At 42.2% G+C, this 122,766-nt stretch overlaps 2 protein-coding genes, 1 long non-coding RNA gene, 3 other non-coding genes and 1 pseudogene across 16 annotated transcripts; 1 reads left to right on the top strand and 6 right to left on the bottom strand.

Annotated features, from left to right (window-relative positions):
* Nucleotides 1-3,260: 3,260 nt before the first annotated feature.
* On the bottom strand, nt 3,261-66,883 carry LOC105007164 (epidermal growth factor receptor substrate 15). 9 transcript variants are annotated; one of them, XM_010865990.3, is made up of 10 exons: nt 66,463-66,882; nt 65,179-65,236; nt 48,484-48,645; nt 11,707-11,904; nt 8,637-8,828; nt 8,450-8,533; nt 8,038-8,164; nt 7,172-7,219; nt 3,912-5,759; nt 3,261-3,725 (listed from the first exon to the last, which is right to left on the bottom strand). In XM_010865990.3, the coding sequence occupies exons 1-9, from the start codon at nt 66,522-66,524 to the stop codon at nt 5,284-5,286; spliced, it is 1,407 nt and encodes a 468-aa protein (XP_010864292.2). In that variant the 5' UTR covers nt 66,525-66,882; the 3' UTR covers nt 3,261-3,725; nt 3,912-5,283. The 9 variants fall into 9 exon arrangements, with proteins under 9 accessions (XP_010864292.2, XP_034144858.1, XP_019900410.2 ...); XM_034288967.1 differs by lacking the exon at nt 66,463-66,882 and adding an exon at nt 65,373-65,483; XM_020044851.2 differs by lacking the exon at nt 48,484-48,645 and having other exon boundaries at nt 66,463-66,883.
* Nucleotides 66,884-89,223: 22,340 nt separating this feature from the next.
* LOC117592773 lies at nt 89,224-102,121 on the bottom strand (annotated as a pseudogene).
* A 1,150-nt stretch (nt 102,122-103,271) lies between these two features.
* Nucleotides 103,272-110,956, bottom strand: LOC105009317. Its single transcript, XR_004575503.1, has 10 exons — nt 110,707-110,956; nt 109,853-110,361; nt 109,439-109,480; nt 109,201-109,265; nt 105,887-109,017; nt 105,119-105,240; nt 104,348-104,409; nt 104,012-104,139; nt 103,638-103,759; nt 103,272-103,420 (listed from the first exon to the last, which is right to left on the bottom strand). It is a non-coding gene; the product is annotated as an uncharacterized LOC105009317 (long non-coding RNA).
* Nucleotides 109,329-109,401, bottom strand: LOC114838865. Its single transcript, XR_003781671.1, has one exon. It is a non-coding gene; the product is annotated as a small nucleolar RNA SNORD47 (small nucleolar RNA).
* LOC114838867 lies at nt 109,733-109,816 on the bottom strand. The gene has a single exon (XR_003781673.1). It is a non-coding gene; the product is annotated as a small nucleolar RNA snR60/Z15/Z230/Z193/J17 (small nucleolar RNA).
* LOC114838866 lies at nt 110,436-110,513 on the bottom strand. Its single transcript, XR_003781672.1, has one exon. It is a non-coding gene; the product is annotated as a small nucleolar RNA SNORD74 (small nucleolar RNA).
* Nucleotides 110,957-113,950: 2,994 nt separating the features above from the next.
* On the top strand, nt 113,951-120,869 carry LOC105009316 (piggyBac transposable element-derived protein 3-like). Of its 3 annotated transcripts, none has more exons than XM_010868731.4 (5): nt 113,951-114,023; nt 115,329-115,425; nt 115,578-115,715; nt 117,834-118,007; nt 118,446-120,869. In XM_010868731.4, the coding sequence occupies exons 2-5, from the start codon at nt 115,352-115,354 to the stop codon at nt 120,529-120,531; spliced, it is 2,472 nt and encodes an 823-aa protein (XP_010867033.3). In that variant the 5' UTR covers nt 113,951-114,023; nt 115,329-115,351; the 3' UTR covers nt 120,532-120,869. The 3 variants fall into 3 exon arrangements, with proteins under 3 accessions (XP_010867033.3, XP_010867034.3, XP_010867032.3); XM_010868732.4 differs by having other exon boundaries at nt 113,975-114,023; nt 115,340-115,425; XM_010868730.4 differs by having other exon boundaries at nt 113,975-114,023; nt 115,298-115,425.
* The last annotated feature ends 1,897 nt before the right edge of the window (nt 120,870-122,766 follow it).

Genomic DNA, 122,766 nt, shown 5'->3' with positions numbered 1-122,766 from the left:
ATTCACGAATGGCCAATTAGCTGTTAAAATGGCCAGTGGAAAAATAGGATTTGTTCAGGATAGACACAAGAGGCTGTACTGACACCCATTAAATGTACAGCTCTGTGGTATAGTGGTTAACCAAACAGCCTTTCACGTGAGTGACCCAGGTTTGAATTTCGAGAGGGCAACGCTTTCTATTTTAGATTCTTCAAACTAGCCACCCTTTGATTTGATGACAGCTTTGCTCACTCTTGGCATTCTCTAAATCAGCTTCATGAGGTAGTCACCTGGGATTCTTTTCCAACAGTTGGGTTGAGGTTGGTAGATTGTGGAGTCCTGGTCATCTGATGCAACACCAGCTCTCCTTCTGGGTCAAATAGCCCTTAAACAGCCAGGTGGTGTGTTTTGGTTCATTGTCCTGTTAAAAAACACGATAGTCACACTAAGCACAAACCAGATAAGATGTCGTTTTGCCGCAGAATGCTGTGGAAGCCATGCTGGTTGAGCGTGCCTTGAATTCTAAATGACTCAGACAGTGTCATCAGCAAAGCACCCTCACACCTCCTCCATGCTTCACGGTGGGAACCACACATGCAGAAATCAACTGTTCATCACTCCACATATCACATAGACATGGCAGTTGGAACCAAAATTCTCAAATTTGTACATATCAGAACAAAGGACAGATTTCAACTGGTCAAATGTCAATTTCTTGTGTTTCTTGGGCCAAGTAAGTCTCTTATTGGTGTCCTTCAGTAGTGTTTTTTTTGCAGTAATTTGACCATGAGGCCTGATTCAGAACAGTTGATGTTGAGATGTGTCTGTTAGTTGAACTCTGAAGCATTTGTTTGGGCTGAGGTGCAGTTCATTGCTTATTTCTGAGGCTGGTAACTGTAATGAACTTATCTTCTGCACCAGATGGAACTCTGGGTGTTACTTTCCTGTAGTGGTCCTCTTGAGAGCCAGTTTCATCACATTGATGGTTTTTGAGACTGCATGAAACAATCAAAGATCTTGACATTTCCCGGATTGACTGACCTTCATGTCTTATGGTAATGATAGACTTTTTATATATTTGATTATTCGAGCTGTTCTTGCCATAATTTGCACTACTACTGTATAGACATAACGATAGTCTTCTGTATACCAACCCTACCTTGTCACAACATAACTAATTGGCTCAAACATATTAAGGGAAATAAATTCCACAAATTAACTTCTACGAAGGCATACCTATTCGTAGAACTGCATTGACTACCTCATGAAGCTGGTTGAGAGAATGCCAAGAGTGTGCAAGCTGTCATCAAGGCAAAAGATGGCTACTATGAAGAATCAACAATATGAAATGATCTTTAACACTTTTTTGGTAGCTATATGATTCCACATGATTTATTTCATAGTTTTGATGTCACTATTCTACAATGTGGAAAATAGTATAAATGAAGAAACCCCTTCGATTGAGTAGGTGTATCCAAACTTTTGACTGGTACTGTACATAGTTGTTGAATGTATGACTTGCGCCATGTTACATTAATAGTTGAAGGAACCAAAACAATTTCAATTCTATGTCTATTTACACATTCAATGATTCTTCATTAGACATGTATACTTATGTACTTAATTTCTATTCTAGTAGGCTCATTGGAATGTTTATGGTTAACAGATATTCCTGTAAGGAGCGAATGCAGTGACAAAAGGGTTGCTTTTAATTGCCTAGAATGTGTGATCCTTGAGATAATACCCCTGTGTCATAGAGCCCCAGGGATTGATAAGGGGTCTATTCTACAGGACTGGTTTTGTTTTCCTTAGGTCAGTTAACCAACCCCCACTACTTGAGTTTTAGGATATAACCAGAGTGAGGGTTTGAGGAAGCTCCCTTGCATTTACCTTTCCTCCTGTCAGCATCTTCAATCTCAGAAGAACTTTCTATCTTTGATACTTATACTGTAATTGTAATACTCTCTTTATATATTAAATTAATTTGTTACATTAATTCATTGACTATTCATTGACTAAAACGGGTCCAAATCCAGTTCCACCATGGTTTATATAAAGTATATAGTCAACGAGGAGGGTCAAATCCAATCAAGCAAGGTCCAACAGGTTTTAAACATTTATGTAACCATTTAAATTGCCAAAACAGATTTGGCTCTACCTAAAATCTATTCAATTTACAGTTAACTTAAAAACTACAAAGGTCCAGCATTCTACCTGCCTGATTTTCTAATCTCCCTAAGGAGTTATTGGCTGCACTCGGAGAAAGTTAAATTTCAAAGTATACACTCTGCCATTCTCCCCTTACCTCGGAACCTAATTACTTATAAATGATAGGTATCCCATTACCTTATATTCTCACCACCCATTTTATATGAACTTAGATTATTTAATCTGACCCAAATTATGCTACCACTAACACCATCACAGCAAGTACAATTCTGTGTATGGGTAACTTCACTTAGCAAATAAAGATGATTCTGATAAAGAATAGATGGTTAAAGAGTTAAGATAAACAGGATAATAAGTCCTTTTGTTTACATGCAATTCAAATTTACAGTGGGGAGAACAAGTATTTATACACTGCCGTTTTTGCAGGTTTTCCTACTTACAAAGCATGTAGAGGTCTGTAATTTTTATCATAGGTATACTTCAACTGTGAGAGCTTTTTGGTGTAAATTCCACTCGCCGTGTTTCGAGGAAGAAGAAGCGAAGACTACAACCCCAAGAACACCATCCCAACCGTTAAGCATGGAGATGGAAACATCATTCTTTGGGGATGCTTTTCTGCAAAGGGGACAGGATGACTGCACCGTATTGAGGGGAGGATGGATGGGGCCATGTATCGCGAGATCTTGGCCAACAACCTCCTTCCTTCAGTAAGAGCATTGAAGATGGGTCTTGGCTGGGTCTTCCAGCATGACAACGACCTGAAACACATGGCCAGGGCAACTAAGGAGTGGCTCCGTAAGAAGCATCTCAAGGTCCTGGAGTGGCCTAGGCAGTCTTCAGACCTGAACCCAATAGACAATCCATGGAGGGAGCTGAAAGTCCGTATTGCCCAGTGACAGCCCCGAAACCTGAAGGATCTGGAGAAGGTCTGTATGGAGGAGTGGGCCAAAATCCCTAATGCGGTGTGTGGAAACCTGGTCAAGAACTACAGGAAAAGTATGATCTCTGTAATTGCAAACAAAGGTTTCTGTACCAAATATTAAGTATCAAATACTTAGGTCATGTAATAAAATGCAAATCAATTACTTAAAAATCATACAATGTGACTTCTACATGCTTTGTAAGTGGGAAAACCTACAAATTTGGCAGTGTATCAAATACTTGTTCTCCCCACTGTATATGTTCCTACCTTTACCTATAACTGGACCCAGATTCAGTACTGTATTGCCCCTATAACAGGGTGTAGAACAAACTAAGGCCTCACAACTGTAAAGCAACAATCAACAAGTAGAAAGTCATACATTAAAATCAACATATGATTTTCAATGAACACATCAATCACTATTAAATCAATGCAATTTTGCAACCCTTGACCACGGGTCAAGGTAAATCATGCCAAGCAAGGAGAAAAGAGACTGATTTTCTCCTTTGCAGTCTGTCTTTTCATCTACTTCCCAATTTTTGGGCTGTAATGCATTAGTCATGTCCACACTAGTGACATTGTCCCAGCAAATGGTTCATTGGTCAAAGCTCTGTGTGCAGGTGTTGACAGGGCTGGAAGACTCCTTGGAGTTGGACTGTGAGAAAAGAATACAAATTCTTGTTAAGTTACGGTCCCTGGATTGTAAACAGTAAAATATATGTTAAATATATGTACTCATGTACAGTACACCTACACCTAATAATGTCCACATCTATACAGTAAACAAAGACATACAACCAGCACACATATACCTAAAGCATTAAAAAACAAAGCCACTGACCTTAACAGTCATCCAGTCAGAAACGGTGTCAACAGACACAGAGTGGGCAGTGTCTCTTGCTCTGAATGCAAAGTTGTCTGAACCAGCAGGGTTTCCCGGTCTAGGTTCACAAGGGTCAAGGATCGGGGCAACTTCAGGGTTAACACTATAACTACTGCTTCCAAACACAGAATCCAGGTCTAATAGGTTGCTTGCGGTTGCCATGGTTTGTACTTTTCCGCATTGGTCAGACTCATTAGGATTTTTTATATCAGACTCAGCAACACTGTTTGTTCCTGTGAGTTCTAGACCTAACAGGTCCATCGTTACTGTGTTACCGGATTCTGAACAATAGGGGTCCATTGATGCTGCATTACTGAAATCAAAGCTAAAGGGGTCCCTTTTAGTTCTGTTATTGTTGTGTTCTAGGTTGGTATCATCGCCACTGTGTAGGCCAAAGATAGCTTGGTTGTCTGTCTCAAAACTTGCAAGTTTGAAACCATAGGGATCGAATGTGTCTTGGTTGCTAGCCTGAGAAGTATTTCTAAACTCATAAGGGTCAAACTTGTCTTGGTTCTCAGGTTGAATGGTAGGCTCAAATTCAAATGGATCAAACTTGTCTTGGTTCTCAGGTTGAGTTGTAGGCATTAATTCATAAGGGCCAAAGTTGTCTTGGTTGTCAGGTTGAATGGTAGGCTCAAATTCGAATGGGTCAAACTTTTCTTGGTTCTCAAGTTGAGATGTAGGATTACATTTATAATGGTCAAACTGGTCTTGGTTTTCAGCTTGAAATGTAGGATTAAACTCATAAGGGTCAAACTTGTCTAGGTTCTCAGATTGAGTGGTTGGTTCAAATAAATAAGGATCCAATGAGTCTTGGTTATCAGCATCTTCATCGCTGGGATCAGTGCCAAAGGGATTAAGTATGTCCTCACTGTGGTGTTCAGGGCTCAGTTTAAATCCATAGTTGTACGAAGTGTGACTACTGGGTTCATAGTTCAGCTCGAAACTGTTGTTGCTGAAACTTAATTTACTATTATTTTCAGCTGAGTTGCTGAGAGACTCCATGCCAATTGCACTGTCCTGCTCTGAATCAGCAGAGCGATTGGAAGAACCTGGATCACAGCGTTCAGCTTTCCGGGTGTTTGACGCTTTGAGACGTCTAGGTGGACGGACCGGGCGGGTTGGTTCAGGAAGGTTGCATCCTCCTGTTCTGACAGGTTCTGAGTCACAAGCCTGAACATCATCCGGGTAGCTGGGTTCCACAGAATCATACTCAGGAGGTACAACATCATAGTCAACTGGTATAGATCCTAGAGTTATATCAATCTCTGCTATGTCAGAAGGGGGGGATACTGCATTGATGTCAAACTCGTATCCGTTGGGGTCAGATTCAGTGGAGAAGTTGGGTCCAGCAGCCAGGTGTGGCTCTGGATGCTTGACTGAAGGATTCCCGTCCTGATGCTACATTGGATCCTGCTTCATCTTCTAATTCAATGTCCAAAGAACAGGTTTGAGCAGTGTAGATGGGCTTGAAACTCAGGCATTCTGTTATTAATAACGTTTTGGGCTCAACAAAAGAGAGTTGAACAGCTTCTGAGTGAACAGCATCCAGATCCTCCCTGCTGTAACTGATTTCTATGTCACTGGTTTCGTCCTCATCTGGAAACTCTGACTCAAAGCACTGGGTGCCGGTGGAGGCTTTGTTATCAGCGCAAGAGAGGCTCTTGTCTGTCTCGTCATTAGATCCAAGTTCCCGGCAGGCAGGGATGCCTGGGAAGGAATCATTTGAGCAATAAGGCTCCTCTGTCCCTTCTGAAAAAAGGACATCTGCACCAAAGGGGTTGGTGCCTTTGAATGGATCATCATCTGAGAGAAAGGATCAGTTGAAACCAAATTAAAGGTCTAGATAATACTATACACATACACTACCATCCAAAAGTTTGGGGTCACTAAGAAATGTCCTTGTTATTGAAAGAAAAGCACATTTTCTGTCCATTAAAATAACATAAAATTGATCAAAAAAACTACTTAGACTAGTTCAGTATCTTCAGCATCAGCGTTTGTGTGTTCGATTACAGGCTCAAAATGATCAGAAACAGTCTATTCTTGTTCTCAGAAATAAAAGCTACTCCATGCGAGACATTGCCAAGAAACTGAAGATCTCGTACAACATTGTGCACTACTTGCTTCACAGAACAGAGCAAACTGGCTCTAACCAGAATAGAACGAGGTGTGGGAGGCCCCTGGTGCACAACTGAGTAAGAGGAAAAATACATTTGTGTGTCTAGTTTAAGAATTAGAGGCTTCACGGATTCTCAGCTGGCAGCTTCATTAAATAGTACCCGCAAAACACCAGTCTCAGCGTCAACAGTGACGAGGCGACTCCAGGATACTGGCTTTTTAGGCAGAGTTGAAAAAACTATCCATATCTAAAATTGGCCGATAAAATGAAAAGATTATGATTGGTTAAAGAACACAGACACTGGACAGAGGAAGAACTGTGTCTACAAGGACGGTATCCCGGAGTCGCTGCTTCACTGTTGATGTCACGGTACGGTGAGTAGCAGCGCCACCGTGCCGTGCACCTTCAGTTCCCATCATTATACGAACGCATTCCAGACTTGTTTCGTGTCACATGTCTTTAATCATTCACACCAGGTCCCTATCATCTCATTAGTATGTGTTTAAATATTTCCCCTCTGCTACCCACGTTTGTCAATCATTGTTGTTGTTGTGTCATTGCTGTCATTTTGCATGCCCATGTGTAACTGGTGAGGGTTTGCAGTTTGCTGTGTCAATCCAGCCCCTTTACTTTTGTTTAAGTTTATTCTGTACTCTGTGTTGATTTGGTTTATTAAAAGTCAATATCTACTACGTTCTGCCTGCACCTGGTTCCTCTCCTCCACTCTCCGTTACAGTTGATGTTGAGACTGGTGTTGTGTGGGTTCCATATCTAATGAAGCTGCCAATTGAGGACCTGTAGGTGTTTCGTTTTAACTGAAAATAAATAGCTTTTCTATGGGATTTTCTTGTTAATGTTTTTTTTTTTGCTTTTCTTTAAAAAAGAAGAACATTTCTAAGTGATCCCAAACTTTAGAACAGTAATGTAGTATACCCACAGTTTCCTGTCCTGTCCTGGACAAAAAATTAAGCTCTATAGCAAATGGGAATTACATTTCCTTCCTGGACTATGCTTTATCTGTGTATGGGAAACCACCCCATTGTGTATCATCAAAATAAACTTTATTGGCCACATTTTGTATATGAACTATGCTCACCAGATTTATCTGTTTTGGTGAAGAGGTCATCATCTTTAAATAGGTCATCTGAAAGAAGGAATTCATCACAAATAAAAGCATCTACATTATCAGTATCACCACCACAAATAATATTAATGATAACAATATTATCAATGCCAAATTAATTCATACATACATCATTAGACAGTCAAGATTATTTACCAGGCCAAATCAAATTTCCAACAGCAGTATACAGTTTATATCAGTTTACTACAGAACACTATAGAATTATATTGTACATTCTATAAAATGATAGAATTGTAGAGTAAATTGTAGTACTGTTTTGTGTGGGTTGATCTTTCCTAGCTACGAAATGCAAGAGATCATCAAGGCTGGTTTCAGGCACAACCTATGTAGCTTCAATGGTTAATAACTGCAATGATGTAAATTCTAAGTACTAAAGGCAGCATGTGTTGTCGTTTCGTTTGACCTTTAGAAGTCCCATTCATTATTATTTTGTAGGTTGTCTGAAATCGTCATGCATATCAGATGGCATAAATTCAGCTTAAAAATTGCCCTTTTTTATTTGTCTTTACAAAATGTATTTTGTTTGTCTGTAAGGTATTTCAACAACTTGTATGTGGAGGACACTTGTGTATTCTGTTGCCTGTTCTATTCTATATAGTCTCTGTCAGATTTTTTGTGTCTTCACTGTTTTAGTAGGAACTGTTACTGAGCTCAATATAGTAATGAATTCAAATACAAAAATGCATGCTATTTTCAAGGGAGTGCATTTAGATCAACAACTGGTTGTGTTTTAAAATACACACTGATGAATTGATATGAATCTGAGAATAGGGCCGTGGTCATCATCAAGGCAGCTGGAAAAGAGAATGGATACTCACGTTCAGATTCACAGTGAATGAAGGGATCAGGGTGGTAGAAGTCCAGATCTTTGATAGCTATGCTACTGTTAGAATATTTTGTAATCTTTTCTTCCACCTTCACTTTCTCTTCTCCTTTATCTATCTGCTAAAGCATATAAGACAAACATTTATCACAAATGGTAGTTTAACTCATAAATCCAGCTAGAATATTCTTTCAGTAATTTGCCATTGTTTCTTGTAATTATAGGTCAACAATATTTGTCAGTTTTGGTCATTTAGATGCACTTACAGTGTGACTTTATAGTTACTTGATAAAGGGCAAAACAACCTATTGTGTAGGTATTTGAACCAGTGGCCTTTAATTTGCAGGACCTTTTAAAACTGGGCTTATCTGCCATCTCTCAGTTGGTAGATGTTGGTAGCCATTTACCTTTGGTGTGCTTAGCGTTTCTTCCTCCTCTTCTTGTGTATCAGTCAATCCATTCTTAGCACGAGCCGCGCACCCAAGGTTAGCCTAATGAAAGAGAGAAAAGCCATTCATTTGAATGCACTGAATACCTATAATTCAAGTCATCCCAAGTTGTCAGGACATATGGAACACATCTTACAATACTTACCAGGATCTCTGCGTAAACAGGCAGTGATTGACTCCGGCCCCATGACCAAGCAGGGACATCAGGGATGTCTACTGTTCCATCCTCTGTCCTGAGGCTGCATGGAGATGTGTCGTTTGGCTCCACCTGTTGGTGGTCTGGCAGTGTTGCATCTCTTGTTTGCTCCCCCCTCAGAATACTAAGCATGCACTCCTCCTAGTCCACAGAAGACATTAACAAAGGTAATTATTTTTTCAAATACTATACGAAGACTGTACTTCCACCTACCTGGTAAAATTACAAAAATATTAGCTACTTCCTGAACAGGACTAGAAGGACTACCCAGTAAGGCTAAGAGGAGTGTTGCTAAGAGATTGACACTTGATTGTCATATTTTATTAAGGAAGTTGTCCCAAATTGGCCTTAGCTCTGATGCATGTGTTTGGTTTTGTGACTATCTTAAAGACCGTATTCAGGCCATTGCATCTGATGTCTGATTTTCTTGAGGTGCATAAAGGGGTTCCACATGGATCAGTTTTCGGACTTGTTTTTTTAACTCTTTACATTTAATGAAATTGTGCTTTTTGCTCTTCACCTGCATGCAGATGATACTATTATCTACGCTAGTGCTCTGACTATTGATCTAGCAGTGTCAAGGTTGTAGTTTGATTTTACAAATCTACAACTTCTTCTAATATTGGGAAAACGAAATGCATTTTCTCAAAGTCCCATAAAACTATTTCTAAAACCATTTAATTGCATCTAAATTCATTAAATGGTGCCATGATTGAAATAGTACCTAGAAATAAATCTTGCTTCTCCCTGACTAGTAGGAAGTTCATTGTTCAGTCACTGTTTTTACCTGTTCTTGATTATGGAGATACTACATACCAAAGTGCAACAGACACAACCCTGAGATCCCTAAACTCTGTTTATCATTGTGCCCTTTGTTTTATTACATCTGACAGTTTTAATACTCATTACTGCATCCTTTACCAGAAAGTTGGCTGGACGTCATTTAAGACATGTAGACTATTGCACTACTCTCTGTGTGCTTACAAAACCCTTCTCCATAGACTTCCAACTTGTCATCCCTGTTGAAGCTCAGAGTTTTGGATTATAACATCAGGTCACATGATTGGTTAACATTACTGACCACTTTGGTAAACACTGAGATTGGTAGATCAGCTTTTTCATAATTAGAGCCCAATGTTTTGAATGGCATCCAGTCAGTACTTCATTTGGAGGCCTTAGCGCCCTTGAGTTCGTTTTAATAACTAAAGATTGTTATACTGACGAATGTGTATGTTTTAACTAACTGTGTATGTCTATGTACTTTTGAATATTTTATATGTATTTATATTTATGTGCAGTTTTTTTGGTTGTGTTTCCAGGGCACACTTGTGAATGAGACTCAGGTCTCACTGTGTCCCCCCTGGTAAAATAAAATAATTAGAAAATGAGGGACAAATAAGTGTTTAGCCTTGAGTGAAAGCTAATTTAAAAGACACTCCGCTGGTCTTTTTTCAATAACAGGGACCTGTGAACCAATGGCTCTATTTACTGATAATGTTTGGTACATCGTCGGTAAACTAATTCCAGATGTTATTACATATTGATTTATTACAGCTTGGAAGCTTTCCTCTAAAGATGCAACATTATTAAAAGGAGAGCCAAAATCAACATGGAAGATGAACAACACAATAAATCAAAGCTATGTGATAGAAATGTGAAATTGTCAAGTATTTTATGATGTTTTGATGTTATTATTTTATATTACATTGGCAATTATGATTTTACATTCATTTCTATGGTGGTTTCATTTAGTATGCTGTGATCTGGGTAAATGAGTAATTAACAGACCATGGGGACCTCTGTTTATCTGAGAGAGATTTTAGCTTGACCAGAGAATGGCCTAGCATCTGTTCTGTGTTCAATGTGTGAGTAATATGAGTAGGGGGCATGGCCAGTTAAAAAGTTACAAAGATGCCTGTCGTACTTAGATTCTTTGATTACTCAGAGTGCGGTCATACTAGGTGGCCGTATATCGATTATCCCATGTGCATGTAAAAATTGAAAAACCTTTATAGAACTTTGGACTCCAGTCCCACTGGTGGGTTTGAAGCCCATCTGCATGTTGCTGCTACTGTGACAATACAGATCAATGCACTTGATGCACTTAATACACATTTATAAGTTGTCAGCAGGTGACAGAAAAAATCACCACCACTGCTGGTCTGACTGAACAACTTTATATTGTCAGTCTTGTGTGAAAGAACTTTAAATGAGGGCTTTCACTCTGTGATATAGGCAAACATTTAAATTTAGTTCATTAAGTTTTTAACAGAACAACTTACAGTGGTGAGAGCATGCATTTTCATACTGGCCCTCATTGGAATCAAACCCACATTCCTGACCACATAAACACAATATTGAGCTACACAGGACATAGTTGGTCACACAGGGATATATCCTTCCATATTATCATATATGCTCTAAACCTTAGCATTCTAGGAGAATCATAGCCAGGCAAGCAAAGCTAATAGCTTCCATTCACAGGCTTTCATCTTTCAGATGATGAGCATAGCAAGAGACAAGAAAAATAAAAGGCAATAGCCCTATTCCCTTAATGGGTTTCAAAGCTAGAACGTTCTCCCTTGAGACCATAGCCCTGAGCTTGTATACTGTCTTTGGTGACCAGTGTACCCTTTGATGATTGCATGACTAGATCAATGACTGGCTACATGAAAGACTAAACACATCTTAATTCTGTGAACAATTGAGTCCTTAAATTGTTGTAATTCTTAGCCAGAAATCAAAGCGGACAAAAGCCAACTGCTATTGCATCACCATCTGCGAGAAACTCCCACATTTTAGCAGACCCAAACTGACAGTTTATTTTTATATATTTCTATTTTCAGTTGTCTTATCCTGAGCAACTTAAAGTAAGTGGATACATTTTTGTCCTGGACCCCCGTTGTAATCAAATCCACAACAAAAGTGCCATGCACTACCGACTGAGCGACAGAGTTATGTGGTTAACAGCCTAAACCAACTATCTTCATGAAATGTTAACTGCTAATGACAAACCCACCTGTAAAATCTCCTCATACGATTGACTGATGGAATCTTCTAACGGGATGATGCATTCCCCCGCTGCCTCCACTTTCCCCTGTGCCTGTCGGACCTCTATCTTTAGCTGCTTGAGTTTCCTCCTAGCACGGGCCAGCTCCCGTTCATACTCCTCCACTTTCATCTCCCTGGCCGCCTCCTCTGCTTGCAGGGACAGGATCTGAGCGAACAGAGAGGAGACAGGAGAGTCAGAAGACGCTAACATTGGTTTTGTGAAGGGTTGGATAACACAGGTTGATGAAATCACAATTTCTTCTGAAGATTTAAAAAGACAACAAACCAACCAGATACAGTTGTGCTCAAACGTTTGATAATATATGTACCATGTGTAAAGAAAACATTAGTGAGGATGTAAAACACACATAGTTCTTAATACTGTGTATTGCCCCCTTTAGCATCAATGACAGTGTGCAGTCTTTTGTAATAGTTATCTATGAGGCCCCATATTCTTGCAGGTGGTATAGCTGCCCATTTGTCTTGGCAAAATACCTCCAGGTCATGCAAAGTCTTTGGTCATCTTGCATAAACCGCATGTTTGAGATCTCCCCAGAGTGGCTCGACGATATTAAGGTTAGGAGCCTATGATGGCCACTCCAGAACCTTCAACTTTTTCTGCTGTAACCACTGGAGGGTCAACTTGACCTTGTGCTTAGGGTCACTGTCATGGTGGAAAGTCCAAGGCCGTCCCATGCACAGCTTTCGTGCAGAATAATGCAAATTGTCTGCCAGTATTTTCTGAGAACATGTTGCATTCCTCATTGCCTTTAGAGCTCACACGCCCCCAAAATATAATTGAGCCACCACCGTGCTTCACAGTGGGGATGGTATTCTTTTCACTATAGGCTTTGTTGACCCCTCTCCAAACACCAAACATAGAATCAAATCAATGTGCTTTACAAAGAAAAAGAAAAAATATTGAAATACAATAGCATAAAAAAATACTCAAATGAAAGCAACAAAAAAACATAATAAGAAAACATAGAATAAGAACAGGATGAAAACAAAGGAAGCTATAAAAGCTGTAAGGCTAAACATTGCGGTTAAGTTTAAGTGCTCAGTCATAGGCACGTGAATAGAGAAGTGTTTTTAACCTGGATTTAAAAATGTATACGTTTGGTGCACGTCTAATATCTTCTGACAGTTTATTCCAGTTGTGTGCAGCATAAGTGCTAAACGCAGCTTAACCATGTTTAGTTCGAACTCTGGACTCTATAAGCTGACCTGTGTTCATGGATCTAAGAGCCCTGCTCGGTTTATATTCTTCAAACATATCAGAAATGTATTCAGGGCCTAAACCATTCAGTGATTTAAAAAACTAAAAGCACCACTTTAAAATGTATTCTATAACTGACTGGAAGCCAGTACAACGATATAAGAACCCGAGTGATGTGCTCTGTTCTCTTGGTCCTGGTTAACATTCTAGCAGCAGCATTCTGAATTAGCTGCAGTTGTTTTACAGTCTTTTTGGGGAGTCCAGTTAAGAGGCCATTACAGTAGTCAAACCTACTAGCGATAAAAGAGCTTCTCTTCGTCTTTTTGGGACACCAAGCCCTTTATCTATTTTTAAGATGATAGAATGCTGTTTTGCTGACCACTCTGATATGACTGTTGAATGTGAGGGCTGAATCAGAACACCAATTAAAATAACATGTGAAGTCAAATGATGCAATTGTTAAAGTATTATTAATTACTAGAATTTTTTAGTAATTAACTATACTTTAACAATTACATCATTTGACTTCACAAATATGGTTTTATTATAATAATCTGCCGTTTGCTATCGCACGAGTGAAATGCTTGAACGTTGCAAGTTAATCCTTTTTGCTACTCATCACTGTAATTGCCTCCATTTATGATCATGGACTTATGAAGTAGGCTATTCAACTACTGGTGGAACTGTTGTGGAAATTTCTTTATACAATGTATTCTCACTGAGTAAAGGACTGAGTCCCACTGTTAAGATAGGTATAGGAATGTGTGGGATCTGGTATTTGCATAGGGGGCATCTATTGTCTGTCCAGATGCAGATCAATGGGTTTTAGGACAGGATAGGAGAAGATACAACAGGGGGCAGTAAGGTCAGTTGGCCCCTTTGGGTAAACACTACAGTAAACATTATGGCAGGAAGGATAAGGTGGGGGAAGATAGCATTTGACTTGTGTGACAGAACAAAGGGAAAGGTGTTTAGACAGATGGCAGCATCTTACCACACCCCTTTTTCCTATGTGATATATACGGTTGAATGAGCTACATTAGTTAGAGGCTCCTCAGACGATTATGTTTGTGTAAGCGGTTGACGCGTCTCTCATATAGTCTCTGTGCCTAATAATTAATAAAACGGTTATGATGTACAAAGAGAACTTTGTTTCTGTGTCCCTTACTCCGAGTGTCGATACATGGAATTACCATCATAGGAACCTTCTGCATTCATTTCAGCTATCTGCAGCTCTACCCTTTCCTCAGGTGTTTTTCTCTTTATATTGTACCCTGCCTCCATCCTATCACTTTTCTCAGGCTTTGTATTGGCATTTTTTAGGTTGACAATACAATCTTTTAAGTTGACTGTTCTATAATATAGTTTTAACTTAACAGAAAAATATATATAAATGTAGGAATATTAGTAATTAATTATATTTACTGAAAATTCCAATTACCTGTGCTCTATAGCGGTTTTGCAACACCTGTTACAGTTGCTGCAAAAGCATACTCCGTGTCTGTCTCCACTCCCTCAGCGTCACTTATTTTATATGTAAATAAGAAAATACATTAGAAATCACATATTTTTGACTATTGTATTTGACAAAATATTAATATTAGAAAATTGTATAAAATTACAAGTTTTCTTTCATCATAGCCAATATGCAAAAAGGCCTGTTGCATTTTGGCACCTAAAGCCTCGATCGGACATGCAGCGTCAATGCACTTTGATACATGTTGTGGAAATTTTGGAACTAAGGTACATTTGAGAGGACTTTGTAACAGTAACAAATTGAAGGATGTATTCAGTGATTGGCGTTTACACACCCACGTGTTGATGCAACTTGCCCCATACTGCCAGTATATATATGTGTCATTTGAGATTATTTCCTTTGACCAGTGATTTTAACATAAATGCTTTGCTGTACTATGTTATAGTTCTGTGTAATGAAAATGTGTGATCTTGGAGTTAATACGCAGGTAATGGTCTAAAAGCATGTAAATTTCAGATTTGTCCCGTTCTCTAATCATTAGGGTAATGATATCAACAGGGTCGTGTTGTTAAAGAGTACTGTTTTGTTGCAGTCTACATCCTAAGGAGTAAACTGTTTAAGGATTGATAGCAAGGGTTGATTTGGTATCAAGAATATGGATTGTTGTGGACATTTTTGAACTAAGGTAGATTTGAGAAATGTCTGTCTTTCTATTGCCTGGTATGTAACTATTTTCTTTGATTGTGACACACATAAATCTGTATAAATGTCATAGCATCACTAGGTACTCTGACCATCTGTTCCTCTGCCTAAACCAAGAAGGGTATCAGTCCTTTGTTCCTTAGGAATGTGGCCCTTGGGGGGAAGTAGGGTCAATTGGGCTTCTTTAGGTAAACACAACATTAAACATTAAGGCAGGAAGGATAAGGTGGGGGGACAGCCACCCTTTGGGTAAAACCTATGTGACATAAGACAGTTGTGCAACAACTTGCCACACCCCTTTTAACTGTAATAAATACGGACTATGTGCGGGGCATGCTCACATGTTGAGAATTGAGATAAATTTATAAAAATGGGTCTGTTTCACCACGCACGTTGTGGTAAATATTTGACAGCAAAATTAATGTTTCTGTTGTCTGGGAATGTGAACAAATGTTTCTTTGGGAGTTATTAGGTTTTCCGGTTAATGGCGTTTTCATTCGATGACGGATGCATGGCCTACAGGGCAGATTGGAGGAATATGGACGATGTAAAGGATGGGAGTTGCAGAAGGCATAATGGGAAGTTGTTTGGAACGCGTAGGCTACGGTATATAGAAAGTGGTGACTGATGGAAGCTTTAGGGAAGTTTGTGTGGGGTATATTAATCTCTGTGTTTTCGCTCAGGTTGGATGGATCGTCCCTCTGACTGCCCCCACCCTCCTGTGGTGTTCCGCCAGGCCGATCGCTGGGACTCCTTGGAGGTTTGCTTGGTCCCATCCCGTCCGGCGACACTGCATCGGTAAAGAACATTTCCTTACAATCGACCCCTGACTCGTTTTGCTCTATGGACCTTTTTGTTGTGAACGTGGTGATGCAGTAGGCCATCTGGAGGCCGTTTTGCTCCACTTTGGACATGTTGGGGGATTCTGCGCAGGTCAAGAAATGAATCGAAAGGGGGGAGAAGTACACACCAGTTATGTAACCTCTGTTGGCAGCGGCTAAGACCAAAGAAGAATACAGACCCGGGGTTGAGGAAGAGACTATGCTAACCACTACGTTTAAACTTATGATGGCTACCGCTATTCATTCGGCTGGACATTGGGTTTGGGAAGATACCCATGCAACTCAAGACAACGGCTTTTAGATGTGGTGTTACTGCAAGAGACAGTTCCGGCTACCTCACTGGTATCGCCACAAGCGACCCAGCGGGAGCACAAAGGAACGCTAACCCGCCTGAGGGAGGGGTGTTGACGGTCGGAGGAGACGGACCAGAGAGCATCAACCGGTGAGATATTTTCTTAACACAAACCCAGTTTTTCTCTAACATATTTTGAGGATACAGGAGTTACTGCTTTCATATGATTTAGTAAACTTTGTGATTGGGTTTAGTATGTCAGGTTTGATGGATTTGTGGAAGTTGATAGGTGGTTTTGAGAAAGTTCGGTTTGTAGGAGTGCTTTTTAAAATAATATTTCAGTTATAGTAACTGTAGTGAAGAAAAGGACGTTGTTGTTCTGTGTCCTGTTAGCACTGGTAACTGTTGTGGAAATTCTTGAACTGATGTATACTTGGTCCTATACATGTATAAATGGGTTACTAGTTAAAGGTACTGAGTCCCCATGTTTGGATGAGAAAAGGAATGTAGGAGAGGGGGATCTGGTATATGCCTAGGGGGCATTATTGACTGATATCAGCAGATTATAGGGTTACTCGTAAATCTGTATAACCCATCAGTGTCAATCTATTGTTTGTCCAGATGCTGTGAGTCCACTTCTAAAGTTGAGAATGTTACCCATGAGGGAAAGGACAGCCTGACTCCTTGGGTGAAACCTAGGAATGTGATAGAACAAAGTGGAATGTGTTCTGTCAAGTTATGTGAAGATATGTGGCATCTTACCACACCCCTTTTTCTGATTTAAATACTGTTGATTGTCCTGTATTAAGTTAGAGACTCCTCGGACGATTATTTTCTAAGCATTTGATGCGTCTCTCCATTTGCTCTCTAACTGTTAATTATGCCAAGAGATGTTTGTCTCTGTACTTCCTCCTTTAAGAGTTCTGATAGATAAAATTGCCATTCCACTTTGGGAGCTTGTCCTTGGTTACTTAACCTGGTGTCTCTGAATCATTTCCTAGCGGGTTAACCGTGCACGGCCGGAGACTGGGTCCCGGAGCCTAAATCCTCCCGCGCTCGTGGGCTAGCTACGTAAAGGGTGAGAGTCGGTGCGCAATGCAGAATTTTGAACTCAGGAGTTAAGGGCACAATGCAGTTAAATATGGTTCGGGTATATGTGATAGGGCAAATTTAGTGTTAGGGCAAATCTGCAGACAAGGTTAGGGCCTTGAACGCCTCACTTACGGGCCGACGGGTCTATTAACGATGTTAGGGCACATTAATAGAAATTAATGTGTTAGGGCACTTCTATGCGTTAGGGTGCGGGTATATGTGTTAAGGCACATTAAAGTGGTTCTGGCGTGCGGGGCATGCTCACGTGTAATGAGATGAATTAATAACAAAGGGTTTGTTTCGCCACGCATGTTTTTTGCTGATGTTGATAATGGGTATGCATTATGGTACATATTTGGTGGTGAAGTTAATGTTTCTGTTGTCTGTGCATGTGAACAAATGTGTCTTTGAGAGTTTTTAGGTTTTCCGGTAAATGGCGTTTTTCGTTGGGTGACTGATGCGTGGCTTACCGGGCAGATTGGAGGAATATTGCAGAGGAGTCGTATGGAAGTTGCAGAAGGTATAATATAAAGTTGTTTGGAAGGCTTAGGCTACGGTATGTAGACAGTGGTGACTGATGGAAGCTTTGGGAAAGTTTGTGTGGGGTTTCTTAATCTCTGTGTTGTAGTTCTTTTCGCTCAGGTTGGATTGTCCCTCTGACCGACCCCACCCTCCCGCGGTGTTCCGTCAGGCCGATCGCTGGGCTTCCTTGGAGGTTTCAGCTGTTTAGATGTTGTGTTCCCGCAAGAATAGAGACAGTTCCGGCTGCCTCATTGGCCTCGCCGTGAGCGTTCCAACGGGAACACGCAGGAACGCTGAACCGCCTGAGGGAGGGGTGCTGACGGTCAGGGGAGACTGACTAGGAAGCATCAACCGGTGAGATCATTCCTTAACATAACCCTGGTTTTTCTCTGACATATTTAGAGTATACCGGATTTATACCTTTTCATAGGGTTTAGTAAACTAGGTGGTTGGTTTTGCTATGTCAGGGTTGCTGGGTTTGAGAAAATATGGTTAATAGAAGTAATTGTTTAGGGTATTTCAGTTATAGCAACTGTATGTCCTGACAACAATTCCTATGCAGTCATCCTACTGCTGGGCGATTTGTGCAGGATTTTACAGAATTGGACTGCGGCAGTTAGACTGTGAAATAGAGTTGAGATTGCTCCTGTATATAATGATTTTCGGATATTGAATTGTGGATATCTGGTTGTGGTCGGCCTAGTATATGCATTTTCTGTTTTGGTATTCCCTGTGCACGAGGGTTCCGATTGGTTGTATTGTGTATTCCTTGGTGGAATATTTGTGTATTTGTTTGAGATTGTTGTTAGCCTGGAGGTGTTGCCTTTGCCAGGTTTTGCTTGTTTGGTATACACTTGGGTGAATGCATTCATTGCGTCGTTAATGTGATTCTTTGGCGAGGCCCACTCTTTTGGCCTTTGCCTTAGTGCCGAATCCACAAAATTAAAATTTGCCGGTGACTGGCACACGTGGAGGTATTCACCTGATAACTTAGGATTGTATGAGAATAATGTCCTAAATTTAATTTGAGGGATAGATTGGAAATTGGTACAATTATGCTTTCCCAGTTTGGTAAAATATGGTCTTGTGGTTTCATTGTAATGGGTAAAAAAATTGAGTTTCTCTTTCTTTGTATGGAGAACAACGACAAACCACACTGCGATGGTCTTTAACGTTAAGAACACACATTGTATGTCGACTGGATTTGCGTCCAGTATAAGTCGTGGCCTGCAACAGAGGGCAAGTTAGCCATACCATACCATACCATACCATCTTCTTCCGCTTATCCGGGGCCGGGTCGCGGGGGCAGCAGTCTAAGCAGGGATGCCCAGACTTCCCTCTCCCCAGACACTTCCTCCAGCTCTTCCGGGGGGACACCGAGGCGTTCCCAGGCCAGCCGGGAGACATAGTCCCTCCAGCGTGTCCTAGGTCTTCCCCGGGGTCTCCTCCCGGTGGGACGGGACCGGAACACCTTCCCAGGAAGGCGTTCCGGAGGCATCCGAAAAAGATGCCCAAGCCACCTCAGCTGACCCCTCTCGATGTGGAGGAGCAGCGGCTCTACTCTGAGCTCCTCCCGGGTGACCGAGCTTCTCACCCTATCTCTAAGGGATCGCCCGGCCACCCTGCGGAGAAAGCTCATTTCGGCCGCCTGTATCCGGGATCTTGTCCTTTCGGTCATGACCCAAAGCTCATGACCATAGGTGAGAGTAGGAACGTAGATTGACTGGTAAATCGAGAGCTTTGCCTTGCGGCTCAGCTCTTTCTTCACCACGACAGACCGATACATCGACTGCATTACTGCAGAAGCTGCACCGATCCGTCTGTCAATCTCCCGTTCCATCCTTCCCTCACTCGTGAACAAGACCCCTAGATACTTAAACTCCTCCACTTGAGGCAGGCACTCTCCACCAACCTGAAGTGGGCAAGCCACCCTTTTCCGACTGAGGACCATGGCCTCGGATTTGGAGGTACTGATTTTCATCCCCACCGCTTCACACTCGGCTGCAAACCGTCCCAGCGCATGCTGAAGGTCCTGGTTAGAAGGGGCCAACACGACAACATCATCTGCAAAGAGCAGAGACGAAATTGTGTGGTCCCCAAACCTGACACCCTCCGGCCCCTGGCTGCGCCTAGAAATTCTGTCCATAAAAATTACGAACAGAACCGGTGACAAAGGGCAGCCCTGCCGGAGTCCAACATGCACTGGGAACAAGTCTGACTTACTGCCGGCAATGCGGACCAAGCTCCTGCTTCGGTTGTACAGGGACCTGACAGCCCTTAGCAAAGGACCCAGGACCCCATATTCCCCAAGCACCCTCCACAAGATGCCGCGAGGGACACAGTCGAATGCCTTCTCCAAATCCACAAAACACATGTGGATTGGTTGGGCAAACTCCCATGAACCCTCCAACACCCTGTAGAGGGTATAGAGCTGGTCCAGTGTTCCACGGCCTGGACGAAAACCACACTGTTCCTCCTGAATCCGAGGTTCTACTATCGGCCGTATTCTCCTCTCCAGAACCCTGGCATAGACTTTCCCGGGGAGGCTGAGAAGTGTGATCCCCCTATAGTTGGAACACACCCTCCGGTCCCCCTTCTTAAAAAGAGGGACCACCACCCCGGTCTGCCATCCCAGAGGCACTGTCCCCGACCGCCACGCGATGTTGCACAGGCGTGTCAACCAAGACAGCCCCACAACATCCAGAGACTTGAAGTACTCAGGGCGGATCTCATCCACCCCCGGTGCCTTGCCACCGAGGAGTTTCTTGACCACCTCAGTGACTTCAGCCCGGGTGATGGACGAGTCCACCTTTGATACCTCATCCTCTGCTTCCTCAATGGAAGAAGTGACAGCGGGATTGAGGAGATCCTCGAAGTACTCCTTCCACCGCCCGACGACATCCTCAGTTGAGGTCAACAGCTGCCCACCTCTACTGTAAACAGCATTGGTAGGGCACTGTTTCCCTCTCCTGAGGCGCCGGATGGTTTGCCAGAATCTCTTCGAGGCCAGCCGATAGTCCTTCTCCATGGCCTCACCGAACTCCTCCCAGGCCCGAGTTTTTGCCTCCACAACCACCCGGGCTGCAGCCCGCTTGGCCTGTCGGTACCCGTCAGCTGCGTCAGGAGTCCCACAAGCCAACCAGGCTTGATAGGATTCCTTCTTCAGCTTGACGGCATCCCTTACTTCCGGTGTCCACCACCGGGTTCGGGGATTGCCCCCTCGACAGACACCGGAGACCTTACGGCCACAGCTCCGAGCGGCCGCTTCGACAATGGCGGTGGAGAACATGGTCCACTCGGACTCAATATCTCCAGCCTCCCTCGGGATCCAGTCGAAGCTCTGCCGGAGGTGGGAGTTAAAGATCTCTCTGACAGGAGACTCGGCCAGACGTTCCCAGCAGACCTTTACAGTACGCTTGGGCCTGCCGAGTCTGTCCAGCTTCTTCCCCCGCCATCGGATCCAACTCACCACCAGGTGGTGATCAGTTGACAGCTCCGCCCCTCTCTTCACCCGAGTGTCCAAGACATACGACCGCAGGTCAGATGAGACGACAACAAAGTCGATCATCGACCTGCGGCCTAGGGTGTCCTGGTGCCACGTGCACTGATGGACACCCTTATGCTTGAACATGGTGTTCGTTATGGACAAACTGTGACTAGCACAGAAGTCCAATAACTGAACACCACTCGGGTTCAGATCAGGGGGGCCGTTCCTCCCAATCACGCCCCTCCAGGTGTCACTGTCGTTGCCCACGTGGGTGTTGAAGTCCCCCAGTAGAACAATAGAGTCCCCAGTCGGAGCACTTTCCAGCACCCCTCCCAGAGACTCCAAGAAGGTCGGGTACTCTGCACTGCCGTTCGGCCCGTAGGCACAAACAACAGTGAGAGACCTATCCCCGACCCGTAGGCGCAGGGAAACGACCCTCTCGTTCACCGGGGTAAACTCCAACACATGGCGGCAGAGCTGGGGAGCTATAAGCAAACCCACACCAGCCCGCCGCCTCTCACCATGGGCAACTCCAGAGTGGTGAAGAGTCCATCCTCTCTCAAGGAGTGTGGTTCCAGAGCCCAAGCCGTGCGTAGAGGTGATCCCGACTACCTCTAATCGGAACCTCTCAACCTCACGCACTAACTCAGGCTCCTTCCCCGCCAGCGAGGTGACATTCCACGTCCCTAGAGCTAGTTTCCGTGTCCAGAGATCGGGTTGTCTAGGCCCCTGCCTTCGACTGCCGCCCGATCCTCTTCGCACCGGCCCCTTATGGTCCCTCCTGTGGGTGGTGAGCCCACGGGAGGGTGGCCCCACGTCGCCCGTTCGGGCTGAGCCCGGCCGGGCCCCATGGGGGAAGGCCCGGCCACCAGGCGCTCGCATACGAGCCCCAACCCCGGGCCTGGCTCCAGGGTGGGGCCCCGGCTGCACCATACCGGGCGACGTCACGGTACACATAATTTTAATCATCATTAAGGGGTTTTTGAACCGCTCTTAGTCTGACCCGTCGCCTAAGACCTGGCAAACAGGCAAGTTAGCCAAAGCATGTTTATTCCCCGACTAGCGGAAGCCGTAAATTTAGACATCCTATTTTAAATGTTGATTTGGGTTTGCTTAAATAATGTAGTTACATTTTGTTTGTATTTACAATGATATCTGGGATACTACTTGTGTTTTAAGACCAACACCTGATACTCGTAACTGGAGTTTAAATTCTAACCTGGGAAACTGACAAACGGGGTAGATTGATGTGATAGTGTTTAGAGCTCTAGATTGAGTGTCCTTGGGACCACTCACTGATTGTGCCTTGATTTTTGTGACATTGTGCATCTGTTTTCTATTAACTTTTCTTGAGTTTTTCTCCCTGCTGTTACTGTGTTTATAAGATAACCAATTATTTTTACAAACGGCAACTATATGAGATGAGTGGCGTAATAACTCTGAACTTTCAGTTAACGTGGGATATCGGCTAAGTTGAAAGCATGACGTCTTTTACTACTGACAGTCTGAAGACCATGTAACGTTTTTGTGTGGGATCTTTCATTGAACATTTCATTAACATTTTAAGCAATCCTTTGGGCCTTTATGGCCTACCAGAAGTGGGTACACTCCTGGGCTCCTTTCCCATTAAATCAAAGTAGTCTCTTACTACGGGTTACATTTGAGTGTTCTGACTGTTCTCACCTGTGGTAATTCTGTGGTAATTTCCCCAACATGAGTGTATTCAGTTTTGGGTTAATCAAACGTTAAGTGCAAACTATGTTTTCCTCTCAATAGCTTTCATGTCGAAATATCCGTTTTTGAAACATACTTGTAGTGAGGGTAGAGACCTGAAGTCATCCCCAATTGTTAATTGCTAGAACAATCTTGATGTCGTTGCATGACATATGACAAATTCCCTAGACTTTAGGAAGTTAATTGCGTCATGATGTTTGTGTTGTCACAACTTAGTTTGGCCATTGCCTGTGGAAATGCACATTTTGATATGCTAATTTGGGAGTTTCACTGGGTGAGACAACTTTGTCTATATGTTTTATGGGTTATAATTCCTTCACACGAGTGGCCGTGTGGCACAGTTGTTTTTTTGATTTTCTTTGTGGATGTTTCTGTCAATTTCAGTTTGCAACTCTTTACTGAATGAATGTTAGATTTGTCCCAACTATTGATTTTCTTTTCATGTCCATCCTGTAATGGTTCTGCTTTCACACATGGAGTCGTTTTCCATTGATTCTGTCGTGAAAGCGGGGGGGACGACAAATGGGTTTGGTATGTAATTATTGTCTATAATGAAAAAGAGTTGAACTAAATAGGTACTTAAAGAGTTACATGAAGAATTTTGGTTTTCTGTTTCCATAGTTAGAACAGAAAATTGGCATCTGTTAAAATCAGCATGCCTTAGTGTTTGTTCACAGTGTTTGTCTAATTTGTTTTTTTGGAAAAATCTGTTTGATACAAAATCTAACATGATTATGGTTGAGTAGAATACATCTTACCATTTTGATTTGGTTTAGCTAAGAAATAACTAATTTGATAGGTAACTAATTTGATAGTGGCTATGAGAATGTGACTTCAGGTTGTGTGATATTTTAATAGAAGTAATCATATTAATCTAATGCATTATGGAATTAAAGCTGCGAGCAGCGTTTCAGGGGGCCAAACAGGGCACAGGAAGCATCTCAATGCATGCTCTCACTAGAGAAATGTTTTGCTATTTAAAAATGCCCTTATGCCACTAGTAGTCAGGATGTCCAATTGAAAGAGAGGAAATCAAAACAAAACAAAAGACCTTGAAACCAGAAAAGGAACCAAGCAATCCTAGTCCAGCCGATTAGGAGGGATGAATATTATGGTCCCCTCCAAGAACTGCCACCTTAACGTGGTGGAGGGGTTTGAGTACCCGAGTGACCCTAGGAGCTATGTTGTCTGGGGCTATATGCCCCTGGTAGGGTCTCCCAAGGCAAACAGGTCTTAGGCGACGGGTCAGACTAAGAGCGGTTCAAGACCCCTTAATGAAGAATTCAATTTTGAGTACCGTGACGTCGCCCGGTATGGCGCAGCCGGGGCCCCACCCCGGAGCCAGGCCCGGGGTTGGGGCTCGAATGCGAGCGCCTGGTGGCCGGGCCTTCCCCCATGGGGCCCGGCCGGGCTCAGCCCGAACGGGTGACGTGGGGCCGCCCTCCCGTGGGCTCACCACCCACAGGAGGGACCATAAGGGGCCGGTGCAAAGAGGATCGGGCGGCAGTCGAAGGCAGGGGCCTAGACAACCCGATCTCTGGACACGGAAACTGGCTCTAGGGACGTGGAATGTCACCTCGCTGGCGGGGAAGGAGCCTGAGTTAGTGCGTGAGGTTGAGAGGTTCCGATTAGAGGTAGTCGGGATCACCTCTACGCACGGCTTGGGCTCTGGAACCACACTCCTTGAGAGAGGATGGACTCTTCACCACTCTGGAGTTGCCCATGGTGAGAGGCGGCGGGCTGGTGTGGGTTTGCTCATAGCTCCCCAGCTCTGCCGCCATGTGTTGGAGTTTACCCCGGTGAACGAGAGGGTCGTTTCCCTGCGCCTACGGGTCGGGGATAGGTCTCTCACTGTTGTTTGTGCCTACGGGCCTAACGGCAGTGCAGAGTACCCGACCTTCTTGGAGTCTCTGGGAGGGGTGCTGGAAAGTGCTCCGACTGGGGACTCTATTGTTCTACTGGGGGACTTCAACGCCCACGTGGGCAACGACAGTGACACCTGGAGGGGCGTGATTGGGAGGAACGGCCCCCCTGATCTGAACCCGAGTGGTGTTCAGTTATTGGACTTCTGTGCTAGTCACAGTTTGTCCATAACGAACACCATGTTCAAACATAAGGGTGTCCATCAGTGCACGTGGCACCAGGACACCCTAGGCCGCAGGTCGATGATCGACTTCGTTGTCGTCTCATCTGACCTGCGGCCGTATGTCTTGGACACTCGGGTGAAGAGAGGAGCGGAGCTGTCAACTGATCACCACCTGGTGGTGAGTTGGATCCGATGGCGGGGGAGGAAGCTGGACAGACTCGGCAGGCCCAAGCGTACTGTAAGGGTCTGCTGGGAACGTCTGGCCGAGTCTCCTGTCAGAGAGATCTTTAACTCCCACCTCCGGCAGAGCTTCGACTGGATCCCGAGGGAGGTTGGAGATATTGAGTCCGAGTGGACCATGTTCTCCACCGCCATTGTCGAAGCGGCCGCTCGGAGCTGTGGCCGTAAGGTCTCCGGTGCCTGTCGAGGCGGCAATCCCCGAACCCGGTGGTGGACACCGGTAGTAAGGGATGCCGTCAAGCTGAAGAAGGAGTCCTATCAGGCCTGGTTGGCTTGTGGGACTCCTGAGGCAGCTGACGGGTACCGACAGGCCAAGCGGGCTGCAGCCCGGGTGGTTGTGGAGGCAAAAACTCGGGCCTGGGAGGAGTTCGGTGAGGCCATGGACAAGGACTTTCGGCTGGCCTCGAAGAGATTCTGGCAAACCATCCGGCGCCTCAGGAGAGGGAAACAGTGCCCTACCAACGCTGTTTACAGTAGAGGTGGGCAGCTGTTGACCTCAACTGAGGATGTCGTCGGGCGGTGGAAGGAGTACTTCGAGGATCTCCTCAATCCCGCTGACATGTCTTCCATTGAGGAAGCAGAGGATGAGGGCTCAGAGGTGAACTCGTCCATCACCCGGGCTGAAGTCACAGAGGTGGTCAAGAAACTCCTCGGTGGCAAGGCACCGGGGGTGGATGAGATCCGCCCTGAGTACCTCAAGTCTCTGGATGTTGTGGGGCTGTCTTGGTTGACACGCCTGTGCAACATCGCGTGGCGGTCGGGGACAGTGCCTCTGGGATGGCAGACCGGGGTGGTGGTCCCTCTTTTTAAGAAGGGGGACCGGAGGGTGTGTTCCAACTACAGGGGGGATCACACTTCTCAGCCTGCCCGGGAAAGTCTATGCCAGGGTTCTGGAGAGGAGAATACGGCCGATAGTAGAACCTCGGATTCAGGAGGAACAGTGTGGTTTTCGTCACGGGCCGTGGAACACTGGACCAGCTCTATACCCTCTACGGGTGTTGGAGGGTTCATGGAGTTTGCCCAACCAATCCACATGTGTTTTGTGGATTTGGAGAAGGCATTCGACTGTGTCCCTCGCGGCATCTTGTGGAGGGTGCTTGGGGAATATGGGGTCCTGGGTCCTTTGCTAAGGGCTGTCAGGTCCCTATACAACCGAAGCAGGAGCTTGGTCCGCATTGCCGGCAGTAAGTCAGACTTGTTCCCAGTGCATGTTGGACTCCGGCAGGGCTGCCCTTTGTCACCGGTTCTGTTTGTAATTTTTATGGACAGAATTTCTAGGCGCAGCCAGGGGCCGGAGGGTGTCAGGTTTGGGGACCACACGATTTCATCTCTGCTCTTTGCAGATGATGTTGTCGTGTTGGCCCCTTCTAACCAGGACCTTCAGCATGCACTGGGACGGTTTGCAGCCGAGTGTGAAGCGGTGGGGATGAAAATCAGTACCTCCAAATCCGAGGCCATGGTCCTCAGTCGGAAAGGGTGGCTTGCCCACTTCAGGTTGGTGGAGAGTGCCTGCCTCAAGTGGAGGAGTTTAAGTATCTAGGGGTCTTGTTCACGAGTGAGGGAAGGATGGAACGGGAGATTGACAGACGGATCGGTGCAGCTTCTGCAGTAATGCAGTCGATGTATCGGTCTGTCGTGGTGAAGAAAGAGCTGAGCCGCAAGGCGAAGCTCTCGATTTACCAGTCAATCTACGTTCCTACTCTCACTATGGTCATGAGCTTTGGGTCATGACCGAAAGGACAAGATCCCGGATACAGGCGGCCGAAATGAGTTTTCTCCGCAGGGTGGCTGGGCGATCCCTTAGAGATAGGGTGAGAAGCTCGGTCACCCGGGAGGAGCTCAGAGTAGAGCCACTGCTCCTCCACATCGAGAGGGGTCAGCTGAGGTGGCTTGGGCATCTTTTTCGGATGCCTCCGGAACGCCTTCCTGGGAAGGTGTTCCGGTCCCGTCCCACCGGGAGGAGACCCCGGGGAAGACCTAGGACACGCTGGAGGGACTATGTCTCCCGGCTGGCCTGGGAACGCCTCGGTGTCCCCCCGGAAGAGCTAGAGGAAGTGTCTGGGGAGAGGGAAGTCTGGGCATCCCTGCTTAGACTGCTGCCCCCGCGACCCGGCCCCGGATAAGCGGGAGAAGATGGATGGATGGAATATTATGGTCGCTGGCAGGTTTCAATCCCTGGTTTTCTATGTGGCAGACTGTCTTTAATCATTACACTATTTAAACAGCAGAATGCAACTTTCACCTCAGCCATTAAATTTTTGCTGAAATAACGTAAACAAAATAACATTAACGGAACTAAAGAGTAGTCTTGCTCAAAGACTATATAGCAAATAGCTATACATCCTACTTATAACGAAAACAATGACTTCAATCACTCCATGGCTGATTTGTGTCTTTGAAAAACAATAACCGTATATAAGGGTCACGTAAAACAATTATTCTCCTAAACATATGAGAATCATGGAATTACAGAGGGGATATACACTCACCTAAAGGATTATTAGGAACACCATACTAATACTGTGTTTGACTCCCTTTCGCCTTCAGAACTGCCTTAATTCTACGTGGCATTGATTCAACAAGGTGCTGAAAGTATTCTTTTGAAATGTTGGCCCATATTGATAGGATAGCATCTTGCAGTTGATAGAGATTTGTGGGATGCACATCCAGGGCATGGTGCGTGAGGTTGAGGCCAACCCCGGGCCTGGCTCTAGGGTGGGGCCCCGGCTGCGCCATACCGGGCGACGTCACCGAACTCAAGAACATTTTCATCATTAAGGGGTGTTTTGAACCGCTCTTAGTCTGACCCGTCGCCTAGGACCTGTTTGCCCTGGGAGACCCTACCAGGGGTATATAGCCCCAGACAACATAGCTCCTAGGGTCACTCGGGTACTCAAACCCCTCCACCACGTTAAGGTGGCAGTTCAAGGAGGGGAAGACAATTATTCTCGCAAATAAATGAAAATCATGGTATTTCAGATATGTATTGTTGTGTGAAGGCTGAAAAGCATTTATGAGATACAGAATTTGGAATGTCTGAGAAGGGAATCAAACTGGGGTCATAATATTAAAGGACTGGGATGTTCCCACTACACCACAGGGCCGGCCAACAGACTGAATAGTCTCATCGGGTTGTGTTCTATAATACCCGAAATAGCACACACAGTTGCATATTTTGAAAATCCACCAGAAACATTTACAATAATATAAATTGTAAAGACAATGGTCCAGTCGTCCTTTACACCAATTGTCATCCAAATCCATTCGTTTAAGTGTGTTTTTATCAACGGCAAAATCGTGAGAAACATCGGTTATGTTGATAGCGCCCCCAAGCGGTATTTCTGTATTGGAGTTTTCCTGTCCATTCCTAGCAGACACATTTATGAGTATGTTTCGGTTCGTAGCTGTTTGATGTTCCATTTGGGTTTAATGGACGTCTAAAGTAATAGACCCGCCCAGCTCAATTTCATTTGCTGATTTCGGCCATATTGTTTGAGATATCAACTTCCCTTATATCACATTTAAAGATAATGGTTCAAAGGTCCTTCACACCAAATGGCATGCTTCTTTCTTAACTTTTAAACACAATGATCCAGTGGTCCTTTACACCAATTGTCAACCAAATCTGTTCAGTAGTTTCGGAGGAGATGTCGTTTAAGTGTGTTTTTATTAACCGCAAAATTGAAAGAAACATCAGTGATGTTTATAGCGCCCCGAAGAGGTATTTCTGTATGGGACTTTTTCTGTCCATTCTTGAGAGACACATGTACTAGTATGTTTCGTTTCAAAGCTGTTTGATGTTCCATTTGGGATTAATGGATGTCTAAAAGCCCCGCCCAGCTCAATTTCATTCGCTGATTTGGGCCGTACTATTTGAGATATCAACTTTCCTTATATAACTTTTAAAGATAATTGTTCAAAGGTCCTTCACACCAAACGGCATGCAAAATGAAGGAAAATCCAAGGGGCGAATTTGAAAGACCCCTTTTTGGTCAGCATGAGAAGGGGTATATCTGGAACTTGGTTGTATGTCTCTACAACATTCGGTTCATGAGATCTTTTCCTTTTCTTTTCCTTTTTCCATTTTCGAATGAGTGCTACAGTGCCACCATGAGGAGTATGGGTACCTTGGCTTCGGACCTTGGCTGTCTACAATCAGGCAAAGTTTGGAGCGTTTTGAACCAGAGGGGACCGAGCTATGGACCTCTGAAAATGGCCCTGGAGAATAATAATAATAAAATGTACAAACATAAAAGGGTTGCAGCAACTTCGTTGCTTGGCCCCCTAATAATAATAAAACGTACAAACAAGGGGTGGAGCTGAACCCGAAGGCACAAATAACGTGGTTTTTACAAATACTTATTTGAAACAAATACTTTTAAAAATATTTGTATTCGGGAACAAGAAAACCGTTATATCTCATGAGACCGCAGTACATGCCCGGATGAGTGAGTGAGTGACGTTCAATCGGGGGAGGGGAAAAGAATAAAAGCGGTAACTGACACAGGCTGCTCCACACATCTCCATTCTCCACACAGCAACAGAGAGCGCTCTGTATTTTATTAGTTGTTTTATTAGTTATGAACCAATATTTCCATATCCATAATTATTATAATAGATTTAATTAAAGAATACTTACACTATAACGTAAATTAGAAGTGTAACGCCAAAAAAATGTTTTTACGCAAATACAAATATAAATACTTTTTCCCCCTTAACAAATACAAATACAGATACAAATACTGGCTGCTTTGCACACCCCTAGTACAAACATAAAAGGGTTCCAGCAACTTCGTTGCTTGGCCCCCTAATAAGTGGGTAAGAAGGTGCAGGGAGCACATTTTTGTTATTCTTTACATGTTTACTAAGGTTTGATATGTTTAATTGAAACTGAGAAAGTAATTCTGCATCAAGTTCTATTCCAGAAAACTAAGTTGGGAAGTTTTACATAGTCTAAATTGTAGAGAGGTACAGACCCCCTGGAGTGCTCAACTTACTCACACAAACACCAGTCTGTGGGGTGGGGGGCTGTTTGAAATTGGTTTTTGAGTTGTTTGGACTGTTCTAATCTATTTAGATAAAGGAAGCAGAAAGACCAACTGCATGACATCATACCACGCTGGTGGGGTCCCTACCAAGTACATCTCATCTGCTGGCCAGGTAGCGGAGAGAGGAACATGGGGACGACGACACATGCTAGAGGAGGACTTCGGTGTTTAAAGATAAGGCACAGTGAATTTAAGTCACTGAGGGAAAAGTGAGTTTTTTTGGTACTTTTTTTGGTACCCGGCCTGCAGCTATAGAGTTCTTAAATAAAACTGGTCATTTTGGCATTAACAAAGGAGAGCACAGATTCTCCTGACCTGGCTGATAAAGCAGCTAGAATGGAGACAACTGGAGCTGTGTCATGTTAACCTGCATTTGAACTATTGAAGGACAACACCTTGGAATATACAGTGGATATAGAAAGTCTACACACCCCTGTTAAAATGCCAGGTTCTTGTGATGTAAAAGAACGAGACACAATTTTCACACAACACCTTCAGGCGTCCCTTAGAAAGATGAAGAGGAAGTTCACCTTTCAAATCCACAAAAGCATGGCTTCACCAGAAGTAGACTAACATTTTGGAATGGCCCAGCCAGAGCCCAGACATGAATCCTATTGAACATCTGTGGGGTGATCTGAAGAGGGCTGTGCACAGGAGATGTCCTCACAATCTGACAGATTTGCAGCGCTTTTGCAAATAAGAGTGGGCAAATATTGCCACATCTAGATGTGCCCCATTCTAATAGAGTGCTATAATAAAATCAAAATGTGTTTCAACAAAGTTGAAACACATTTTTATGCAACCAGGTTATTGTAAGGTTTTTATTATTCATTTTCCCCCTTGGAAGATTTCAGTTTGTTTTACAATTGAATAGGTCACATTAAAAGTGGAAAAGGTTCTGACATGATTTATCTTTGTCTCATTCTTTTACATCACAAAAACCTGGCATTTTACCAGGGGTGTGTAGAATTTTTATATCCACAGTACATCTGACTTTTACGTTCTGCCAAGAAATGGTTCATAACTGACTGTCTGACGTTTGGAGGAGCAGAACATTTGTGATGACTTTGGAAGTACATCTTATTGGAACCAGGACTAGACTTTTCAGTGAATCGAGCAATTGGCATGAGAGGACTTTGTAACAGTAACAAATTGAAGGATGTATTCAGTGATTGGCGTTTACACACCCACGTGTTGATGCAACTTGCCCCATACTGCCAGTATATATGTGTCATTTGAGATTATTTCCTTTGACCAGTGATTTTAACATAAATGCTTTGCTGTACTATGTTATAGTTCTGTGTAATGAAAATGTGTGATCTTGGAGTTAATACGCAGGTAATGGTATCAAGGGGATGGATTGTTGTGGTAATTTTTTAACTAAGGTAGATTTGAGATATGTCTGTCTTTCTATTGACTGGTATGTAACTCTTTTCTTTGATTGTGACACAAGTGTCTGTAAAAATATTCACAGCAACACTAGGTACTCTGACCATCTGTTCTTCTGCCTAAACCAAGAAGGGTATCAGTCCTTTGTTCCTTCGGAATGTGGCCCTTGGGGGGGAAGTAGGGTCAATTGAGCTTCTTTAGGTAAACATAACATTAAACATAACATTATGGCAGGAAGGATAAGGTGGGGGGACAGCCACCCTTTGGGTAAAACCTATGTGACATAAGACAGATGTGCAGCAACTTACCTCACCCCTTTTAACTGTAATAAATATGGACTGTTCATGTATCTACTTCAGAGACTTCTCAGATGATTATCCTGTAAGCTTTTGATGTGTCTCTCTATTTGTAAACTATCAATTGTGCCAAGAGAATTTTGTCTCTGTACTTCCTCTTTAAGAGTTCCGATCGATGGAATTACCATCACATACACCAGAAGTTAATTGATTAAAATTGGTACGTTGCGCTTGGCTTGCAGCATTGCAATACAGAAGCAGTTGCAGAACGTTTGGTCTAGTGTATGCGTTGGATTTATCCACTTGTATGCCTCAAATTGTATACGTGAAAGCAGTGTGTAAGTAGTAGCGAACGGTGAATGTCAAAGCCTTTTCTTATAATTTTTTTTTTACATATACATGTTTTTTATACATTAACTACAGCATTAATAGTACATATTTCAGAAAATGTATTGTGCAAGCATATCACATTTGACAGCCTATATAATGTGATCTCACTTAAAAATTTGAGGTTATTACAACTCTAAATAGTCAAGAAAGTACTGATAGGCTCATTCAGCAATGAGACCAATGGCTGAGATCGCGAAAACAGGTTGGGGACTTTCACTGACTGATTGAAGAGCATTGGCATTTAGGAGAGGAATTTTGTACGTCAGAAAAATAGCCAATTATTAGTAGTTTATAAAGCATTTTTCAAATATAAAATGCTCAATAGCTCGGACCCAGTGAAACCTACAGTGGGGCAAAAAAGTATTTAGTCAGCCACCAATTGTGCAAGTGTCACGTCCTGGCTATGCCCCTAGCCATCTCTGCGTTGGGGGCATAGTCAGGACAGGAGGTGGCACCTCTAGCCACCTCTGACCCTTTTGGTCTCCCCAATTGGAGGCAGGTGTTGATCGCTGCCTCCAATTGGGGACCCTATTTATGTTCCTTGTTTAGCCACACCCGTGTGGTTCATTTTGATTTTGCCTTTGTATGGAATACCCCACGTCACTGGTGGCTGCTTTTGTTTTGTTTGAGTCTTTCTTTTCATTAAAACATGGATTATACTCTTTACTTCGAATCTGCGCCTGTGTCCTACTCCTACCACAACCATGACTCCAACTTAAAAAGATGAGAGAGGCCTGTAATTTTCATCATAGGTACACTTTAACTATGAGAGACAAAATGAGAAAATAAATCCTGAAAATCACATTGTAGGATTTTTAATGAATGTATTGGTAAATTATGGTGGAAAATAATTATTTGGTCAATAACAAAAGTTAATCTCAATACTTTGTTATATACCCTTTGTTGGGTATATAATGACAGAGGTCAAACGCTTTCTGTAAGTCTTCACAAGGTTTTCACACACTGTTGCTGGTATTTTGGCCCATTCCTCCATGCAGATTTCTAGAGCAGTGATGTTTTGGGGCTGTCGCTGGGGAACACAGACTTTCAAAGATTTTCTATGGGGTTGAGATCTGGTGACTGGCTAGGCCACTCCAGGACCTTGAAATGCTTCTTACGAAGCCACTCCTTCGTTGCCCAGGCAGTGTGTTTGGGATCATTATAATGCTGAAAGACCCAGCCACATTTCATCTTCAATGCCCTTGCTGATGGAAGGAGGTTTTCACACAAAATCTCACGATACATAGCCCCATTCATTCTTTCCTTTACATGGATCAGTCGTCCTGGTCCCTTTGCAGAAAAAAAGCCCTAAAGCATGATGTTTCCACCCCCATGCTTCACAGTAGGTATGGTGTTCTTTGGATGCAACTCAGCATTCTTTCTCCTCCAAACACGACGAGTTGAGTTTTTACCAAAAAGTTATATTTTGGTTCCATCTGACACTCTCCCAATCCTCTTCTGGACCATCCAAATGCTCTCTAGCAAACCTCAGAAAGGCCTGGACATGTACTGGCTTAAGCAGGGGGACACGTCTGGCACTGCAGGATTTCAGTCCCTGGCAGCGTTACTGATGGTAGCCTTTGTTACTTTGGTCCCAGCTCTCTGCAGGTCATTCACTAGGCCCCATGTGTGGTTCTGGGATTTTTGCTCACCGTTCTTGTGATCATTGTGACCCCACGGGGTGAGATCTTGCGTGGAGCCCCGGATCGTGGGAGATTATCAGTATGTCTTCCATTTTTTTATAATTGCTCCCACAGTTGATTTCTTCACACCAAGCTGCTTACCTATTGCAGATTCAGTCTTCCCAGCCTGGTGCAGGTCTACAATTTTGTTTCTGGTGTCCTTTGACAGCTCTTTGGTCTTGGCCATAGTGGAGTTTGGAGTGTGACTGTTTGAGGTTGTGGACAGGTGGCTTTTATACTGATAACAAGTTCAAACAGGTGCCATTAATAAAGGTAACAAGTAGAAGACAGGGGAGCGTCTTAAAGAAGAAGTTACAGGTCTGTGAGAGCATTCACAATGTGAATTTATGGATTTTTTTTCTCATTATGTCTCTCATAATTGAAGTGTACCTATGATGTAAATTATAGGCTTCTTTCATCTTTTTAAGTGGGAGAACTTGCACAATTGGTGGCTGACTAAATACTTGTTTGCCCTACTGTATATGAAAATAACCAAACAATATAGCTTCAGGGAAAGCTGTTCTACCATCAATGTCCTTTAGTTTGGCTATTTTTCTATTTTGGACGTTATTACGAGTTTATAAAGCATTTTCAATCAAAAATGATCAATAGCTCAGACCCAATAAGACTTACATTGAAATGATCAACTGAAATAGCTTCAGGGACAGCTGTTCTACCATCAATATCTTTCAGTTTTACAATTTTTATTTATTTTGGGAATTGTTACTAGTTTTTTTTTTTTAAAATCTATCTAAAATGCTCAATAGCTCAGACCCAATAAAACTATAAACAGGTCATAATGTTCAAAATTGAAAAATAGCCAAAATAAAGGATGTTGATGGTAGAGCAACTCTCCCTGAAGCTATATCAGTTGGTTAAATAAGTTTCACTGGATCCGAGCTATTGAGCATTTTTGATGGTCTTTTAAAAATTAGTAAAAATTTCAAATATTTTTAAATATGACGTTGATGGTAGAGCAGCCCTACCTGAAGCTATATCAGTTGATTATTTCCATGTACGTTTATAATTCATAAAAATAACCAATAATTATTTCCAAAATTGAAAAATAGCCAAAATAAAGGATTTTAATGGTAAAGCAGCTCTCCCTGAAGCTGTATCAGTTGGTTAATTCCATGTAGGATGTTGATAGTAAAGCAGCTCTCCCTGAAGCTGTATCAGTTGTTAAATTCCATGTACGTTTTATTGGGTCCGAGCTATTGAAAGTTTTTATTGAAAAATGCTTTATAACCCAAGAATTGTAAAAGATGTGGATGGTAGAACATTTGTCCCTGAACCTATATCAGTCATTAATTTCCATATAAGATATAGAAAGATGCTATAAACAGTATGAACAACTTACAAAAGTGAAACATTTTAAAACTAAGGGGTATTGAGGATAGAGCACCTTTCCCTGAATCTATATCAGTTGGTTATTTCACCAGACGTTTTATTGGGTCCGAGCTATTGATATTTCTCGGAATATTTTTTTTTTTATATAATATTAATAATTTCCTAAATTGTAATACTGAATGATGTTCATGGTACGGCAGTTCCCTGACTGTCTATTACAAAACTTACCATGTGTCATGGTTCTCTGGTATCCTTCTTTCTCCCACCCCTGCGCTTACATCTCTCACCGTCTCTCGCCCGCTGAACGTAACTACGATGTGGGGAATCGTGAACTGCTCGCCATTCGTTTGGCTTTAGGGGAATGGCGACAGTGGTTAGAGGGGGCGGCCGTTCCGTTCATTGTCTGGACTGATCATAGGAACTTAGAGTACATCCGTTCCGCCAAGAGACTTAACGCACGCCAAGCCCGTTGGGCTTTGTTTTTTGCTTGTTTCAATTTCTCCATCTCTTACCATCCCGGCTCTAAGAACGTTAAACCCGATGTTCTTTCTCGTCTTTTCGATTGCTCGGATGTCACCTCGACCCAGGAGAGTATTATTCCTCAGGGTTGTTTTTGGCGCTGCTATCTGGGGAATCGAAAGACTGGTTAAGCGCGCTCTTTCTCATTCCATCACCCCACGCAACTGTCCTAAGGACCTCCTCTTTGTTCCCGTTTCTGCACGTTCAGCGGTCCTTCAGTGGGGTCACTCGTCCAAGTTGACTTCCCCTCCGGCCGGTCTCCTCAGGCCCCTTCCTATCCCGTCGCGCCCTTGGTCACACATCGCCCTTGATTTAATTACCGGGCTTCCTCCGTCGGCAGGCAATACCGTGATTCTTACAGTCGTAGATCGATTTTCTAAGGCTGCTCATTTTATCCCACTCACTAAACTCCCCTCTGCCAAAGAGACGGCCCACATTATGGTCAGCCACGTTTTCAAGCTTCACGGTCTTCCTTCGGACGTCGTTTCTGATAGGGGACCTCAATTCGTGTCCCAATTCTGGAGGGAGTTCTGCCGTTTAATCGGGGCTTCCGTCAGCCTCTCGTCGGGCTTTCATCCTCAGACCAATGGGCAGGCTGAAAGAGCCAATCAGATAGTCGGTCGTATCTTTCGTAGCCTGGCTTTTCGCAACCCTGCGTCCTGGGCAGAGCAACTCCCCTGGGCCGAATATGCCCATAATTCTCTGCCTACGTCCGCCACCGGTCTGTCGCCATTTCATTGTTGCCTGGGGTACCAACCTCCCCTGTTCTCGTCTCAGGAGTCGGAATCTAATGTCCCGTCTGTACGGGCTTTTATCCAGCGTTGCAAGCGCACTTGGAGAAGGGTGAGATCAGCTCTTTGTCGTTCGAAGGTTTCTACCCAAAGAGCCGCAAACAAACATCGTGTCAAGAGTCCGAGATATCTTTGTGGTCAGAGAGTGTGGCTTTCCACCCTCAACTTGCCACTCCAGTCTGTGTCCCGTAAATTGGCTCCCCGGTTTATTGGTCCGTTTCGGATTTCTAAGATCATCAGCCTGTCAGTTACTGTCAGGCTCAAGCTTTCTTCTAACCTCCGTCGCATCCACCCCGTCTTTCACGTTTCATGCATCAAACCTGTCGTGCGCGCTCCTCCTCGCCCCTTTCCCGTTCGTTTTGTGGGGGCTCCGGTTGACAGAGTTCGTAGGCTCCTTGATATGCGCTGTCAGGGTCGTGGACGCCAGTTCTTGGTGGACTGAGAGGGGTATGGTCCTGAGGAGAGAAGCTAGTTGTTTTGACTGGTTTATGTTTTTTTTGGTTGCAATGCAATTGGCGGTGGTCAGTAAAAACTACATTCATTATACACTTTTAACACGCTCCCTTAACTGAGAATACACGGAGAATCCGCCATAGACATGAGTGTAATATCGTCTTTTGAAAATTGAACGCAATGGCGAAAACAGGGAGTGTTGCTTGTTTTCTGTCGCCAGCAGATTCAGAATATGTAATTGCTGTCTTTCTGGCAGGTTTTGTTGATGAGGTATTGACGATCAAAGTACGAATCCTGAATATAAAGCTAACTTCACCACAGTCTGTTCCAGATTATAGGCCCGCGATTTTATTAGTCAAGTTTAACGCCTGGTCATTTGTCTCCAGTAAGAAAATTTTAATTTATTTGTAGTGTGGGACTGTAGGGTGCACAATAGCGTGCCCATAGCAATTAAATTGCAGCGAACCTTCGTTGAGCCTCTTCTCAAAATGGCACCAAAACAGGTCTCCTCTTTTGTTTTACTACTATAACCTCATTTCACGACGAAACTGAAAAATAACAACTGGTATAGGCAGGGGCGTTGGACTGGGGGGAAAAGGGGTACTAAGTATATAGGGCCCTAATGTGTAGAGGGGCCCTCAAAAATGTTTGAATCTTGAATAAAGTGGGGAGGGGCCCTCAGAGACCGCCTATGTACAGGGCCCAGAATTTTGTGCTACATCCATGGGTATAGGACGTAAACATCTGGTCCTATATGGTATTAATTGCGCTTGAACCTACGTTACGTGGAAGGATATATTAAATCGCCTTTTCTGACTATTTATAGTCTAGCGTTTGAAGTCAGTGAATGGCGCGGCCAAGCCATATTTTATTAAAAAGAGGAGGTTCACCTGATTAAAATGATGTCCCACTTGACGAAATTGAAAATTATACATTTTGAGATAAATGCCTCAGTACACCAGCATGTCCCTCCATTGCAAACCAATTGGCGCAGCCCAGTCATATCTTATTTTAAAGGGGAGGTCCTGCTGGTTAAAATGGTGTCCGACATATGAAAATCTATAAAAAATATACATTTTGAGATATTTGGCTCTGAAGACCGGCATCTCTATCCCAGCCATTGGAAACCAATGGGTGGAGCTTAGAGTTCCATAGGGGAATCGTTTTCGTGACTAGTGTGTTATGGCAGCAAAGTTGGCTGACCTGTTTTACCTTATTTAAAAGGGGAGGTCCTCCTGATTAAAATGGTGCCCAACTTTAAAAAATCTAAAAATATACTTTTGAGAGATCTGAATGCTATACAGCGTTGTCCGCATGTATAGCATTTTCCGTAGGGAAACGTAGGTGGGTTTAGAGTAATGTGTATTTCTGAAATGGTGATGGCTAATGTTTGATCAATTTGAAGTTATAGGACATTTCTTATTTATTAGCAGTGGGGATGTATGTACATTTTGTGGCATTGTAAAAACGTTTTACAAATTTGGGTACTAGATATTTCCAAGAGATGTCAGCACAAGGAACATGCATGAAAATTTACAGTTATTTTCCTACCCGATTAGAAAAAAATTAAGCAGGTGAGGGTCAGTTTGAGGAAATTTTCATAACGTGTCATAATGTAATTGCATGGCATGGCATGGCATCTTCTTCCGCTTATCCGGGGCCGGGTCGCGGGGGCAGCAGTCTAAGCAGGGATGCCCAGACTTCCCTCTCCCCAGACACTTCCTCTAGCTCTTCCGGGGGGACACCGAGGCGTTCCCAGGCCAGCCGGGAGACATAGTCCCTCCAGCGTGTCCTAGGTCTTCCCCGGGGTCTCCTCCCGGTGGGACGGGACCGGAACACCTTCCCAGGAAGGCGTTCCGGAGGCATCCGAAAAAGATGCCCAAGCCACCTCAGCTGACCCCTCTCGATGTGGAGGAGCAGCGGCTCTACTCTGAGCTCCTCCCGGGTGACCGAGCTTCTCACCCTATCTCTAAGGGATCGCCCGGCCACCCTGCGGAGAAAGCTCATTTCGGCCGCCTGTATCCGGGATCTTGTCCTTTCGGTCATGACCCAAAGCTCATGACCATAGGTGAGAGTAGGAACGTAGATTGACTGGTAAATCGAGAGCTTCGCCTTGCGGCTCAGCTCTTTCTTCACCACGACAGACCGATACATCGACTGCATTACTGCAGAAGCTGCACCGATCCGTCTGTCAATCTCCCGTTCCATCCTTCCCTCACTCGTGAACAAGACCCCTAGATACTTAAACTCCTCCACTTGAGGCAGGCACTCTCCACGAACCTGAAGCGGGCAAGCCATCCTTTTCCGACTGAGGACCATGGCCTCGGATTTGGAGGTACTGATTTTCATCCCCACCGCTTCACACTCGGCTGCAAACCGTCCCATCGCATGCTGAAGGTCCTGGTTAGAAGGGTCCAACACGACAACATCATCTGCAAAAAGCAGAGACGAAATTGTGTGGTCCCCAAACCTGACACCCTCCGGCCCCTGGCTGCGCCTAGAAATTCTGTCCATAAAAATTACGAACAGAACCGGTGACAAAGGGCAGCACTGCCGGAGTCCAACATGCACTGGGAACAAGTCTGACTTACTGCCGGCAATGCGGACCAAGCTCCTGCTTCGGTTGTACAGGGACCTGACAGCCCTTAGCAAAGGACCCAGGACCCCATATTCCCCAAGCACCCTCCACAAGATCCCGCGAGGGACACAGTCGAATGCCTTCTCCAAATCCACAAAACACATGTGGATAGGTTGGGCAAACTCCCATGAACCCTCCAACACCCCGTAGAGGGTATAGAGCTGGGCCAGTGTTCCACGACCCGGACGAAAACCACACTGTTCCTCCTGAATCCGAGGTTCTACTATCGGCCGTATTCTCCTCTCCAGTACCCTGGCATAGACTTTCCCGGGGAGGCTGAGAAGTGTGATCCCCCTATAGTTGGAACACACCCTCCGGTCCCCCTTCTTAAAAAGAGGGACCACCACCCCGGTCTGCCATCCCAGAGGCACTGTCCCCGACCGCCACGCGATGTTGCACAGGCGTGTCAACCAAGACAGCCCCACAACATCCAGAGACTTGAGGTACTCAGGGCGGATCTCATCCACCCCCGGTGCCTTGCCACCGAGGAGTTTCTTGACCACCTCAGTGACTTCAGCCCGGGTGATGGACGAGTCCACCTCTGAGCCCTCATCCTCTGCTTCCTCAATGGAAGAAGTGACAGCGGGATTGAGGAGATCCTCGAAGTATTCCTTCCACCGCCCGACGACATCCTGAGTTTAGGTCAACAGCTGCCCACCTCTACTGTAAACAGCGTTGGTAGGGCACTGTTTCCCTCTCCTGAGGCGCCGGATGGTTTGCCAGAATCTCTTCGAGGCCAGCCGATAGTCCTTCTCCATGGCCTCACCGAACTCCTCCCAGGCCCGAGTTTTTGCCTCCACAACCACCCGGGCTGCAGCCCGCTTGGCCTGTCGGTACCCGTCAGCTGCGTCAGGAGTCCCACAAGCCAACCAGGCCTGATAGGACTCCTTCTTCAGCTTGACGGCATCCCTTACTTCCGGTGTCCACCACCGGGTTCGGGGATTGCCGCCTCGACAGGCACCGGAGACCTTACGGCCACAGCTCCGAGCGGCCGCTTCGACAATGGCGGTGGAGAACATGGTCCACTCTGACTCAATATCTCCAACCTCCCTCGGGATCCAGTCGAAGCTCTGCCGGAGGTGGGAGTTAAAGATCTCTCTGACAGGAGACTCGGCCAGACGTTCCCAGCAGACCCTAACAGTACGCTTGGGCCTGCCGAGTCTGTCCAGCTTTCTCCCCCGCCATCGGATCCAACTCACCACCAGGTGGTGATCAGTTGACAGCTCCGCCCCTCTCTTCACCCGAGTGTCCAAGACATACGGCCGCAGGTCAGATGAGACGACAACAAAGTCGATCATCGACCTGCGGCCTAGGGTGTCCTGGTGCCACGTGCACTGATGGACACCCTTATGCTTGAACATGGTGTTCGTTATGGACAAACTGTGACTAGCACAGAAGTCCAATAACTGAACACCACTCGGGTTCAGATCAGGGGGGCCGTTCCTCCCAATCACGCCCCTCCAGGTGTCACTGTCGTTGCCCACGTGGGCGTTGAAGTCCCCCAGTAGAACAATAGAGTCCCCAGTCGGAGCACTTTCCAGCACCCCTCCCAGAGACTCCAAGAAGGTCGGGTACTCTGCACTGCCGTTCGGCCCGTAGGCACAAACAACAGTGAGAGACCTATCCCCGACCCGTAGGCGCAGGGAAACGAACCTCTCGTTCACCGGGGTAAACTCCAACACATGGCGGCAGAGCTGGGGAGCTATAAGCAAACCCACACCAGCCCGCCGCCTCTCACCATGGGCAACTCCAGAGTGGTGAAGAGTCCATCCTCTCTCAAGGAGTGTGGTTCCAGAGCCCAAGCCGTGCGTAGAGGTGATCCCGACTACCTCTAATCGGAACCTCTCAACCTCACGCACTAGCTCAGGCTCCTTCCCCGCCAGCGAGGTGACATTCCACGTCCCTAGAGCTAGTTTCCGTGTCCAGAGATCGGGTTGTCTAGGCCCCTGCCTTCGACTGCCGCCCGATCCTCTTCGCACCGGCCCCTTATGGTCCCTCCTGTGGGTGGTGAGCCCACGGGAGGGCGGCCCCACGTCACCTGTTCGGGCTGAGCCCGGCCGGGCCCCATGGGGGAAGGCCCGGCCACCAGGCGCTCGCATACGAGCCCCAACCCCGGGCCTGGCTCCAGGGTGGGGCCCCGGCTGCGCCATACCGGGCGACGTCACGGTACTCATAATGTTGTTCTTCATTAAGGGGGGTTTGAACCGCTCTTAGTCTGACCCGTCACCTAAGACCTGTTTGCCTTGGGAGACCCTACCAGGGGCATATAGCCCCAGACAACATAGCTCCTAGGGTCACTCGGGTACTCAAACCCCTCCACCACGTTAATGTAATGTAATTGGTGTCTTACAAATAGAAACCATTGTGATGCTGGGATATTGACGCAAGCTTTGGTAGTGTAATTGCTACATATATCCAGGAGATGGCAGTCTGCATTTCAGAGGCTTCCTCCACCCACCCCTATTCCCGCGTGCTCTTTTCGGTACCTTTCGATATTACGTAGGTCGTTTTTTTCCAACTCCCCCGCCCACTTTCTGAAACGCATCTATAATATTCCAAGAAAGCATTGTTTGGTCTTTTTCCACACTGCCTGCGCATGAAAGCTCGGGAAAATGACTGCTGCTAAATCTCTTCCATACACTTGCACAGCCAAAGGTGAGGTGTAGCAACAATTTCAGTTCTGCAAAAAATTGGGTTTAAATGTGGAAGTTAATAGTAGCAGATTGCCAAAATTACCATTATGTATGTTAACAAAAGGCGTTTTGATTGAAATATTAACATTTGCTCTAAGTTTTTTGTCGACTGTTATTATACTATATGATATTTTATTTAATAACTTTGATTTTAGTGACCACCTCACAACAAAATATAATGTACGTGACTCATTTCATTTTCAAGTGGGGCATCATTTTAATCAGGAGAATGTCCTCTTTTTAATAAAATATGGCTTGCACCATTCAATGACTTCAAACACTAGACTAGAAATAGTCAGAAAAGTTGATTTTCTATATACTTCCACGTAACGCAGGTTTAAGCGTAATTCATTTCATATAGGGCCAGATGTTTACTTCCTATGCCAGTTGTTATTTTTCAGTTTCATTGTGAAATGAGGTTACAGTAGTAAAATAAAAGAGGAGACCTGTTTTGGTGCTTTTTTGAGGCTATGGGATTTTAAGCTTCATTCAGGTTAGAAGAGGCTGAACGAAGATTTGTTTCAATTCACTTGCTATGGGGACATGCTAGCGTTCCAGCTCATCCAGCTTTCTTTTGCTGTTTTTGAGGCTAGGGTGAATTTTTATGCGTTCTATTGTCTTGCCTAATACTACACTAAAAAGGAACACATCGCTAACTAGCTTACACCACAGTAAACTACTTACCCTCGTAGTTGTGCAGATAACTCGATACGTAGAGTTTGAATCCATTGTTCTGCTTGCTTGTTGGAGCAGGGGACCAGGCATCAACAATTCGATGGACATCACTAATGCTTATTTTAGGCAGGTCTTGGAGACATCTACTAAAAACTGAAATTTTGGGCAACGTGGGTGATCGCCTTAAGTAAACCGGAAACTGATATGCCGACATCTGGCTAAAGCGGAACTTTGTCCATACGCTTGTGCACAGAGCCTATTGGGCTTATAAAGAGTTAACAGTTTACCACCAAACAATTGAGAGTCAAAAACAATTAGATGCAGAAATTACTAGACTTCAGATTTAACTTTCTAAACTTAAGAATCTACGTGACGAAAAGGAGCATGCGTTACAAAAGTCTAAGACAGAAATTGACTCGCTTAGCAATAAATATCAACGCACGTGACTCTATTCGTAATGCAAACAGACGCTGTAAGTGAAAAGATGATAAAATAGATTTACTTCAATCTAGAATAACAGTGCAAGAAAGGGAGAACCAAAGATTAGAGAATCCCTAATTTACAGTTGGAAAGAAATATAGAAGAGCTGCAAGTAAAAATAGGAAACCTTAAACGTGGACAACAAAGCAATTTAAATAAACTTAAGTACAGGATGAGAAAGGAAAAATAATTGCCAGATAAAATGGATGATTTAAACAATGAAATAGTTTACTGGCAATCCAAACATACCACAAAAGGGTTATGACTTCTTTATAGTTTTATTGTGTCCGAGCTATTGAGCATTTTAGATTGAAAAATGTTTTAAAAACTAGTAACAATACCCAACATTTTTAAATTGTAAAACTGAAAGATATTGATGGTAGAACAGCTGTCCCTGAAGCTATTTCAATTGATCATTTCAATGTAAGTGTTATTGTGTCCGAGCTATTGAGCATTTTTGATAGAAAATGCTTTATAAACTCGTAATAATGTCCAAAATAGAAAAAAGCAAAACTAAAGGATGTTGATGGTAGAACAGCCTTCCCTGAAGCTATATCGTTAGATTTTTTTCTTATAGGTTGCACTGAGTCCGAGCTATTGAGCATTTTTAATTGAAAAATGCTTCATAAATTAATAATAATTTCCAAAATTGGCTATTATTCTGACATAAAAAATTCCTCTCCTAAAAGCCAAAGCTCTTCAATCAGTCAGTGAAAGTCCCCAACCTGTTTTCGCAATCTCAGCCATTGGTCTCATTGCTGAATGAGACTATCAATAATATCTTGACTATTTAGAATTTTAATAAACTCAAATTTTAGAGTGAGATTATATTATATAGGCTGTCAAATGTGATATGCTTGCACAGTATATTTTCTGAAATATGTACTATTAATGGTGTAGTTAATGTATAAAAAACATGTTAAGATTTTTTATTAAGAAAAGGTTTTGACATTCACTGTTTGCTACTACTTCCGCCCTGCTTCCACGCATACAATTTGAGGCATACAAATGGATAAATCCAACGCATACACTAGACCAAACGTTCTGCAACTGCTTCTGCACTGCAATGCTGCAAGCCAATCGTAACGTTCCATTTGAAATTAATTAACTTCTGGTGGATCACAACTCTTAAAGGAGGAAGTACAGAGATAAAATTCTCTTGGCACAATTGATAGTTTGCAAATAGAGAGATGTGTCAAAAGCTTACAGGATGGTCAGTATTCAGCCTTATATTATTTCAAACTTTATCAGGGCTGTTTCAGTAGGGGAGAGTGGGGTAAATTATCAAACAGGTAAGTTATCCAACTGTTCATACGTCCAACACTAGTGGTGCTATCTCAAAAATCAAATAGCTATACTTTGTATGACTACAAGTTCTATGGTCAACTTCCTGTTCAAATGTGATCAAAATCACTCTAATCTGAGGTGAGCACAAGTTTCTTATTTTTCCCCTTCAAAAGTACAAATGTGCCACTTTATGCAAGAAAACTTTGTTGGGTATGAACGTTGAAAACTATAATTTTGCACTGAGTAGAGGATACTTTTGCTGCAGTCCAATGTTGAGCTAACCTTGAGATTTAGCTAACATTAACACACATGTCAGTTTGGGGCAAGTTGTCTCAATGGCCTTGGGGCAAGTTTTCACATGTATACATAGACAAATAGAACATGCTCAAAAACATTGTAATACTTTTGAATCAGTTCAAATAATATTATTTAATGTTAAAGTAAATTGATTATTATATATATGAATAGTTTTAAAGCAGCTGACATATCCCTGGATTAGCCTACACAAGACAGGTTCTGGCATGTCTGTGTGTTTGTGTGTGTCTCTACTAACACATTACTTGCCTACTGTATGAGACAGTATATCCACACATACACTACTTCATACAGTGTCATGAATTTAGTGTGGTGTTCTGAATTGCATTGTGGAAACAAGGATAGTAGACAGGGAAGAGGGCATAATAAGCCTGTAATGAATATGCAATTGCAATGAGGAAATGTGTTTTGGAAGGAAGAAAAGGAAGGATGGAATGAAAGGAAGAGGGGTAGGAAAGAAAGATTGTAAGAAATTAGAAAAAGACAGAGAATGATGACAATGTTAAAGGCTGTGAGGCAGGTGAGGTTGCAGTTGTTATACCAGCATGATTGTTTTAATTGAAAGGCATGATTGTTTTTATTTTGAGTTCATTAATTTAATTTGGTTTTTAATTTGAAATCAATATTCACAATGAATTAGTTGTGTTCTTATTTGTTGATAATCCAATGTGACAACTTATCCTAATATTGTGGCAATTTACCCGCTGATGGGGTAAATTGTCACAAGTGCACACACTCTATTTAAAAACTCCGGACTGGAATAAGATATGAGGATGTAATGAAAACCAAAAATGTGCCCATGTCGTCCCTCTTACATTTGGTATGACATTTATACCATTGTAATGTATTGTGCCCTGTAAATGTTACACAGTGTGAAAAGTGCAACCTCTCCCCTACTGTGGTGAGGTTGGAAGCCTGACTGAAATGTGTCTAAGAGACCGCTTGAGTTCACAAAATTGCTGATTTGATTGAAGACAACCTTCTCAATGATCTTGGCTATAAAAGGGATATTTGATACAGCTCTGTAGTTGTTCAATATAGATGCATCCAGTGTTCTCTTTTTTTAATAGGGGCTTAATGGCAGCTGTCTTTAGAGACGTCAGGGGTGTGTGTGAGCTCTGCTCTCTTTTGGTAGAACTAGCTTCATGATTGGTAGGTGTGATGGAGGTGGAAAGAGTGAGTGTGGTGGAGGGGGGGATGGGAGTTGTTGTGCCCCCCTTTAGGACAAGGACAACTTCTGGAAGCATTGGGTGATTTTAATTAGAGAAGGGGGTGGGGTGGATACTCTGCCTTTGAGTACTGTCCTTCATGCTTATCTTGTTTGGAATTGGCATTCCAAAAGCATGACAGATGTTGTCACCAAGCAGCCGGCATACCATGATGTTTGAATGAACCCCATCAGGTCTAAAGCGGTCTTTACAGTTCCAATAGATATTGAAATTGTCAATAAACCTAATTCCTTGGTTAAAGCATGCTGATGTCAGCCACATATTCAGCCACATATTCAGCCCAAAGATAAAATTCCTTTCCTCATGGTTGGAATGGGCCCTGAGATGAAAACGTTCTAGAAAAATGTTTATTTTCTCCAGTAGCATAGAAAAATAATTGTTCAGGAACTCAGAGACAGTTTTCCTTTTTAGAATGTCAAATGACCCAGTGTGGATAATAATGTGCATGTTGCTTGGATGTGTACAGAATAAATGGCAACATTTCTGTTAGCTCTCTGTCTGATGTCAGCCATAGTTAGGTTTTCAGTCTGTGCCTTTTGATATGCTTGTTATATCGTCCCCAATCAAGGTTGTATCTGGTTTATCAAATGTGGAGTTAGCAAATGTTCTTCTTTCCCTCGTCCTATCAGTGGTTTTAGGGCTATTTCTTGGATTTTGGTTAGCCCTAATGCTAATGTTGTGGTTAGCTTCCCTAGGTCCATTTACACACATTTAATTCTGCTTGAGTTGATGCCTTCGGTCTAGCCCTGGTGCTGTGCAAGTAAGATGTGTCATTGGGGAAGGCTGGTTTGAAAGCCTCTGAGGTCAATCCAGTGGCATTAGCACACGTCCAGGGGAGCGTGTCTCCCAGGTCCGTGATAGAGTGGTCTAGATTTGATGTAATCCCTTGTATACCAATCTGTCTGTTCGTTAGCATTTGGTAGCTCGACCCCTAGAGTAGGTGCTACAGAGTCAATATATGCTTCACTCTCACGTATTTCAAGCTGCATTATCATCTCATTCAGTCACTCACTTTGAAATTGCTTTGATCTGTTCACCAGTTTTGACTGCGTTTTGTCAAGCATAGGGACATATTTTGAGCTCTCCAGCCTTAGGTTAGCCTGTTGTGCTATTTTAGCATTAGCATTTGTTGATTCACCTACCGGACAGAACCCATAGGCTGCCAGTACTGACTGGCATTGGCATGGCTTTGGATGTCTTTTTATATCCTTTTCCATCTTTATAAAGTTATATTACCTTGTTACATATGTCTTTTGACAAGTATTTTCTGCTCCCCATGGCTCAGTATCTAGCCTGCTTAGTGCATCCATGTGTGAGCTAACAACCACATTGACTATACACAAACAGTAATTGCAATTTAAAAAGCCATAGGTGTGGGAAATTAACCTTTAATTGCCATTTAACCTGTGTGTGTCTGTAACAAGGCCAAACATTCAAGGGTATCTAAACTTTTGATCAGTGCCATCATGGCTGATTTCTGTAATCATTATGAAGAAGAAGCCCAACAACTATGTGATAATAAATGGCTTCACATGATCACTATCCTTTAATAAAATACTTTTTTTTTGCATGATCAGTCATATATAAGTCGATGCCAAAATGTCACAATTCCTGCCAGGGTATGCAAACCTATCAGCACAACTGTATACCTAACCGATATCTACGGTTGCTAAATATCTTTGTTGTTTAGTCTCTCTCCAGCAACGTAAAGATGACTGCATGTAAAATATGATAAACTTTCACTAATACAAACAATCCTCCCTCTTAAAAGCTTTTATTTCTCATTATGTATTCTGTGACAGCTGTGCTGTTCTGACCTGCTGGCTCTCCTTAACACACTCCAGCCTGGTCAGTTTAAGCTGCTCTTCCAGCTCCATTCTGTGCTGTTCAAGCTTCTCCAGTGTCTCCTCCAGCTCCCGTTGGTCGGCCCTCTGATCCTGCAGCTCAATGCCCTCCTGCTGAACTGCATTCTGCAGGTCCTTGTGGGTTGGAACACACAAGTAGGTGGAGGGAATGCACAGAATCATGGATGAGTGGGGGAATGAAGAGAAGGAGGGAGAGATGGAAAGAAAGCAGGCGCCATTGGAGTAGAGAGAAAATGGAGGGATTGATAGAACGGGAAGGACAGGTAGACAGATACAGAAATGAGAGAGAGAGACAGAGAGAGGAAGGAATGATAGAAAAATAAGGGGCAGATGGAGGGAAATGGTAAAGATCGAAAAATAGTATGAGCAGATACCAGGGTTTGAGAGGGAAGAGAGGAAGAAAAGATTGATCAGTGGTTAAAAGAATGGTGAGGAAACTGAGACTGGAGACAGACAACATAGTTATGCTACTTCATGAAGTATCTTATATTTGGGGTGGCATGTAGCCTAGTAGTTACAGCATTTTACCAGTAACCAAAAGATGGCAAGGTGAAAAATCTGTGCCTGAGTGTGGCTGTTGACCCAAATTGCTTGCTAGGTTGTTTCAACTTACCTTGTAAAGGATACACTCCTATAGACTGCCTTATAGTTTTATTCAGAAAGTACTATTGGAGCTGTTTTGTATTTGGGGGGAAATAATTTTGCAATAGTTACTCCGGTTTGGTAAGAAATATTTGTGTACTTTTTTGGGGATTCAAATAGCTGAGAAGTAGACAAAGATATGAAACACCAACTTTTTGTCTATCTTGTTGGAAAAGTGGGTTCAACGGCAGCTGTTTGGGAAATATTGCAAAAAAACAGGTTGTCAAGTTTGGTAAGAGATATTTTATATATATTTTTTTCTAATTCAAATAGCCGAGAAGTAGACAGAGGTATGAAACGCTCTAACTCTTTCAATTGCAACAGCATTTCGTTGTTCTGTACTTGTACTATTCAACGACAATGAAGTTGAATCTAATCTAATCCAAAGTGGTCCAAATCGCATATATTGTTTTATCACTATAAGTTTTGTTCTGAACTATATATTTTTGGTAATTTGGATGGCCGGACACCAGGGAGGTAAGTGCCCAGGAAAAAAGTCAGTCCCTTGCCTCCAGAGGCACGTAGGTACGGTCGGACAGCCGCTGGGGGTGGTTACGTTCCTATTGCTCGTCGATAACCTCGTCCACACCCCATCCCAAAGGGGCTACCACACAGGAGGAAGGAAGAATTGGGTTTGTGACTCCCTCCCGCTCTTCCAGATCAAAAATGTGTGAAAAAGCATCTGCTTTAACGTTCTTCTAACCTTGTCTGTAAGACAAGGTAAACTTGTAAGGATGTTGTGCCCCCTCAAGCCACTGTCTCCACTCAGCCAATGCCCTCTTCACAGCCAACAGCTCCCGATCTACTACATCGAAAGAACATTCAACAGAGGTGAGCTTGTATGAGGAAAAAGGCACATGGAATCAACTTAGGGGGCTTACCTTGCCTTTGAGACAGCAATGCCCCGATACCAACCTCTGAGGCGTCCACCTCAACGATAAACGGGGCATCAGTGTTGGGATGTTTCAACAAAGGAGCCAACGTGAATCTACAGCTCTGGAAAAACTAAGAGACCACTACACCTTTTTCTTTCCTTTATAAAAATGTAGAAAATGAAGGTTTTGAGTGAGCAACAGAAGGGTAAAAATTAAGAGACCACTGCAAATTGAAACCTCCTGTTCCTCACTAAAAACCTTCCTTTTCAACTTTTTTGGAAAGTGTAACAAGATGGTCAAGAGTTGCACTCAAGGACTCCAACATCTACTAGAATTCTGTGTTTGTGTTAGCTTTAATTTCATAGCTGAGCCCGTGGCCTATCAGCTTTGCAATTTGTTCTCTACAGATACACTTATACATATATCATTGACTCTTTTTTTTGCTTCACCCTAGACAGTACAATACTTGTCAAACTTTCAAACTCACACCCTTTTTACCAACACCACCCATCTGCTCAGCAAAAAAACCCTCTCCTCTTTAAAGATGGCCTACTTCCTCTCCCGGTTCAGAGGTCGGACACCACAAACAGCGTGTTCTCCCACTGAACCGGAAAAGGTGCAGTGCCACCTCCAGCAGTGGTCACCCACTGTAATTGCAACATAAAACAGAAACCAACACATTTCCACCCCCACAGTTATGTACACGTTGCAATACTCAGCGGCCCAACTTTGCAACTACTTCATATGTCACAAAAGAAAATAAAAAAGTGCAGTGGTCACTTAATTTTTCCTGGAGCTGTAGTCTTCAATAGTTGAAATGCATTGTCGGCCTTCTGATTCCACTTCAATTTCACTGCACCTCTCTTGAGCAGAGACATCAGTGGGGAGGCGATGTGGCTGAAATTACAAATGAATCTCCGATAATAGTTTGAGAAGCCCAAAAATGATATAGCCTGCTGATGGAACACTCATTTCTCATCTTTATTGTACAGCTCAGCTCCCCTAAGCTGGGGGAGTACACCAGACTATCATCAATGTAAACAATAACGAATATCCCTAGCACTAGGACCACCAAATGCCTAGGGCAACTGGTATTTGAGTTTGTAATTAACATAAGACTGCCATTTTGTAAGCTACACTCTCCTTCCATGACTTTTCCTAAATAGGCTTATATTACATTCCGTGAACATTTTATGTTCCGTTGTCAGAATTCTAAACTCACAAAACTATTTAGAGACTGTTTTTTTAACCTGTTTTCCGACTTAATCACCAATAGCCCATGACACTTAGCATTGGTTCCCAAATGGTACCCAGGCGCTAATCCCCCCTCACTGAATGCATGACATCAATGGATGAATGTGCAATACTCCCAGATGAATGACAGAGTCTTGGTTGAATTTGAATGAACTTATAAATGGAATACAATATTTCTATGACCACTCAACAATTTAATTAGGCTATTATTGAGACATAATACAAATGATATAGGCTACTTGACAATTCAACGTATATATCACACTTCACCGTTTTTCAATAGGAGATTTAGCATTCTTGTGTAGGCTAATTCATCATATGGAAATCTAAAATGTAAATCTACATAATTATTGATGAAACGAAATACCAGACATTCTTTAACAATCAGCATTTCAACAAACTTATTACACCATTGCTGTTTTTATTAGGAGAGAAAAACAATATCGCATACAAATTCTATCATCTCTCTTTGAATTTAATTTTATCAAATTTATCGTGTTTATCAACACATCAGCCGTGCTTTAGGCCTATGTTCATGCGGATATCCTTTGATCATAGCAAACTGGTCGATAATGTCTGTTATTTTTCCTTGTACATCATCAAAATGAGGTCAACATGAAAACAAAATGGATTTATTTTTGAATAATTTAAGTGTTGTGTAATTTTCATGTGGTACATTTGTAGGAGCCAATGAATGTTCTTAGAAATAAATGTTCAATGTTATGTGTTTTTTTTTCGTAAGATAAGACCTTCAATACAAACACTTAATTAACTATTTAAAACAAATCTGAAAGGCTTGGTGGTTCTAGTGCTAGCATGTCTCGCAACTCCTGGTTGACAAAGGCCTGAAATACAGACAGTGTGTTCAATCGATCAATCGCGCAATCACCTTCCTGTTGGGTAGGAAGTTGAGTAGCCTGGACCTTAGAGAAAAACTCACCTAAATCCAGATACAGCTCAGGGATAATAGCAACTGCCTCACTAGACGGGCTCTCAATAGTAGTAGTGCCAGCCGTCATTGCCTGGCATGGTTCTTTGCAACTCGGCGACCAGCCTTAAATCTTTCCTCGACCCCACGAGATGTGCAGGTCATGAAGTCGAAGCCAGGGTATACTTAAAACCAATGGATGATGGGCGGAACTAAGTATCTTAAATTTAATGCGCTTGTGATGCCTGGGTTGAACTCTAATGTGAACAGGTGTAGTGCGTAACTCTGCCGGTACCTAAGTATTCAAATAGGAAATATCAGTGTATATCATTACTTGACAAACTTTTTGCTTTATCAGAACATAAGGTTACACTCATGTGTATAAACAAAAGGAGGTATATGGGGTTTGATGGCATTCCCCCTGAACTTTTCTTGACTTTCTTGCAGCTTATCGGGCCCCTGCTATTTGCAATGGAGCAGTACGCAATCCAAAATGGAGCGTTCACGAGAGAAATAAACATGGGAGTGTGCTAACCATTTTACCTTATTGCTTGCATATGCAAGTAGTAAATGTAGGGTATAATGTGTCAGAATGTTGATTTATGGCCCTGGAGGGTGGGACTTCCAGATTGATGTGACAGGTGGGCGGGACATCCGGTTTGTATGGTGGGACTTCCATTGTGACGTGTTCAGGCGGGACTTCAGGAGTGATGTATGCATGTCCGGTGACTTTGTAATTTATGATTACATTGATGTGTCCGTGTTGATGAGCAAACCAGACGAGTGTTATAAAAAATGGGCCTTAGGATGTTAAATTCCCAGGCAATAAATAAGTGTTGTGTCAGCAGTAAGATGTTTGGTGTTCAACAAAAGGGTGCCAGGGGTCCAGCAACTCTATTCTGACAAGTACTACAACAGATGTAAACTTCCATGTTTTACAATGTAACGATTCGATTCGTATCACGATTCGTGGTTGTCGATACGATTCAAGGCAATTATTGGTTCATTTAGAACGATACGATCCGAAACGATTCAGTGACTTGAAATCGATTCAGTAACTTTTTAGCCAAAAATTCAACCAGTGTGACTGAAATAAATCCAAAATCCAATGGGTTATTTCCTAGTATCAATACAATCGATTGATTACATTTTAAAACGATGTTAGATCGATATATGTCGTCCAGAAGGCCAACTTGCTGAGCACAGATCGATGTAGCTGGATCATACAAATATAAATCGATACATCGATGTAGTAGATGGATCGTTACACCCATATCGTACACAATTTTAATCTAACGTGAAGAACAATGACATGCAACCAATGACAAAGTTAAGAGGCGTGACTTGCTGGAGGCGCACCGGCTGCGATGTAAAGACAGTATTTAACCCTGCAGCATCCACAGAAGTCAGCTGTTGTTTTAAGCGCGGAGTATATCGTTTCTGTTGTAAGTACAAGTTATTTTATTTGAAGTAATTGATTTGAATTGTGTTGCAATTACAAACGCTAACAAACGAGACATTTGAACTTTTTAAGAATGTGTAAATCTATTTTACGATTGCGCAATCCATGCATTTTAGCTGTCTTTCATATTGCCTGTTTAAATCTCCGGTTTAGGTTGAGTTGAATTAAACACCATGCGTGTTTGGTAAACACATTTTGGGCCTTCAAATCTTGGTAAGTAGACTTTTGACATTATTGTTAGTCAGCTTTAATTACCTGTATACGCTTTTTAATCCTCGTTGTATTTAGACCAAGTGACCAGCATCTGTGTCAGTTGGACTGGGCGGTTGTGATCTTACACAACCTGAGCAGATATTTTTTGTGTAAGTTCAATTATTTACAGACATTTTTAGTCTTGTACTAAAGTGTTATTAACAATTATGACAATATGCATACAGCTAAACCTTGGTACTCCATTTTTTATTCCAACAGATTGAGGACAGCCCATAATGGATTCAGCTACGGACACCCTACCTTATGGCTGCCCAGTGTGAGGGGATTTTTGTTTCATTGTTTTCTTTCATGCTTGAAAGCTGAAGGTAATACCGTCAACTCATCAAAACTGCGCTGTATGTAAATGTATGTTGGGTACGACAATCTTCATGAAGACAGACACTACAGCTATGTTTACAACCTTGATCACCACGGGTGTTGAAACCGGTATAGCACCAGTCACAGACATAAGACACACCCAGAAAACCCTTCCGATTCATGATGCCATAGAAATGGTTATCATGTAAGTACATAAAGACGGTTCTAGGGTGGGTGTCCTCGCTGTTTTGAAACTTGGTAAAGTGACCATCCCGTGTTCGGTGAAAGACAACAATTTTACACCCTGTAATTGCTTCAAACCGAACAATATCTGTGAATGTCACACAATCATCTAATGCTAAACCAGCGCCCGTATGTAACTCACAACCACAAACCAGGGCCTCAGGATATGTGTACTGCGGGTTCAACATACCCATCAAACAAAAAAAAACATGTAGAATCATTATTCGCATATAAATGTCTTCTTTTTTTTATTGATAGTCTGCTCTAACAACAGTGTTTGAGCTTTACGTCGCAGGTCACCACCCTCACGGTTTTTGACAATTTGTACCACCAGCTCATCAATCATAATCTCAGCATTACTCTGCATAACACTTTCAAGTGAATTACCAAACGTGCGTTCATTGTATTAATCCGCTCTCATGGTCACATGTACGGTCTATCAGAGATTCACCAATCAACTCAATCTGCAGACGATCACCAGGCCTGTGTACAAAGTCTGAAGCTCTAAAAATCAAAAAATCCAAGCCTGCCATAATAATAAATGTATCAACTGTCGTAATTCAACATTGTCAAATGCATTATGTTGTATAACTCTAACATCACCCTCACTGCACTGAGTTTGCATCAGAGAGCTCGAAGGAGAGTCAACTAGATTGTGTGAAAAATGAGGGCTATTAAGCTCGGTTAACAAGCCTTGTATCTGAGGATTGTGTGCATTGCTGTGTAAAAAAGTAACCATTGGTTCATTTGTACTTTGGGGTGTGGTCGATTATGTATAGCTGTTCCTTGTCTGGTCGGTTGTTAGCATTATCTTTCGCCATTTCTCTAGCTTAACGTGTAAATAACGCTCCACTTTTCAGGTTAAAATATTCTAATTCAAACATACATTTACATACAGTGCAGTTTTGATGAGTTGACGGTATTACCTTCAGCTTTCAAGCATGAACGAAAACAATGAAACAAAATTCCCCTCACACTGTGCAGCCATAAGGTAGGGTGTCCTTAACTGAATCCATTATGGTAATGTGCTCTGTATCATCACCAGGCTGTCCTCAATCAGTTGGAATAAAATATTGTGTACCAAGGTTCAGCTGTATGCATATTGTCATAATTGTTAATAACACTTTAGTACAAGACAAAAATGTCTGTAAATAATTAAACTTACACAAAAAGTATCTGGTCAGGTTGTGTAAGATCATAACCGCCCAGTCCAACTGACACAGATGCTGGTCACTTGGTCTAAATACAAAGAGGATTAACAAGCATATACAGGTAATTAAAGCTGATTAACAATGATGTCAAAAGTCTACTTACCAAGATTTGAAGGCCCAAAAATGTGTTTACCATACACGCATGGTGTTTAATTCCACTCAACCTAAACAGGCAATGTGAAAGACAGCTAAAAATGCATAGATTGCGCAATCGTGAAATAGATTTACACATTCTTAAAAAGTTCAAATGTCTCGTTTGTTAGCGTTTGTAATTGCAACACAATTCAAATCAATTACTTCAAATAAAATAACTTGTACTTACAACAGAAACGATATATTCTGTACTTAAAACAACAGCTGACTTCTGTGGATGCTGCAGGGTTAAATACTGCCTTTACATCGCAGCCGGTGCGCCTCCAGCAAGTCACGCCTCTTAACGTTGTTATTGGTTACATTGTGTACGACCTATACAGGCTGCAATGATTCAAATTCTGGATAAAACTTAACTATTTAGTTCTGATGATTGTTGACGTTTGACAACCAAATAGATTAATACTTCCTGTCTGGAAGAACCGCCGTTCTCGTTAGTTATCGCGGCTCAGCCGTGACATCAAGTCATATCATTTTATATATTAACAATAAACTCATCCACTTACATATAAACGCTGGCTATTGTCACCATATCGCCATTAATTTGTTCAACATTTAACAAACACAAGACCAAAATACAGCAATGATGTTTCCTATTATAAAACATTTCTACCAATGTGTGGAAAACAATCTCGCGTTGATCCCAGTTGTACAATTTCAAAAGACGCCTTTCCGAATGTTTTAATTACCTGAAATAACATATCCTGATCTGTCAACGATTCGCCATTGTTCATGCAAATTTATACGCTCCCTTTCTGGTAACTTTGTAACGTTTTGCCATATAATGCAACTTAAAAGTTAATGCTGACTTAAAACAACCATTTTTATTACAAAACTTACCATTGCTCATACATACACATGTACCAAAATCCTTGTTTTTATTTATAACAATATTTTAAAACCCAAACCGCGACACAGTCCACCTATGCGTAATGTGTGGTTGGCCCAGGCCATGACTGTTCCTTTAAAATAATAGCATTGCTCATGCAATGTTTGTTTACTATAGTGCTGTGTTGGACTACAAACTGTGAAATTAGATGATTTTCAACCTGCATATACTACAGTTTGTATTAGTGGTTATTAACGGATCATTACTACAGGGCAGACCTGGTCTGTAATTTTTTTTATTTTAACAGACCATCTCTTGTTAAAATTAAAAATGGGCTGAAACTCTAGAAATCGTAAGTCCCTAACCCCTTCTTTATATCTTACACAAAAAGCATGTCTCCCATGTGTATCTATGTGCTTGTGGAAAAACACCATGTTACACGCACATTGTAAAACATCTGAAGTTTACATCTGTCGTACTACTTGTCAGAATAGAGTTGCTGGACCCCTGGCACCCTTTTGTTGAACATCTTACTGCTGACACCACTTATTTATTGCCTGGGAATTTAACATTCCGGAATCCTAAGGCCCATTTATTATAACACTACTCTGGTTTGCTCATCAACACGGACACATCAATGTAATCATAAATTACAAAGTCACCGGACATGCATACATAATTCCTGAAGTCCCGCCCGAACACACATCACAACGGAAGTCCCACCATACAAACCGGATGTCCCGCCCACCTGTCACATCAATCTGGGAGTCCCACCCTCCAAGGCCATAAATCCCCATTCAGACACATTATACCCTACATATGCAGACGTCAAATAAAGAGCTCATTGAACTTGTTGATCCATTTGCTCTACCAAGACCAGAGTGGATACATCAAATCCAGCTAGGATTCTGATAACATCCATTGCTTAGAGGGAACAGAAATGTAACTGTACACGTTTGTCTTTCTAGATGCAGAGAAAAACATTGATTGCTTTTAATGGGAGTATGTATGATCAGTACTAAAGCAGTTTGTTTCTGGAGATTTTTATATATATATATTTTTTTTTATGTTGTATTTATTGCCTATAAGGCAATGGTCTCCTCTTGGCAAATATATGCTCCCCCAATTAAGCGTTCAAGACGATCATGACAAGGCAGCCTGCTTTTGCTGTTTGCTCCAGCTTTGGAACACTGGTACAGGCCATTCATCTAGTCACCTTTTTAACTATGGTTAAAAACACAGAATATCAAATTCTGTGTTTTTAACCATTTTTATGCAGACCATGCGCTATCATATGTAGGCAATGTCACCAACAATTTACCTACTGCTCCAAACATCTTTAAAATGTTTGACTCAATATCTGGTTACACTGTAAATCTGCACTTATGCTATTAAAAAAAACAGATTTAACCCTGGTTTAAAACTTTAGACATATTGGATTGGATATTTACCCATCCCTTCAACCAAATGTTGTTTTAACCTACAATAATATTTTTCAGTGGACCGATTTGGAACACTGGATTTTTATTCAAAACTAATTGAATGCCTTCATCTCAACTATAAAAATAAATATTGTCCCTTCTGTCAAAGCGCTATTCTTTCTCTGCCACCACCAGAAGGTTACTGCGAAAGACTGCAAAAGTGTCTACATTCATGTGGAATGAAAAAAGGTTCCAAGTAAAAATCTCGAAATTTCTTTGAGCAAATATTGGGGGTGGGGATTACCTCCCAAACTTTAAATATTATTTAAGTTTTTATACTTTGTGATATACTTAGTATATCCACTAAGACCTTTTCTTCTCTAACACCATATCAAAATATGCAAACTGAAAATTTTGCAATTAAGCATCATTCATCAGTATTTCACAATCATAAACAGGAAGTAATGCAGTCAGCACTGAAGGCGTATAAAATGCTGCTTGAAAGTATGTGAACCCCTTTTGCAATTATAGGTTTTAGTGTTCACCATGAGATCTTTGTTTAATCAGAACCATTCATTTTTATATGACATAACAGATTTATAGTAAATGTGAGCACATTAGGCTGAGGACGTCTATACAACCGTCTCAAAAAGATTTGCACTCCATCAGTCTATTGTGTGGCCAATAATTTACAAATGGAAAGTTTTTAACACAAGCAAATGCGAAGTGTACACCCTTCCAAGATACCACAAATTCTGGTTAAAACTCTACCATGCAAAGAAGCAACCATATATAAAAAAGATCCAGAAACTCTGCCGCCTTCTCTGGGCCTGTGCTCATTTAAGATGGACTGAGGCTAAATGAAAAACTGTCCTGTGGTTTGGCAAATTAAAATTTGTAATTATATTGAGGAATCATGGATGCCACGTCCTCCGGAGGAGAAGAGGGACTATCTGGATTATTATCAGTGACCAGTTCAAAAGCCAGCATCCATGATGTTATGGCAGTGCTTTAGTGCACATGGCAAGGGTGACTTACACATCTGTGAAAGCACAATTAATGATGAACAATATACAGCTCTGGAAAAAGAGACCACTGCAAAATTATCAGTTTCTCTGGTTGTACTATTCATAGCTATGTGTTTGAGTAAAATGAACAGTTATGTTTTATTCTATAAACTGCTGACAATAATACTCCCAAATTCCAAATAAAAATATTGTAATTTAGAGTATTCGTTTTTAGACTCCTAAATGTTATATCCCTTGCTCCAAAGGAAGTTGCAGTAAATGAATTAATCTCTGATCATAAACTAGATGTTATTGGCTTGTGTGAAACATGGCTAAAGCCTGATGAATTTACTGCCCTCTACGCCTGGCTATACTAGTGATCATATCCCCCATGCATCCCAAAAAAATATTTATGACAGTAAATATAAATGTACTCTTAATTAAACACATCACTGGTTTTCATTATTTTGAAGTTTTACTCATAAAAGTTAACCAGGCTGATAAATCGTTTTACATAGTACTATTTACAGGCCCCCCGGGCCATACACAATGCTCCTTAATGAGTTTCCAGAATTCTTGTCTAACCTTGTAGTCATGGCAGATAGTATTCACATTTTTGGTGATTTCATTAATCATATGGAAAAGTCCAATGACCCTCTTCAAAAAGCCTTTGAAGCCAAAATTGACTCAATGGGTTTTATCCAACATGTCTCAGTTACGCACTGCCACAATCATACCTTAGATTTAGTCCTGTCACAAGAAATAGATATTGTAGATCTAATAATTTCCCCCCAAAATCCTGGAATATTGGATCACTGTCTTATTACATTTAACAGTTAAAACAAGAAATACATTAGCTCCGCAAACAATACGTTTCAAAATCCATACTATAAATTCTAGGACTAGAAATAGATTTCTTGATGTTTCTTGATAATCTCGCACATCAATGACAATACCGAAAAGTACTCACATCTGCTTGATCAGCTTATTTCTCCAACCTGATTGAGGTGAATAAAAACAATTTCTCTTCGATACAGCTGCACAGTTAACAAAAAAACAACGCTTAGCAAGTGAAGTTGGTCTTCACTTTAGCTGTAATGAATACATGAACTACTTTGATGAAAAGATCATCACCATTAGAAAACAAATAACTGACTCCTCCTTAAATAGTTGTAGTCCCCAAAATCTCAGTTGTCCTGAGAAAGTCCTGAACCTTCCTGACCAGCTGTCAATGGGGACACTTGCATTTTTTTTATCCCATATCGCTGTTCGTAATTTTTATGGACAGAATTTCTAGGCACAGCCAGGGGCCGGAGGGTGTCAGGTTTGGGGACCACACGATTTCGTCTCTGCTTTTTGCGGATGATGTTGTCGTGTTGGACCCTTCAAGCCAGGACCTTCAGCATGCACTGGGACGGTTTGCAGCCGAGTGTGAAGCGGTGGGGATGAAAATAGTACCTCCAAATCCGAGGCCATGGTCCTCAGTCAGAAAAGGGTGGCTTGCCCACTTCAGGTTGGTGGAGAGTGCCTGCCTCAAGTGGAGGAGTTTAAGTATCTAGGGTTCTTGTTCACGAGTGATGGATGGAACGGGAGATTGACAGACAGAGCGGTGCAGCTTCTGCAGTAATGCGGTCGATGTATCGGTCTGTTGTGGTGAAGAAAGAGCTGAGCCGCAAGGCGAAGCTCTCGATTTACCGGTCAATCTACGTTCCTACTCTCACCTATGGTCATGAGCTTTGGGTCATGACCGAAAGGACAAGATCCCGGATACAGGCGGCCGAAATGAGCTTTCTCCGCAGGGTGGCTGGGCGATCCCTGGAGCTCAGAGTAGAGCCGCTGCTCCTCCACATCGAGAGGGGTCAGCTGAGGTGGCTTGGGCATCTGTTTTGGATGCCTCCAGAACGCCTTCCTGGGAAGGTGTTCCGGTCCCGTCCCACCGGGAGGAGACCCCGGGGAAGACCTAGGACACGCTGGAGGGACAATGTCTCCTGGCTGGCCTGGGAACGCCTCGGTGTCCCCCCAGAAGAGCTGGAGGAAGTGTCTGGGGAGAGGGATGTCTGGGCATCCCTGCTTAGACTGCTGCCCCCGCGACCCGGCCCCGGATAAGCGGAAGATGATGGATGGATCGCTCGACACATTTATTACATTTGTAATGAGTTCTAAACCCACAAATTGTCAAATAGACCCGATTCCAACAAAATTAATTAATGAGCCATTTCCGGTGCTAGGTCAGCCAATGTTGAACATAATAAATTGCTCCCTTTCCTCCAGATGTGTACCAAACTTACAAAAAATTGCAGAAATTATGAAATGCTCCAGTCCTTCTGGACCTTCTAATGGCCTCTAATGGCCGCATCCATCCTGTTGCTTCTTGATCTTAGTGCTGCTTTTGACACTATTGATCACTCCCATCTCTTAGAGAGACTGGAAACCCGTATTGGGCTACGTGAACATGTTCTAGTCTGTTTTAAATCTTATTTATCTGAAAGATATCAGTATGTATGGATGGAATATCCTCAATTCAAAGGTATGTTTTGGTGTTCCTCAAGGCTCGGTTCTGGGCTCATTATTATTCTCACTAAATATGGTGCCTCTGGGTGTACATCACAATGTACATTTTCACTGTTAAACTGATGACACACAGTTATATATTTCGATGAAGCATGGAGAAGCCCCAAAATTAGCTACTTTGGAAGCATGCATTTCAGATATTAGGAAGTGGATGACAGAAAACTTCTTGCTCTTAAACTCAAGAAAAACAGAAATGCTCATTTTAGGAACCAAGAAACAAACATTTATTATTATTTATTTTTTATTATATGTATTAATATGTTCACCCGGCACAACCAGAAGAGGAAGGGTCACCCCTCTGAGCCCGGTTCCTCTCTAGGTTTCTTCCTAAATTTCGGCCTTTAAATTTTTTTTTTCCTAGCCACTGAAATTCAACACTACTGTTGTTTGCTCCTTGGGATTTAAGGCCAGGTGTTTTGTAAAAGCACTTTGTGACAACTGATGTAAAAAGGGCTTTATAAATACATTTCATTGATTGATTGAATAACCCTGATTTTTTTATCACAGCTTTCTTGGCATGCTCTCCACCAGTCTGTCACATTGCTGTTGGGTGACTTTATGCCACTCCTGGCACAAAAATTCAAGTAGCTCAGCTTTGTTTGATCGCTTGTGACCATCCATCTTCCTCTTAATCAAATTCCAGAAGTTTTCAATTGGGTTCAGGTCTGGAGTTTGGGCTGGTTATGACAGGGTCTTGATCTGGTGGTCCTCCATCCACACCTTGATTGACATGGCTGTGTTGCATGGAGCATTGTCCTGCTGGAAAAAACTATTATTAGACTTGGGGAAGATTGTCAGAGCAGAAGGAAGCAGGTGTTCTTCCAGTATAACCTTGTACTTGGCTTGATTAATGTGTCCTTCACAAAGACATATCTGCCCAATTCCAGCTTTGCTGAAGCATCCCCAGATCATCACCGATCCTCCAAATTTCACAGAGGGTGCGAGACACTGTGGCTTGTAGGCCTCTCCAGTTCTTCATCTAACCATTACACGACCAGGTGTTAGGTAAAGCTGAAAATGTGGCTCGTCAGAGAAGATGACCTTACTCCATTGCTCTACAGTCCATTCCTTATGGTCTTTTGCAAACTTCAGCCTGGCTCTTCTTTGCTTCTCAATGACAAAGGGATTTTTTCTCACTATGCACAACTTCAGCCCTGCCCCTAGGAGCCTGTTTCGAACCGTCTTCGCCGTGCACTTCTCCCCAGCTGCGGTTTGCCATTCTTTTTGTAGGTCACTTGATGTCATCCTACAGCTGTTAAATGACATTCTAATGAGTTGACGGTCATCTCGGTCAGTCAACAGTCATTTTCGCCCTCTGCCAGTCTGTAGCTTTGTTGTCCCCAATGTCTGTTGCTTGACTTTGTTCTTATGAACCGTCATCTTTGAACTTTTCAGGATGGAAGCAACCTGACGCTCACTGTATCCCTCTGCCAATAAAGCCAGAATTTAACCCTTCTTTTCCACAACTATTTTGTCATGCTGAAGTTATTTCTTTATTCAAATTACCTTTGAGGTACTACTTGTACTGTTTTTGCCATCTAGGTGGTCCTATTGCAAGAGGATAGTGATGACCACAGCAGTGGTTTTTATACTTTTCCTTGTTAAATTAGATTTGGTTCAGGTAATCACCTAATCGGTACCTCATTAAGTAAAATGTGGTGTGCCTGTGTTGGAATTTAACAGACACTGCAATGGAATGGCTGCCATACATGTAGAGATGCTGACTTAAGAAAAATTCTTAATTAAAAACTCTTGATTTTTTCCAGACCTGTATAGGTTTTGGAGCAAAATACGGTGCCATCCAGACAACGTATTTTTCAGGGAAGGCCTTGCTTATTGCAGCAAGACAATGCCAAACCATAGTGCACATATTACAACAGCATGGCTTTGCAGTAAGAGTCCAGGTGCTAAACTGGCAAGAATCTCTTGCGATTTTGTAAATGGACACTTTCTTTCAAAATACAATGAAAATATGGTGCTTTATGGGTGGATATGTAGGGGGAGTGCATTTTGTATAAATGTTATAAATCTATAAACCTATTTGTGTTATCTAATAAGAGAGAAAACTAACTGTTAAATTACTTTATATACACACACTTTCAACTCTTCAACTGCTGGCGCATTGCACTTTGAGGGTTCTATTTTCAGCTGTAAAGACTTTAGAGATATATTATTTTCATTACTACTCAAAACGTAAAAAGTAAAAAAAGGTAAAATATTGCTATAGTAACTCCGATCTGCACGTAAACCTGGAGAAAATTCCGAAAATTCACTCAACACAGCATATAGTAATCAAGTCTGGAAAAGATTAAATCCCTTCAAGCTCATTCTAAGATGTCAACTGGATACCAAGTAGGGTCATTACTATAGCCTGTTCACAAAGATACAATGCTAAGCTAACTTGAAATCTCTCATACCAAATCTGACAATGGATGAGATACAGGTTCTTCTCTTGAGTCACTTTCACAATACTATGATAAATCCATCATACATGTAATACCGTTGTGCATTAGAAGTAGTTCATTGTGCACTGTAACATTGCAGCTATTTGACAGTAGAAAAAACGAATAGATCAGAGCCTGTATTTACAAATGACTTAATCCTAGATTAGCATTTACTTCACTGGGCCTGAATTTTGAATGCAGTACAAATCTGCAATCTCTAACTGTGACCTAGAGTGGTCCAGTGGTTTAATCTGCTGCCTATGTTGCAAATGTACCATTGCAGCATGGGTTCAGAAAACACTCCTCTCTCAATGTCTCTATCAAATAACACACAATATGTCTAAAAATGTATCTTAATCTCACTGAGAGATTATTTCCTGTCACAAGGCCACTGGTATTTTATTTGATTATGTCCAGGAAGCCTTTCTGAAGAATATTGCTGTCAGGGGGATACAGAGCTACATCCCAGGTTATTGCCTGGTTACTAAAATAGAATGTAATACATCAACATCGCAGCGACATCCCAGCAGGAATCCAGACAGGCAGTGTGTGTTCACCAGGTACTGTCATTTAAATAATGATGCACTTTCTTATTATTCTGGCATAGGTATTCCTATGATGATGAAGGATTGCCGTAGACAAAATCTGATCTCACAGAACTCTGCATACATTTGTCTCTGTGAGTACAGAGCACTGGAATTTTGAGATATGGAAAGGAAAATCAAATATGGTCACTTAAGACTGATGCCCTGAAGGACGATATTCTTGTACTTAAATATATACACACCTTTCTAATCCTTGTACATAGAATAACACACCACCCTCTCAGCTAAATCATCTGTTTCAAACAGACTTAATGTGAGGTGCCATCACTAAAGCCATGTCTTCAGTCTTCCCGGACTGATCAAGAGGCATCTAAAAAGGATTGCGCATTACACATACATACATACCTTAAGACGTGAGACATGATATCCCACGCACAAACAAACATACATGCACAAACACACAGTGTGAAGGATATATAAAATGTGCCGACTTACTCTGATTTCTCCAGTCTTCTGAATGACACAATCATCATGTTCCACAAAGTCCTGGTTCCTGAGGGGTAAGCAGAGAAGACAGGAATGTTTGAGGAGAGACGAAACTAACGATGCGCCTCTCCATCCTCCTTTTCCTCCATCTACATCTCCTCCCCTTTCTCTCTTGCCTTCTTCCCCAGCCTCTAATGCCATACCATCCATTGTCATCAGTATGTCAGTGGAGCAGATGTGGAAAAACTGTATAGCTGACGTCTTGTCTATGCATGGGCACTAAGCAGTAAAAGCGTGAGGACAGAAAGGGAGGGAGAGTACCGAGTGTACTGAGCATGTGCAGAGGGTTTGAGAGTAGATGGGGTATGAGTCAGAGAGGGAGGGATCAGAAGGAAAAAGCAGTCATATTTTTTTTCCACGGTAGCCTATAAAAAATGTGTCTGTTCATGACAAGGGTATTACCTCCTCCCCCATCTACACTTGCTCATACTCCTTCTCACACTATCATACTACCTCTCCCTTCATCTCTCCTCTCCAATCACGATCCAGCTATCCCCCATACCTGATTCAGCATTGTGAAGGGTTAAAAATCGCAGTAAATAATAGGAACTTGTAATTTCTCAAGGACAAACTGATGGCCACAATGTGGGAGAAATTACTAGTTTATTAACCATTTGGCTGACAGTTCATAGTATTACAGTATTATCTTACCCTGTATTAATCCCATGTTGTCTCTGCCAATGACTGTTCAGCTGCAGAGGTATAGGCTATTATATGTGCTGTGACTTTCCAATTTGAAACCTAACAGGCCAGTGAAAATCTCCAGGCTCAGAGGGCTGTGTAGTTAAATAGCCTCATTTGGGAATTACTATAACATTAATCTGACTGCCCTGTCAATGATACTGGTCACTGAAAGCATCTGAAGACCCATCTTGCAGTTAAATATAATATAGTTTGATGAAAATATGGTATGATTTGCCCTAGTCTGCACTGCACCTGTTTCTGTAAAAAAATAAAATAAATCAATATCCAAGGAAGTTGAATGTGTATATTCTAGTGGTGATTTTAAAACACTATTTATTAAATAATTACATCTACTAAATTGTAGCATGACGGGCATCCATTCATTGCAGTTACAATGAAAAGTAAAAGGACCAGTTCTTGTATGATACTACGATCATTGAGAAACTGCTGTACATTGAAATGTTAACCTCTTTCTATTATAGACGATGGGTCAATACGTGTACAAGGCGGTTATCGTCAGTTAAGCATTTCCTGTGTCTCATTACCAACCTCACACTGCAGGGTGCCCGTTGCCTTGGTGTCCGCAAGCAATCCAGTAGAAAACGCATCATCTCTGCGGTACTTGTTCTCCCATCGCATCCCCAGGGACCCAAGTAGCTCTTATCTGCGGTACCGTGCACAAGGTGGGATCCCAAAGCGATTTCCAAGGAGGTTTTGTCAGTTCGGTTGTTTTTTTTAAAACTGGGTTTTCAAGTAGCCTACATTCGCGTATCTCCTAGATTTCACATTTTTGTCTTGACTCTTTCGACTCGATCCTTGAGAGGTAGCAGATTTTATATCACGTGGGGGAGTCACCTCTGAGACTGTCGGATTAAAGAGTTGTCCAAACATAATTTAGCTTCGTTTAAATGCGTACGGTGCTAGACGACAGAACCTACACAGCCCTTGGTATAGTACAATCGGACTAATTGCTGACATAGAGGCGATTGTGTTGACACAAATGTGCAGGACGGCAGATAAGGCTCAAATCTATTGAATAGTTATTGGACGCTGACTGATACAAAAATCCACTTTGAATAAACAGTAACTTCAGCACTGAAAAATACATTCTACTCTTAGCGCTGTCATAGTGTTTGTGATCAAAGGGGGAAAGGGGAGATAACCGGTTTATTTTTGGAAGAAACATTTAAAAATAATCTGCCTGGAAATAGATATATGGAGTGATTGAAGTAAAAAAAAAAGAAACAAATTACAAATGTAAACGGGGTGTATAGCCCCTAGCTACCAACAACAGGTTAAAAGGGAAAGAATGTGGTGATGCCCATTAGGTGTAACCAGGTAGTACAGGGACAGACCCCACCCGTGACTATCAACAACAGGTTGAAAGGGAAAGAATGTGGTTATGATGCCCATTAGGGGTATGGGCGATAACGAAAAATTTGGGTTTGATCTGATACCAAGTAATATAGGACCAGAATCGCTGATATCAATACCAATACTTTTTATTAAGTAGGCTAAATCTTAATAAATTTTCATTAAATTATTTTTAATCATTGTGAGTGGTATAATTTCTGCCACTGGTGGAGTTTTGTAAAAAAGTGCTACATAAAGATATGAAGCAAGGTTTATTTGAATGTCATAATAAAGTCTATATTTAATCAGTCTGCTTAAGTAAACAGCTAATGATGACCAAATACAGTTAGTAATTTATGTATGTACCATTAATGTAACATTAACCAATGCTGAACATCTGATTTAAGTAAAATATACATTTCACTACTATATATACCTGGATATTCCTTGCCTGTCTGAAATGAACTCTGTCTCGGTGTCATGGATCTGTCTGAGGCATTGCCCTCCTCCTAAATTGGTAGTGTTGCCACCGTAGCGAACAACCTTCCTACATACATTGTAGTTTGAGATATTTTCATGTACAGCTGTGAAATATCCCCACACAATGTTCCTCTTTCGTTCAGCCATGGCATAGATGCATACAATGTGTGTAGACCTGATCTTGGATTGGCGGTTGGCACAGGTATTCAGGGTCCGCACCATGGCGTGCTGTGCGTGTGCGACTCCTATGTTCGTTGCATGAGTGCACAGTCACAAGCAACAGCAGTAGAGCTGGAGAAGCACTTTTAACGACAACGGAACGTTGTTTGCACACAGTGACAGTTCTACTCTTTGATTAAATGGGTACAACCTAGAACCAAAAAACTGAAACTGGTATCGATCCTATTGATGCTAGAATCGATCTACAAAAACGAGACATAGTATCTGTAGTATCGATATTTTGGGATTGATCCGCCCATTCCTAATGCATATTCTGTTGGATGTTGTGTAGTTAGCCAGGGTCCACTTGTGGAGCAGCTAGCAACACATTACAAGACGCTGCTGTAGTAGGCGTCTGTGACTGCATGTTATAACGGCGTGAAGCAGCTGGGGGCAAACAGAGTCTATTAGGCTAAATTTTTATGGGATAGGGGGCTATGTCACAGTTTTACTGTGTTTGGTTGAAACAGAGTAAACAGGGTCAGACTGAGAAGGCGTGGATCTGATCTGTAACAATCAAGACCGTTTATAGTATTTGTACTTAATCTTGTTGTGTAGGCTTTAATACCATAATTCCCTGTTTATAAACCACACCGTGTATAAACCGCACCATTAATTTTATAGCTGTGTCCATACAAACCTGAGTATTAACCGCACCCACATATAAAACGCATTTTCCCGGATAATTGACCTTTCACAAAACCCCTCCCTGAAACGGTCCTAGTCTAATCCTACCTCAGCAACCGTTCACTACTCGAAGAAGGTCTGTCAAGCTTTCGTCGTTAAGGCTCAAAATGGTGAAACGGTGTGCCTTTGCTATGGCACCTGCTGCATATCCGACAGCAGATACCCCGAAAAGTTTAGAGGGAGGAGTAATTTAAAGTGATCTCTCTTGGGGTGTGAAATGCTTTAGTCTACATTTATACATAATTATTCATAGGACAACAATGTTACCTAAAGCTGACGTAATAGTTATTTGTGCTAATGTCACTATTAATACGATTAACTGGCTACTACTACGTTGGCTAGATAGCTAGCTACCTCTAATATTATCTTGTTACATCGGGGCACTCGTAGGCTTAACGTTAACAGGTGAATTTCTGCTAAAGTTGATAGGATGATGTTGACTGATAGGAGTTCAATAATAGTTATATAAACAGAACTTACCCGGCACTGCAAGAGCATGATGGGTCCGCAAGTCTGTGCTGGTTTCATTAGAGTTTATGGGGTTTCTCAGTCTTTGACCGGTAATATTGGTACACTGACCGGTTGTACTCGGAAGTCGGAAGTTTCAACTGGAACACCCTCTCAAGTCGGAATTCTGACTGTTATGGAATTTCTTGAACTGATGTATACTTAGTCCTATACATTTATAAATTAGTTAAAAGTACTGAGTCCCTATGTTTAGATAAGAAAAGGAATGTAGGAGAGGGGGATCTGGTATTTGTTAAGGGTCATCATTGAATGGTATCAGTAGATCATTGGGTTCTCCATCAATCTGTGATCTACTACTATCAATCTGTATAAACCATCAGTGTATCTGTTCATTAGAGGTGTTGCTAGTATCACAATACATTCCTAAAAGAGTTCCTATCGATGGAATTACCATCACACGACTTGGAAAGACCGAAGAACCGTACTACCTGATTTCAAAGATGGCACCTAATATCAACAGTAAGTGAAAGCTGTAGTTTATTTACTGTTTATTTAAGCAATTCTGTATATTTTTGTCTCATTAAAAATGTCTTACACACAGTACTGTCCAACTGTTGTCTGTGGACAGCAGTTGGTGTTATGGTGTTAGTATGAATGAAATACCACTTAATGCGTTTTTGTCAAATGGTGTTGCTAACAACGGCTAACCTGGCTGGTTGTATAGCTGACTGAGCAAACCTCCACCCTGTGAAATAGGAAAACGTTTAAGACGTTTAAGAAATATATGTAAATTAATTACTGAAATATAAGAGCACTATCATGGTGTGATGTTAACGATGTGTTTTCTTTTTAGTAGACGCTAGGCCATTGCAATAGTGTGGCTACTCTGCATCCAGCCCATCTTCCACACCAGTGCGTTCACCGATGCAGTCTCGGAAACACAAAAGGGTGGATGATGAGGTAATGCAGTTCCTACAAGAGGCAGAAGATGCTAGTCGGCAGAGCCATGAAGAGACACTAACACAACTCAGGTCTGCACAGCAGGGCTTTGAGACATTGATGTCCAGGTTGTTGGACAAGTTGTGGGCCAAATTAAGTCTTAATGGGGTTTTTTGTATATTGTTTAGATTTTTATGGTTATATTTTTGTATTAGTAATAATGTGTTATTGTTATAATATAATGTGTGTAATTTGTATATAACCTTTTCCGGTTCTGTTTATTAATAAATGATTGTTTTGGATTTTACCTGAGCCTTTTTTTTTTTTTATCCCTACCACTTCACTGTGAGCGATGAGTAAAAGGTGGGACAGTTAATTGAGGAAAATACTTCTTTACTGGTACACATAATGTACAAAACAATCATTGGTAGCAATCATTTCATTTATAAAATTATCAGCCGATTTATCCACTTCATTAGTTGAAAAACAAGTTATAGTTCACTCATTTTCATCTTCCTGTCTTGGGCAGTCATGTGGGTGTTCCTGATATATCTTTGAAGCACTAATGCACATGTTGTGTAGAAAACAGGCTGCCATCACAATCATCACCACAGCATCAATCTACGTGTTCTGTAGATGGCGAAGACGCCTCCACATGCACTTCTACAATCACACTCCCATGGCTGATCTGTTCTGCAGCAGGTCTACTTCAGTATCAGTCCCCTTGTCACGTTTAGGAGTTATGACAAATGGGAGGGCTTGTCAAATGTAGGCACTGTCTCCCAGAAATCTGTACTTGTCCATCTTCTCCTGCCATGTTGTGAAGAAGATGGAGGCTCCCAACATCCTGGCATCATGAACCCTGCCCGGTGGTCCAGCAAAAATGTCAATGAATCGTCCTCTCTCATCTACAATCCCCTGAAGGAGGACGTAGTTCATGTAGTCCTCTCTTATGGTTGGCCTCTGCATCCTGATTTGGCACCCATCAATTGCGCCAATGACATCACTGAGGCCACAGAGACATTTATAATTAACTTTACAATATTATGATCAGAGCACTTGCCAGTCCAGGTTACAGGTTAGGCTACCGGACATGGAAGGGCTAATAAAAAAGCGGTCACATTTTTCTACACAATGAAAAACAAACATAACTTTGGTGTCTTCTATCTTCTTCCATTATGTTTTAGAGGTGGCCCTCATAGGTGTTCTCTTCACAGATTAATCCCGGTTTTCACTGTACAGGGCAGATGGCAGACAGCGTGTATTGGGTTGTGTGGGTGAGCGGTTTGCTGTGGATCGAGTGGCCCATGGTGGCGGTGGGGTTATGGTATGGGCAGGCGTGTGTAATGGACAACAAACACAGGTGTATTTTATTGATGACATTTTGAATGCACAGAGATACTGTAATGAGATCCTGAGGCCCATTGTTGTGCCATTCATCCACGACCATCACCTCATGTTGCAGCATGATAATGCATGGCCCCATGTTGCATGGATCTGTACACAATTCGTGGAAGCTGAAAACATCCCAGTTCTTGCATGGCCAGCATACTCACCGGACAAGTCACCCATTGAGCATGTTTGGAATGCTCTGGATCGGCGTATACGATATCCAGCATCTTCGCACACCCATTGAAGAGGAGTGGACCAACATTCCACAGGCCACAATCAACAACCTGATCAACTCTATGCAAAGGAGAGTGTTGCACCTTCGTGTGTTCTGTTGTCCTTGATTTGTCTTGTCCTTGTATGGTCCTTCCTGTTCTTGTTTCAATTAATCTGTATATTCCTTTCACCTGTTTCTGTTCTCCTCGTTAGTCTGTGTATTTTCTCCCTGTCCCTGTTCAGTCATTGGCCTTGTCTGCGTGTCATGTTTTCTGTACACCTGGAACTCCTGAACGTCTTGTAGTGCCCGGCACTCCGCTTTGCTTTCTTTGTTTTTGTTTATTAAAAAGGAAACACACCGACATTCTGCGCCTGCTTCCGTCTCCCTTTCTAAAACGTGACAGCGTGAGGCAAATGGTGGTCACGCCAGATACTGACTGGTTTTTGGACTCCCTGCATGTGCAGTGAAACTGTACATTTTCAAGAGGCCTTTTATTGTGGCCAGCCTAAGGCACACCTGTGCAATAATCATGCTGTCTAATCAGCATCTTGATATGCCACACCTGTGAGGTGGATGGATTATCTCAGGAAAGGAGAAGTGCTCACTAACACAGATTTAGACAGATTTGTGAACAATATTTGAGAGAAATAGGCCTCATTCAGGGTGGTTGCGTTTGGTGGGTGTCCCTTTGGTTGATGCTTGGCAATGTGGGTGGATTGATTTCCTGCCTGTTGGGCCCTGTCCAGGTCTTATGCTGCTATAGTATTGTGCTGGGGGATTGGGTCAGTTCTCCTTCCCCACTAAGTTCTCCTTCTCCACTATAAATCGTCGTTGATATGAGGAATGCATTTTCTGAATTTACACAGTCTCCTCCCGTTTTAAACTTTAGGAGGACATGAGGTCCTGGTCTACACCTGCGGAGTACCTGGTTTGGGGGACCCGTTGCTGTCCCTGTCCTTGTCCATCTGGTCATACTTCTGACCTAGTGTAAATTTAAATAGACTTTGGATTTAGCCCTGATGAATTTATTTATTATTCCAATTGGACTCTTAATATCTCACTCGGCACAGCCAGAAGGGGACTCATTGAGGAACAATGTGTATGGCCCGGGGGGCCTATAAATAGTAGCTATGTAAAATGATTTATCGGCCTGGTTAACTTTCATGAGTAAAACTTCGAAATAATTAAACTCTGTGATATGTTTGAGAGTAAGTTTATATTTACTGTCATAAATATTAGCAACACCCCCTCCTTTTCGGGACGCACAAGGGATATGATCACTAGTATAACCAGGAGGAGAGGCCTCATTTAAGGCAGTGAATTCATTAGGCTTTAGCCACGTTTCACATAAACCAATAGCATCTAGTTTATGATCAGAGATTAATTCATTTACTGCAACTGCCTTTGGAGCAAGGGATCTAATATTTAGGAGTCCCATTTTGAGATGCGAAGTGATACAATCATTTTTATTTTTGACCGAGGTGGAGGAAGGCTTTATCTTAATAAGGTTGTTTTTGTTAGCACTACCTTGTTTAACTTTTCTCAGCCTAGAACGAGTCACAGTGGCAATAGGTAAAGCTGTACTAACTACTCTGGCTATGCTATTGACAGACTCCACTATGCTAGCAGGCTGGCTAACAGCCTGCAGCCTGACCTGCACCCTATCTCATGTTAAAGCTATAGGAGTGAGACTCCTGTCAATGTTCCTAGATAAAAGAAGAGCACCACTCCAGCTAGGATGGAGTCCGTCGCTCCTCAGCAGATCAGGCCTGGCCCTATTTCTGGGAGAGTCCCAAAAAGAAGGCCAGTTATCTACAAACTCTACCTCCTGCGATGGGCAGAACTCCGTTTTCAGCCAGCGATTGAGTTGCACGATGTGACGCTACTGTAATCTAATTAAATCGCTTGTTTAGAAAGCTAACTAGTAGACTAATAATTCCATCCTCACCCCTGTCACATACAGTTCACATACACATGCACAAATGTACTGATTATCGATGCATCACACCAAAGAATTCATGTGAGTGCAGTGCACAAACCCAACATTAATTTTCGTCCTTTCATACAGGGATTTACACAGCTAGCAAAATGAGCAATTACAAATCCCTGGAGGCTCACAAGTGGGTGGGTAGATGTTGTGCAGCATTACAAACCCTCAACAAATATCACAGTGTTCAAGACCCAAGTGCAGCCATCCTGGCAGGTCACAGACAGACCCCACAACACCTGGGTTGCTGCCAGGAGCACAGGAGCCATTGTAAATGCTCATTGTGATTGCATGGCAGGGTAAGCTGACTGTATTATATTTACAGTTATACATGAAATATTTTAAGAAAATTGAAAATGCCATTTTAGATGGAATTACTGTACTTAAAAGTGTTTATATTCCATTTTAGACTGGAAGAGACATGCTGTCATGTGAGGGCACTGCTTTTTAAGCTAGAGGCATCTCTCTGTCTAGGGTATACCAGTGTGGCACACACCAGCAAAGCTTGTGCGTGGAACAAAGCCACCACCAAAAAGGGGGAGGCAGACAGACTGCTTCTACTCAAAAAATGCAAAAAGGAAGAAGGAAGGCAGGAAACAGAATAGGCCAATTCCAGCCGCCAATCCGCAGCAGCAGGAGCAGTTCCTTCAAATGTTGTCTGCAACTGGAGAACTCCCTGTTGTTCTCCGCATCTTTAAAGACTTCTCAGAAGCATTCAGGCCAACACCATGGTTCACAAATCTATCCATCACTGAGGAACAAGTAGGGGAATTGGTGGGTTAGCGCTGTTGACGCTGATGCCACTTCAATGTGGTTGTGGAGGCCGATGCGGAGGCATCCACAACCACACCGGCCTCCACAACCACATGAGGTGGCATCAGCGTCAACAGCGCTAACGCCCCAATTCCCCTTCCTGAAGCAAACGTCATCGTCGCATACGATGGACAGCTAAGAGAAGCTAAGATATATGTGAATATGTAAAGTGGTGTCTGTCATATCTCTTTTTTCTATGAGTTCTAAATCTAACCATTCATAATAGCTCCTTAATCCCCTTCTCCCCTCCTCCCCTCCCATTCTCATTCATACAAGCTCCATAATCCCTCTCTCCTTTCCTCGATCTCTTTTCCTACTTTCTCTCCCTCCCTCGCTAACACAGCCCTCCTTGTGAGCCAATTAACCTAAGAGTGGTTCGGAGCCTCCATCTCTAGTCAATAGTGGCAATCAGGCCATAGAAGAGGTACCAAGGACCAGTCGCAATGTGCTGCATGGCACCAAGAGACAGTCAGAAGGGTGATGGGAACATCAGCACATAGAGTACAGCACCATCTGAAACGCTGTTGAGAGACATTCTTACAGGGTCAGTCCAAAAGCAACTCAAGGCTCCTGGAATTGACTGGGGGAGAGAGTGTGAATAAGAGGCTCTGGGCCTGGAAGCCTGAACATTTTCAGAGCTGGCGTCCGTGTCTCCATAGATTATGTTGGTGTCAGTTGTGACGCATATGTGTCCTGTGAGTGTGTGGGAGAGGAGTAGTGGAGGCAAGGTGTTCCTTGAAGTGGGTTGATGTTTCTCTAGAACATTGGCCCACAGACAAGATCGGCCATCTGGACACTTTGTTGACACTGAGGAAGAACCAGAGCTACTACACACAGGTAGTACAATATATAATGTTACACAGAGAAATTAGTGTCATGTTCTCCTTTTGTGGTATGTTTGTGAAGGTGGTTAGATTGGGTACATTGTCTTTTTTAATCACAGGTTCAGCTGCAGATGTATGTTTGCAGAACACAGTATGCAGACTTCATTACCTGGACCCCAAGACACACTTATTTTCAGAGTCTGTCACAACGAAAACTTAATCAGTGAGGCTGTGGATACCATAAGCCGTTTCTGGGCCAGGCACATCCACCCTCAGCTGATGGGTGCCTCAGTTCAGGTTCCAGAATCAGAGCTACAGGTAAAATAAACAAAAAATCTATTTAGAGAAATTTGTAGAAAACAGAATCACACATTCTTTATTTGAGATCTCAGAATATTAATTTTTATTTGTCACCGAGCATGTGTCATTTGTATCAATTATGAAATTCATGACAACAATGAATTTCAAATTATTAATTTGAATTCACAGGAGAATGAAGTGGAGCCATGAGACAGTGCTAGGTGGAAAACAGTGCAGTAAGGTACACAATGGTAAAGAAGGAAGAATCAATTACAAGATGTACAAGAATAATTTCAATTAAAAATTAAAGCTGCAAGCAGCATTGAGCGGGTTTCAGCAAACAGCACTTGACATCCTTATTGCACCATTTGCGCTGAGAAACACATTACGCACAGTACACAGTAGTACCAAAGGTGGCATGGATAATTTTTTTAAACTGTCCGTCCTGGTGAACTTCCAATGGCAAACATTTTATTAGTGAGATTACCTTACATACCTCTTTTCAGGCTTTTACACACACACTGAGCAATGTGAGCTTGCAAATGTGGCCAACTGAATAGCACCACCTTGTGGTTCATTGGAGATAGCTTGGTCCCATTTGGTTGTTTCATGATTGTAAATAAACCTACCAAGTTTAATTATAATCCTATTTTTGGGGTACGAGTTGTGTGCTAATATGTGCAAAACTAGGCCCTGCACATGTTTGTTGGTCAACTGTGGTGAGGTTCTTCATAGGTACAGGCAAAATATGAAGTAACATTAAGATCATTTGTGGCTAAATTTCTATATATTCACAATGATTGAGTTAATGGGTTCCAATGGCAAATAAGTTCTATGTGAGAAGATGGCGTTCACAAACTCTTTTCAGGGCTCAAACACAAGCAGGGTAAGCATCGTAAGGTTGCATATGTCAAAAAACTCAATAGTGCCACTGTGTGATTAACTGAAAAGTGTTTGCACACAATGTCGTCTAAAGATTGTGAAGTAAAAATGAAATCTGATTAAGCACGTAGGAATTTTGTGCCTATATGCGTAAAACCACATATCTATACAAGTTCATAGGTCAATAGCAGCCATGTTTTTTGTGTTATGGAAATTTTGAACTAAGGTACATTTGAGAAATATGTCTTTCCATTGGCTGGTATGTAAATCTTTACTTTGATTGTGACACACGTCTGTATAATATCAAAGGATTATAAGTTAATTTGATCATGTTCTCCTGCCTAAACCAAGAAGGGTGCCAGTCCTTTGTTTCTTAGGAATGTGGTCCTTGGGGGGAAATGAGGTCAGTTGGCCCCTTTAGGTAAACACAACAGTAAACATTATGACAGGAAGGATAGGGTGGGGGGACAGCCCTCCCTTTAGGTAAAACCTATGTGACACAAGACAGATGGCCAGCAACTTATCATACCCCTTTTTCCTCTATGAATACGAACTGTTGATGTATTAAGTGAGAGACTCCTCGGATGATTGTTTGTAAGCGTTTGACGCGTCTCTCTATTTGCAAATAAACGTAATTGTGCAAGAGACTTTTATCTCTGTACTTTAAAAGTCCTGATCGATGAAATTGCCATCACACTTGTCTTACTGACCTGGTATATATACATTTTGAAAACTTTTGACCATAGATGCCACATATTAATTCAAGTGAATATCGGTCATCACGCCCATGCACAAGTTAATTAGTTAATAGCGGCCATGTTTTTTTGACAAACTATTCTGCTTACTATAGATTGTAAAGACCTTCGTCCATAGATTCCAAATACGAAATTACATGAATATCGGTCATTTAGTGCCATAGGAGTAGCATTTTAAGTATTTTTCAAATTCTAAATGGTCGAAAAAACATAACGGGAAAGTTAATTGATCCCAATTGCAAATATGTCCCATAAGAGGAGTTTGGTGAGCTAGCATATGTGGAAAACCTCAATAGTGCCACCAATTGGTTGATTAAAATGTTTAGCATTTTTGTCCTATCATCTTTGTCAATATACGGACCAAGTAGAATTATAATATAATATACCTTGTAGTAGTTGTGTTTATAAATGTGCAAAACCCTGCCGCTGCACATGTTTATTGGTCAATAGCAGCCATGTTTTTTTTACCTACCTGCCTGGCTTTTAACATACTGGCCTGATTGATTTAACTTTTGAAAAGCATCGTCCATAAGATGACAAATATCAAAGTGTGTGAAGATCGGACATTTGGTGCCAGAGGAGTCAATTTTTTTGTGTTTTTCACAAATTCAAAATGGCTGCCAAACCATTAAAACAAAGAAAATATGTTCCTTGTGAGAAGGTGGACTTATCTACCTCTTTTCATGGGAAAAACCTCAATAGAGTGTGGTTGATAAAAACAATCCTTGCTATTTCCGTATGGTCCTTGTCAACATACTGTTAGAAATCAGTGGTTACATATAGTGGTCAAATAATGTAGAACCCGTATCAAATTGAGGGAGAAGTTCGCTCAAGTTTATTGGAAAATTGCAACACAGATGTCATTGGGTGAACGTTCCATTATCTTCTCACTGTAATGTTGGTTACAAGCTAGGTTATCAGAGGTTATCACAGCGCAACCTACAGAGAGACAATCTAAACAGAGAGGTTTCTGTTGTTCTCATTATCTAGGCACATTCACTTCCAATGAAACGTACATTCATATTGTAATTGTTAATGCTCAGATTCCACACTCCCCCCTATCAAACATTTAAACATTACATGCTTGATAAAACATTACAATTCAATCCCTAATGAAAAGAAAAGGCCCATACACTTATGTTACAAATTACTAAGACAAAACAACAAAAGGAGTATCTGACCAATCAGGTCTTATTGTTCCTCAAATGAAAATGAATGTAAACAAGACAATTGACACACAACACTCCGACACATAACTCAATGTATGACAGCCATCAATCCCCACCCCACCTCAGATTATAATGGTCAAATTTTTTTTACATCAACAGGCTCCTAGGGTTAACAGTGTCCAGCAGAAAATCTGAAGAAAACATGACATCATGATGAAACATTCCCCCAAGTCCATTGAACAATCAAAACCCTCCTTGTCCGTATCATGATCCATGCGACAATACCATACAAAAGACTTATGCATATCCTGTTGTACCTGTGAAAGATTACATACATACATCTTCTTCCGCTTCATCCGGGGCCGGGTCGGGGGGGCAGCAGTCTAAGCAGAGATGCCCAGACTTCCCTCTCCCCAGACACTTCCTCCAGCTCTTCCGGGGGGACACCGAGGCATTCCCAGGCCAGCCGGGAGACATAGTCCCTCCAGCGTGTCCTAGGTCTTCCCCGGGGTCTCCTCCCGGTGGGACGGGACCGGAACACCTTCCCAGGAAGGCGTTCCCGAGGCATCCGAAACAGATGCCCAAGCCACCACAGCTGACCCCTCTCGATGTGGAGGAGCAGCGGCTCTACTCTGAGCTCCTCCCGGGTGACCGAGCTTCTCACCCTATCTCTAAGGGAACGCCCAGCCACCCTGCGGAGAAAGCTCATTTTGGCCCCCTGTATCCGGGATCTTGTCCTTTCGGTCATGACCCAAAGCTCATGACCATAGGTGAGAGTAGGAACGTAGATTGACCGGTAAATCGAGAGCTTCGCCTTGCGGCTCAGCTCTTTCTTCACCACGACAGACCGATACATAGACCGCATTACTGCAGAAGCTGCACCGATCCGTCTGTCAATCTCCCGTTCCATCCTTCCCTCACTCGTGAACAAGACCCCTAGATACTTAAACTCCTCCACTTGAGGCAGGCACTCTCCACCAACCTGAAGTGGGCAAGCCACCCTTTTCCGACTGAGGACCATGGCCTCGGATTTGGAGGTACTGATTCTCATCCCCACCGCTTCACACTCGGCTGCAAACCGTCCCAGTGCATGCTGAAGGTCCTGGTTTGAAGGGGCCAACACGACAACATCATCCGCAAAGAGCAGAGACGAAATCGTGTGGTCCCCAAACCTGACACCCTCCGGCCCCTGGCTGCGCCTAGAAATTCTGTCCATAAAAATTACGAACAGAACCGGCGACAAAGGGCAGCCCTGCCGGAGTCCAACATGCACTGGGAACAAGTCTGACTTACTGCCGGCAATGCGGACCAAGCTCCTGCTTCGGTCGTACAGGGACCTGACAGCCCTTAGCAAAAGACCCAGAACCCCATATTCCCGAAGCACTCTCCACCGGATGCCACGAGGGACACAGTCGAATGCCTTCTCCAAATCCACAAAACACATGTGGATTGGTTGGGCAAACTCCCATGAACCCTCCAACACCCCAGAGGGTATAGAGCTGGTCCAGTGTTCCACGGCCCGGACGAAAACCACACTGTTCCTCCTGAATCCGAGGTTCTACTATCGGCCGTATTCTCCTCTCCAGAACCCTGGCATAGACTTTCCCGGGGAGGCTGAGAAGTGTGATCCCCCTGTAGTTGGAACACACCCTCCGGTCCCCCTTCTTAAAAATAGGGACCACCACCCCGGTCTGCCATCCAAAAGGCACTGTCCCCCACCGCCACGCGATGTCGCACAGGCGTGTCAACCAAGACAGCCCCACAACATCCAGAGACTTGAGGTACTCAGGGCGGATCTCATCCACCCCCGGTGCCTTGCCACCGAGGAGTTTCTTGACCACCTCAGTGACTTCAGCCCGGGTGATGGACGAGTCTGAGCCCTCATCCTCTGCTTCCTCAATGGAAGACGTGACTGCGGGATTGAGGAGATCCCCAGTTGAGGTCAACAGCTGCCCATCTCTACTGTAAACAGCGTTGGTAGGGCACTGTTTCCCTCTCCTGAGGCGCCGGACGGTTTGCCAGAATCTCTTCGAGGCCAGCCGATAGTCCTTCTCCATGGCCTCACCGAACTCCTCCCAGGCCCGAGTTTTTGCCTCCACAACCACCCGGGCTGCAGTTCGCTTGGCCTGTCGGTACCCGTCAGCTGCCTCAGGAGTCCCACAAGCCAACCAGGCCTGATAGGACTCCTTCTTCAGCTTGACGGCATCCCTTACTTCCGATGTCCACCACCGGGTTCGGGGATTGCCGCCTCGACATGCACCGGAGACCTTACGGCCACAGCTCAGAACGGCCACTTCGACAATGGCGGTGGAGAACATGGTCCACTCGGACTCAATATCTTCAGCCTCCCTCGGGATCCAGTCGAAGCTCTGCCGGAGGTGGGAGTTAAAGATCTTTCTGACAGGAGACTCGGCCAGACGTTCCCAGCAGACCCTTACAGTACGCTTGGGCCTGCCGAGTCTGTCCAGCTTCCTCCCCCGCCATCGGATCCAACTCACCACCAGGTGGTGATCAGTTGACAACTCCGCCCCTCTCTTTACCCGAGTGTCCAAGACATACGACCGCAGGTCAGATGAAACGACAACAAAGTCGATCATCGACCTGCGGCCTAGGGTGTCCTGGTGCCATGTGCACTGATGGACACCCTTATGCTTGAACATGGTGTTCGTTATGGACAAACTGTGACTAGCACAGAAGTCCAATAACTGAACACCGCTCGGGTTCAGATCAGGGGGGCCGTTCCTCCCAATCACACCCCTCCAGGTGTCACTGTCGTTGCCCACGTGGGCGTTGAAGTCCCCCAGTAGAACGATAGAGTCCCCAGTCGGAGCACTTTCCAGCACCCCTCCCAGAGACTCCAAGAAGGTCGGGTACTCTGCACTGCCGTTCGGCCCGTAGGCACAAACAACAGTGAGAGACCTATCCCCGACCCGAAGGCGCAGAGAAACGACTCTCTCGTTCACCGGGGTAAACTCCAACACATGGCGGCAGAGCTGGGGAGCTATAAGCAAACCCACACCAGCCCGCCGCCTCTCACCATGGGCAACTCCAGAGTGGTGAAGAGTCCATCCTCTCTCAAGGAGTGTGGTTCCAGAGCCCAAGCCGTGCGTAGAGGTGATCCCGACTACCTCTAGTCGGAACCTCTCAACCTCACGCACTATCTCAGGCTCCTTCCCCGCCAGCGAGGTGACGTTCCACGTCCCTAGAGCTAGTTTCCGTGTCCAGGGATCGGGTTGCCTAGGCCCCTGCCTTCGACTGCCGCCCGATCCTCTACGCACCGACCCCTTATGGTCCCTCCTGTGGGTGGTGAGACCACGGGAAGGCGGCCCCACGTCGCTCCTTCGGGCTATGCCCGGCCGGGCCCCATGGGGAAAGGCCCGGCCACTAGGCGCTCGCATATGAGCCCCAACCCCGGGGCTGGCTCCAGGGTGGGGCCCTGGCTGCGCCATACCGGGCAACGTCACGGTCCTCAAAATGGTTTCCATCATTAAAGGGTTTTTGAACCGCTCTTAGTCTGACCCGTCGCCCAGGACCTGTTTGCCTTGGGAGACCCTACCAGGGGCATATAGCCCCAGACAACATAGCTCCTAGGGTCACTCGCGTACTCAAACCCCTCCACCACGTTAAGGTGGCAGTTCATGGAGGAGAAAATTACATAGTGAACATGACAAATCACAACAAAACAGGTTATTTCTTGAATACCTATTAAAGCATGACAGAAAACTGGCTATTTTGAATGCCTATTAAAACATGCTATATACAATCAAAGTGCTTTTCAAACTACATGTAATATTCAATTAAATAAGCTTGGCTATTACCGAGGAAGGTGATCAGGTTTCCTTGATAAGTTCCATCTTCATTTATTGGTTAGGTACGATATATTTTAGGAAATAAACATTCAAGAACTCTGAATCAATGATTATGAAAGCTCACATCAGTTCCTAGTATCGTCCGTGATCTCCATCTTGTGACTACTGTTGGTCGGCCTGGTAGTCATACAGAATGAATCTTCGTCCATTATGATTGTCTCCTTTGTCTCCTTTCCCGCCTTTCGACTGTAATCCTTTCTCTGCCATCTTAACTTTCCTTTTTCTTCTCTTCGTATGTACCACACTCTCCATCTGTCCATATACAACTTCCTCAGAATCCATCTTGTTTAGCCAGAAAAAACTTTATTTTACTTGTACAAGTCACTGTATAATCGCCTAAAGCAATTAGCATTGTCAACGAAATACAGTTCAGCGCTTCTCCAATTTATCCACCCCTGGAGATTTTTGCACAATTTTATTTGTGGCCTAGTCAGGGACTAACCAGGTCTTCTCTCCAATGTATCCGCCCTTAAAGATATTTAACACGTTGTAATTCGTGGCCTAATCATGGGAGTAACTAGGTCTTCTGTCCAATTTATCCACCCCTAGAGATATTGTACACGATTGCAATTCGGGCCTAGTTAGGGAGTAACTAGGTCTCCTATCACTACCTGTGTTCTTGTATTACTCGATTTGTTTGTTAAATTACGTGGATTTCAGACTCACCAACTTTTCAACTGTTCACAAGAAACAGGAACAAAGACTGACTCCCTTGCGGGTGCGCGCAGCCAGCTTCGTCTCAGGATCTCCAACAAAAAAACTGTAATTTCTGGTAGAATCTAAATCTCCAACCAACCGCGTCACGGCACGGCAAGTGTTAGAAATCAGCGGTTACGTATAGTGGTCAAATAATATAGAACCCGTATCAAATCGAGGGAGAAGTTTGCTCAAGTTTTTGGAAAATTGCAGATGTCATTGGGTGAACGTTCCATTATCTTCTCACTGTAATGTTGGTTACAATCTAGCCTATATATTAAGGGCGTTAAAAAGGGGCAGGAGCATGTACCCGAAAGCAAAGTACCCAGATGGGTTGCTCTCATCTAATGTGATCTTTCCTGAAGTCCTGGTGAAAACAGCAAGTATACAGAAAACTGATAAGCTGCTTATAAAAACATTATTAGAAAAAACGGCTTGATATATATTGTAACCAACTAGCTATTTGTACGCTTTAGTCAGATAATTGTCTGTTTTGTGTCTGACTAAAATCTAGCGTTGTCTCGCGACGCTACTAGCAAATAAACGGGGTATAGGCTTCAGCCGGGTTTATTCATCCTTGTCAAAGTAGTTTGTTAACTAGCCAGCACTAGTAGCTCTCGCATAGTCATTTCATTGTTTCTTTCTTTGCCTAGATGATGACAATTGCTCCTGGTTCAGCCCTACATAACAGAACTACTTCAACAGAAGTTCAGACAATAGAGTGCTGTCCTGACGCCTCTATATGGTCTATGGTCTGATAAACCACAGCTCTGTCTTTTTTCTGTACCACCTGTTGATACTGTGATATTTTTTATATGACACATCTGTTATTTACTATTGTATATATTTTCTATAACCTCTTAATATGCTGTTTGTGCTCAGAATGTTGACAAAACATTCAGTACATACCACATGTATGTTTTCATAAATGGCCCTGCCTTCGCTAACCTACAGTACAGGCCAAAAGTTTGGACACCTTCTCATTCAATGCGTTTCCTATATTTTCATGACTATTTACATTATAGATTCTCACTGAAGGCATCAAAACTATGAATGAATACATGTGGAATTATGTACTTAACAAAAAAGTGTGAAATAACTGAAAACATGTTTTATATTCAAGTTTCTTCAGAGTATCCACCCTTTGCTCTGATTACTGCTTTGCACACTCTTGGCATTCTCTTGATGAGCTTCAAGAGGTAATCACCTGAAATGGTTTTCCAACAGTCTTGAAGGAGTTCCCAGAGATGCTTAGCACTTGTTGGCCCTTTTGCTTTCACTCTGCGGTCCAGCTCACCCCAAACCATCTCGATTGGGTTCAGGTCCGGTGACTGTGGAGGCCAGGTCATCTGGCGCAGCACTCCATCACTCTCCTTCTTGGTCAAATAGCCCTTACACAGCCTGGAGGTGTGTTTGGGATCATTGTCCTGCTGAAAAATAAATGATGGTCCAACTAAATGCAAACCGGATGGGATGGCATGTCGCTGCAGGATGCTGGTTCAGTATGCCTTCAATTTTGAATAATTTCTCAACAGTGTCACCAGCAAAGCACCATCACACCTCCTCCTCCATGCTTCACGGTGGGAACCAGGCATGTAGAATCCATCCATTCACCTTTTCTGCGTCGCACAAAGACACAGCGATTGGAACCAAAGATCTCAAATTTGGACTCATCAGACCAATACACAGATTTCCACTGGTCTAATGTCCATTCCTTGTGTTTCTTGGCCCAAACATATCTCTTCTGCTTGTTGCCTCTCCTTAGCAGTGGATTCCTAGCAGCTACTTGACCATGAAGGCCTGATTCGCGCAGTCTCCTCTTAACAGTTGTTCTAGAGATGTGTCTGCTGCTAGGACTCTGTGTGGCATTCAGCAATTTTCCAGACTGACTGACCTTTATTTGTAATTGATGACCACTCGTTTCTCTTTACTTAGCTGATTGGTTCTTGCCATATCTTGCCAGTTGTCCAATAGGGCTGTCGGCTGTGTATCAACCTGACTTCTGCACAACACAACTGATGGTCCCAACCCCTTTAATAAGGGAATTAACCCTGACAATTAACCCTGACAAGGCACACCTGTGAAGTGAAAACCATTTCAGGTGACTACCTCATGAAGCTCATTGAGAGAACACCAAGGGTTTGCAGTGCTATCAAAAAAGCAAAGGGTGGCTACTTTAAGGAATCTAAAATATAAGACATTTTCAGTTATTTCACACTTTTTTGTTAAGTACATAATTCCATATGTGTTCATTCATAGTTTTGATGCCTTCAGTGAGAATCTGCAATGTAAATAATCATGAAAATAAAGAAAACGCATTGAATGAGAAGCTGTGTTTCCAAACTTTTGGCCTGTACTGTACAAATTCAGAGACAAAGTTTCATCTGTAGCACATCCATTTGCCATGCTACTTTTTTATTGCTACTTGTTTCAACCAGGAAGTATTAACAGCCCTGCCAAAACTTTGGTGTCACTTAGAAATTGCCTCATTTTCTATTAGAAAATACATGAAATTAGTCTGATTAGGAAATATAGCATAATGAATGATAAATAAAGTCATTGACAAGGTTAGAAATAATTTTTAATTGAAATAATAATTGGGTCCTTCAAACTTTGCTTGTCAAAGAATCGTCCATTTATAGATTTTTGACATTCTAGTTGTCAATTTGTTTAGGTAATCTGAAGTTGGATTGACTTGATGGGCACTTACGTATCATACGGACAAGCTGCTCCCACAACAGTTCAATAGGGTTGATCCGGTGAGTGTGCTGGTCTCTCCAAAAGAGACAGAATAGCAGCAGACTGCTTCTTCCCTAAATAGTTTTTTGCATAGTTTGGAGCTGTGCTTTGGGTCATTGTCCTGTTGTAGGAGGGAATTGGCTCCATGGAGTGAAAATGAAGTGATAACCTTCCTCTTACAAATCTCATATTAGACTATCACGAAAGCACCCCCAGACCTTCACATTGCCTCCACCATGCTTGACAGATGGCATCACGCACTCCTCAAGCATTGTTTAATTTGGTCTGTGTCTCACAAATGTTCTTCTTTCTGATCCGAACACCTCATACTTATGGACATTCTGGTCTGTCCATAACATTTTTTTTCCAATATTCGTCTGTCCAGTGTCTGTGTTCTTTTGCTCATCTTAATCTTTTCATTTTATTGACCCAGTCTGAGGTATGGGTTTTTCTTTGCAACTCTGCCTAGAAGGCCAGCATCCCAGAGTCGCCTCTTCACTGTTGACATTGAGAATGGTGTTTTGCAGGTACTATTAAATAAAGATGCCAGTTGAGGACATTGAACTAGACACTAATATATTTGCCCTCTTGCTCAGTTGTTCTCTGTGGCCTCCCACTCTTTCTATTCTGATTATAGACTTTCGCGCAGTTTTGTGAAGGGAGTAGAAATCAGCGTTGTACAAGATCTTCAGTTTCTTGGCAATTTCTCGCAAGGAATAGCCTTCATTTCTCAGAACAACAAATGGAAAAAGGGTTTTCTAATGATCAATTAGCCTTTTAAAATGATTAACTTGGATTAGCAAACAATGTGCCGTTGGAACATAAACAGTGTTTTACAACATAAACAATGTTTACACTGTATTTCTGATCAATTCAATATTTCACTTCTTTGCCTGAGTTGCTTTCGCAGTATCTTTTGGGCCATAAGTGAAGCGCCATCCAATCATCTTTGCTGAATTTGGCTGAATCTGAGCAGACAATATATCCCTATACACTTCAGAATTCATCCAGCTGCTTCAGTCACATCATTAATAAACACTAGTGACCCAGTGCCAACAGAAGCCATGCATGCTCATGCCATCACACTGCCTCCATTGTGTTTTATAGATGGTGTGGTATGCTTCAGATCATGAGCCGTTCCAAGCCTTCTCCATAATTTTTTCTTCCCTTCATTATGGAAAAAGTGGATCTTAGTTTAATCTGTCCGAAAAATTCTGTTCCAGATCTGAGCTGGCGTTTTTCGATTTTTTGGCTTATCTGGCCTTTATCTCTTATCTGGCCTTTCTATTCTTGAGGCTTATGAATGCTTTGCACCTTGTGGCGAACCCTCTGTATTGGCTCTCATGACGTCTTCTCTTGATGGTAGACTTGGAAAATGTTATGCCATCAAGAGAAGACTTGGCTGGATGTTGTGAAGGGGTTTTTCTTTACCATAGAAAGGATCCTACAATCATCCACCACTGTTGTCTTCTGTGGCTATCCAGTCCTTTTAGTGTTACAGAGCTCACCAGTGTGTTCTTTTTTCTCAGAATGTACCAAACTGTTTATTTGGCCACTCCTAATGTTCCTGCGATCTCTCTGATGGAATTTCCTTTTTGAAGACTGTCTGTTAAGTATGGCCTGTTTCACTTGCATTGAGTGCTCCTTTGACAACATGTTGTGCGTTCACAGTTTCCAAATGCAAATTCCACACCTGGAATCTACTCCAGACGTTTACCTGCTTAATTTATGAAGAAATAACAAAGGAATAGCCCACACCTGTCCATGAAACAGCTTTTGAGTGAATAGTCAAATTACTTTGGTCCCTCTTCATATTAAAGAGCTGTAATTCCTTAACCCTTCCTCCAATTTGGATGTGAATACCCTCAATATAAATCTGAGGGTCTGCACTATACTGAATTTGGGATTCAGTATAGCCCACATTCATTATTTAATTATTTATATTGCAACTAGAAAATATTTTGTTAAACAGCCAAAATAACCAGCCGTAAATGTCATTATCTAGGCAAAGAAAGAAACTATTAAATGACTATGTGAGAGCTACAACTATCACAACATACAGATGCTGGTCATAAAATTTGAATATCATCAAAAAGTTTATTTATTTCAGTAATTCCATTCAAAAAGTGAAACTTATATGTATATTATATTCATTCATTACACACAGACTGATATTTTAAATGTTTATTTATTTTAATTGTGATGATTATAACTGACAACTAATGAAAATCCCAAATTCAATATCTCAGAAAATGTGAATATTACTTAAGACCAATACAAAAAAAGTATTTTTAGAAATGTTGGCCAACTGAAAAGTATGAGCATGTACAGCACTTAATACTTAGTTGGGGCTCCTTTTGTCTGAATTACTGCAGCAATGCGGCGTGGCATGGAGTCGATCAGTCTGTGGCACTGCTCAGGTGTTATGAGAGCCCAGGTTGCTCTGATAGTGGCCTTCAGCTCTTCTGTATTGTTGGGTCTGGCGTATCGCATCTTCCTCTTCACAATACCCCATAGATGTTCTATAGAGTTGAGGTCAGGCGAGTTTGCTGGCCAATTAAGAACAGGGATACCATGGTCCTTTAACCAGGTACTGGTAGCTTTGGCACTGTGTGCAGGTGCCAAGTCCTGTTGGAAAATAAAATCTTTATCTTCATAAAGTTGGTCAGCAGCAGGAAGCATGAAGTGCTCTAGAACTTCTTGGTAGATGGCTGCGTTGACCTTGGACCTCAGAAAACACATTGGACCAACACCAGCAGATGACATGGCACCCCAAACCATCACTGACTGTGGAAACTTTACACTGGACTTCAAGCAACGTGGATTCTGTGCCTCCTCTCTTCCTCCTGACTCTGGGACCTTGATTTCCAAAGGAAATGCAAAATGTACTTTCATCAGAGAACATAACTTTGGACCACTCAGCAGAAGTCCAGTCCTTTTTGCCTTTAGCCCAGGTGAGACGTTTCTGACGCTGTGTCTTGTTCAAGAGTGGCTTGACACAAGGAATGCGAGAACTGGTGTCTTCAATATTGAACCTTTTCACAATATTCAAATTTTCATTAGTTGTCAGTTATAATCATCAAAATTAAAAGAAATAAACATTTGAAATATATCAGTCTGTGTGGAATTAATGTATACATTATACAAGTTTCACTTTTTGAATGGAATTACTGAAATAAATCAACTTTTTGATGATATTCTAATTTTATGACCAGCACCTGTAGGATGGCTGGCTGGATAGCTGGCTAGCTAACAAACTACTTTGACAAGGATGAATAAATCTGTCGGAGAGCATGCGGATCCCGTATCTAATAATGAAGCATATACCCAGTTAACTAGCCAGTAGTGTCGCAAGACAACGCTAGATTTTAGTCAGACACAAAACAGACAATTATCTGACTCAAGCATACAAATAGCTAGTTGCTTACAGTAGTTTTTATAAACAGCTTACCAGTTTTCTGTATACTTGCTGTTTTTACCAAGACTTCAGACAAGATCACACTTCGTAGCTCTCCAACCAAGACCTGACGTAAGACTAAAGACAAGTGCCTGATTGGCTGAAACACAGGCCAAGATGGTGTAAAGAATGCTAGCGAAGAGAGCCTCATTGGATTGCAAGTACAAATCATTTGTCTTCATCTGATGAAAATAGTTTGCATATTGTGAATTGTTATTGCGGATCGTGTTTCATGTTTACAGATCAACTATAGGCTAGAAATGAATGATGTGTATTGCTACAATAGTTTACATCTGTTGCTTAATTACATCTAGCTTAATTGAATTTTTGAAGATCTTTTTCTTATCATGGTATTAATGGAGCATTTAGACACTTTGAATTGGAATTATGTATTGGAATCTGCACATTTGCAATAATTTAGAAGCAATTCTATCTCCATAAGAACTGGTCTAAAGAGTGATTGTCTGTGAATGCTGTTCGAGGCAACAACAGTGCATGCATGGCCCTTCAGTCGGTGCCCTTTTTCGCCTCCTTTTGGCTGACAGGACCCTATTATCAACACCAGCCTCTCTTTTCCTGGCATTTTAGTAGCACCATAACCTTACTTGGCCTTCTGTCAATTGCCGCCGATGTGGAAAAATAGATGGGACATAACCCGGATGCTGGCAATCATTCACATGGAATAATAAACATCTGTCATAGGGCGCTACCAAAATGAATTTGTTGAAGACCCTGTAGTGCCAGTTGTATAGTATTTGCTACATGAGTTTCTGAGACCTTTGGTAAAGCAACTTGTGTATTAGCCGCTGTTTATAAATCTGTGTATAAATGGGAAATTACGTTAAACTATTTATGTTTAAAATAAATATTTGTCTGTGCCTTTATAAATGAGGAAGAACCTCTGAGTGCATTCTCTACATGTTACACAAATGTAAAGTAATTTAGCTGACACTTGTCAAGAGCCACTAAAAGTAGTAAATATACATTTTCATACAGTCCTCCCTTCTCCCCATGGTAATCAAAACTACCAAGTGAGCTGTACATGCAAATAAACATATAATTAGTGTCCCTCTATTGCCTCTTGGTTTGGATGCGGGTCCCTGGACAAGAGTGTTGAAGATCCGTTCTACACAGTTCCCCATTAATTCTGCTCTATAGAAAAATGACTGGAGCCATCGATTGTGTCTATTTCATATGCCTGTCTTATGTTATTGTACATATAGTATGATGCCTGTTTGTAACAAAGGCATATTATACATGTGAAATCCAAACAACCCTCGTTTTTTATTAAATCATTTTTGCACAACAACCGTAAATATTTCTCAAATAATGTAACAAATATAAAATAAATACTGAAAATGGAACAAATGCAATAGGCAACATTAGGAAGTATGAGGTTACTGATTTAGAAATAAAACACAATAGTGCAAACTCACAATAGAGTAACGATTTGATAACGTGACTTCAGAAGGTGTTGGCGAGTGCCATTGGAATAATAAGTGGGTGCCTGGGTGTGGGTGAGGTGAGGATTATGCTACTTCTAAATTCAACCTAATGTTATGCATGTCAGTGTTTGACTGAATACAACGAGCAAATAGAAACATTTAATGAATGGGAAACATTAATTTGAACCTGTATAAAAAGACACTAATACATATGCCAATTGATGACCAAATGTGAATTGGTTGATACAATAAAACAAAGTGAAAAACTAGTAAAAATCCAGTAAGTTAAATATAGTTTTTAAAATGGCACAGATTCTGCAGTAAAATGAATTGACTCCTTACACCTTCTTTCAACATTACCTTGTGACCTGACTGGTTGGAAGAAAAAGCCCTCTCCAGCCTGAAAGACATTGCTGACCCAATGAGACAGTCTGAGAATCTTCAAGTTCATCCTTTATGGAGTCGAATTCCTCTTCCCCCTCTACTCCAGTGTCTTCATCCTCTTCTAATTCATCCTCTAGTTTCATCCTCTCCTGCTCCTCCTTCATATTTTTCTCTGGATCCTGCAGGACATGACAGACATTTTAACAATCACAGGATTTAACATTGTTACTGTTGTAGGGTGCTGGTAGACATCAATGTCAATATGCCATATAATCCAAAAGAAAAATATAGAATTTATTCAGGCAGTGTTCTGAAATAAGTTGGGATTGGAAGTTCACCACTGACCTTAGTCTGTCCCCAGGTCTCATTGCCAACCCCTTCTGCCAGCGTTGCATCATCTGTGATCAAGAAGTTATCAAAGATGGTCCCTGATTTCACCTGTGACAGTAATGAACATGTCTGAAATTACTCCCATTTTGCTAATCTTTCAGGCTTTCACCGATGCATTTTATTTTAAACAAAATGTAAGATATGACCCTTTTAAAACAGCTAAGTGTTCTATAACATTCCATTCTCTTATTACTTTCAGTAATTAAAAACAACAGAACAAGTGCATTCACTGTACCTGCCACAGGTCCAGCCCAATGACACCAATACTGTTGAATCTGCAGATCTCTGAGTCTGCGCTGTAGTCTGGATTGGCAATCTTAGGATGCACCCACTTCCCTTTGTAGTTGGGGTTATTGAGGGGCTTCCAATCACCCTGAGAAGGCAAACAAATCCATCAAACGCTGTTCGAATGACTGAAGTCCTATGACAAACTAAATGGGATCCAGCCATGTGTGGGGCAGGAAAACATAGTGCCCCAGTTCAGAGAGCATGACTGCTTGCCTTATAGTCAGGGTTGGAAATCATTGGTGGCTCTCATTCACCATCCATCTCAATGTCTCAATCTTCTGGCCTTTTGGCATCAGGGTCTGCGATGTTCTCTGGCTTATCCCAATACTTACACATGACAACATTCAATAATTAATTACAGTTAAAAATCGTTACAAGACGTATTGTTCTTCATTAGGGTAACTGGCTAGAAGCCTTTTTGTGTCTCGGACCTATCAACACAATAAAGTGGCAAGCTAGCTTAGCATTATTGAATGCAAAAACAACCATTTGTACAAAACAAGATTTCATCAACATATACTCACCTCTGGTTTCTTGTCATCAGGGTCCTCCACTCTCTCTCTCTCTCTCTCTCTCATCCCAGTCACCTGGCTTCATTGCTTCACTATCCTTGATCTTCTTAGGAGGCAAAATGTCCCAGTCCTCCTCCAAACTTTTAGACTCTACATAAGTGTTGTCAGAGTACAGGATTAGGGTGTACATGTGACTGTACTCATCATCCTGAAAAACAAAAGATATTTTTTGTGAAACAATTTGTGACATATACCATGCAAAATTGAAGCCACGCTGAGCCTGGAAGGGCATATTGAAAACTGGCCCACCCAATCTGGCTACTCCCATGTCTGTTTTTCTGCATTATTCACATTGATTTTGGTCAGATCTTTTTGTGGGTTGTAATAAAAGATAGTTCAGACAGAAAACACCATGTATAACTTTAACCATTTATTGGAGACATACACAACAAGACATGGGTGTGCGGCATCATCAGAAACCCTTCACACCCATGACACAAACTGTTTGCCCTCCTACCATTAGGTAGCCGGTACAAGGTTCCACACTGGTAGGCTCAGAAACAGCTTCTTCTCATCTACTGTAAACCTACTGAACTCCCATCCCATCACTAACCATACCCACCCACTCACCGCTTAGTACTGCCTCAGGGGCCTTGTTGCACTACTCCCATGTTCAACTTGTCTACCTCAGGAACCTTATTGCTGCTATCCCTGCATTTCAGTTGCACATGCCACCTTGCACCTTCAATTTGCCAGCACTGCACATTTAGAATTGCCATTGTACTTGCTTTTCTTTTTTTGGATGTTATATGCTCATGCCCTACCATATTTGCTTTCATTGCTCATTTAGAAATGCCATTTTGCACTGTATTTGCCTTCATTGCACATCTATACATTCCACTTGTAACATACGCTTTACTTAGTACTTGTAAATTTCCTAATCCTCTTGTTCTAGGACTTGGATATAACTGTCAGCATTGATGGTGCCTTTCCAGATGTGTAGGCTGCCCATGCCACACGCACTCATGCAACCCCATACCATCAGAGATGCAGGCTTCTGAACTGAGCGCTGATAATAACTTGGGTTGTCCTTGTCCTCTTTAGTCCGGATGACATGGCGTCCCAGTTTTCCAAAATTTACTTCAAATTTTGATTCGTCTGACCACACAACACTTTTCCACTTTGCCACAGTCCATTTTAAATGATCCTTGGCCCAGAGAAAACGCCTGCGCTTCTGGATCCTGTTTGGATACGGCTTCTTTTTTGACCTATAGAGTTTTAGCCAGCAATGGCGAATGGCACGGTGGATTGTGTTCACCGACAATGTTTTCTTGAAGTATTCCTGCGCCCATGTTGTGATTTCCATTACAGTATCATTCCTGTATGTGATGCAGTGCCGTCTGAGGGCCCGAAGATCACGGGCATCCAGTATGGTTTTTCGGCCTTGAACTTACGCACAGAGATTGTTCCAGATTCTCTGAATCTTTGGATGATATTATGCACTTTAGATGATGAGAACTTCAAACTCTGTAATTTTTCTCTGAGAAACTCCTTTCTGATATTGCTCCACTATTTTTCGCAGCAGCATTGGGGGAATTGGTGATCCTCTGCCCATCTTGACTTCTGAGAGACTCCTCTTATAGCACAATCTCCTCCCCGAGATTGTGCTATAAATCTAAAGGGAGACGCTGTGCCGCCTTATTGTCATGTGTATCCCCTGTCGCAGGCAGAGACGGCAGCGATGGAGACCTACTTGGCCGAATCCCTGCGGCAGGGGCAGATCCGCCGTTCCACCTCGCCCGACTCCTCAAGTTTCTTTTTCGTGAGGAAGAAGGACTGGGGTTTGCGTCCATGCATTGACTATAGGGCGCTGAATAAACTGACGGTCCGATATTCATATCCCATCCCCATTATTTCCCAATACATCGAGTGAATGCATGGGTCACGCTTCTTCATGAAACTGGACCTCAGGAGCGCGTACAATTTGGTGAGAATCCGAGAGGGAGACGAGTGGAAAACGGCCTTCAGCACCACCACGGGTCACTACGAATACCTGGTGATGCCGTATGGGTTGATGAATGCTCCGGCAGTGTTTCAGTCCTTTGTGAATGATGTGTTTAGGGACATGCTGGGGCACGGAGTTGTAGTTTATATTGACGACATCCTCGTGTATTCCACTACGCGTGCTGAGCATGTGTCTCTCATTCGCAGGGTGCTGAAGCGGCTGTTGGAGCATGGCCTGTACGCTAAAGCAGAGAAGTGCGCGTTCTTCCAGCGAGCCGTCTCTTTCCTCGGGTTCCGGATTTCCGCCGATGGGGTGGAAATGGAGGTTGATCGTGTGTCAGCCGTATGTAATTGGCCCGTTCCTACCACGGTTAAGGCGGTGCAGCCGTTTATTGGGTTTGCCAATTTCTACAATAGGTCTACAATACGGGGCTTTGGCAAGGTAGCAGCTCCTATCACTTCCTTATTGAAGGGTGAGCTGAGCCAGATCACCTGGACGGCCGAGGCAGACGTGGCGTTTCGCACCCTTAAGAGAATGTTCACCTCTGCCCCGGTTTTGGCTCACCCCGACCCGTCACTGCCATTCATAGTGGAGGTGGATGCCTCGGAGGTAGGGATAGGTGCAGTGTTATCCCAACTGTCAGGTACCCCTCCTAAGCGTCGCCCCTGCGCTTTTTACTCGCGGAAGCTCAGCGAGGCAGAGCGCAACTATATCGTCGGTGATAGGGAGCTGTTGGCTGTGTTTAGCGACTTGACTGTTTGGAGACATTGGCTCGAGGGAGCGAGACACCCGTTTGTAGTCTGGACCGACCACCGAAATCTGGTGGGCGGCGAAGAGACTGAACGCTCGTCAGGCCAGGTGGGCGTTGTTTTTTGCCCGGTTAGATTTAACGTTGTCATACGTGCCGGGTACGAAAAACGCCAAGGCAGACGCGCTGTCTCGGGTGTGCGACGCGGGAGCAAGGCGGGTAGATGAGACACCGATTCTGCCCGCCTCGCGCATTGTGGCGCCGGTTGTGTGGGACGTGGACGCGAACATTCAGCAGGCGTTGCGCGCCAATCCTGGATCTCCTCAGTGTCCTGCGGATCGTCAGTACGTCCCGCTGGATGTTCGTGACCGTCTCATCTACTGGGCCCACACGTCCCCTTCCACGGGTCACCCTGGCATAGACCGTACTGTGCGCTGCCTTACCGACAAGTACTGGTGGCCTGGTCTGGCCAAGGATGTGAGGGCGTACGTGTCCTCCTGTTCGGTGTGCGCTCAGTGTAAGTCACCTAGACACCTTCCGGCGGGTAAGTTACTCCCTTTGCCCGTTCCACAACGACCATGGTCTCACTTGTCCGTTGATTTTTTAACCGATCTTCCCCCCTCACTAGGCAATACCACGATCCTGGTTGTTGTGGACCAGTTTTCAAGGCCTGCCGGTTCCATCCCCTCCCCGGTCTCCCGACGGCTCTGCAGACCGCGGAGGCACTGTTCACCCATGTCTTCCGGCACTACGGGGTACCGGAGGACATTGTTTCTGACCGGGGCCCTCAGTTTACGTCTAGGGTTTGGAAGGCCTTTATGGGCGGGGGTACTGTAATGAGGACGCGCGCCACCCCTCCTGACGTGGTGTTCGGCGGACGTCATCGCCGGCCTTCTAGCCACGCCGCTCCTCCTCCCACGGCACTGTCATGTCTTGATATTGCACACACCTGGTGTCCATTCCCTCATTAGGTCGCATATATAAGTTCCTGTGTTTCCGGGTGTCTTTGTGTGGTATTGTTCTATGTTCAGTTTGTTTTGGATTTGCTGTGCGCAATTGTTATGCGCTATTTGAGTGCTACCTCCTTTTGATAGAGGAACTCAATACATATACTTTGACTGCCTCCCTGCATTCGTCTCCTTTTTTTTTGCATACTCACCACGAAGACAAACAGTGACACTCCAGCTGTTCCTTATCTGTACATTTAACTTTTCTGGCTTCTTATTGCTACCTGTCCCAACTTTTTTGCAATGTGTAGCTCTCATGAAATCCAAAATGAGCAAATATTTGGCATGACATTACAAAATGTCTCACTTTCAACATTCAATATTTTATCTATATTCTATTGTGAATTAAATATAAGTTTATGAGATTTGTAAATTATTCCATTCCTTTTTTACTCACAATTTGTACAGTGTCCCAACTTTTTTGGAATCGGATTTGTATTTATGTACCCCCGGATTTCATTAAACTACAATCAAAGCCAAAAAAACTAAGAAAGCTGTTTTCAAATTAAATATCAAAAAGAACGATATTGCAATGTAAATTTTTTAATATAAGAGAATTGGTCAGGGGTCTGAATAGTTTTTCAAGCCACTGTATATGTTTGTGTCTCCATAAAAATACTAGATACATTACGATAAATACAAAAAGGCTTTTTACATTATTGCAGTAAAACTCATCAAGAATTAACTGTATTTTCCAAAGGCAGACTGATATATTGCGAGATTGTTAGAGAAAATGTATTATGAAATTTGAAGAAAATAGGCAAGTAAAATGAGGAATATCCAAAAATCATTCTAATGAACAGTACTTAAAGGTCACTTCCTTCTGCAACAGCATCTGGTACACACAGTACACACTTTAACCGTTACAATAATAAACTTCTTGCAATCTCTTTTACTTAGCTGTAAGCTACAACACGCCCTATAAGGCAAATTTTTTGTGATAATGTTTAAACTTGATCTGTTGGATATATTGTCTTCTGACAAATATAAAATGTTGAAAATGTAACAGGAGGTTCCACAACTGAGGAGGTAATTGGGAGATGGACGGAACACAGAGGAACTCCTAAATCCCACTAACACACCCTCTATAGTGGAGGCAGAGCTGGAGGCTGATGGGGAAGCATCATCAATCTCCATGGCAGAAGTCACTGAGGTGGTCAAACAACTCCAGAGTGGCAAAGCTCCGGGGATTGAAGAGATCCGTCCAGAAATGTTGAAAGCTTTGGGTGTGGAGGGGATATCTTGGATGACACGCCTCTTCAACATTGCGTGGGAGTCAGGGAAAGTGCCTAAGGAGTGGCGGACCGGGGTGGTGGTTCCCCTGTTCAAAAAGGGGGATCAGAGGGTGTGTGCCAATTACAGGGGTATCACACTTCTCAGCCTCCCTGGGAAAGTCTACTCAAAGGTACTGGAAAGGAGGGTTTGGCAGATAGTCGAACATCAGATTAAAGAGGAACAATGCAGATTCCGTCCTGGTCACAGAACAACCGACCAGCTCTTTACTCTTGCAAGGATCCTGGAGGGGGCCTGGGAATATGCCCATCCAGTCTACATGTGTTTTGGAGCAGGTGTATGACCGGGTCCCCCGGGAGATATTGTGGGAGGTGCTGCGGGAGTATGGGGTGAGGAGGTCCCTTCTGAGGGCTATCCAATCCCTGTACATCCAAAGTGAGAGCTGTGTTCGGGTTCTCTGTAGTAAGTCGGACTCGCTCCAGGTGGGGGTTGGCCTCCGCCAGGGCTGCGCGTTGTCACCAATCCTGTTTGTAACTTTTATGGACAGGATATCGAGGTCGTAGTCGGGGTGGGGAGGGGTTGCAGTTCGGTGCCCTGGGGATCTCATCGCTGCTTTTTGCGGATGATGTGGTCCTGATGGCATCATCGGTCTGTGACCTTCAGCACTCACTGGACCGGTTCGCAGCCGAGTGCGAAGCGGTTGGAATGAGGATTAGCAACTCTAAATCTGAGACCATGGTTCTCAGAAGCAAACCGATGGAGTGCCTCCTCCAGGTAGGGAATGAGGCGTTACGCCAAGTAAAGGAGGTCAAGTATCTCAGGGTCTTGTTCGCGAGCGAGAGGGCAATGGAGCGGGAGATTGGCCAGAGAATCGGAGCAGCAGGGGCGGTATTACATTCGCTTTACCGCACCGTTGTGACGAAAAGAGAGCTGAGCCGGAAAGGCAAAGCTCTCGATATACCGGTCAATTTTCGTTCCTACCCTCACCTATGGTCATGAAGGCTGGGTCATGACCGAAAGAACAAGATCGTGAGTACAAGCTGCTGAAATGGGTTTTCTCAGAAGGATGGCTGGCTTCTCCCTTAGGGATAGGGTGAGAAGCTTGGAGTAGAGTCGCTGCTCCTTTGCGTCGAAAGGAGCCAGTTGAGGTGGTTCTCGGGCATCTGGTAAGGATGCCCCCAGGACGTCTCCCTAGGGAGGTGTTCCAGGTACGTCCAGCTGGGAGGAGACCTCGGGGTAGGCCCAGGACTAGGTGGAGAGATTATATTTCGACACTGGCCTGGGAACGCCTCGGGATCCCCCAGTCAGAGCTGGCAAATGTGGATTGGGAAAGGGAAGTTTGGGGTCCCCTGCTGGAGCTGCTGCCCCCGCGACGCGATACCGGATAAGTGGATGAAGATGAGAGATGAAGATGAGAGAGACAATAAGTAATAAGAAAAGCCCATAGGCTAGTCTGCTCACAACCTGGGAAAAATGTAAAACAGCTCATCGTTGAATTATTAGTGAGAAGCAACCACAATTTCTCTAATAGTTTCACAACATTTAAAAGTCTAACCCTACTCTTTTTTTCATGCCTAGATTAGATGGTTGTATTCAGTGTAAGCCCACCTTGTCAAGATTTGTATAGCCTCCAGACATCTAGTCTAGTGTCATAAAATTCCATTTAATGTGTTAATGGCCAATGTTTTCAAAAACATTGCACTAACTTAGCATCAACAGATAGCAATTACTTTTTTTGCCAAAATGTTAACTTTGAACAAAAATATTGTGCCCACTATCCACATTCAGAGCTCAATGTTAAGATTTTTTGCCACTGGTTCAGTGGGTTTGAAATTTATTGGCCCCAAAAATGTTTTACTGTCCCTCCTTCCAAAAGTTGTAATTTATCAGCGTTAAAACACAGTTGCACTAAAAAGTTTGCATACCCTTTAAGAATTGGTAATATATGTACCATTTTAAAGAAAACGTGTGAGCAGGCAAAACACATTTTATTTCTTATAGGATTCACATTAAACAGTGGGTCAAAACAAAACATGGCTACAAAGAAAATAATTAACTGACCCTTGTTCAAAAGTCTGCATACCCTTAATTCTTAATACGGTGTATTGCCCCCTTTAGCATCAATGACAGCATGCAGTCTTTTGTAATAGTTGTCTACGAGGCCCCAAATTCTTGCAGGTGGTATAGCTGCCCATTCATCTTGGCAAAATGCCTCCAGGTCATGCAAAGTCTTTGGTCGTCTTGCATGAACAGCACGTTGAGATCTCCCCAGAGTGGCTCGATGATATTAAGGTCAGGATACTGTGATGGCCACTCCCGAACCTTCACCTTTTTTTGCTGTAACCACTAGAAGGTCCACTTGGCCTTGTGCTTAGGGTCATTGTCATGCTGGAAAGTCCAAGAGCATCCCATGGGCAAATTTTGTGCAGAAGAATGCATATTGTCTGCCAGTATTTTCTGATAACATGCTGCATTCATCTTGCCATCAATTTCCACAAGATTCCATGTGCCTTTAGAGCTCACAAAAACATCAGTGAGCCACCACCATGCTTTACATTGGGGATGGTATTCTGTTCACTATAGGCCTTGTTGACCCCTCTCCAAACAAAGTGCTCATGGTTGTGACCATAAAGTTCTATTTTGGTCTTGTCGTTCCAAATGTACGCACGCACGCGCACACACACCGCGTCTCCATGAGAACGAGTGTTCGACGTTGAAGGAAGTTCGCGAAAGGTTGGTATCTCGTGAACACCTTTACATAATCACACATTAAAAAGTGGTATAAAAATATTTTAAATTCTGAATATAATTTTGTCAGTGTGTTAATGTCTACCCAAGAAGCGATTGCGCCTTCTTTGGAAAGTTAACTAGTCGCAAGTTTGAGGTAAAATGCACTTGGGTTGTCGATGTCAAAACACTATAAGCTGTGATTCAAATATTAAATAATGTTATGTCATTTTTACTTTTACACTGAATGTTTGCTGCTTCAATCCAGATGAGTAGGCAGAAGGCTATTGTATAAATTTAGAATAGGGTGTGAAAAGAGTGTGAATTCTGTTTAGAAGATGTGTAACGTTAGATTTTTGGTACGGCGTGTAGATTTTGTAAGAGGTAACGTTAACGTTAAAGGAATTTCCATGGGGTGTGAATTTGGTAGGCCTCTAGGGTGTTAAATGTGTATATTTTGTGAAGGCGTGAACCACATTTAATATAATAAAGTTATGTGTAACATTATTAACGAAGGAATTATTTTAACTATCCCTTTCAGATACGCGACCCGGCCCCGGATAAAGCGGAAGATGATGGATGGATTTCAGATACTTTTTTCAAAACATTAAAGCAAATCTACTAAATAGCGATCAGATGGCTAAAAACTTCTGCATTTTGAGTTCTATCTATTTATGCTCTTGGCAAAGGTCATAACAAAACTAGTGCTATACATATCATAACACTTTGCCCCTAAACAACATCGTTTTTGTTGAGTTATTATTACACAATACTTTTTCTGACCTTTTTGAATCTTGCCCCTGACAAATAGCCCATATTACAAAAAAAGACTAAAACTAACACTAAAACTAGTAAAAACGAAACTAAAACGAAGCATTTTCAAAAAATAAAAACTAAACTAAACTAGCAAAACTAATTAAAACTAAACTGAATTTGAAAACAAAAGGTCAAAACGAAAAAAATAAAAACGAATAAAAAATGCTAAACTAAAATAACCTTGACTCAGACACAAGCAACTCATTCAGAACCTCTATGATACAAATTTGGGTGTCAAGTGACCCACCAGCTGATAACCACTCCTATACTGTACCTTGCATCCAATGTCCTTGTCTAATGAGGTAACTTTTGCCTTTGTAGTTGATAACAACATGAATTTTCTTGGTGCCTGGACCACATATGTCTGGACCTGGAGATGGTAAAACAAGATTATTTCTGTAAATGTTTAAAGTGTAACAATGGAGAGGAACTGGTTGTCAATCATGTACAACCATCATTTTTGAATTGTTTCAGGTGGACTTTACCAACATGATGTTATAGTTGGAGTCTCCATGCATGTCTGCCTGGTTGAGGTCAGCAGGAAAAAGCTTGATGTAGCGTCCCCCACAAACAATGTTCTGCCCATGCTTCACAGTAAACTGGATTACCAGGGTCTTGCCCAGGTGGCTAAAGGGCTCAAAGCAAGCAGAAGAAAAGGGCATCCTGGCAGGTTTGGGACCTGAGGGGAATAATACAGGTTTTACATTGCTTCAACTTCAAATGTTAAATCAGAAAACAAATGTATAGAAGCAGACTAAATCGGAAGGTCTAAAAACAAGTATTGGTCACAAATTGATTGAGCAGCCCCTAGTGGAATTTCCAGTTCAAATCCAGAAGAAAATCCCAGTAGACATCCAGTTGAACACCAGTAGAAATTCAAACTGTTATTGTTTTTTATAGGGAAATTGGAACATATTCTAGTGGTGTCTAACTGGTTTCTACTGGAATGTATTAGTCTTTTCCAGTTCAAAACAAGAAAATCATAGACCCATTTGAGGTTATTGGTCTCAAATGGCCTGTATTGGTTTTATCTGGTCTCAAATGGTCTGTAATGGTTTTATCTGGGTTATTTTGTTCCTAATGGTGCCTGAAACTGAAATTAATTAAACTCATTTCAATTAGTGGAACCTGGAATTATAGTTTAATATAACTGCATTTGATTTATGTTCTAACTGTTCATCCACCACACTGACCTTAGACACACACACACATTTTTGTTTTACTCGAACCTACACCTTAATTATAGAAATGTAACATAATATAGAAATAGAAGCAACAAGTAAATGTGTTAAATTACATTTCCTTTTATTGACTTGTTAATGTCCATGATCTTCTCTGAAACATTACTACCCAATTTTACGGCCACGAACAGCCACCTCTGGTTCCGGGACACCTTTTTCCTGCAGCCATCTCTTGAATGAGTCATTGAAAATATACAGAACATAGAGAAACAATGTCACATAAGACAGTTGGACATAGTAGTTTTGGATGTATGAATTGAACAGGTAAATAGAGTTGTATGCAAAGGTTTGGGCACAGAAATAAAATACCAACCTTTAGCTGCTTGATATTTTTCAGGTGTAAGGGGAGGTTTGGCAACAGCGCCTTGGCCTTTGAGCCTGTTGCATACCTTCCCCTCAGTGGATTGGTTCCACAGGTCCTCTGACCCCCAGATGGCTACAGCAAGGTCCTTGCAGAACCAGGAGTAATTTTTGGCTCCTCTGATCCAGCTCCAGATCCCTGCTGATATGTATGCTCCACCCCCGATATGGATCTAAGACAAGAGTAAAGGAAAATTGCTAGGAAAATTTAGCAGTCGTACGAGAGAAGCAAATATACAACTGCTACTGGAGCTGTTGGCATGACTCAAAGCAGAGTGCCCAAAATATCTGTAATACAGTACTATTTGCCTCGAGTGCAGCCTACTAGCAATTTTGACCAAAACTATAAAACTTTATTTTCCTTTCATCTCTACAGTTACTAAGGAGGTTGGCTGTTTGTTAGTCACTAGTTCAATTTCAACCCAAGCCACTCCATCATTTGTTCCATTGACATTTTGCTAGTTGGTTGTTAGGCCTCTATTCTACACAAACAACATGAGTGACATCACTACAGGTGACATAAGGCAAGAACATCGGTGTCATTTCGTTTATCACATTTGCAATATAACTTCATACAATAACAATTATTTAGAGAATATTAACATCCTACAATGATACTGAGGAACAAAGCTGATTACTACAGAATAATAAAATGTACCTGTCACAAGTGTTGTCGAGGTGCGTGTGTCGAAATAAGGAGCCAAACGCAGGGAGGTAGTTTCACTATCTGTTTCTTATATTATCTGAAAAATGGCACGGGTAAAGAAGAGCGCACAGGCGCAAAATAAACGTGCAACAGCTTCACAATAGTAACACCAAACATAGAACAATACCACACAAAGACAGCCAGAAACACAGGAACTTATATATGCGATCTAATGAGGGAATGGACACCAGGTGCGTGCAATAACAAAACAGGACAGTGCCGTGGGAGGAGGAGCGGCATGGCTAGAAGGCCGGTGATGACGTGCGCCGAACACCACATCGGGAGGGGTGGCGCGCGTCTTCCACGTGCGTCCTCGTTACAGTACCTTTCCATCTGGGCAGGGAAAGATTGTTTCCTGACTGGCCTGTGAGGTGCTGGGTTGAACAGGTGAACTCCTGGATACTGAAAAAAAATATAACCGTCTTAAAATGTTTGTGTTGTAATTAGCTACAGTCAAACTGTCTGATTAATTTTTTTGTGGTGCAGGCAATTGAACCTATAGAAATATTTCACATTTACCCACGTGGTAATGCATGTTGTGTGGTGAAACGTGTACTATGTTTAGTTTACAAAAACAACAAGGTTTTAGTGAGAATAACAAATTTAAATGTTTACTCACCCTCTAACACCTCCCTTTGGAGCAGTGTTCAGTGTACATTGCCCTGGATGGAGCATAGGTAGCTTTTGTACCGGTCACGCTCATTTTGTATTTCTTTTTTTACTTTTTCCAATTCTGCATATCTATGGTTAAATGAAAATGGAAAAAAGACAAAATAAGTGTTTATCTTTAGTTTATACTATAATACTAAAGAAGACTACTACAATAACTACATGTCCAGAATCCTAGAGATGAGGAAAATATAATATGTTGTACAATTATCACTGGAAATAACAACAAAAATCTCAATGACAATTTCGTAACATGTTATTTTTATGGCATTTCATTTATGCAAGGCTACAACTGTATTGACTATTTGTGTTCCAAGTACTTACTTCTGTTGAAGATCTCTGAGATCCACTGACAGTTGTTGTTTTTTTTTCTTTAACTGATGGTACCCTTGGAGCAATTCATCATAAATTTGCTGAGGGACCACTCCACCTTCATCTGTGCATTCCGAATCCTAATTGTGAAGGAGAGACTTCAATGCATCTCTGGAGATATTTATTATATGGCTTAGGGGCTACTTGGGTTAACTTTGTCTGGCCAAGAAGTGAGAGATAAGCAACAATACCATACACACCTACAAGTCACAGTTTCATATTTCAAAAGAATCATGCATAACGAAACTCCTAAACGTAAACTTCCGTTATAAGGCTTGTAAGTCCTACCTCATCATCCGAAGAAAGCACACTTCTTTTTCTTTAGTCTTTGGTACTCTCTCCGAGGTATCCTATAGACAGGTAGATCACTCAGTAAACAGACCTGAAGGTTCATTATCACTAAAAACAACTAGTTTTCAGTATGCTGATGTTATATGCAGTACACTTTAGAGTTACATGGCAGTCACATGACAGATAAATATGTAGAACAGATAGTGCAGTACTGGTAAGTCAGGCATAGGAGAAGCATTGTAAAGTAAACTATTCACCAAAACAGATTAACTTTCCCCACACAGTGGGTTTTCCCTTTTGGCAGCGATTATTTTGCTAAGCACGTTGCCTTTATTCTTAGTCTACAATTAAAGAGAATGTGTTGGTTATTTTTCCAGGTGACAAAATAGGATTTTCTTCAATTGGTTTTAGGCCTACACCCTAATGTTTAAAAGGAAACACTACACTACTTTGCACTAGGTCACTTATTCAACCACCACAAAGATTGAGATACTTTTGATTGTTGGTGATGAGCAGCACTTATGGTGGCCATCATTTTTCGGTCTCCATCCTTTTCATGCCTCTTCATTGCCTGAGGAGGTGTTTGATTGATTTAATAGGTGTGCAGTGCACTACGTTGGAGGATGTCTGAGAAACTCCAAACTTTTGAACAGCAGTGTCCAATTCTAGGCATCCAAATATCCCTAAATATGTGTAACTAAGCATACAATATTCTCTACCAATGGTCCCTATAAACACAATACAGAATTCCTCTTTTTTAAGTCATACTTTCCTATTGGCGGTCACCTCCTCAGCGCTGCCTTTCCTGTTGGGTGACGCAGTTTCTGTCCTTATTTTGGGGATGGGGGCCCTCTTCGTCTCTAGACGCTGTCTCAGTGTGTTCTCTTCATCTGAATTATAGAGAAAACATGTAATTATTAAACATATTGGCAACAGCAGGCATACACATCATATACTGTAAATACAGTTATTACCTAACCAGCTTATTAGGCCTAGCCTACGGTTCGTTTGATAGACTACAAAAAAAAACGAACAGCTTGCTTGATTAAGGGTATACCTAATTCACAATCAGTCCTGGAGCGAGACTACATAGAACCATCTCGTGCTACAACGAGTTGATATATCTAGCTGATGAATACATTGTTTTATCCAGATGCTGGTGGGTTAGCTGGTTAATTTTCTTCTAACGTTACAACAAATGCTAAGGTTAGTAAATTAACATTACTCTTTAGGACACAAGATATATCGATAACGTTAAATAAATGTTACGTGTCATTCTATAAACTTTTGAGTTGTAACATCAATAGTTAGATACTTTTAGGTAGCCTATTGATACAATAAATGATGGCAGTTAGCGCAACTGTCAGCCCATCAGCTTTTCCAGTGCGTCACCGTTATCATCTGTCTTTACTAACATTTGCTAACAGTTACTGGCATACCTCAAGACTTAAATAATTGTTCTTGTAATATGTAAAAGCTAAGCTAAAGATTAGTTAAATTTGTAATGACAGCTAACAGTTAAAGTATTTTACTTACCAGAAAGGAGCCTGGCCTTGGTAATTTCAAATTGGCCTATTCATGTGATGATAAATGAGCTACCAACAAAAGAGAGAGGGAATCACATGGCTCTGGCTTGTCTGTGGTTTGGAAAGGGGCATCCTAAAATGAGTAGTTTCCTCCATCATTTTGTTGAAGATGCTAAAACACTGGCAGAAAATGGAGTTAGGTGACTGACTAAATCCAAACAGGTAGTCATTTCTAAATTAATAAGTTTATGTTGTTGATTCGGTGGCAAGACCTACCATGCAGAACACAATGCAATACAATGGTTACTTTGTGTGCAGTTTGTGCTATCATCCTGGGAAATTGGTAGCAGGGCAAGTTAAATACCCTGTTTCACAATCACAGTACCCTGACAGAACAGAAAAATAAATTTTGAGGCACATGGAGAATGCTCTTCAAGACAGGGTTAGTTATAAGGGTGTTAAAGGTCCTTCTCCTCTTATAAATGTGCCACATTTCAACATATTCTGGGGTTTTACACCAGACTACATGCACTGTACTCTTCTTGGTGTAACAAGACAAATTGCAGAGCTCTGGCTAAATTCAGTGGGAAGAGAATTTTACATTGGTACCCCAAGTCACTTACAATCAATAGACTCAAGACTGCTTTCTATTCACCCACCTAGAAATATTTCACCCTTACCCAGATCATTGAAAGAGCAGAAATTCTGGAAAGCTTCTGAGTGGCGTACCTGGTTACTATTTTATTATTTGCCCTGTCTGAATGGACTTTGCCTTCAAAGTACATACAACACTGCCAAATTAGTTCAAGCCATTTACCTCTTGCTGAAGTCCAACATTTTCCCAAATGATATAAATTAAGCAGATGTTCTTTTACTTGAGTTTGTGTTTAGGGTTCAGGAGCTTTATGAGGAACAAATGACTTCAAATGTGCACTTCACCTTTGTTAAAAGTGTTAAGCTATGCAGGCTTCTTTGGGCACATTCTGCATTTGTCTTTGATTCAGCAAATGGAGAGATTTTAAAACTTGTTAAAGGAACAAGAGGTGTGGCAACTCAAATAGTTGACAAAAATAGTTGTACTATGAAATACAACATTCATGTTTTCTCAGATTTACACAGTCCACCATGAAATACTGAAATTCTGTCTCAACTTAACTTCTTACCCCCGATTACAAGTGGCTGAGGAGCATCACGGCACTACAGTTTTAGAAGAGGGTTATCCGTGTACACTCAACACTGAAGAGCAGGAGCTATTTCAAAAGAGTGGTTGGCCAATATCAGCTGTGGTAGTGCATAACAGACTGGTCTACAAAGGTCAAAGGCTTGACAGCACCGGCTACAAAAGGTGCATCAAAACAAGCAATACAGTTGTATTCGGTGAAATAATCAAAATTTGCACATCTACACATTGAGGTTATGCTCTTTGTCAAACTTTTCAATGTTCATCGTAACAAAGCCATTGCAAACACCCCCCACATAACATGCATCAGTCGGTTAGAACATAAGTGTTGTGCTCCCTAGTGACATTGTTGGAAAGTGTTTATTACTTGAGTTCAGTGACAAAATGTATATATGTACATTTCTTAATAATCATGAAAAGGACTGATTGTTTCAATATCCCCAAAACCCAGTGTGTGCTCTACTTTTACAGTCTTTAGACGATAAATTACCTACCCAATGAAAGATTATCCAAATATTCTAATACACAGGTCCAGCCCAACATTGATCCTCTTTTTCTGCCCTTTGAATTGAGTGGTTAATCTTTTTTACGTTTGTTTGTTTTTATTGTGTGCGGATGTAAAGTCCTTATGAAAGGTGCTATAGAAATAATGTATTATAATAAAAATGTTTAAATATGTATTCAAATGCTGAAATTCAAGTAAATGCTATAACGAATTTCCGTATAGATGTTAATGAATTTGCATCTGGTTATCTTTTCTTGGGTTTGTCTGGAGCCTCTGTATCGTTCTTGTTATGAATTGTATATTAATAGTAGGTCCATATTCTAAAACAAAATAAAAAGTTCTAACACTTGTTGACTCGAATAATTTTGAAACGAGAAAGATTTTCAGCAGGCATCAGTTAAGAATGCCTGGTTGCGGAAAGGTTAGTTTTCTACAAATCGCATGGCAAATAGTGTAGATTTTTTAAAGTTATGCTACCAATGACTTTCTATTGGGTTTATTAGACCAGTTAACCAATTGGATTCATTTTAATTTGTTAACTGGCCAGTAACATCCTATTGGTTTCAACTGGATGGAACTGGTGAAGCAGGTGCCACCCATAGGTCTATTGGTTTAAATGGGTTTTGATTGGTTTCAAAGGGTATTCTTAACTTATTAAACAGTAGATTTTTAAAACCCAGTTGAAACCAGTTCATTCCAATGGACTAGCTGCTGGATGTTCCACTAGGGAAATATTTCAGAAATGGCCACGGTTAACCTTGTTAAATATTTACAAGGTCTGACGTGTGCAAGACATTAACTAGCTATTTAAAATTTGTCTCAGCTTCTCCATAGAATTTACCAGCATACAAGACATTTTCCGTAGTCCGACATGTTTGGATTCAACCCATCGGGTCTTCCAATCATCTAACCGCAAAGATATTAGTCGAAAGCAAACATGAACAAAGTAATAGGGATGGTTGAACTATTTGCCAACATTTCAAATGTGCTAGATTGCGCTGTCAACGGCGTAGACAAACGTTAGCCAGATCTATTTAAACCGCTAGGTACTGTATAGCTACATGTACCAACATGTCCATGAAAAGTTGGGAAATCCTAAGCTAATAGGCATTCAATAATATAGACAAGGCAAATAGTTGAGTACTTTTATTGCCTAATTTACAGTACACTTAAACATGCCCAAAACATTTGTGTAAGTAGTTAGGGAGAGTTCCCATGTACGCATCTTTCTACTGCACAGTTCAAGTAATGCTTCAACAGCATTACAATTGTCAACCTCACATTTGATGTGATAAATCACAGTTAAAGTAAATAACTGGACAAAGCTGCATTAACCAGAGTAGTCAGTGTCTGTTCCAATACATGTATTTAACAGTCAAGTCTGATTCACATTTTTCTATTTAACAGTCAAGTCAGCTGGTCCACAACGGTCCTTGCTTGCTTTCGTGACCCAACCCTTAGAGGAAAGGAAGAACAAAATGAGCAAAGTGAACACTAGAAGTCTAAAAACAGGAAAACAGGGATAAGATCAGTATTCTTATGGTCATCAAGATCTCAGGGAGAGAGTTCAAGAATTGAATCATCATTTGCTCATATAACATCACCTTTCAACAAGCAAGTTACTCAACAAGCCACTTACTATAGGTACATTTACTTTGACTTGTCGAGGGGATTGTCAACAAATCTTCAACAGACACCGAAAACCTGAAATGGAAAGAGTTCAGAAAAAACACACTGCAAAAACAGCCAATAGCTTCTCACTATTGAAGCCTCAGAAATAAATGGAACGGTTGCTGTATAATCAGTGTACTCATATGGCAGAAGGTTTTCTTCACCGGCCCTTTTTAGATTCAAGGTGATGTGGTTGAAATGCTTACACCCATTCTTCCTTTCTGTAACTTCAGAAACATCTGCTATTCCTGAATAGAGACAGGAGCATAGAGAATATTAAAAAATTGCCAACAAAAGCAAAGACAATGCTTAGTTCTTTATAATCTGCTAAATCTTATTCACTGTAGTGGTTGAAAGAATTCCAGATTAACTAAATTACATGCCATCAAATGTTGTGATGAGTTAGCCTCTAGGGCCAAAAAAAAAAAGACAGATCTGAGTAACAATAGGGAAATAAAATGTAACCATGCAGAGCAAGGGATAATATAAGTGTTAAATTGCAGCTACATCAGTTAGGAGCAAAAGACAAAGCTGATAATTCTTCACGGTAAATCTGCTGAACTATGTGGTCATCACTGTATGAACAAGGACTAGTGTTTGAAGCTGAAGACTGTACTTACCATTAATGGTTCCATGATCATTATTAAAATTCAGACCAAGGCAGTCCAAATTAGGTAGACCTGATGAAGATAGATAAATTAAGATAGCTGCACACTATAATGTAGAGATGTACATTATAGTACACCAGTTCAGTGATCTAAAGTCTCTTTCACATTGTCTCAGAGAGATTCCCAAAGATACTTAAAACATCATTAACAGTATTAAAGCCTTTCAGTAGCAAAGTTAGGTGTTACAAGACCTTACTGTGAAAAAAATGTTTTCCAAAGAAACCGCCATTTGCCTGAAAATAAAGTCTTGGCTTATTAATGCATCCAGATGGCACGTCAGACAATGCACTACTAGATGGCCATCAGTTTGAAAATGTGTCAGAAATCATTTCTGTCCACTACTCTTAATCAAATTCATCACAGGCTAGATTACTATAATTTAGATTTGATTGTCTGCCATACCTGAATCACCCAAGTGCCAATTCATGTCATCCAGGATCAAATGCAATAGATGTTAGAATCTGAAAATTAAAAGTCTATGGTTAAATAGTGGGCAATGTTTTTAATTTAATTAAACAGTTGGAAGGTATAAAGCCATGTCTAGTCAGTAAAGTTGGCGTTTCCTCAAGTGTTTCAGATGTCCCTACCAACATATATCATCATTTCAGACATTGCATGAATCGTCAGTTATCAACATCAGGTCACATGGCGGCTTTGGCCATGTATGCACCATTAATCGAGCAAAAAGGCCAAATAGCCATGTACCAAACAACACGTACATACAAAATAACTAGCACGCATACAATCATTTCCTCGTAACACTGAGTACTTGGGGGGGAAATTAGCTTTAAAAAAAATATATATACCTTTTTTCCAAAAGGCCATAACGATAGCCAGACGTTCCCCATTGCGATTTGAACGGAAAAGAATTTTAGGCGGGTGACGTTTTAATTTATACTATCGTCCCGTTGACTTGTGGGTAAAACTAGCATCGTATTACATGACGTCGTAATTGTTTTTTTCTTCGGTCTCCGGGAAGTAAAGGAACTAAATAAATGTTTTTTAGCTAAGACACCGGCCCAAAGAAAAGGGAATATGTTTAGCAACTAGCTAGCAATTTGGCCTATTAAAGTGATAGAAATGGTTAAAGTGATAGAAATCTGCATTATGAATTGAACCCACTGACTGAGATTACCGTTCTGCTAGCAGCAGGACATTATACTGGCAGCATAACTCAGAGTTGTGTGTTTAGATCCTCATAAAGATAGTGAATTGTAGTCGAGGTTTTGTTTTTTCAAAAAATAATTATAAAATATATATATTTTTATATTTCATATATTTGGGGTAATTAAGATGTTATAGGTATCAGGACGATTTAACCCAACCACTCTATCGGCTTCAATCCAATACACTATGAGCCAAAGTGGCCTAGCTAACGATCCGCTAACTTTGGCCACAGACTATTATCGTCCGTTTATTGCTGTCGGATGACTAAACCTCTCATGTTCTAAATGCACTTGAAAACGACAGTACGTCTTGCTATTAAATATACCCTTTCAGCTAGCCCACCACAATTTTTTATAGAAATGTAGTAAGCGTAAAATTTTTAACATTTTATGTATGGCCAAGACGGCTGATAATTGGGGACGGTGGCCAATAATAAGGGGTCATATTAGTTGTCTAATTTGCTAACCAACTAGCTGAAAATATTAATATTTCCCTGGACATATGTACTTTTTTCCAATACTTGGTCTTTGTATTTATTTGAAAACAAGGTCAATATTGCTTTTGGTTACAATGTCTCATCTTTAGAACGAATTATACACAATACAACAGAGTGATATGGGCGCTTTTATTTTGAAGGTTTCGTCATTAGCACCCGATTTCGACGACGTTGTTAATGCTGCTGGCATAATACTAGTCTGACTGAGTCATGGAGAGCATGGCTTAGACTATCGTCATGCTGGCAACATTAGAAATTCCGTAGCATTGATAAGACTTGCGTTTTCGGATTTTGCCTTCAAAATAAAAGTCCACGGTAAAACGCGATTTTAATAATATTAAATGAATCAAATTTGCCACTTTGCTTAGTGTATGTTGTAAAAATGTATTGTAGGAAATGTTCAAGGGAGTGGATAGAGTAATTATATGCAAAAAAATATCAAGGGGCACTGTGTATTTACAATTGTTGTTGGCATTTTACTCTGCCCATACCATTGGCCACAATGTAACTCAATGGATATGAAATACATATTGACTCATATAGAAAAAACAGTTCTATACGCCGCAGTGAATGTCCATCCATCTTCTTCCGCTTATTCCTGGGCCGGGTCGCGGGGGCAGCAGTCTAAGCAGGGATGCCCAGACTTCCCTCTCCCCAGACACTTCCTCTAGCTCTTCCGGGGGGACACCGAGGCGTTCCCAGGCCAGCCGGGAGACATAGTCCCTCCAGCGTGTCCTAGGTCTTCCCCGGGGTCTCCTCCCGGTGGGACGGGACCGGAACACCTTCCCAGGAAGGCGTTCCGGAGGCATCCGAAACAGATGCCCAAGCCACCTCAGCTGACCCTTTCGATGTGGAGGAGCAGCGGCTCTACTCTGAGCTCCTCCCGGGTGACCAAGCTTCTCACCCTATCTCTAAGGGATCGCCCAGCCACCCTGCGGAGAAAGCTCATTTCGGCCGCCTGTATCCGGGATCTTGTCCTTTCGGTCATGACCCAAAGCTCATGACCATAGGTGAGAGTAGGAACGTAGATTGACTGGTAAATCAAGAGCTTCGCCTTGCGGCTCAGCTCTTTCTTCACCACGACAGACCGATACATCAACTGCTTTACTGCAGAAGCTGCACCGATCCGTCTGTCAATCTCCCGTTCCATCCTTCCCCTAGATACTTAAACTCCTCCACTTGAGGCAGGCACTCTCCACCAACCTGAAGTGGGCAAGCCACCCTTTTCCAACTGAGGACCATGGCCTCGGATTTGGAGGTGCTAATTTTCATTCCCACCGCTTCACACTCGGCTGCAAACCGTCCCAGTGCATGCTGAAGGTCCTGGTTAGAAGGGGCCAACACGACAACATCATCTGCAAAGAGCAGAGATGAAATTGTGTGGTCCCCAATCTGACACCCTCTGGCCCCTGGCTACGCCTAGAAATTCTGTCCATAAAAATTACGAACAGAACCGGCGACAAAGGGCAGCCCTGCCGGAGTCCAAAATGCACTGGGAACAAGTCTGACTTACTGCCGGCAATGCGGACCAAGCTCCTGCTTCGGTTGTACAGGGACCTGACAGCCCTTAGCAAAGGACCCAGGACCCCATATTCCCGAAGCACCCTCCACAAGATGCCGCGAGGGACACAGTCGAATGCCTTCTCCAAATCCACAAAACACGTGGATTGGTTGGGCAAACTCCCATGAACCCTCCAACACCCCGTAGAGGGTATAGAGCTGGTCCAGTGTTCCACGGCCCAGACGAAAACCACACTGTTCCTCCTGAATCCGAGGTTCTACTATCGGCCGTATTCTCCTCTCCAGAACCCTGGCATAGACTTTCCCGTATTGTAGGATGTATTGTAGGAAATGTTCAGGAGAGTGAATAGAGTGACTATATGCAAAAAAAATCTAGGGGCACTGTGTATTTGCAATTGTTGCTGGCATTTTACTTCGCCCATACCATTGGCCACAATGTAACTCAATGGAAATGAAATACATATTGCGCTATACAGAAAAAAATATTCTAAACAACGCAGTGAATGTATTGTAGGAAATGTTCAGGAGACTCAATAGAGCACACTATTCCCCATGATTAGACATGTTTGTCTTACTCTACACACTCTCCTGAACATTTCCTACATTGCTTTCTCTGTGGAATATTCAATAGTTTACGAGCTATGAGGCAATATGTATTCCATATTCAGTCATTGGCATTGTCTGAATTCTGCCCTTGGAACTTTTTATTGAAATTTCTCTTAGATATGATCAAAAATGAATTGTTGTCAATGTTTTGAGTGGTCCATTTTCTTAAACAATTAATAAACTCAATCTATGTCGGTTTTGAAGTTATACGTTGGTCCCCTTTATTTTGAAAATTTCTTAATTTTCGTGACCCGGAAGTGTTTTCTTTAATGTTGCTCACAAGACGCAGATATAAGACGCTGACTTTTCCTTATTATGATGCTAGAGCTCCTGGTAAGTTAATTTAGCCTGGTTCATTATTTTCTCTTGCAGTCAGGCCACCTATCTGTGTTTATGAACTTAAATACATGTGTTTTGTCTTGGGGGATAAATACGGTCAGTGAATTGAAAAAAACGTCATTTTATTGTGGTACAGTAATATCGGCAGGTCAACATTTGGGAGTGAGACCACGAGTCGAGGGATGTATTAACAATAACATAAAAAATGCTCGAAAAATTGCCGAGGACCTTCGAGGGTCGGGGTTGAGATCGATGAGCATACAAATGGACACCATACCCATGAAAAATGAATGGCTGGAAATGTTATTTGGGGTTTCAGACGTTTCCTCCTAGTTGGTGAGGAAAGTTTGGAGGTTTGGTGCAGATGGTGGGTTTTCGTGCAAAAGGAGATGATTACAAATCTGAAACATTATTCAACTCATTATTATTCAATTTTGAAAGAAATGCCATAGGTCTTATTTATAGTGGTCATGCCAATCCATCCCCTATAAAAATAGGCATTTTGTGTTTATTCAGACCAGCTTTACAAGGCTTTCATTTCAGAATCCTAAACTAAATCCCCAAGTGTGATGTAGTCTATTATAATGTCTAATTCAATGCCTAGTTGTATGGGGCAGTGGTAACTGGTTTGGTAAAAAAATCATTATTTCTGTCCCTGAGCAATACAAGTGACCCTAATTGTGACTGTTATTAATAATATGTCAGGGTTAAAGACCAGAGACAAATTTCAGTTGTCACTTTGATGCCAGATTTGTGACGTGCATGCGTCAAAGTCTGTAAATACAAATACATGTGAATGCAAATACTTTCTTGGCACACCTTGTTATTCGCTACTCTCTGCAATTAACTGTCCGTCTTGGGTTACATTCCCCCTTGGGTGTTGTCACTGCAAGGTTGTGTTCCGCAATCCATTGCAGTCCATTCACATGTGCTGTCCGTACTCTGGGAACAAAGGTTATAGACATAATTCATGGTTAAAGGGGCACAGAGTAGAATCCTGCTTCTAAATAATAATACAACCTTTCCTCCTCATCTTGCCCTACTGAACAAGACCAGTATAGTAGTATCTGCTCTAGGGTGGTTTAGGATGTAAAGCATAGTTCTGCAAGTGTCTAAAGCGAGTATAAGGTGATTATAAATCAATGCAAATGTATTGATGGACTGGCAAGTAAATTTTAAATGGGGAATATGTCAGTGACTCATACATTTCTTTTCAAAAACATGTGAAACATTAACTTAAAATATTAACATTGTAATTTTCTTTCTGGGGTGTGAATATTTTTCTTTCGGGCTGTTTTGGTGTGAGTCAGTGGGTCTGAGTAATGATGGAGCGAGAGAAAGTGCTGGACCAAATTGTCAAGACAAGAGACAATCCCTTCGGATGCAGTAGTAGGAGGTTTGTGTCCACCAATGAATGCTTTATAGATGTTCTCCAGAACTCCTCAAAATCATGTAATTCTTGAATACCATGCCTTTTGTACCGTGTAATTGTTCTGTTTAAAAAAATAAATAAAATTGGGCATGATCTTTTCTTAAAATGCCATACAGGAGGGAAAAAAGGAACAAAGTAAACAGCACTGATGAGAAGGAAGGTACAGTGGGCGATTATAACTGGAATGGAAACTCTTCAGAATCTGACAGCAGCTATGTATATTTTGAAAATGAGCTGGATCAACTTTTGGATCAGTAAGTACAATAACTTTCACTATTAAATCTTCTCTCAGATTTCATTCCTTGACAACTGAAGTACAGAAGATAAAGTTTATTAATTAATAAATCCCTTTCGGGTCTCAGGAAATATTCGGTTTGGGTCCTACGTTAATTTCTGTAACATGAAGTATTGTGTGTGTATATATTTTTTTTATGTATTGTATTTCCAAAATGCATTTCATAAAGGATTAAACTTGTTTAGTAACAAAAGTATTTGGTTATACAGCGGTGCTCATAAGTTTGCATACCCTGGCAGAAATTGTGAAATTTTTGTATTGTTTTCTAAAATATAGCTACTCATGCAAAAAAACGTATTTAAGGATAATGACCATATGAAACAATTATCACATCGGTTTCCTTTTTAAATCATATTGATAATAAAAATCACCCAAATGGCCCTGATCAAAGGTTTACATGTCGTTGAATGTTTGGCCTTGTTACAGACACACAAGGTTACACACACCGGTGAAAATGGCATTTAAAGGTGAATTTCCCACACCTGTGGCTTTTTAAATTGCAATCAGTATCTGTTTATAAATAGTCAATGAGTTTGTTAGCTTTCACATGGATGCACTGTGCAGACTAGATAATGAGTCATGGGGAGCAGATATAAAACTGTCAAAAGACCTGCGTAACAAGGTAATGGTACTTTATTAAGATTTTAAAGGATATCCAAAGCCATGCAAATGCCAGTCAGTACTGTTCAATCACTTATTAAGAAGTGGAAAATTCAGGGATCTCTTGATACCAAGCCAGCATCAGGTAGACCAAGAAAGATTTCAGCCAAAACTGCCAGAAGAATTGTTTGGGATACAAAGAAAAACCTACAGGTAACCTGAGGAGAAATACAGGCTGCTCTGGAAAAAGACGGTGTGATTGTTTCAAGGCGCACAATACGACGAGATGAGCTGCATGGTCGAGTTTCCAGAAAGAAGCCTTTACTGCACCAATGCCACAGAAAAGCCTGGTTACAATATGCCTCACAACAACTTGACACGCCTCACAGCTTCTGGCACACTGTAAATTGGAGTGACGAGACCAAAATAAAGCTTTATGGTCACAACGATGAGAGGTATGTTTGGAGAGGGGTCAACAAGGTCTATGCACAAGGCCAAGTTGATCACCCAGTCTTTACAGCAGAAAAAGGTGAAGGTTCTGGAGTGGCCATCACAGTCTCCTGATCATCGAGCCACTGTAGGGAGATCTCAAACGTGCGGTTCATGCAAGAAGACCAAAGACTTTGCATGACCTGGAGGCATTTTTCCAAGACGAAGGGACCGCTATACCATTGCAACAATTCGGGGCCTCATAGACAACTATTACAAAAGACTGCACGCTGTCATTGATGCTAAAGGGGGCAATACACAGTATTAAGAACTAAGGGTATGCAGACTTTTGAACAGGGGTCAGTTAATTTTTTTTCTTTGTTGCCATGTTTTGTTTTATGATTGTGACATTCTGTTATGACCTACAGTTGAATGTGAATCCCATAAGAAATAAATGACATGTGTTTTGTCTGCTCAATCATGTTTTCTTTAGAAATTGAATATATTACCAATTCTCCAAGGGTATGCACAGCTTTTGAGCACAACTGTATGCTAGTAGTACAGTAATCATACATTATGCCCCTGTAAGTTATTTGCAGATGCTTGCAGACATTTTTACTAAGACAATTGCTCAGATAAATACATTTTGTTTTACAAATACAAACATTTCTAAAATATATGTATTGGTACTGGTCTTAGGGCCCTTGTTAAGGTTAAAGGCAGAGTGAATTTTACCAAGTACCAGGACATTTTAGCCCAAAACTGGATTTGCCAGACGCAGAACACTTTTCTCCAAGTGGATTTTTCAGCAGACAAAAATCCCAAACACCAATCAAAATCAATGTATAAATTGTTTATTTAAAAGAAAATTTTGACTTTCTCTCTTCTGACTTAAATACGGTTTATAACATGTGGTTTGCACAGACAAAGGATGTCAAGCATTGGGGGGGATTCTATGAAAAGTGCTATTATTTCCTTATGCTAAAGTTTTTTTTTAAAGTAAATAGATTTGACCTGTCTCCTATTGTTTCTTGAATATGTTTTTTAGAGAGGAACATGACAACCGTTGGAACGAGCATTCGGAGATTGTAGATGCCAACAGGACGGAAGATAACTGCCTTCCCAAAGTAACCGTCTTTTCCCAGACCAATGAAAGAGTTTCCCCCCTTTCCTCATTTATAGATTCAGAATTTGAAGATGAGCTGGATCGACTACTGAACCAGTGAGTTGAATGATTTACGCTGATATAACCTTTTTCATAGAATGTCACCCCTTGCCTGCTACATGTAATATAACGCCTTCAAATGTTGAGAATTATAACCCTGATTTGTTCCGTCCGGGATTATGATGAGGCTGATAGCTGTGGTATATGAGAATCCCTGTCTATCATGGGTATGACAAAACTTTTTACAGATGCAATTGTATTTGTAATTTGTTCATAATAGCAATATTTTATCTAAAGGTTTTTAGGTACATTGTTAATATACTAAGTGTTGTGCTTAAATCAACTCTTGGTATATTGGTTGTAAACCATACCTTATTCATGCCTTATTGCTTAATTATCTCACACAGTTTCGTTCCTTGACTTTTATGTATATCCATGTACAAGTGTCATAATGTTTCTCAACTGTAACCTATTTCTTTCTTTGATACGTTTAAGAGAGGAAGATGATGACAGTCAGACCAAACCTTCAGAGACTGTAGACATGAAAGAGTCCTCATCCAATACGATAAACGTGTCACAAACCAGAGTAAGGGGTTTCTCTTTTCATCCCACTGAAGTTTCCAGGTCAAGTGAGGACGAACAAGATGCCTATTCTTTTGTGAAAGATGCCATAAAGACCGTCTCTAAAGCTGCTATAAAGAAGGGGCGAAAAAAGGTCAGCCCTCAATCCTCTCCCAGCTTGGCATCAACCCCTGCCAAATGTAGAAGGAATGCTGATCCAGCATTACCTCTTACCAGTGGGTCAGAGAGAAGGTGGAGGACAGAGGATGAACCAGACCTGCAGCCTAAACTGTTCCCCTTCAAACCAGCCAGGAATCCAGGGCCCCAGCTAGATGCTCAAAAAAATTACACCCCTTTGGAGGTCTTCCAGCTCTTCTTCAGTAAGGATGTTGTTGATACTCTCTGCTTGAACACAAACAAGAATGCTCAGAGAAGGCAGAAACAGCGATTCAAGGAACCATGGAGAACTATATCCGTAGAAGAAATGTACAAATATCTCAGCATTATAATCTATATGGGTCTTCTGAATGTGCACAATGTATCAGACTACTGGGTTGAAAATAGGTTGTATGGGATTCCTTTCTGCCGTTCAGTCATGACCATGTCAAGATTTCGAGCAATCACCTATTCACTGCACATGAGTGACCCAGCTGAGGATGAGGAAAATGACAAGAAGAAGGGAACCGCAGGATATGATCAACTAATGAGAATCAAACCTCTTAAAGACCAGATATTGGAGGCATGCAGGACCTTATACCATCCATTCCAGAACCTTTCCATTGATGAACTCATGGTGCGCTCAAAGTCTCGTAATTGTCTGAAAAAATCCTTTGAATCCGAGCATGAAAGGTATGGATTCAAGGTATATGTATTAGCAGATTCAAGAAATGGCTACACGTGGGACTTCAATATATTCGTAGGAAAGAACCCATCTGCTTCAGGAAAAGGGGATTCCTATGATGCTGTCATGAACCTGCTAAATGTCCCTTGCTTAGGCACAGGGTACCACATTTACCTTAATAAAGATTTTACCAGTGCAACACTCCTCCGTGACTTATACCGGAAACATTTGGGGGCATGTGGAACCATACGCGAACAATACATGGGCCTCTCTGGTGTGCAAGAGAACAGCATGGCTCCAACAACAAAGAGAGGGACTATCAACTGGCTTCGTGATGGGGAGCTGCTCTTTACTAAGTGGATGGATGCACGGCCAGTCACCATGTGTAGCACCATCCATAAAGCCTTTGCAGAAGAGCAGGTGCAACGACGGAAGCAGTTAGAGGATGGCACCTGGTTGACCCAGTCTCTGCCTGCCCCAGAGCAGGTCAAGCCATACAACCTGTATGTTGGGGGTGTGGATCTGTGTGGTTCCCTGATAAAATGCTACAGTGTGGCTCAGAAAACCATGAAGTGGTACAAGACATTCTTCTTTCACTTTGTTGATGTTGCTGTGGTGAACAGCTGGCTCATGCACAAGGACTTGGCTGTGACTTCAAGTAAAAAGCCCATGGCCCAGAAACAGTTTAGGGAGAAGCTGTGTTCGCAGCTTGCTGGTATTACACCGAGTGGCAGTGTTCAGGAGAAGAGATGGGAGGGGCATGACGAAGAGCTGAGCAAACAGCAAGTGGAACAACAGTATGAGCAGCTAATGGAACAGCAGTATGAAAAGCAGGGCAAATGGTGGGTAGAACAACACTACAAATTTGAACAGCAGTGCAAACAACAGAATGAAATAAAGACAGATCAGCAGTTTGAAGAAGAGAGGGAAGAGGAAGAGAGGGAAGAGGAAGAGCTGGAATTTGGTTCAATGTGCTGTCCTGTGCCGACACATGATCCCACCATCGTTGAGTCATGGAAGAAAGCTAGTGTGGGCAGGAAGAATTGTCGTTTCTGCAAGCAAAAGACAGTTTGGCAATGCGAGTCCTGCAGAGTGGCACTCTGCATAATACCAGAGAGGAACTGCTTCAGATTATGGCATATAAATAAAGATAAGAAGGAACATGATTCAGGAGAATAGTTAATCTGTTCCATGGATTTGGCCTACAGGTTTTCTGGTGGTATATGTTTGGAGATATTGCACCTATATTGACAATTTGTGTACCACTTATTTGCTTTTATTTTGTTTTGGGAACATGTATTACTAAACAAAGGCAAAAGCTCCACATAGTAAACTATCTCACATATCAGTATTTGCTTAACAAAAAACGAATATTTTGGCAGTTTAGAAAATGTCTAACTTTTTCCACACATCACAGCTTACCCGCATTGATCAGTTAAATGACCAAAAAAGATATTTGTAACATTTTGTTGTTTCCATTTTCTATTATTTCTTTTCAATAAACTATTTTTTTTTTATGTTGTGTCTGATGAATGATTAGTATCTCATTTTCTGACAAACAATTTCCCTAGTACAAATTATGATTTAAGTATTTATTAAGAAATAAATTCTACAAGAGTATTTCAGAGAATGGATATCTTAAAGTAGGATTGTGTGAAATCTGCAAAAATAAGAACTATCAGCATATTACATCTTATGTAACCATAACATTTGAATTCACAATTTTGTTTGTCACCTGTAGTCCAACTGAAATATAGCTTCGTTCTAGCTACCGTGTGCTGGTAAAGTTTGTACATTTGCTTAAAACGAAAAACTAGAAGGGATTAATAAAACGGATGCATAACTGAGTCCGGTGAAGATCCGGAACAGAGCAACTCTTGGTGTGTATAGCTGTGCTCAAAAGTTTGCATACCCTTGGAGAATTTGTAATACATGTACCATTTGTAAAGAAAACATGAGTGAGCATGTTTTCTTTCTTATGGGAGTCTTATTTCTTATGGGAGTCACATTCAACTGTAGGTCATAACAGAATGGCACAGTCATAGAACATGGAAACAAAGGAAGATATTGTATATAGCCTACTCAGTGCATCCACGTGAGCGCTAACAAACTCACTGATTATACATAGACACTAATTGCAATTTAAAAAGCCACAGGTGTTGGAAATTCACCTTTAATTGCCATTTTGTGTCACCTTGTGTGTCTGTAACAAGGCCAAACATTCAAGGGTATGTAAACTTTTGATCAGGGCCATTTGGATGATTTCTGTTATCATTATGATTTAAAAAGGTGTCAAATAACTATTTGATCATAAATGGCTTCATATGATCACTATTCTTAAATAAAATATATTTTATTTGCATGATCAGTCATATTTCCAAAATCAATGCCAAAATGTCACAATGTCTGCCAAAATGTCACAATGTATGTAAATTTATGAGCATGTGGAAGATGGAAAATGTTCACAATTTATTACTGTGGTGAATCTGGAACCAACAGTGTCCAATTCTCTTACTCTGCACCCAAGGCAGTCTTTCATAGGTCTGGGCTTGGTTTGGCCCTGGAATGATCTGGACCACAGGTGTGAGGTACCCCTTCATTGGACAAGGTGTATCAGTGATTCAGGACTCCTACATTGTGAGAAACAAAGATGGAATCTCGCACAACACAAAGTTAGAATCCCAATTACAGCAGAGAGTTGTGTCACACTTAATTAGGTAACTCTATTAAACCCCAATCTTGTTCCAGTTGTTTCTTAATCAAAACATACAGTGGGAGAACAAGTATTTGATACACTGCCAATTTTGCAGGTTTTCCTACTTACAAAGCATGTAGAGGTCTGTAATTCTAAAACAAAACAAAGAGACGGAATCTAAAACTAAAATCCAGAAAATCACATATGACTTTTAAATAATTAATTTGCATTTCATTGCATGACATAAGTATTTGATCACCTACCAACCAGTAAGAATTCCAGCTCTCACAGACCTGTTAGTTTTTCTTTAAGAAGCCACTCCACTCGTTACCTGTATAAAAGACACCGGTCCACATACTCCATCAAACAGACTCCAACCTCTCCACAATGGCCAAGACCAGAGAGCTGTGTAAGGACATCAGGGATAAAATTGGAGACCTGCACAAGGCTGGGATAGGCTATAGGACAATAGGCAAGTAGCTTGGTGAGAAGGCAACAACTGTTGGCGCAATCATTAGAAAATGGAAGAAGTTCAAAATGACGGTCAATCTCCCTCAGTCTGGACTCCATGCAAGATATCACCTCGTGGGGCATCAATGATCATGAGGAAGGTGAGGGATCAGCCCAGAACTATACGGCAGGACCTGGTCAATGACCTGAAGAGAGCTGGGACCACAGTCTCAAAGAAAACCATTAGTAACACACTACGCCGTCATGGA

Source organism: Esox lucius, chromosome 3, assembly GCF_011004845.1.
Source record: "Esox lucius isolate fEsoLuc1 chromosome 3, fEsoLuc1.pri, whole genome shotgun sequence".
Taxonomy (NCBI): Eukaryota; Metazoa; Chordata; class Actinopteri; order Esociformes; family Esocidae; genus Esox; species Esox lucius.
The sequence above is the reverse complement of the archived record's forward strand: the minus strand, read 5'-3'. Positions and strand labels throughout refer to the sequence as shown.

What these genes read in the sequence shown, in the direction of transcription:
- LOC105007164 (XM_020044848.2), bottom strand. Translation starts at nt 65,385, where the DNA reads ATGACAATGGATGGTATGGCATTAGAGGCTGGGGAAGAAGGCAAGAGA. An exon ending in CTGTTTACGCAGAGATCCTG is followed by an intron (nt 8,534 to 8,636) that starts GTAAGTATTGTA and finishes CTCTTTCATTAG; the next exon opens with GCTAACCTTGGGTGCGCGGC. An exon ending in AAACGCTAAGCACACCAAAG is followed by an intron (nt 8,165 to 8,449) that starts GTAAATGGCTAC and finishes TATATGCTTTAG; the next exon opens with CAGATAGATAAAGGAGAAGA.
- LOC105009316 (XM_010868731.4), top strand. Translation starts at nt 115,352, where the DNA reads ATGATGGAGCGAGAGAAAGTGCTGGACCAAATTGTCAAGACAAGAGAC. An exon ending in TTCGGATGCAGTAGTAGGAG is followed by an intron (nt 115,426 to 115,577) that starts GTTTGTGTCCAC and finishes AATGCCATACAG; the next exon opens with GAGGGAAAAAAGGAACAAAG. An exon ending in CTGGATCGACTACTGAACCA is followed by an intron (nt 118,008 to 118,445) that starts GTGAGTTGAATG and finishes GATACGTTTAAG; the next exon opens with AGAGGAAGATGATGACAGTC.